This window comes from Gavia stellata, chromosome 37, assembly GCF_030936135.1.
Source record: "Gavia stellata isolate bGavSte3 chromosome 37, bGavSte3.hap2, whole genome shotgun sequence".
In the NCBI taxonomy this organism is placed as follows: Eukaryota; Metazoa; Chordata; class Aves; order Gaviiformes; family Gaviidae; genus Gavia; species Gavia stellata.
The window spans coordinates 1,273,414-1,395,718 of NC_082630.1; the positions used below are offsets into that span (position 1 = coordinate 1,273,414).

A 122,305-nucleotide genomic window follows, 5' to 3' on the forward strand; every position below is an offset into this window, starting at 1 on the left:
GCTCGAGTTTACGTGGGTGAAGCAAAGGCTTTGCAGTGCGAGCGCAGCCACAGCTGGACACGCGCACCACCTGCTCAGTGCTGCAGCGTCGCCAGCTGAGCTTACTACAAGTGCATCGGCAGCCCTAATTTGGCACCGGGGGGGGGGTTTCCTTTCCATGTCCCACTCCGCATGCCCCAGAGACATCCCTACTAATTCCTCTGCACAGATTTCTGTCTTAAGGCATTTGCCTTTGATTAAAACCAGAAGAGCAGTCACGGTTTAAGTGGAGTTTAAGAGCAAACCATGTGCCGATGCACAGGGCGCTCACATCTGGAGTGTCGCAGATTTAATCAAACTGCTGGGAAGTGCCGCACGCAGACAGCTGTCACAGCAGCCTGGAGCTCATCTCCTGATTAATTCCTAGCCAAACACAGGGCAAACAAATGACTATCAAGGTGCTACACCTACAGCCGCAACTGGAGGCGTGACTGGCAATCGGTGAGCAAGCGGACCTCACCCCACGTATCTCGGGAGCTATAGGTGAGGTAGCCCGTGGAAAGCCCTGTCTGCTCCTAGGGAGGAGACTGGGGCTCGTCCCAGAGGTGTAAACCCTTAGGTGACACACAGGAACACGAGGGACAGGGTGTTCAGGAAGAAAGCCAGGCAGAGCAGGCACAACAGCCGTAGCTCTGATTTCTGTCCGCTCCTCCAGCTGCTGCTTTTCGCTTCCACTCTACCTTGTTGTTGCTTTCTAGTCCCATTTACCTGCCCATCTCGCATCCCCGTGGGCAACCGCCTCCTGTCCTACGCAGGGCGTGTGAGCCGGCACACAGCCCTCCCCGGAGATGCTGTGCCTGCCGGGACCCGGGGACCTGCGCCTGCCGTAGGTCCTGGGCAAACTCCGTCTGCTTCCGCAGCCTTCTGCAAAATCTGGGCAACCGCAAAACAGGGCAGGTCCGGACGCGGTTCTCCTCGGTGCTCATTCACAGCTCATTAAAGCTAATTGAAATGACTACCGGAGCTGGGTCTATGTGGGTGCTTGGAAGTCCTGGGCACACGGCACAGCTAGGCTGGGAATATCCAACTGTGAGGAGCCCCAAACTAGCCGATGGACTGTCCACTCCAATTAGCCCCACAAAGGAGCTATTATTCCTCCGCACTATGCTTGTCCGATTACTTTATCTTATTATTTTTTGATCATTCCTCCAAAATGTGCTAATTAAACAGAAATCATCAAGTCAATTAGAGAAACACTCATTAAAGCAGAAAAGAAAAGAAAATATCAGCAGAAGAAAAACGGCTGTGGGGCTCCCAAGCACACACAATAGCTGCCACATTCATTAAATCAGCATCTCCCAAAAGAGGGGTAGACATTGTCCCGCTCCAGTACGCGCCCTGGAAATGAAACTTCCCAAGCGATGGAGTCAGATTTCTTTCTTTTTTTTTTTTTATTTTTTTTAAATGGAAAAACAGCATTTCACCACCACCTCAGGTTTCTTCTACTTTTGGGAAAACTGAGAATTTTTTGGTCCCATGAAGGTCTCAACCCAAGGACAATGAAAGCCCCTGGAAGGTTTTTACTGACCTCAGTGGGTTTTGAAGTGAACCTAGTCTCTTAACTTCCAGACTGGAAAATTGTCAGCCAGTTTCTTCATTCAGATGTTCGGCCTTCAAGCAGATAACGGCATGAAGTGAAAATAAGTTAAAGCCCAGCAAGGTCTTTCGGAACATCTCCACTGACATCCACAGTTTTAGCCTTGGCCATCTGGATGGGGAGGCTTGGGGGATCCTGCCATGCTTTAGCCTGGAGGATGTCAGCAGCGATGGGCGTTACGTGGAATGGGCAGGGGGAAGGGAGGGACCTGCCCACGGCCAGGCAGCAGGACAGGGGCAGGGCTGGGAGCCAAATCCTGCTGGATCCTAGCGCAGGCGTCTTACCCGGGTGCCACGGGCATTGCTGCTGCTCTGCACTCACTCTGGGCGTAACATCGTAAAATATCCCAGCCTGCGGCAGACACACCAGTCGTTGCTTCTGGTGTTGCTGAGCAGAAGCAACAGTTGCCGAGGCCGATTGTATGAGGTTCAACAGGGCCGAGTGCCGGGTCCTGCACTTGGGTCACAACAACCCCATGCAACGCTACAGCCTTGGGGACGAGTGGCTGGAAAGCTGCCCGGTGGAAAAGGACCTGGGGCTGATTGACAGCCGGCTGAATATGAGCCAGCAGTGTGCCCAGGTGGCCAAGAAGGCCAACGCCATCCTGGCCTGTATCAGAAATGGTGTGGCCAGCAGGAGCAGGGAGGTGATCGTGCCTTTATTCTCGGCTCTGGTGAGGCCGCACCTCAAATGCTGTGTTCAGTTTTGGGCCCCTGACTACAAGAAGGACATTGAGGTGCTGGAGCGTGTCCAGAGAAGGGCGACGAAGCTGGTGAGGGGTCTGGAGCACAAGTCTTATGAGGAGCGGCTGAGGGAACTGGGGTTGTTCAGTCTGGAGAAGAGGAGGCTGAGGGGAGACCTCATCGCTCTCTACAGCTACCTGAAAGGGGGTTGTGGGGAGGTGGGTACTGGTCTCTTCTCCCAAGGGACAAGTGATAGGACAAGAGGAAATGGCTTCAAGTTGCGCCAGGGGAGGTTTAGGCTGCATATCAGGAGAAACTTCTTCACTGAAAGGGTTGTCGGACACTGGAAGAGGCTGCCCAGGGAGGTGGCGGGGTCACCTGGAGGTCTTTAAAAGATCTGTGGATGAGGCGCTTCAGGACATGGTTTAGTGGTGGACTTGGCAGGGTTAGGTTTACGGTTGGACTTGATGTTCTTAAAGGACTTTCCCAACCTACATGATTCTACCATTCTATGATTCCATGGGAAATCCAGACTTGGCTCCAGGACTCCCATCTCCTGACCTGGCTGGCCCTCAGATACCCAGCAACGTGCTGGGGAATAGGACATGCCTCACCCCGCCCCGAGAGCCACAGCTACATCTTGTGACTGCAAAGGGATGTTCGAAAAGTTCAGGGACAACTGGGTTGGTTTGGAAGCCACTGGTCCCAGGAGGGGAAGGAGTGATGGAGAAGTGCCTGGGCTGCAAATGGTCCTTGTGAGAACTGGCTGCTCCTCTGGTGACTTAAAGGTTGATTTTTTTCCCCGCCTCACCTCTTCACCACCTCACAGCCTTCCTTCCCTCCCAGACACCTCTACCCACCCAGCCTCCAAGCCACCCCTCTCTCTCTAAGTGCCTGTCCAGTGCTCATTGTCACAACATCTGAACCTCCCTGCCTTTTCTTCTTTCTGCTGCCTCCCATGCCTTTCCCAGCTCCCAGCCCAGGAGCACGGTGAGCCCCCAGGCAGCACCTTCTCCACGTTCATACCCGGCACCTTGCCAAGCCGAAGCCTCCCAGAACAAATGCATCCCTTCCCACCTCCCCGCCCTGACCTGCGGCAAGCTGGAAGCAAGCGGCTGGCCCCCCAGACACAGGGAAATCCAGGAAAACACGTGAAACAGTGATTTCAGTATTTCTAATACACCTCTGTTGGGGGCAGAGAAAGGGGGATTTCACTTTATTCTGACCCCGAAGTGGTGGAGAGTCCAGCTCAGCTCTGGAGGAAGGTGTTGCCTAGCCTTTGCGTTTCCAAACCAGTTCAGCCATGCCTAATCGTAGGCGCTATGCTATGAGACCTGACAGAATTACTTCTCCTTTAATTAATCTCCAAGTTTGCTATCTGAGTGCTGTGCCATATGGTATTGATTTTTCAGCTCGGTATGACAGCACTTGCCATGAAAGAAGCTAACCTAATTAAAGCAGGGGACACCACACGCGCAGGCGGCTACTCTCACTCTTCCCTTTAATACCGCTTTCTAGATCAGCTCTCCTGAATGCAAACAGGTGCCGAAACGCGGCGCCTCTGCTTGAAGGTGAATTCAAAGGTTTCGGCTGTGCAAAGAGGTCCGGGTCCCGTTCTCAGCAACGGCCTGGGCTTGCAACGCGGCTCTGGGTCTGCCGTGACAAGCAATACCCTGGGCTTTCCCAGCTCTCTCCGCCCTGCAGCTGAGCCTTGGCAGAAGGGCCAGGAGATTTTGGAGCACGGCTTCCCAACACCAAGCAATGCCTCCGTTTCTTTTCGCACAGAGCCCATAATTCATTAATGAATTTCACAGTCATCACCGCCCCCCCCCCCTCCCCGAAATGAGGACTGGACTCCCGAGAGATATAAACTAGGATCTTTTAGCTAAAGAGACTGACACGTGGCTGTCACACAGAGCCCACCTGGCATCACGCAAGCAAATGGCCCTTTACCGAATCAATCCTGCCCCAAACGGACCATCTGAAGGACCTCTAGAAATAACAGCAAAATAACATCAAATATATCCCCCCGCATGGGTCCTCCTTCTCGCGTGAGCAGAGAGAGGCACATGCGCTTGGCCGTCTCACCTTTGCGGGCAATCGCGTTATTTGGCGTTAGAAATACAGATAGAAGAGGTAGGGCTCCCGTAGCTCATTTCACCCATTTTACTTGACCCCACAGGAAAGCTCTTCATGCACAGCTTCCCTCCATGCTCTCGGGGACACGTTTTCTGCGCTCTGACACTGCACTCTGTAATTCTCTTTTTGGATGCAGAAAGAGCAGCTTTCAACGCGCAGGGACGTCCCCCCGCCTGCTTCTGCTGCCATAGCTCAGCCCTGCTCTCACCAATGTCACTCCGGAGCCATCTTTTTCTCTTCTTCTTTTCTCTCCAGCTCCGTCATTGGCAGCACCTAGTTGTAAAATGTGTAAAATTTTCTTGTGGGATTAGTTTTTCCTAGAATAAAGGACAGATTTTAGCACAAAGGACTTTCCAGCTTTCCTACCAGCTCCGGGTCCTTGCTTTGACATGATTCCTCCAACACAGTCAAGGCGGACCTTGATGCCAAAAGGGAACATATTGTCCAACATGAACAGATTGAATGTTGCCGACAATGAACAGTTACTTAATCACCTCAAATAAGGACTTATATTATTGGTATTGTCACGCTCTGGGAAAAAAGGAGGAGGAAAAGGATTAAGGATCGCTGCCCTGGCCCAGCAGAGCATCTCTGGGGGCGGATGCAGCCCCCCCTGCCCCGGGAGGGGACCCACTGCTGAGGGCGTCCCACCCCACTTCCCCTTACTTTTGTCGGCCATCCCCGCACCATGACAGTCTGGAGCACAGGCGAGCGGGTTACCTGCGTCCCCCCTCCTAGCTGGGAGCCCACGCGCCATCCTTCCCTCCCTTTTTGAGCGTCCCCGCCTTTGTTTCTTTAGCTCACGAGGGGAGATGTAACAAAGAGCCCCGTGGCCCTGCGCGGCGGCTGAGTGTTCATTTCTTTGGCAAAGGAGGTGTTCGGGCTGGGGGAAGCCCTGAGAGCGCCGGCGTGAACCGTGGCCGGCGTGAGCTGCACGGCGGGCTGCGGGGCAGCCATCCCCGGGGACAACCTGAGAAAAGAGGCAATTAGCCAGCCCCTCGCCAGCACAGCGGGGGCGGTTCAAGGGGAAAGAAAAGCTGAGCCCTGGTGGTAATGACATTTTTCCACATGGGTAAATGCATTGATCTGTGACAAACAATACCAGGCTGTGCCTCTGCCCGTGGTGCGGAGAAGGAGGGATGGGAGAGCTTCTCCATGCAAGAGGTCAGAGGCAGAAGTTTCCCAGCTTCCCTGCAAGAAGCTGGACGTACGTGGAGGACGGGGCCCTAAGGACGTGCCGCCAGCCCGCGCTGAAACCACAGCCCAGGTCTTGCCCAGGGACAGGCTTCCCGGCAGGTGCCAGGAGCGCCTCCTTACAGGCAAGTGCAATGCAGGTGAGCCTCATGCACGATCCCATCCCGCATCCTCAGAAAGTCCTGCAGAGCAGAAAACGCAGGGTACAGAGCGCTCGAGCGAAGCTTGGTAATGGAGCTACCCTGGGGTAAAACACCTATTCGTTAAGGCTAAAACAGTGACAAATCTGCTTCTGTCCCCGATACCCTAACTCATCACTCTAGCCAAAAATAGCCGGGTGACCACATATAAATACCACTATTCGGACAGAAGTGGTGTCCCAGGAACATCATACACCCTACGGGCCGGGCATCATGCGCGTCTGAGAAGAAACATTTTTATTATTATTAGTGTCTTGTCATCGAGTGAACAAAGTGGTTTAGGAGAGCACAGGGCAAGGCGCGCATCCTGCCCGAAGAGCTTAACTTCTAAGCTTTAATCAGAAGAATTAGGGCTTTGGCTCTAATTTAATCAGAATGAATAGCGGAGGTGGTCGTGCATTTCATGGGCAGGGTGCTATCCACTCGGGGCATTCCCTCCTGCCTTGCATTCGCCAGGCAGCACCCCTGGGCGACCAGGGTCTGACCGCCGGTGACAGGCACTGTCCCGACGGCCACAGCTCAGCTCCGAGCGCCTCGGGCAGGACGACAGCCCTCTTGGCTCCGGGGGAGCTGCCCGGGCTGGCTTTGCCCTCCCATCGGAGGCTCAGCTCTAGACGGGGCCCCACAGGGCTGTCCGAGGTCTCAGCTACCTGGAAACACGTGTGTGCATCCGACGGCAGCTCCAGCAGGTCTCCTACGACTCTGCTTGCTCAGCACTCTCCTTTGGGCTGGAGCCATCAGGAAACGGTCCCTGATGGTCGTTTTGTTGCCAGCTGGACTGTAGCCCGGGACCTGGTTTAGCCCAGCTTCCAGCACCCGTGCGGTCGCGTGGCTGTGCCACGGGCGTAGCGGAGTTGGACCAGGTCTCCCAGCAGCAATAGCGAGCATAAAGGAAGGAGATGCGTTCCCTTCATGGCAGGCCTCTCCACCCACGACACGACACGGGGTTTGCAGACGCCTTGGCAGGCCAGGACCTGTGCATGGGGAAAGGTCCTGGGGCTAAACCCAGGGCAGGCATCGCTCTTCCCCCTGACTCAGCACCTGCCTCACCCACCACATCGTCATGGGATCGCTTTTCCTTCCTTTTTAACTGCAAAGTGGCACTTCGGGGAGTGACATTTCACTTGGCAAGCTTCAATTCAAGGCAAAGAGCCCCAAACTGTGACTGGTTAAAGCAAACCGCCCCATCCTCCTGACGTGAGCTGCAACGGTCAGGGGGCTTTTGTCACTCACCTCTTTCCACCCTCTCTTTTTTTGACACTCTCTTCTGTTTGCTTTTGCACAGGAGCACGTGGACCCCACCGCAAAGCTGGACCCCGGCTGCCCTGGGCACGGTGCCACCCCCTCCATGGCCAGAGCAAACTCCTGACCGTGGCAGCAGGCAAATACCAGGCACACGCACTGGATGTGACCCTCATCCCAGCGCCTCTCACTCCTCCTTGCTGCGTTTCCAGCCCACAGAAGTGGCTCGGATCTTCCTGAGCAAAATCTAATCGGGCCTGTGTAAAAAAGCAGAGGGGGAAAGAAAAGCCCCAATCGCATTTTTAAATAACACCAAAAAGCCCTAAGTATTTGGTTGGCCTGCTTGTTCTTACTGCCTGGGATCAGCCCGATTATTCGGGGATTCATTTTTATTTCTGAGTTTTATTTTTTCTCATTTAACAGCTGCACATTAATAAAAACTCCATTTATTGGAGGATTTGGCTGGGATTGCTATAATAAAATAGAAGGATTTGTGCTGGGCACTAAAAGAACTCTCGGCAAAAAGTAGTGTTTTTCCAGTGATTAGGAGCGCCGGAACATATTGTTTTGCTGTGTAGCCCCGTCACTGCCGAGGACGGTGACAGATGTCTTGTGTTAATGTTGAATGATTAAATGCCATTTCTGAAGCCACTCCCTAGCTGCGTAGCACGGTGCTGCTTCACCCACACAATCTGCCTTCAATCTGTTCCCTTCGCCGAGAGCATGCCGCCTTGCTGACTGTCAAGAAGCCCTCATCACAACCCGGGCTGCAGGCCGTGCCCCAGGGCCAGCCCGCGTCCAGCCCGTGTCTGGACGTCAGCCTTTCAGTCACCCTGTAAGGACCAGACCGACCGTCATTGCAACTCAAAGACGGAGGACGTGGCCAGTGGAAGCAGAGAGAAAAGCACAGCGTTTGGGCTTTTCACCCTGTTGTGGTGTCCTTCACCTGCACCACTAGCGCGGGCAGGTTTTTTGAGGAACGTGAGGCCAGCCCAAGACACCACTATTTCCAGCTCTGTCCACCGCTCTGCTAAAAGAGGTGCTATGTCCCCGCACGCTCGCCTCTCTTCTATCCATAGGCCACTGCTTGTGTCAGCAGGGTCTTCCTTGATCTCATTTTTAAGCACTGCCTTTGAGCAGAGCAAAGAACATCCCACTCATCGGTGTCTACACAGCCATGTCCAGCGGCGCCGGGGGCTCCACAAGCCCTCTAGCCCTGGCTTACTTGCTTTCCAGTGTCCCCAACCCATCTCCTTTCACTCCCTTGTTCTGCCAAACCACTACAGCCCACAAACCGCATCCTGCCCTGCCCAAAACCAGGTAGGTAACTCAGCTCTGAGGAAAAAGAGCCTCTGCCCAGGAGGAGGCGATGGGCAGCGAGGTGCAAATGGTGGCTCACTGCTGTCCACCCGAAATTTAGCAAACTGCGATGCTCCTCTTCTAAAAGCCAGCTCTGGCCTTGGCAAACACGCACAGAGATACCCAGAGAGATGCACGCACGCACGCACATACACACAGATCCTCGATCGGAACATCTGCATCCTCTGGAAGTATGTTGTCTTCGCAAACCCATTATCTGTTTGGCATCTGTTGCAATGACCTGCTCCAGCGACAAGTCGCGCACACGCCGCTTCTGACCCACAGGCGCACACGTGACATCCGAGTCCCAACACAGCACAGAGGACAAATGAGGTTGTTTCCCCAAATAGAGCTGATGTGGCGGGGGGAAGGGAGGAGCTGGCTGGGGAAAATCCGGCCGTTCACCTGCATTCACACACGTCGTTACAAGTCCTGTCGGTCAAGGAGAAAACGTGGTAGGGGGCACTTCGGCAAGCTGTGAGGTGCAGAAAGATGTTACGGAGGGGGATGCCCCCTTGGGAAGCCAAGCCAAGATGGTGTGACCGCACCCGTTCACGCCACCCGCAAACAGCACCCTTCTGCCCACCTCCGCTCCCTCCGTCCACCCCTCTCCATGCACCCTCTGGATTCAGGGGCGATGTTCCCCCTCGCCCCAGGACCAAGTGCCACCAAAGATGTTGGCCCCCGGGCTGCAGCGACCTGGCTGCGCAACGCAGCTCTTCTGCAAAGCGCGAGGAAGCGGGAGGGCAAGGTGGTGCCAAAGAGCAAGAGGCCCAAATTGACTTACACCTACCACCTTTCCTTTAAAAAAACACGAAACCTGCTGTCACTCGCTAATCCATCAGCCTGACAGGTCGAGTAAAAGCAGGCTGCCCACTCGCTTTCACTGCTCCCCCAACTTAATCTCTGTGCTAAATTACAAGTTGTTAATGGGTTCCCATTAATTATTGATTTTCCAGATAATACTTGTTAAAGTAGAATTAACGCTATTGTTTCTGAACAAATACTGCCCAAATACTGTGTTTAGCGGGCTTGTAATCAGCTTTACCCACTTCTCCTCTAATCTGATTGAAACAGATTTCCTACCAAATCTTTTTTATCATTTTGTTGATATTAAAAGGTCACATATTTATGCATGCCCAAAAGTTTAATTTAAGTTACTGCAATTGATTATCATTACGTGTTCGTGTGCCAACAGCACAGCGCTGATGGACGCAACTTTAATTTAGACTGGGAATGAAGAAGCAGAGAGAAAACCGAAGTACGCTTTCTATGGCGTTCAGCGAGTGATGTTAGGCATTGTACATTTTCGCTTATTTTCCCAAGCCCTATATTATGATTCTGTTCATCATAATGCCTTTTGACCCACTGCATTTACTCCATCATAATTATCCTTTAATACTCTTATAAATGAACTTTTAGCTTATCTTCCGTTAATTCTCAGAACAAGCAAAGCACACACGTAACAAACAAAGCCATCTAAATAAAGTGTTTAACCCTTTTGGTGGCTTTCCCTGATTATTCAAAGGCGGGCCGTGCGTTTAAGAGGTAGGTGGCTTAATTACACTTCCTCTCACGAGGTGCAGAGCGTGTGATGGCATTTCAGCCCCTCTTCAAGCCAAGCCTCATCGAACGACTCTCCGAAAAGCAAGATCAATGAATTAAAACCAAAGCAAAACTAGCTGCCAAGAGCATCACAGATCAGCCTGGGATTTCTCCGGTGTTGGGCAGCGGCACAAGCCGAATGGCACGCAGGACCCGAGACGAGCTAGTTAGAAAGGTGGAGGCGACGTGTCTCAAGCACTTGAGAGGCTTCAATTCAATTTCCAGCTCGGCCACAAGCTCTCAGTGAGCCCTTGGACAACTCAGCTCTCTAGCACGTGGAGGGAACACCCCTGCCAGGTCTGTTCTGTGTACCTGCACCTTGGAGCAGAGACCATCTTTCACAAGACAGCCATCAAAAAGCTCACAGTACCAAAAACTATATCGTCTTCCACCTTGTTTCGCCTCCACAGCCACGCACAAGCCATGGCGGGAAATGGGTTGTCTCGTTTACTGTGTTTCGGAGCTTGGCACATAATCAGCTACGGTCTCAACAGAAGTTTCTAGAAATACAAATATTCCAGCAATAGGCTATCTGAGGAGCGCAAAGACCAAGGCTGGTTTGCAGCTGTAGCTGGGTGCAGGCGAGACCCTGCGGACTGGACTGGAAACACCATCTGCCGGCAGAGTCCTCCTTGTCCTTCATAACCCAAGAGGGACGAGAGTCTCTGATACTCCCAGCGCCCTGGACACCTGCCACTGACCCGGCGTGTCAGACTCTCTCAAACTCTTCTGCAGATGGCAAAGCTGCAGCCCATCTCCGCTGTGACCTGATTTCCCCGATCCACCTTGCAACGAGCGCGAGGTAGTTGGCACTGGTCAGCGCCGGCCTCCCGAGGTGGGGACAGGCACCCGGGCGCCCACTGCCCAGACAGCCCCGCTGCCCTGCGTTTCTGCCCCAGATCTTGTCCCAGATCAGTAAGGCATCTGTGGCACGATGAGGGGTCACCTCCTCGGCAGGAGATGCCTGCTGCTGCTAGCGATGCAATCGCAGCTCCTCCTGCCGCGGTCACTCCAGTCTCCTTGCTGCAGTTATTTATTATTAGCGTGACAAGCAAAGCAAAAGAAGGTCCCTCTACCCGGAGAGTTTGCCAAACCTGGACATACAAGGGCAGAGAAATGGAGCATTGTTTTCCCTGAAGGAGCTGAGACACAGAGGTTAAAGACCAGATCCAATACAAGCTTTAGCTGCCTGGGGCTCAGTCTTCAGGTGTCTATGTGCAACCCTGCAAACCTTAAACACCTTCTCAGCAGCTGGTCAATGGTCAGCCCGAGCGGCCGCACGTTTTCCCAACGTGGGAACACGGGAATGATGACCTGCAGGCAGAGCAAGGAACGGAGATGGGTGGATGCTTCAATCACCAGGCCGTTGTCCTGAGATGGCTGCACATACAGCAGGGACTCATCTGCTTCAGCATTTCCTTCCCCGCAGGCATCCTGCATCTGCCTGTTCCGAAGGCGAACTGCTTTAATTTTCCACTAGTTCATTGGAAGGTATCTCACCTGCATAATTCAGAGGTAGCTAGAGGACAACTCATTAGAGACAATTCTTAAGATCCTCTTTTATAGACTGGGTAAACTCTGCAACTTGCCAGTGAAAATCAGACAGATTTTCATGGAAATTTGGTGATATTCAGTGAAAAGCTATTAGCGTGCATAATGAGAAAATACCTAATTCTCCCAAAGAAGGTTTTATGCCCCTAAGTGCATCTACAATAACCTGGAAGGGGTAGATTATAGCTAGTAATGCCACGCAGACCTCTAAAGGAGATTAACTCAGGAGTTTTGTTATTAAAGGTGTACTGTTCGTGAGCCTAACTCCACTACCGTGATAGATACTAAACAGTACCAAAAAAGGTTAAGAGCCCTGAGCGGCTCTACGAGACAACTTGCCCACATTGGTGGACGTTCCCATAAAAAAAAGATCTCGATAAATGACAAATGAAACAGCCGTCCTATTTGGTCCCCAGCCCATCTTATTTGCTCTCTAATATTATTTGCCCTCACGAAATCCTGTTACAGTCTTTTCCCTGGTTTTGCCAGCAAGATGATGATTCTTTCAAAGTCACGGGGCTGGATCCTCAGCTGCTGTGGACTGAGCCAGCTTCGACAGCTAATGGGACTTCGTTGACTTACATCAGCTGGGAAGCTGCTTGCTCCCCTGCTTCACGTGGAACAGACTGACAAAGATTATCAGTTAGCTTTAAGACTATCATGTTTTTATTGTAAAGAAATCACTCTAAAAGCACTTTTCCCTATTCAGTTTTTAAGAATCCAATCCTCTGCTGTAGCTTAAGGACAAACAATTTCACGATTACCACCAGCAGGGCCAAGGCCAACTTGAGAATTTTTTATTTCTTTCCTGATAACATAATCCATATTCCACAGAATTTGCCATGTGAAACATACTCCTGTGTAATACCAAAGTGTTAATGGCACAGAGTAAAACCGCAAGCTGGTTTGAAATGCAGAGATTTTGAAGGAAATGATATGAAATCACATAATGCAGCTCCATAATCGTTCGACAATAAATGATCCTTTTATCCGATTACTATTTCAGTTGCGTGTCTTTAATAAAATGCAGCAGTTACCCATTCCCCAAAGCATTCGGTCCACAGTTATGACCAAAGAGCAGTGGCCTGTACCAGGAAAGCTGCGTCCTGGTCCTTCATCACCCCACGCGCAGCCTGAGCTCCTCAAATCTTAGGGCTATCAATGGGATGAGACATAGGACCACATCATTAATTGCTCCAATTCAGCAACTTCATTGCAGTAGCTCCAATGAAATCGTTGCACCAATGGTTACCGACTGGCAGGCAGGAAGTGGCGAGGACCGATATAGGAATATAAAGACAGCATTGAAAAAGCCTGTGACTAATAGAGTCAAAGACAGTAAGAAGGAAGTCTCTACATTTAGCAAGAGCAAACGTATCTCCTGCTCATTAGCTATCTTTCCTACAATACGCTGCTTGTTAGGCTGCCATTCACGGTTCAGAATAATTTTCTTTGAGTGAATAAACTTTTGCAGTTTTAAACAAGGAGAGAAGCAGTGGTCACATCTTTTGGTGATAGCTGCAGGAAACTACCAGCTCCTTAACTTTCCAGGGGGAAATTCTCCAACACTAATAGACGACTCAATTTGTAAAGAATTTGGGAGAGCTAACTCAGCACCAGGGAAGTCCTGCTTTTTGTGATTTCAGAACAGACAAATGATCCTTTTCCATCAGATTAGAAGTTGGCTCAAAGAATGTAAGCATGTTGATAAAATAATACTACGGCTTTGCAAAGGAATTTGATTTCATTCTGGTTTAAAAAGAAATGAGTGTTACACAATATTGGCTGTGCCCATATTGACCAGTTTTCAATCTATTTAACTGCTAAATCCTCAAATCAACACCCGCTTTTTCTCAGCCCAGTAGAGTTTGGTTAACCTCTGGGCTGCAAAGAAACATTAAATGTTACTGGGTTTTCATCACATTTGCAGAGGATTCAAAAATGAGCACTAAATAGCACAGGGTCAGGTCAGCTATGCAGACACATTTAACCACCCGCAGAAATACATTACTGTTTTCCAAAAAGCTACAGCCAAATGCAAGTCTACATCTCCATGGAAAAAGCTGGTGACTGGAGACAGTCCTTTGGGATGGTGCCTAAAATAGCTGCAGAAAAGGTTGAACAAAATGCCATGGTTGGAACACATTCTCTCTCTCTGAAGTGAGATGAATTTGGATAAGAAAGAAGGGACATATTTTTCACCATGGATTCCCTAATGTTATTTACAGCAGCCAAAAAAATGGGCTGTTCTTAACTGTGCCAACTATGAACTTGGCTGTTCGTACATGGTGTCGTGTGTACAGGGGGGACAGTGAAATTACTCACCCCCAGAAGAGACATTGTCGGAAACTAGGGCATAAAGATACGAGGCAGAGAGATATTTTTCTCTTTTTGTTTCGTTGTTGTTCTGTGGCCCCTGGGGACTGAGCAACAGAGATGTACAGGGGGATTTGCCATAGGTGACTCACCTGATCAGTGTGCAAGAAAATACATGCTGAATTTCTGGAGGAAAAGGTCAGGCAAGATGCAACTTCTTTTACCTTCACAAATTCCGTAATCGGAAAGGCAGAGTCCTTGCATTTTGCCTTCCAAATGGTCTAGTGGAAAAAAAAATAGTCCTACAAAATTGCAAAAGCAGCATGGGAATCATACTGCCTCGGTCATCCCTTGCTGGCCTCACTCAGCAAGATCCCGGCTGTTAGGGAAAACACCAAGTAACGTGGGATGCTTCGCTACTGCCTACAGACCGGTTACACAGATCCGTGACATGGGTCCGATTTTCACATGTGCCCCGCTCTACCCAGTTCCCACTGAAAGCTATGAACACTGCAGGCTCACTGCACCCCAGAAAATCAGGCATCGTGTATCTGTACAGCAATACCTGTCGGCTTTTTACGTCTTTTTCTTGTAATGAACAGGCAACGACGAAAGCAGCGAAGGAAGATGTGCCAGAGCAGAGTTATGCTTCAGAGAACAAGCCACCAGAGCCAGGCTGGACAGGAACAAAGTGGTTGACCTAGTGCAAATGCACAGACCTTCGTTAAAGTCAGCCACTATGCCAAATAACTAAAGAGCAAATTCTTGTTATAACAGTATTTTTCAAAGTCTTTACAGCTGCCAAAGATATTTGCAGAGCAGTAAGTTTTCTTTCTTTACCCTGATCAACTACTTGATGTTAAAGATACTCCTACAGAGCGTCTACAACAGCAGCCACTGAGATTTCCCAGAAGAAACGCAGATGTCCATGTAGCGCATTCACGCCTCCTGACCACAACTTGCTTTTCTGTAACTTTTCACCACCCTGGCAGTAGCCCCTGGACTGCCAAGGGTCTGGACATCTGGCTGAAATCCAGGGGTCCAGAAGGTGATGATACTGCAGGAGCTGAATAGCTATGTTAGGCTCTGCAAGGCATCCAAGGTAAGCAGCTGAGCTAAAACCCAGCTCAGGAGGGCCATTCTCCTTCCTCGTGACGGTGGAGAAACATCAGCAGGTTCAAAGCTGGATAACTGAACCCTTAGACACCTGCCGAGATTATCAAAGGCAGTAAGAGCACAAACTCTTTCTTTGGCATGTACGGATTAATTGAAATGTCTAACCAAAATGCCCAAGTATGACAGATAGAGCCACACCTCATCTGTATTTTTCTTCCACTGATGAGGTGGAAAGTGATCTGCAGTTTGGGTTTTTGAAGTGGAGAACTAAATGCGGTGCGAACACTGAGCAGGACTGTCCATTCAGTTACACTCCTTTCTTTCCAACATGACTCTCCACCAGCTCCAGCAAATTCAGACCAGAATAAAACTGATGTCGTTAAATCAGGCTGAATGTATTGGTGGCTCTGGTACTTCTTTGGCTGTTGAAATCCCAGCATGGGATTTCTCCAGAAAAGAAGGAGCAGTTCAGTTAAAGGATTGGGGTCACATCTCCAAGCACAGAGCATGTGCACCAGCGATGGCAGTATAAGCTGACAGCTGTCATATATTTTCTCTCATAAGAAAAAAAAAAGTTATTAAATGAGCAAAAACCTTTGCACAACGCATGCCACCATTACACCAGCATCAACCCAGAGGCTTAGAAACACCCAGAGGCGACATCCCTGGGAACCACTCTTTTCCTCCCAGGGATCCCACCCATTGCCTGTCCTCTCCGAGGAAGAGGCGAGAACTGCGTGCGTCTGGGGAGAGCGGCGTTTGTCCAAATTACCTTATTTATTCATGGGCCTTCCCTAATAGCAATGATAAGAATAAGAAATCCTGTGGGAGCAATGTAACTAATTCATGCGCGGATGTGCAAATGGGCAATTTGCAAACTAATTGCCCCCACACAATACGCTGTGCAGACAGGTTGTCCGAACGCTGGCTCTGCGTACTTTTTGTACGCGGCGGCTGCCTGGTAAGAGGCGGTTGAAATGCTTTCTGGGCAGACAATGGGCTTGCTCAAGTGTGCAACTATTTTGGAGGGAAGCTATCCCGCCCACCCCGGGTGGCGAAGGTTTGTTCTGCTTGCGTCCAGCTGCCATGTCCTGCCAGGAAAATACAGGGGCCATGTGCGGGACAAAACAGTTTTGCCTTATTGCCTCTGCCGTCTCGGAAGGACGCAGAGAATATCAGCAGCATATGGGCCCCAGGGGATTTCAGCCATTTAACAAACATTATATGCTCCATAACAAAACAACAATATTTCGGTACTTAGATCAACCAAATCACTAAATTAAATTCCCTAGACGGTGAGGGCTGGTATGCTAATTGGCTTGCCTTGTGGATTTTCTATGCGGCTCCCCAAGAAACAGATTGGCCCATTTTTCAGGCAACTGATTGTTAATTGGAGTAATGAATAGCAGGCTGGAGGGGCCGATCACTTCGCTTGGTAAATTCAAACCCCCGTTATTCATGAGGACAAGCTAGAGGTGAAGTGGTTTTCATGGGAGGTGGCCAGACAGGCTGGTGCCAGGTCACCCCAAACGCGTTTTTCTTTCCCTTTACGCTGGGAACACAAGGGAAGGTTTAGCACCTGATTCCCCCATCCCTCTGGGATGCTGTGCTCTTCAAACAGCTGCATCGCCCGCGAGAAGGGCTTTCCCCATTGACTGCAGAAGGCCAGCTGGAACCTTATTGAGCAGGCCTCTGCAGATCTCCTGCTCTGGCTCTGTGCTCCCTAACAGAAGCAACCTCTACTGCCTCTGGGAAAGTCCTCGGTTTTGCTATGCTTCGCTTCCCTGGTAGCTCCGATGGGCTGGACAGGAGGGCTTGAGGGGCAGGAGCAGGCTGGTGCAGCCAGGTCAGCAGGACACAGCTCCGAGGCTTCTCCCTTCATCGTCCCGGCTCCTGCATCCTCAGTGGGCCACACAGCCACTGCTCTTTCCCCTTCCCACTCACCCACCAGCAGTGGTTCTGGTTCCCCACTATCCCAGCTTCCCAAGCTGGTTTGAGGAACACAACTGGGGTGTGGGGAAGGTGAAGCTTGGGGTCTTGTCTGCTTTTTGATGCAGAAGACCCAGCCCTCAAGCCCGCACTGGCAAGGATGAAGGCTGTTACCTTGTTTCCCACCCCACTCTCTCTCCAATGCCTGACTTCGATCTCAGAGAGTGCAAAAATGCTGCGCCCTCTCTGATCCCGCAGCCTTTGCTGTAAGCCAAGCTCTCAGCACCTCCCCGGGGCTGAGCAGCCCAGGCTCTGTGGTAGCACACAGGTCACCTGCACGCCCTTCTGAGCAAGCTTCCTTGCAACTGCTTTCTGCACCAAGACCCAAGGTAACAACTGCCTGAAAACCACGGCCAAACCATTCACCAAAGACTATACTCAGAAAATTTCAGAAATGGGTCCCTTTAGGGTATTTCAGGTACCATTCTGCAACTGATGACCTTTTCAGTTCATTAGCTGAACCAAAAAAATAGCTTTTCTAAATTCACAGAGTTACCCAACCAAAATATTTTAACTTGTTAATACATCACCTTCCCAGACAACCACAGTGACACATTCTACTAAACTGCAGCAATTGTTTCAGTTGCTTATTCTCCAACAAATGCACAGTTTCGGTTTCATGTTGAGCACGAAGGTGGCCCAAACCAGCACACAGGTGCCTAACTTCAAAAGTCACTTGTGAGAATCTCACAGCATAATTTTTCTGCGTCACGATATCAAAGTAACTGAGCTCATCAGAGAGACTAAGGTTACATTTCGCAAGAGACTTATTTCCCTAAATTATGTTAGAAGACAGGCACGTGACCCCATTTTGAGAGAAAAAATGTGGCACAAGAGAAGACGCTCTATATTCAAAAGCAATGAATGGTGGGTTTTGGTATCTGTATTTCTGGGTGCCCAAGGTGGGTGCTCCAAACGGCCCAGTCCTCAAAGGTCGGGGAGGCTCGTTTTGGAAAAAAGCCTTCTTAAAGTGCCTCAGGTCGAAAAGCAGAGGTTTCCTATGTTTGCTTCTCTGAGGTGATCATAACTATTCATCCAGGCACTTCTGCATTCACCCTGGCATACGATTGCTTTATAACCAACAGTGAATTTACCACTGGGGCACTAGAAAATACGTTCATTTTATAGGAACTAAACCACTGAAAATTAGTTTGCTTCTTCAGGGAAGCTTAGAAATACTGGAGAACGGTCCTGCAGCTCCTGAAGCATAAATGATGGAAGGCTAACAACAGGCTGCCGCTAATATTTATTTGTCAGTAGTTGGTGCAAGACATGAAAAAACTAACTGAGAATACTTCTATTCTTTCAAAGATGCACGATGATTATTTCACACACAAAACTTTAGGCACCTCATAACAAATGACAGGTTCTCAGTGTTTCAGAGTGGAAAAGTGACTTTCTGGATCGTTCTCCCGTATGAGACTCTAAGCACTCATCACCGATGCACAGGGTCAGGCAAAAGCACATGGAGGACTGGGAGCAATGAACTCCTCCTCAAGGGGCACTGGGACAGTAGACCACCTCCAAAAACGGCTCTCAGGGCATGAGAAACAACATTCAGCGAAGAAGAAAACAATACTGCACTCAGATCTGATGCAGATGTTTAAGCTGGGCATAGCCCTCTGGATACAATGCCACATTTCTGACATGTTCCTCTGCAGCTTCTGAGACAAATGCAAGAACAGCACCTGTGAACAGCTATTTACATCTCCCTCTGTAAAGCTGACATGAAAGTTTCAAAGAGCGAAACCCAAAGAGCTGTGTCTCAGACCTCCATGGCTTCAGCTCCTCTTGTTGCTCAAGGAAGGCAGTGTCAGAGAAGGCTGTGCTGCCTCAGACAGCACTGTCACATTGAAATGTGCCTCTAGAGGTAGTTTTTGCTCTTTCATCTGACCCAGTGACATTTTCGTACAATGAAGAAACATGCGCTAGCAAGTCTTCAGGTCAGATTTAATTTTAAGATTGGATACCTTGGGTTATGTACATAGGGGGGAGTCAGCACCCAGCTTTATTTCTGTATTTTGTTTCTACACATACTGAGCAATAGAATATTATCAGTATTAAGGAAAGACAGACAGTTTCGGTTTTCTGTTCTTCATAATTTTAAGTTGCTTCTAACATGCTTTATGTAATAGCCATTGAAAATATTGTAAGACACACAGAGAAAATTCGGCATGAAACTAAACAGTGTGAAGACAAGCAATCATGCGAAGATGCACATCATGGCACAAAACCCCCAACTACTGCCTGTAGTCAGCAGTCGAACGGGCAGCTGATTACCAAGGGCATTTTTCAGAGGTTGATACTATCTAGGTCTTTGTTAATGACCTGGAAGGTGGGATGCGATGTACTTTCAGCAAGTTTGCACTCTGCAACAAGTTGGAGGGCAGGGCTGCTCCTCAGAGGGACCTGGACAGGCTGGAGAAGTGGGCTGACAGGGGCCTCACGAGGTTCAGCAAAGGCACACGCCAAGTCCTGCCCCAGGACAGACAGAAGTCCCCACGCAAGGAGACAGACTGAGGGCTAGCTCCATGGAAAAGCTCCCGGGGGTCAAGCCGACCAGGAAGAGCAGCATGCTCCTGCAGCAAAGGCGGCCAAACATGCCCGGGGCTGTATTAGCAAAACGGGAGCCAGCAGGAGAGGGAGGAGACCCTACCCCTCCGTTCAGCTCTTGTTTGATCAACCTGGAGAAGGGAAGGCAAAGGGGAGAGCTTATTGCTATCTGCAGCTACCTACAGAAGAGAAGACGGAGCCAGGCTCTTCCCAGAGATCTTCAGTGACAGCACAAGAAGTGACAGGTGCAAGCTGGAACATGGCAAGTTCCTATTAGGTATCAGGAAACGAATTTCACCTTATGGGTGGTTCAGTCCTGGGACAGGGCCCAGAGAGTCTCCATCCTTGGAGATACTAAAAACTCAAGTGGGCAAGGCTTTGAGCAACCCGAATAAACCTCAAATTTGGCCCTAGTTTGAGCACGGGAACCTCAGGACATCAGTTGGAAGCTAAATTATTCTAGGTCTCAAATATCATACACAAACCGATTTTTAAAATCAGGGCATTTTTACCAAAACCTGCTTTTCTGAACCTTAACGTCATACATCATACGGTAATAGCTCTCAAAAGCTCTATAGAAGGGGTTGGGATCAATTTTCTGCAGAGGAAGCAGAATGATTCTCCCTCAGAATACTGGCAATTGACTCCAAGATTCCAAGATTATAAACATCTTTATTAACAAAAGCCTGGTCAAGGCATGGGCTGTCTCTTCAGCTAGACAAACCTGTGCCACTTGACAACCAGTTTAGCTAATTAATATACATGTTTGAACAAACGCTTTGCCCACACACTCACTGGTAGAACATACATTTTTGACTGCCTGGAAAACCATCCCTAACATGAAACACGGGGAACAATTCCTGAAATCACGAACAGTTAAAAATGGTAGCAATTTGTTTTCACTTTACTCATCCTTCCCACCCATTTTTTTCTTCAAAAAAAGCTTCTTGAAGGAATTATGGATAGTATGTAACACAGTGCTATGTGACGGCCCACAGATGGATGCATTTCTAATGAATTCGGAGAAATTAAAAACGCACTGATAGCAGACGTGAAAAAAAATCTGGGGAATTCTCCTTAATTAGATTACACTCTGCGCACCCTGTCTGCATGAATGAGGACACAGCAGTGGAAACCGCCTGACAGCGTTGTTAGTACAACTGCTAGGGTTTGTAGTAGCGGACATCTGTTTCAAAGCCCTGATCCAAATCTGCCCCTAGAGGCCAATCAGCCGGGCTTTGGACCTCGGTCTAAAACATTAAAAGCAAAATTCATACTTGCTGGGAGCAGGTGCAATTCCGTTAAACTCACCACATTTCAACGCCACCCTAGATTTCAAATAGTTACGACAGTCTGCAAGTGAGGCACAAGTGCAAGGAGAAATAACCCCATGCATTATAAAATGTTCAAACATCAGCAGGGTGTAGTAATGCTGTTTCCCAGCCTAGAAACGTGTCTCAATAGAGTGACCGAAGTGCAAAGCACACTCAGCCCCTACTCGCTGCCCTACAAGTCAAAGGCTTGAAAATTTTGATGTATTTTCTCTCTCATGCTTAATTTTCTTGCATACAGACATGCACAAGGGTATATCCCCTTCCCTAGAAGAGCAATAAAAACAATTTTACTTTTTTTTTCTCTGAAAGCAGAATCAATTCACGTTTTATTGTAATAATCCAAGGCACAGGTCAAATATGGAAGGGGCAGAGGGGGAAAATCTGGAAATGATCCTCCCATACCTCATTGCATACAACAAGCGCACACCTCGGTATAAATAAATAACCACTAAGCCATCCCCGTTCACGTTTCTAATTAGTGCAACCTATTTAACAAATAGACACATAATATAGGTCGATTATGTAGGTCATGATAAATTTGTGAAGAACTTCAGCCTGCAGGACACCAAAAAGACCACGTTGAGGCAGCGTTTTCAAAGTTACAGCTCACTTCTGCACACGGCTTGTGAACAGCAGTGGAGAACAGCAGAGACCTGCTCGGTTTTTCTGTTTTGTGGTACTACAGCCACAACCACTAACGAAAATATCAGTCACATCCCCTGGGAGACACCCTCTGTGATATGATCACAGAATGTGGTGGAGCCCATCCAGCATTTATTCTAGACAGATCCAATGCAAAGCCACTAAGATCATCTGTTACACCCTACTGTAGAGCAAGAGCAAAATACACTTACTCGACCCAATTCCAGAGTGCTTCGGCGTTCGAACTTAATGCCACGCAATACCTTTAGCTCGAAAAAAAATAATCCTGGAAGACAAGAAGACATATTATTTCAGGCCAGAGAAATCATTGGAGCGTTATGAGAAAAGCAAAGACAGAGCTAGAAAAGCCAAGCAGTCAGTGGCGGGCCTACCTGTCAATATGGCAAAGGCGTGTTTTGATGCCGATTTCCTCAGAGCAGGAGGCTTATGTGATTGTTTTGCCCACCTGCTGCCCCTCCAAAACTATCGAACCAGTTACGAGTTTCAGCCACAATTGCCAGAAACATAAATGTCTCAAAGATGCTTAATTTCTGTGAGTTTGTCAAAAACTGGTGGGTATCCAGAGCAGAGAGAGAGATATCTTATTTATGCTTTCTCCGTAGGAAAGGAAATGGCAACTCAGCATTTATCTAGTACATTTGACCATGGCCCTCTGACCAGCGACAGATGCAGCTCCAGAGAAGCCACAGCATGTGTCAAGTCCTGCCTTGCCAGAAATGTTGGGGAGGAATGACGAGGAACCACAGTGGAGCGCATCAGAGAGCAGCAGGTGCCGTGTGGGGTTTCAGGTAAGTGACGGGACTGCAGAGCTACCTACGTGGGGATAGAATATCACAGCAAACGCTACAGGTGTGTGGTTTGCAGCAGGGAGATAAAGGGGTTGTGGGACTCAGATCCGTAGGGAAACGAGCTCAATGTTCACTGTTCAATGAACATCACGTTTTTCTGCTAAAGGTCAGCACTAGTATAATTTGTTCTTTGAGATGAAGGGAGAAAATGGATCTTGGATGGGAATTTCAGCTGTAGGTTTGGCTGCTGTCACCCTTCCTACTATTTCCAAAATATTTTTCTTCTTCAGGTAATCCCAACCCAGCCTGCCGTGGGAAGGGACTTCCGGCTTCCTGGACTGCTCTTAGCAGAGGAACTCCAAAATCTTCTAACAAAATATCTCAGGGAGTTACCTGAGGTACTCTTTTGTACCTTGAACATGCAATAGTATTAATAACATTATTAGTTAAGTGGCTGGGGAGCGTCTGGGACCCAGGACACAGCTGGGAACCGAGATGCAGAGCAACAGCCGTTGGGAGGCCGGTGCCCGAGCACCCGTGGGCTGCTACACCAGCTTCAGGGGCACCAGCACCAGCCATGCGCTGGGAACAGACTCCTCACCCCTTTGAATTCCCCAAACCTGCGCTGTTGCCTGAAAAGCCGGTCCCGAGGCAGGGCAGGGGCGGCGGCACTGAGGGAAACACGCTCTGCACAGGGAGCCTTAATTAACTGTGCAGCTCTCAGAGGGCAGATGTTCAAAACCGCACACGTGCATCCAGGCCCACATGCGGCAGCCCGAACTCTTATCGCTGGCCACCTCCGCTGGTTGACTCCTGCGCGCCTCTCTGAGGATGTGAGGAGATGGAGCATTTTGTGTAATTTGGCGTATGTCACTACCTGGCTTGCACAAAACAACATACCAATCACGTGCAGTTCATGGGTACGCCGTGCCAAAAATACTGACTTTGTATTTATGTCTATAATATAATCTTGTTACTGTTTGCAAGACTAATGATTGAACTGGTGAAATAACCTTTTAATTATACAGTTTCTCATATTTGTACACTTTGTCTTTGATCACTATCTATTAATCCTCATTCAGACATCCAACACAATTGTTCTTGTAACTCTGGAGTGACAGAGATTGTTTCCCAAATAACTGTTTCCCAATAACCTGCATTCTAGCTCAGGTATGATATATATATAAAATACACCAAGCTATGAATCTAAATGTGCACATATAAGTAACATATTTAATACATAGACATCATACTTGAAAATCTGTTACAAATCTCAGACTGTATGGCTTGAGTTAATCCTAGGAATGACCACAGTACTGCGTGTGAGAAAGTCTCAGGAACAAATGCAAAACCTTTTAAAGCACCTACACGCCCTCCCAGGGCCCCAACGAGGCGAGGGCGTTTCCAAGAACAGTCTGAGAACTGTTCCCCGCGTACATAGATGATGCTTTTCACAGGAGGGAAAAAACCCCACCCAGCATTACACTGCCATTCTCCGGAATCTCTAATCCTAACTGCAGCACTGTTTATGAACATATATGCAAGATACTTCAACTGTGAGAAACAAATACTGTACTGTTTTGCCTCATCCCTGGGGAAAAGGTGTTCCTGATAAAATACTGCTCTCTGCGGGCCTTGCCGAGTTTCCACGCAGGCCTCGCTTCCCGCAGTCTTGTCTTCCCTAGTGAAAAGGGGAAAGACCACCTTGTTTTACTGGCTCTTTAAATGCATCTTTTAGGAATTGGTGACAGGAGTACCTTTCATTTAGGATTGAAAAACATTATGTTGCTAAGGAAAACAATATTGTTATCACATAAATCTTTTGTCTTGAAGAAAAAACTCAAGTCGTCCTTGAACCTGAGTAACTCTCCAGGAGCGTTCCTGTTTTCTTGCAACTTGAAAGAAGAAATAGGCTGTTCATGTAGCAGGCTCCCCTTTGTAACAAGCTCAGACAAGAGTGTATTTTTAAATGTAAGGGACTGAGGTCCTGTTCTGGGTTTTGGGAAACTTGCTCCTAGGTGGGAATTTTCACAGCAGCCCAAAATCCCAGTGACAACCACAGGTTTTGAGATGGGGCTCCCCGGCCTTTTACTGTGAAGGACAACTCCAGGCCTGGGTAGCCCCCTGGCCCGAAACTTGTAGCATCTTTACTCCCTATCCCCATTTTTTGTTGTTTTACCAAAAGGGCATCACTCAGACCAAAGCTAACTGAAACCCAGCTTATTTGCATTGAATTTACCTTCACACTGCCACTAGGTATCGCTGTGCTACAGCTGGCATAGCAATAACCATAAAAACTGACAATTTTTAATCTGTCACCATCTCTTTCCGGTCGGAGTAAGGTGATGCCATGCTGCAGGCTCACCAAGACCAGCCACCGATGCCCAGCTGCAAGCATCATCCTCCCCTCAGTCCCAGGGATAATGGTTATTTACCCAGCGGTCAGGCTACGTCTTTGCTGAGGTTCTCCTGTCTATCTTCTTCCCGATGGGTTTACAGCTCCCGAGATGCCGTGACCGACAGGAATGCTACAGCAGCAGTTTTGGGATTAACACCGACAGGAATTACCAGAGCGCTCTCAGCTGGTTTTTTTTTCAAGCTGCCTGCAGACTCAGACCGGTTTCTGTGGAGAAACCACACTAGGTGTCAGGGTCTCGCTTACGAACTAGGAGAGCTAGAAACTAAATATAGATTCTGTTGCAATCGCATCATGGGGGAGCCACAAATCTTAAAGATTTTAAGTCTTTGTACCTTAATCTTCCTTTGCAGGATTCTCCCATTAGTAGCATGATTCCTTTCAAATATAATTAAACAACATTAAAACAAATTAGAAAAATAGTTGGAAAGATCAGTTTCATTTACCTGGGTAAAACAGACAGGGAGTTGGATTTGAACTGTAACCATCATTTGATATTCCTCAATGCCGGCTACCCACAGGGCTGGGAAAAAAACCCCTAATTTACTTTACACACACTGCTATGAGGGAGTCGTTTACCAGACTAAATCACTCTGGGAGACTCTGTGCTCATTCCTGCATCAGGGTCTCTCAGCACAGATGCCTGCACCCGCATGGAGCTGTGGGAGTGACAGTGGGGCTTGCCGGGCAGACGTCAGCCTCTCGCATGCAGCCGACAGCATCACGGCTTAGGCCTCGGCTCTGCACCCGACTTCCAAAGATCAGCCTCCATCTCTTTTCTTCATGCCTCGTGTTTGCTGCTGAGCGCTCGTGCATCCTCGCTCCCAAACCGCCTCTCCTCGTTCTTCCAAACTGGGTGGAGCAGCAAGCTGCTGCAGGTGTCATGTTAGCTGGTGAAAGACAGAATGACCTATGCAGAAGAAGAGCCACTGAGGAAGTTACTCAAGCAGAACTGCTAGAGGAACACGAGGCATGGAGAAAAACCACAGCAGCTGCCCAAGGGCATCCTTTGCTCAGATCTACCGACGCTCTCTGCCTCAGAGCTGGGCCAAACGTGCAGGTGAGGAGCTCTTCCCAGGGCTGGATGTCCCACGGGGAGCAGAGGGTTTCCAGCAGTCCTGCCAGCCGCCCCTTCGGCAGCCTTACCCCAGGGGTGCAGGGCCTCTCCCTCGACTGGCACAGGCCCTGGTCCGCTCCACAGCTGCCTTCTGCAGGGCAGCCCCAGCCCGGCCTCTCCTCCCTCCTCCTTCCCTCACCTCGGGGACCCTGGCCCGGGGACTGTTTCCCCCGCGCCTTTTCCCCTCCCGCCTTTTCCCCCCCGCGCCTTTTCCCCTCCCGCGCCTTTTCCCCTCCCACCTTTTCCCCTCCCGCCTTTTCCCCTCCCGCCTTTTCCCCTCCCGCCTTTTCCCCTCGCACCTTTTCCCCTCGCACCTTTTCCCCCTCGCACCTTCCCCTCCCACCTTTTCCCCCTCGCACCTTTTCCCCTCGCACCTTTTCCCCTCGCACCTTTTCCCCTCGCACCTTTTCCCCTCGCACCTTTTCCCCCTCGCACCTTTTTCCCCCCGCACCTTTTTCCCTTCCCGCCTTTTTCCCCTCGCGCCTTTTCCCCTCGCGCCTTTTCCCCTCCCGCGCCTTTTCCCCTCCCGCGCCTTTTCCCCTCCCGCCTTTTCCCCTCCCGCCTTTTCCCCTCCCACCTTTTCCCCTCCCGCCTTTTCCCCTCGCACCTTTTCCCCCTCGCACCTTCCCCTCCCACCTTTTCCCCTCGCACCTTTTCCCCCTCGCACCTTTTCCCCCTCGCACCTTTTCCCCTCCCACCTTTTCCCCTCCCACCTTTTCCCCTCCCACCTTTTCCCCCTCGCACCTTTTCCCCTCGCACCTTTTCCCCTCGCACCTTTTCCCCTCGCACCTTTTCCCCCTCGCACCTTTTCCCCCTCGCACCTTTTTCCCCTCACACCTTTTTCCCCTCGCACCTTTTTCCCTTCCCGCCTTTTTCCCTTCCCGCCTTTTCCCCCTCGCGCCTTTTTCCCCTCGCGCCTTTTCCCCTCGCGCCTTTTTCCCCTCGCGCCTTTTTCCCCTCGCGCCTTTTCCCCTCGCGCCTTTTCCCCCTCGCGCCTTTTCCCCTCGCACCTTTTCCCCCTCGCACCTTTTCCCCCTCGCACCTTTTTCCCCTCGCACCTTTTTCCCTTCCCGCCTTTTTCCCTTCCCGCCTTTTTCCCCTCGCGCCTTTTCCCCCTCGCACCTTTTTCCCCTCGCACCTTTTTCCCTTCCCGCCTTTTTCCCTTCCCACCTTTTCCCCTCGCGCCTTTTCCCCTCGCGCCTTTTCCCCTCGCGCCTTTTCCCCTCGCGCCTTTTTCCCCTCGCGCCTTTTTCCCCTCGCGCCTTTTCCCCTCGCACCTTTTCCCCCTCGCGCCTTTTCCCCTCGCGCCTTTTCCCCCTCGCGCCTTTTCCCCTCGCACCTTTTCCCCCTCGCACCTTTTCCCCCTCGCACCTTTTTCCCCTCGCACCTTTTTCCCTTCCCGCCTTTTTCCCTTCCCGCCTTTTTCCCCTCGCGCCTTTTCCCCCTCGCGCCTTTTTCCCCTCGCACCTTTTTCCCTTCCCGCCTTTTCCCCTCGCGCCTTTTCCCCTCGCGCCTTTTCCCCTCGCGCCTTTTCCCCTCGCGCCTTTTTCCCCTCGCGCCTTTTCCCCTCGCGCCTTTTCCCCCTCGCACCTTTTCCCCTCGCACCTTTTCCCCCTCGCGCCTTTTCCCCCTCGCACCTTTTTCCCCTCGCACCTTTTTCCCTTCCCGCCTTTTCCCCTCGCGCCTTTTCCCCTCGCGCCTTTTCCCCCTCGCACCTTTTTCCCCTCGCACCTTTTTCCCTTCCCACCTTTTCCCCTCGCACCTTTTCCCCTCGCGCCTTTTCCCCTCGCGCCTTTTCCCCTCGCGCCTTTTCCCCTCGCGCCTTTTTCCCCTCGCGCCTTTTTCCCCTCGCGCCTTTTCCCCTCGCACCTTTTCCCCCTCGCGCCTTTTCCCCTCGCGCCTTTTCCCCCTCGCGCCTTTTCCCCTCGCACCTTTTCCCCCTCGCACCTTTTTCCCCTCGCACCTTTTTCCCCTCGCACCTTTTTCCCTTCCCGCCTTTTTCCCCTCGCGCCTTTTCCCCCTCGCGCCTTTTTCCCCTCGCACCTTTTTCCCTTCCCACCTTTTTCCCTCGCGCCTTTTCCCCTCGCGCCTTTTCCCCTCGCGCCTTTTCCCCTCGCGCCTTTTTCCCCTCGCGCCTTTTTCCCCTCGCGCCTTTTCCCCTCGCACCTTTTCCCCCTCGCACCTTTTCCCCTCGCACCTTTTCCCCCTCGCACCTTTTCCCCTCGCACCTTTTCCCCCTCGCGCCTTTTCCCCCTCGCACCTTTTTCCCCTCGCACCTTTTTCCCTTCCCGCCTTTTTCCCCTCGCGCCTTTTCCCCTCGCGCCTTTTCCCCCTCGCACCTTTTTCCCCTCGCACCTTTTTCCCTTCCCACCTTTTCCCCTCGCACCTTTTCCCCTCGCACCTTTTCCCCTCGCACCTTTTTCCCCCCGCACCTTTTTCCCCTCGCACCTTTTTCCCCTCGCACCTTTTTCCCTCCCACCTTTTCCCCTCCCGCCTTTTTCCCCTCGCGCCTTTTTCCCCTCGCGCCTTTTTCCCCTCCCACCTTTCCCTCGCACCTTTTCCCCTCGCACCTTTTCCCCTCGCACCTTTTCCCCCCGCGCCTTTTCCCCCCGCGCCTTTTCCCCTCGCGCCTTTTCCCCCTCCCGCCTTTTTCCCCCCGCGCCTTTTCCCCTCGCGCCTTTTTCCCCCCGCACCTTTTTCCCCTCGCACCTTTTCCCCTCGCACCTTTTCCCCTCGCACCTTTTCCCCTCCCGCCTTTTTCCCCTCGCGCCTTTTTCCCCCCGCGCCTTTTTCCCCCCGCGCCTTTTCCCCTCCCGCCTTTTCCCCTCCCGCCTTTTCCCCTCCCACCTTTTTCCCCTCGCGCCTTTTCCCCTCGCGCCTTTTCCCCTCCCGCCTTTTCCCCTCCCGCCTTTTCCCCTCCCACCTTTTTCCCCTCGCGCCTTTTTCCCCTCGCACCTTTTCCCCTCGCACCTTTCCCTCGCACCTTTTTCCCTCACACCTTTTCCCCTCCCACCTTTCCCTCGCACCTTTTCCCCTCCCACCTTTTCCCCTCCCACCTTTCCCTCGCACCTTTTTCCCTCACACCTTTTCCCCTCACACCTTTTCCCCTCACACCTTTCCCTCGCACCTTTTCCCCTCGCACCTTTTCCCCTCACACCTTTCCCTCGCACCTTTTCCCCTCGCACCTTTTCCCCTCACACCTTTCCCTCGCACCTTTTCCCCTCGCACCTTTTCCCCTCGCGCCTTTTCCCCTCGCACCCCTCCACTTCTGAGGCGTTTTGCCCTTTTTTAAGCACGCCTTCCCCACGGCGCCACCGCCGAGGGCCCCCGCCGGGCCTTGCAGGGGCGGAGCGGCTGCTGCGGAACCGGCCGTGCCCGGCGCGGGGCAGCCCCGGCCCCCCCTCACGGGGGAGCCCCCGCGGCCGCCGCCTGCCCCGGGCGCAGCCGCACACCGGCCGGCACCGCGCCTGCGCAGCGGCGGGGGCGGGGCAGCGGCGTCGCCATGGCGGGGCCGGCGGCGGCGTGAGTGCGGGCGGCGGGGTCGGCCGGGCGCCGCGCCGGGCACCGGGGGGCGGCGGGGGCGGGGTCCCTGCGCGAGGGGGCGCGGCGGCGGCGGCGGGCGCGCCGCCGGTTGGGCCGGGCCGGGCCGGGTCCCCCGCGCTGAGGGGCCGGGCCGGGGCCGCGCAGGCCCGGGCCGCCCGCCGGCCTGTGCCGCGGCCCGACACCCGGCTGCCGCGTCCTCGGGCGCGCAGGCGGAAAGCTTTTCACCCGCAGCAAACCTCAGCGTCCCCCGGCAACGGCGGGGGAGAGTTAATCCCGATTCTCTTCAGGAAAATGGGGTAGGGGCTTTATGCTGGCAGAGTGCTGCGCCTCCATCCCCCTCGCCTTCCAGCCTGCCCTTCCCCGCGGTGGAGACTTCTCTCTCCTCAGAGGGTCACCGCTTCCTGCTGCCTTCCTCCCATGGCGCGTTTTTAGGGCTCGGGTAGCTGCTGTCGCGCTAAAGGGCAAGGCAACTTGGCGGAAAATAAACCCCCGCGCGTTCCAGCTTGTCCTCAGGTATCGGAGGGGCTGGGGGCGGCTGGGCTTAGACTCTGAGCGATGCCCAATGCTCTGCGTTACGAGTCCGGTCGTGTTCAATGTATTGAACTGCCACGATTACGGATGCACTCGTAACACCATACACTTTCAGTCTAGTCGCATTCCATGAACTAGCACGGCCACGCTTAAGGGGTTTGGTGGCGTTCAGTGAGAACTCTCACGGCTAGATTAACGAATAGTGCGGTTAATCAAAGCAACAGATACACAAGTTCTTTTGGACTGCCGGTGATAAAATTACTGCCCACAAAGCATGTCTAAATACCAAGAATATGAGTAATATAGCCTGGCTACAAACGCGTTAAGTTATAAAGCAGCTCTGTAGAGATTTCTAAGTTTCCTGGGGAAGCACTTGGTATAACCAAGTGTTCAAATCTTACCCAAAGGTGTCCCTGAGGGGAGGAAGAGAGGCTCTGATCCCAGGTGTCAGAGGTGCTCTGCGATGGTATCTTCCCTGGCATCCCTCCTCTCTTAAGCCGTTTTACATTATTTGTCCTTACAGGTGGAGCTTGAGTGACTCTAGTCATACATACCTCTATTGTAATCGGTGTAAAAGTTTCTCGTTCTGCTTTTAAAGGTATAGACTAAGAAAAATCCAGAGTGCAAGCTCAGTGAGGGGTGGTCGCACCTTGGAGGTGGGTAGCTTGCGGATGGAGGTGTGGGTTTTGGTGTTATAATGAGATTATAATGAGCAAAGTTCACCCAAAGGATAGTATTTTGTCAAAAAGTGACAGGCTGTTGGCTCGGGGTGGTAAATATGCAGCTCAGGGTGGTAAATATGCAGCTTGTCAGTTCCATAGTACCTTCCAGTTCCTGTCTTATCACAGAGCCTGGCCGCGGTGTCTCCACTCCACTGGACCCTCTGTGCAGTTTCTCTTAGAGTCAGCGCACCAAGCTCCCCTGGTGCTGCCAACATCTAAGGTTGCCGAGGGAACTTCTGTGGGATGGATTCCTTGCCTATTCGCCACACTCCACCCTGAAGATTTCTTCAGTGCTGTATCTTTAATATAAATTTAATTTCTAAGTTACCTCCAGCAATTATTCCACAGCTGCCATTGAGGCGTTTCTGGCACCTGGAAGATCGGAGTAATCGCCCCATATATGTGCAGTAATGACCACCTATATCTCCCTGCCTGCTGATGGAAGCCAGAAAGTATTTTTCATTTTTTTTGCAATGCCATCTCCCTGATTTCTGTTTCGTGACAGCCTACGGTTCCTCCTGTGCTGATCTGTTCTTCGTGTGTATTTGTGCGTGTGGTTTTGCTTTCCTCCATTTTATAAAATTTTGTCTTACCCGTTTTTGGCAATACACTGTAATCACCTTGAATTTAAATTCTTCCACCTCATGCTCTCTGTACACCTCCTGAATTCATATCATCGATAGATTACATAGGTGCCAAAACCTTACTTAAGTCAACATCATCTATTGGTTTGCTTTCTCTTCTTTATTACACTATCAAAAAAAGAAAGGTATAATGTAATTCGCTCCCCACAAATCACCAGTGACTGTTTTTTAATCATCTGGATGATGTCATGTGGGTGCTTGTAGCTTTCTTGCGTTGTGCTTTGCGGTGGTTTTTTTCCTGATACTGGAGCTGGGGGAGGCCCACTGTAATTCCCTGGATCTTCCTTCTTGCCTTTTAAACACTGATTTTAAATTGTCCCTGGTCTTCTGGGATCTCCCTTCACTGTCCAGGAACTAACAAAGATAACTAAGGGCTACAAAGATGATTCGGGGACTGGAACATCTTTCTTATGAGGAAAGGCTGAGGGACTCGGGGCTTTTTAGTCTGGAGAAGGGAAGACTGAGGGGGGATCTTATCAATGCTTGTAAATACTTCAGGGGTGGGTGCCAGGAGGATGGGGCCAGTCTTTTTTCAGTGGTGCCCCGTGACAGAACCAGAGGTAACGGGCACAAACTTGGTTGCAGGAAGTTCCATCTAAACATGAGGAGGAACTTCTTTACTTTGAGGGTGGCAGAGCACTGGAATGAGCTGCCCAGAGAGGTTGTGGAGTCTCCTTCTCTGGGGATATTCAAAACTCGCCTGGACGTGTTCCTGTGCAACCTGCTCCAGGTGACCCTGCTCTGGTGGGGGGGTTGGCCTAGATGATCTCCAGAGGTCCCTTCCAACCCCTGTCATTCTGTGATTCTGTGTAACTGCAAATGATTCGGGTTGCCCAGAGAGGTTGTGGGATTTCCATCCTTGGAGGTTGTCAAGATGCAGTTGGATATTGCCCTGAGCAACATGGTGGGTCCCCATAGCTGCCTGTGCTTTGAGCAGGAGGTTGGATGAGAGACCTCTCAAGGTCCCTTCCCACCTCGGTTACTGTATTTAGCTTCTCTGAACTCTCCTTACTCTGTTCCTTCTCAGGCCTCAGTAGCAATGGGGAAAAGAAGATTTATGCAGCTTCATGTCTTAAAATCAGCTGTAGATCTCAATGACATGCTGAAGGAGGATGGACGTGTTCCTTCTGAACCATTGGGAAAGTAGTGTGCGGTCTCGTAGGCATCCAGCAGCCATGGAGGCGTTTGATGGTTCGGACAAGCAATATGGGAGAGAGGGATTTTGTTGCTAGGTCCAGCTTTACAAGGGATTTGCAGGTGAATCCCATCTTGTTGAATGCAGGATTCTACACTGTCCTACTGGAATAAATATAGGCATTTAACAGCAAGTTTCCCTGGGTTAGCTGAGATAGATTTGAGCACTGAAGACAGTAGCTGATACCTCAGTCTCACTCCAGATGCTGAAGGAGCTGCAGGCATAAATCCTTTTACTTGCCAGCAGTGGTCTGTCACTCCCTGTGTGTAAGCGTTTTTACCAGGCTGTTTGTTGCAGTGACTCACTGCTTACTCTGACTGTCACGCCCAACTTTCTTGTCACAGATCTAAACCGACTAACAGATAAGTGTTTAACTAATGCTCAAGGCAAGTTTGCTCCTGTAAGTCCCTTATCAAACAACCGTCACACTCTTAGATCCTTTCAGCAGGTTTAGAAAATAAAATATATCTTTTCTTTTCTGTTGGATATAGGAGTGATGTGGGAACCACCTGTTCTGTGTAAAAGACAAGAAAAGAAAACATTCGATATAGGGAAGAAACAAAACATCTGGTAAATGGAAGCCATGAAGATATCAAAGCGGTTCTTTGCTTTTGGGATTTTGGCATGCATAGCTATTTATGTTGCGTACATAAAATGGCACTTGGATTCCAAACCAGTCGTGGGAGCAACAGAAGGAGTTGCTGAAAGCAGGGGAGACAAACTGAACCATCAGGCGCTGACCACAGATCTCTCGGTCTTTTATGGAATTATGTTTGACGCAGGAAGCACAGGAACTCGCATCCATATTTTTAAATTTACACAGCAGCCAAAAGGTATGGCCTACTCATTGCACGATAGATTAATTCTTCGTTAATGTGTGGAGCAGATTATTGATGATTCTTTTCTAGGGATTGCTTGAACATACATGCTTCAGCTCTTTCTAAAGAGCCATCAAGGAAGTATATTATGATTCAAGCATGTGGGTTTGGGTGAAACTATGAAAACATTCAACACGGAGAAGATGCTGTAATGTCAGAACATGGACTAAATAGCAGCTGTACCTTTAGAACGATGCCTTGAAGAAGAGCAGGTTTTCATCACACTGCTTGGTGGAAGAGAGGATTATAAGTTCAAACTGCCTTATTCCCCCAAATTTTCACCATGAGGTTGTTGGCCATCTCCAGTTCCTGGCAGTGAGCTGCTTCTCTCTGCATTGGCTGGTGTAGTGCATCCTTAGCTTCAGTGTTGGATTTCAGTTACAGAACTTCACTGTTTGATTACAATTGCTGCGTATTGCATCTGGACAGAAAGTATTGCTGAGAAGCGAGACGGAATTGTACAAAAAAGCTCCAGTTTTCCTCTGGAGTTGTAAGCTTCATTTTTTATAGGTGTTGTCAGCTCCTATTTGTGAAACCCGTAAAGCTGAAAGAACCCGTGTGGATGCTGTTAGTAGGTGATGGGTGGATGCTTTAGAGGATTAGCAGCATGGTGTATGGTGTGATTGACCTACGGGGAGCACCCTAGGTTTGCAGAATGGGCTAGTGTAAGGCTCAGCTAGCAAAGGTATTAAACAACAGTCCCTGGATTTCCTTCACTCTTCTTTCAGTGTATTCCCAAATCTTTGCTTCTTCCTTGCCTGCTTCTCTTTAAACACAGTTTCAGAATATATTGCAGGAAAGTTTATGGATTGTAGTTGGGTGCAGGAGGAGGATGTCAAGCTCATGTTGTCCTGCCTGCAGGTTCATATAATTGTCTGTACTGTGGGTTTCCAAAATACTTGGGTCTGGCTCCCTCTGCTGCCGTTGAAAATGGTGGTAAAGCTTCCGCTGCGTTTTGCTGGAGTCAAGTTTAGCCAGAACAGAGCACGCTGCAACGTGGGGTCTTTGTTACTGGTGCAGTTTGGAAAGCTGCACGTGGCAGGTGTAAGGGCTCAAAGAGAACTTGCACCCATCTGGTGATTGTCTATGTGCGTGAAGAATATGTGCGTGGCGGACACCAGCACCTGAAAAACAATCATGGCTTTTAAAAATGGTTTTCTCGGGAGCTAATTCCATAGCAAGGGGTGTATTTAAAGTTTGGGTGGCTGTTGATAGTTCATTAGACAGAGGCTTCAGTTGACTTCCATTAGCACATGATGATGTCATTTGTAAAATGATTTTATTTTCTGTGTGTGCAAAATTATTTGTACCATTACTTATTTTGGAATACTGCTTTTGAACAGAGACTCCCAAATTAACCCATGAGACGTTTAAAGCACTGAAGCCAGGCCTGTCCGCATATGCCGATGATGTTGAAAAGGTAATTTTGTTTCTGTTACTGTAAAAGTATGTGTGCCAAAATCTCCTGTTCTTAATATGCCCTGCAAATCACATCTTGCTGTGGTACAGTATGCTGAACTGTCTCAGTTCAGGGAAGTGTCTCCAAACGATACAAGCGCGCAGTAAAAAAAGTTGGGCAAAACGCAGAGGAGCAAGGAACAGAACGCATATATTTCTGCTCGGTGATTTTGTTAATTAAGCACAGGGGATGTTTTTCTTATCTCTGCCTTAAGAATTTCTATGCGCATAAGAAAATGACAAGAGAGCTGTGTTGGATTGGAGCAGAGCCTTCTCCAAAAGTGATCGGAATTGGATTCTCAGGGAAATAGTCTAAAAAACAGGCCAGGTACTAAGCGACTTCTCTCCCGTCTCCTTTACCTTCTGGCTCGCAGGGATTTAAGGACTTCCTGAGCCAGACTCAGCTCATAGTGTTTTACTGGCTCCAAAGGCCTTTGTTTTCCAAGGATTTGTCATCATGCTGCCTTTTGAACCTTTTGTAGCCAAAACATTCAGTGGCAGAGAGTTCTATGTCACTGTTTGAAAAAGTGACTCTTCCTGTTTGTTTTTGACCTGTTGCTGGATAATCCCCGTTATATCCATCAGGTCTTACGCTGTAGGAGATAGCGACTCCTCCACCTTCTCCTGACCCCTTGTGATATTCACTTGTCCGTGTTCCACATTTACAGTGAATCATACCTCTGATCACCCTTTCGCCCTTCCAAGAAAGGCAAATCTAAAGAGTTTCCGAGATGCCTTTTTTTATTCTTTCTCTGCTCATAGAGTGGTCAGGGAATAAAAGAGCTCCTGGAGGTGGCAAAGAAGGAAGTTCCTGTGGAGCTGTGGAAGTTTACTCCTCTGGTCCTGAAAGCCACAGCTGGCCTACGGTTGCTGCCAGGAGAGAAAGCTCAGAAGTTGCTGGATAAGGTACTATTTCTTGTCTTTCAAGTTGCTTTCCAGAAATTTTATAGCAAAATTTGATCCTTTCTGTGTGAGGTACATACTCCTTTATCTTCAGGTACATGAGCCATTCCTATCATTTAACCCTGAAAGCAGTGCAGAGCCACCTGATCTCAGATGGGGTTGGGGGGAGAAATTGTGTGAGTACAAGCACAGAGGAATGCTGACAGCTCCAAATAAGCCTGGAGATGACGTATAACATAACAAATGTAATGAGATACACCTAACAGTCACCGCAGGCTTGTTCTTACTGGGCATGTTTGGTGGTGGTTTTGACCAGGATCCTGCTATTTTGAGAAAAACTCTCTGCTATTTGATTGGTCATGTTGTCAGCCTGCTGCTGCAAGGTTGCGCCTTTGTATTGATTAGAAATTATGTAAATCGTATTTATAGGCACGTAAAATATGTTTAATATTTTAAAATATTATAAAAATAAACCAAGTATTATGTTCTAGACCTTACGGCTGCGGGAAAACTTTAGTGATTGTGCACCGAGTGTACTTTTTTCCTAAGCAATAATTGGAAGGAAGAAAGGTGGTGTGGTTGAAGCCAATGTCTGTATTGTTCTCTGCTGCCTGCAAGCTGGCCTGTTCTTTCCCACACTGAATTTCAGCTGGAACTGCTGCAGTTGTTACTTTAGAAGACTCTGGAAACCTAGGGCTTTGCTGCCTCCTGGAGGATGTAGTGCAGAGGACCTCTAACAGCCAACATGCTCCTGTTAAAAGTGCTATTCCCTGGGGTATTCCTGAAAGCCAAGGTGTCCATCCCCTGCCTCTCCCGTGCATATATAATACCCCGTGGGTCACCAATTGCAGCAAAGTAAACTGGGTTCCCTTCCCTACCCGTGTCCACCCCTTGTTAATGGCATTTCTGAGCAGTCTTCATGCTTGAAAACCCACACATCCATCCCTGTTTCTGCACCAAACTGCAGAGCCAGCATGTAAATGGCTGATCTTTTACAGCAGAGCGCAGGCTGATGCTTGTTGGGCTCTTGAACTTCAAACAAAGTGGTGAGCAGCAGTCAGGATCTGGCCCGAGAAGAGGAGCAGTTGTGTAAAACTGGAGTTTTAAAAAAAACTTGCTTTCCAGCTGAAAAAAGATTTCTCTGAGTGTAGCTTTTATTTGAACTACAGGTGAAGGAGATTTTTCAGGCCTCCCCCTTCTTCGTGAGGGACAACTGCGTGTCGATAATGAACGGAAGTGATGAAGGTAGGTGTCTTGTGGAGACCTTTTCTGCAATCCTGGAGGTTCTTGCTGCACTGTGACAAGTTCCCACTCACTGTAGTGGGAACCCACAAGCAGCGGGTTTGACACAGTTTCTACGCTGCCTCAGGCAGCGCCTGCCAAAGAGATCTTGTGCTACGTTTTTCGATTTGAAGTCCTGAATTCTGTCCTGATTTTCAAAGCTCTGAGTGCTGGGCAGTTCCTGTGGGATTGCCAGGAAGCCACTGTGCAGTCAGCACTTCTGGAAAGGTTTCTGAATATCTGCTTGTTGAGAGGGTCTTCAACAACTGGTTTTGCACACCCTGCTCCTGACAATGCTCATCAGAGCTTTCTGGAAGTATTTGGTCATAATGTTAATTATAACTGATCTACTGAGCGTGACTGTGAATTCAATCTGAAAAAATGTTACATAGAGAAGAAAATACACCGCTGAAGTAAGTTGATGCTCATCAAAAAATGCTGAGGACAGAACCCAGAATCAGTCTTGATTTAAAATAATTTGAAGAAACCTGTCTAAATTCTAAGTAACTGAGTGTTGAAATGTGTTTTACATCTGCTTAGAAACCAAACTTTAAAATAGCTGGAGCTGTTTATGAGTTTCTTTTTTACTGCTTGATGGAAGAAAGACATTGTAATTCTTCTTTTTGTTTTGTTTTAAAATCATGAATAGCAACCCTTGTTTCAGCCAAGGGTTGAACTGGACCGTGTTCCCTAGCATGCCTTGAGTTTTGACCACATGGATAAATATTTGAATTTGTTAACATAAGGCCCACTAATTCATCTAATTTATGGAGAAAAGGTTTATAAAACAAGAAGAGGACAGAAACAGTGTGGCTCGCAAAAATGCTTAGAGGAAAATAGGAAAAATTAGAACACTGAAAGGATGAAAATTCTTAGTACTCAAAAGGAAAGTCAAGTGCCTGACATCAGACAAAAGCCTGCCGGTGGATGCTTTCCTAGAAAATGAACGATGTGAGCGTCAGTCATTTCCTTGTCTTTTAGCTACGGACTGAAGCCTTTGTGACTCCTCGCCTAAGTTTTTGACCTGTGAAATACAGAGAGTTCTCTTATATGGGGCTTCTCTTCCAAATGTCGCATAAGTTCTGGTAGAGAAGGTCACGCTCTTTGTTCAAGGCATCTGATCTTGGTCTTTGACTGCCGTTGGCAGTTGTGGAAACACTGGCTTTGGGGCAAGGTGGGTGAGGGGAGCTCAGCAGAGCTGGTCCTATTCACCCTTCTTGGAGGTCCTTCTTGCTTAGCTCTCAGCTAGACATCCTCTGGGGATTTTGTATTAGAAGTCCTCCATTTGTGAAAGGGGGACAAGGGAGCTTGTGGCAGATGGTCTCTGGTCTCTCTGTTTATTGTTGGATGACAAGCCGTGGTTTTCTGATTATTTTGTTTAGGCGGTGCAGTTAAACTGTATGAGAAAACTTAAAAATGCCTCCAGCTAAACAGATCCTAAAGCAGGAAGACCTTGTAATACAGCTCAGCTTATTTGTTACTGTTGTTAGATAAAGTGAAATGGTGTGATCTAACAGTGCGTCTTCTGAATCTTTTCCTTATTAGGTATTTCAGCCTGGATCACAATAAATTTTTTAACAGGTATGTGTACATGAGTATGTGCGTAAAGATATGACCGATGCTGTGAAATTCATGGTGTTTTCTTGCCCCTGCATGGGATTTGCTCATTCTTTGGGGTGGAGTGGGAGAAAAAGGATCTGGGAATAAGTCAGCTGTTGGGTTTGGCCTGGCCTATTTAAGTCATTAGGATTTTTGCCATTTACTTGACAGAGTGAGGAGTTTAATCCCTTTTCCTAGATGTTTAATGTAGCCTTTCTTTCAATTCCCTGTAGGGTACCAGCGCATTTTATTCCTTTTTAGAGTCTGCCACCAGCTCTGGCTAAATTTTTCCTGTGGATATTCTAGATGTGCTTGGCAGCTGCACAGAGTGAAAGAAAGCGCTATGCTACTTCCTTACAGATTTATAACACAGAAATGCCACAAGTGTTTACGCTGCTGAGTTAGAAAAGGGTAGCTGAAGAGTGTAGAAAAAACTAAGCTGAAGCCCTCCCTGACAATACGTAAAGCAGTCTGCTGTCCGAGCACTCTGTTCAGCACACGCACTGTGGGGAGCAATGCGACAAGTGCTCTAAAGCTTTTTATGCTCACAGGAAATATCAGAAAGGTCAGAGATCTTCAAACATCAGCTGTCATGAGGTATACGGAGGTACTTGGCACAAACTAGTCTTGTCAGGAAGGTGTATTTGAAGGATCTAACTGAGAAGAACTGGATTTAAATGAGAAGAGAGGTCTGGGCTGGCAGCAGGAAGAATTCCAAGAGAGATGAGTCTCTTAGGCCAGCTCTTTTCAGTTGTCATCCCCTTGGCCATAGGAATCTGCAAAATATCACTAAGGGATCGGGGAGAGGTGGCCAAGAAAACCACATTCCTCTGTGTTACAAAGCGGTTACCAGAGCAGAGTTTGCAAAAGGGTCCTTGCATCCACTGAAAAATGTTTAGGAATCCAATAACCAAAGCTGCTGTAATTAGGGCATGAACAGCTACCGGAGAAATAAGAGAAACTCCGCCACTTGAAGATTTTCAGGTCACTCCGATGAAGCAAAAATAAGTGCCCAGTAGATGACGGTATAATTTAGTACTGCCTGGAAGCTGACGGAGTTAGATTGTCCTCTTTCTTTACCACTGTACTTCTGGTTTTGCTCCTAACCAGTTTCTCACAGTGCCCACCGTGGTTTTCTCTGTTCTGCCACACATTTCAGGTAGCCTAGATGATCCGCAGAAGAGAAGTGTAGGGATGCTAGATTTGGGTGGTGGATCAACACAGATCACCTTCCTTCCACGTACCGAGGTAAGGTGAACATGCATGCTGTTGGGAAATGCTGGTGCAGAAATCAGTAACTGCTCAGATTTGTTTTCCTTGTAAACAGACCAAGAGGTTGTCAGTGTGACATGAAGCCACGCTTCTGACAGAAAAACCCGTGTCACTTGGTCACATCTGCCTTGTTATAGTCAGTCACGGAGGCATTCACAGCTCTTCATCAGTCCCCGTACTCCAACTCCATGGGTCGGTGGTGCATGTGGTGAATCTGCCAGGGCTGCTTTATCTTTGGGAAAACGCAGTGCTCGCCTAAGCGTCTTAATTCTTGACTCAGTTTGTGCTGCTTATAATGAAGAACTCAAAGGCAATGCTGCTAAAGAATTCAAGTCCAACATTTGGCCTATATTGGGTTTTAAGAACACAGTAAGATGCCTTCTCGATCCTTGTTTCTGGTTTTCCTGAGTTCACTCAGCTGCAAATGGATGCTTTCTAAGGAGCAACTGTTACTATGTGGTAAAAAATACATGCTGATGTTTGTCATTTCAGCTTCCTGCAGTGGCATTTTTATAGGTGTTCTGTCAGCTGGAAGCCCTGTGGATGTGGAGTCGTAAGGCTCTGGCCTGAGCAGAGCTACTGTTCGTAGTAAAGCTGCCCAAAAGCAGAGGGTTGCGGTGCTGTACCTAGTGTCCCAGCCTGGGCTAATCAAGACACTGTGCTCTTACAGCAGAATGACAGGGGGTGTGAAGAGCCCGGGATGTGGAAATTCTGGACTTAGAGATGGCGTTAAGATATGAGCAGCATGAATAGCATCGTGGCCTGAGCTTTGCTCCCCACAAACGTGCTAGGTGTGCTGGTGCACTTGGGGAAGAGGCTGCAAAGTGCTCTAGATAATTACCCTTTCATTTCTTCAGACCACAGGCTGGTCCTCGCTCTGTTCCTTGGCAAGCACAGCGATGTGCTTTTCCTCTGGCCTGTGGAAGTTCACAGCTGAATTCACTTGAGTAGGAAGTTAATGCGTGCCTGGCTTTCATATTATTTTGCACACAGTTTTCCCTAGTAGGGATCATGCGAAGAGGCAGTTGCTGTAGCCTCTTGACAAAAGCAGTTAAGAGTTGGAATAAGGATTCCTTTTTAATTAAAATAATTCTTTTGTACACCAGCTTGGTGTGGATACAAATAGAAATGTAGCCAGTTTAGACTCTGTCATGTGAAGACACTATTTTAGCTCCAGGTTTTGTTATCTTGTGTATCAGCGGTCAAATAGAAATACTTGCAAATTCATCATTTCTCTCTGAACCGCGCTAGGATTGTTTCACATTTTTCCTAATGTTTTGGAAAATGGTGGTGTTGATGTTTGCTGCTGCTGGCAGAAACCTTTCAGTGACATCTTTTTCTCCCTCCAGGCAACTCTCCAGTCATCACCAGCTGGCCATACAACTTCATTTCAGATGTTTAACAGCACCTACAAGCTGTATTCCTACAGGTTAGTTGTTGGAAAGAGAGCACACTGCACAGATAGAAGCTGTCTGTGAAGCCAGTGAGATCCAGGTGTTTTGCTGAAGTGGGGTCCTTGCAAATGAGTACTGGGAAGAAGCGAAGAAACCTGAGCCACGTCGCTGTGGTGGGTTAACCTTGGCTACCCACCAGGTGCCCACCAAGCCACTCTATCGCTCCCCTTCCATCAGTAGGACAAGGGGAAGACAATACGACAAAAAGCTCATGGGTCAAAATAAGGACAGGGAGGTCACTTACCGGTCACCATCATGGGCAAAACAGACTTGACGTAGAGAAGTTAATTTAATTTATTGCCAGTTAAACAGTAGGATAATGAGAGATAAGAACAAAATCAAAAGCACCTTCCCCACCTCTCCCTCCTTCCCAGGCTCAGCTTCACTCCCAACTCTTCTACCTCCTCACTGCCAAGCGGTGCAGGAGGATGGAGAATGGGGGTTGCCGTCAGTTCATAGAGCTCTGTGTCTGCCATTCCTTCCTCCTCACTGTCTTCCCCTGCTCCCAGTGTTTTGGGCAGAGGGAAGCAGTTTCTTCCCACCTATGTTTGCTGTGGGGTGCGTTTGGGCTCAGAAAGAGTCAATTCTGTCTGCTAGAGGCTGTGCTGCCTTTGAGGAGGGTAGGAGGAATGTTAGGGGGATGCCTTCAGCATTCCCAGTTCTTCAAGAGCCAGATTACCGTTGGCAGCTATTTCCTCTGCTTTTTCAAAGAGAGATTATCCGTCTGGATAAGGGTAAGAGGGGGTTGCCACACTGTTCCTCTTATGTGCATTAGCTGCTGACCCGAGCCATTTTGCTGGGACCACGTAGAGGAGACTGGCGTGTCCCAGCCAAGTAGTCAGTGGAATATCAGAGGAAGGATGTTTGTTGCTCACAGAGGCTTTTATCCCTTTGCAGCTACCTGGGACTCGGGCTGATGTCAGCAAGGCTCGCCATTTTGGGAGGAGTTGAGGGAAAACCTTGTAAGTTACGGGCACTCCTCAAGTCTTGGCTCTGAGCACAGGGTGCGTAGCCCTGTTGTGGGGGGAGGAGTTGTTTGTCCCCTTCCCACTGGGCTCAAGGTTCCCGAGTGGTATGTGGACTCCTGTCACCACGGCTGGGTGCATTTGAGACGAAGGCAGGAGGTGACACTGCTAGATCCCAGGAGACCTGGATTCTTGCCAGCCCTGGGGGGGCATGGGACATCAGAGCCATGCCTGGGGCTTGGAGGTACCTTGCTGAGGCTGCGGGACAGTATGGAGCAGGGCTGGGGGTGAGGGATCTGAAATTAACTCCTGGCGTTTTTCCCTAACGTGGCTTTGGTTTACTTCTGCAGTAGGAGAAGGGGAGGAATTGATCAGCCCTTGTTTACCACCTGGCTTCAAATCGGAATGGCAACATGCTGAGATAGTGTACAAAATTAAAGGACAGAAGGCAGGTATAGTGATTTATCACACTTCCTATCTAGGCCAGCATGCTATTAGCAGAGTAAATGATTCACTCTCAGCCTCTTGCAAAGACACAAGAGTCTCTGTTTACTGTTCTGTCTGGCTCTTGACGTGCTGTTAAAGAGATTCTGCAGCTCTTTCCTCTTGCGCTATGGTGTGTCTGTCCAGTCAGTAAAGCTGCTAGTAGTAATGCAGATGGAACTGAGCAATCCCTGAATGGGTCTTTCAAAACCCTCCTCCCTTAAATGGTGTTGTCCGTCTCTGATCTATGGCGTGCTTACTCCCAGCCTGAGGATGGTCAGTGTTGCCACTGGAAGAGGATGGAGATTTCAGTTCTCTGTGAAGAGCTTACGAAGTGCTGTTGTGCAAAAGGGAGCCTGTTTCCTGGCAGATCCTAGATGAATTGTATGTATATTTAACTCTCTGCCTATAATACGCTGGGTTTCTTTGTCTTTTAGGTGAGCCTCTGTATGAATCTTGTTCTAACAAAGTGGCAAAGATGCTCTACAAGAAAGTGCATAAAGCTGAGGAAGTGAAGGACTTGGATTTTTACACTTTCTCCTACTACTATGACCGTGCGGCAGAGGTTGGTCTCATAGGTACGTCTGCTCCTGTTTTCATTTCATTTTAAATGACAAGTTGTGGAAGAAACGGTAACGCACGCATCCCGATGCTTTGCCAAGCTGTTGTACAACTTGGTCTTTTGCTACGCTGCTGCGCAGCATTGGTCTCGACTGGATATTGAATGCTATTTAATTTCTATAGAGAAGGGACTGGGGCTGGGAAATAGGACCTGCAACTTCTGGTAATGGTTTTTAAACAAACTGTCTGCATTTCAGACATCGTTGTTGTCTGATTAACTCTACAATCCAAAATAGAAAAAAGCCCTCATAATGATAAACGAATTTCTTGGGCGGTAGTGCAGTAAAGTGATCTTGGGCTTTTGCTTCCCTGACCTTTTTAGATGGAATGAAGATTTTCAGGTAATTCCGCGTGTATTCAGAATGCATCCCATCTCTTTTCTAGTGGTATGCTGTCATGGTGGTCAGCGGTAGAAAGCAGATGACGAGATCTCGAGCTAGTTTGGACAAACATCCCCCCCTCCTCAGCCACTTTGGTTTACAAATAATTTCCGATTTACTATGTCGCAGAGCTCCACTGCCCTGTCAGATCTGGTGAAAGGCGTTAACTGTGTTCAGGCAGCACAGGGCGGGGCAGCACAGGCATGGGGTACGAGGCGAGAGAGTCTCTAAACTGTGTTTCTTTAGGAAACGAGGCTAGAAGTTCTTCATAAAACAAGGCTTTTCAATCTATATTAAGAATCTTTTAAAGCTTCTTTTACCTTTAAAGCAAGTGTGAGTTTTGTCATTGATTTCAGTGTCTCAAGGTCTGATTTCCAAACAACTTTTATGACTTGAGTCTACAATTGCCTTTAGACAAAAACCATAAAAGACCACGTGTTTTTTTTTTTTCCTTTTAGATAAAGAAAAAGGAGGAAGTTTAACCGTCGGTGACTTTGAAATTGCAGCTAAGTATGGTGAGTAAAATACCATCAAACACACAGTAGTAATGGTGTGTAAATTCATACCCAGGTGGCAAATGTGTGACATGCTAAGAAGCCTGAATTTTTTAAGGAAATAGCGAGCACCTCTCTTGAGCACCTCTCTCCATAGCATCTCACCAACATTTCTGCTTATTTCTGAAAATCTCAACTATTTTTATATTAATTCTTGCTTTTGCAGCCCACAGAAGACACATCTTATAATATTTATATTTCAAAACTCAACGATTACTAATAAACTTGCCAGCTGATAGTTGTCCTGGAATCATGCTTTCAAAACAGGTTCTCGTCCTGTTAGCATAACCTGTTCTAATCTGCTTTAATTTTTCTTTTTGTCTCAAGATTTGGTCATATGCTTGATTGTTAATCGGAAAAGGGGGAAAACCGGTTCATAGCTTTTCGCTTCATCAGCTGCCTACGCGGATTTACAAATGTAAACGTTCTTTTAATGCCACAAACTTGGGCTTTGATCAAACTGACCTGGGGCTTTTTGGTAAATGTTATGAATGACTGAACAATTGTTGCAGTTCTGATTGCTGGGCTACCGCTTGTGTAATTCATCCTGAGAAAGCAAGTGGGTTTATTTTGGTTTTGTCTTGTCTTTTTCTTTTCTTTTGTCTTTTTTCTTTGGTTTTGTCAACATCTGTTGAGTGCTTATGCTTGAGAAACGTAACGCACCTGAGGTTGCTCAGATTTTTAAAGGCTTGAAGTAGATAGCAGAAAAGTTGGAGGCCCTTTGCATCCTTTCCCGGAGAGATACAAGAAACTCAGCTGTCTTAGGGGAGAGACAGAATGCCTTGAGCGTCGTTCCTAGGCCCGAGCCCACAGTGCGCATTCAGACACCGTTTTCTTTCTCCCTAGTATGTAAGACCATGGAAATCAGCCCCGGAAGCAGCCCTTTTCTCTGCATGGACCTCACGTACATCACCCTCCTCCTGCAAGAACTGGGCTTCCCGAAGAGCCAAGTCTTTAAGGTGATGCACAAAATGGATTGCTGGGGAGAGCGGGAGGAGGGTGCCGAGGCAGTAGTCGTCATGCCAGTAGCTCGCTCCTTGATTTGCCTTCTTACCGCAACACATGCTCTGTGATTGGGGGTGGAGGGACACTGTCCCCACGATGGTGATAATCCGTTGTGACAACCTTCAGCACTGTATTCACCTTGCTTGCTTCTCCTTCTCCCCAAGAATTGTGCTTTAACTTTTTTGGGTTTGGGTTTGGTTTTTTTTCAGCTTGCCCGGAAAATTGACAATGTTGAAACGAGCTGGGCGTTGGGAGCCACTTTTCATTACATCGATTCACTCAATAGACTGCAGTACTAAAGCTCCTTGAAGGTGACTTTTGGGAATCTCCGTTTTTGGAAGCCCAGCATGGGAGGATCTGTCGAAGGGCCTGCTTTTGCCTTCCGGAGTCCTTTGGGAGGTCATCACAAACTCGGCCCCTTTCCTCCCACCCTCTGTCAAGTCTCCTCCATCACTAGCTCTTTTTTACAGTGCAGAGTGCAGTACCTAAAGAATAAGCCTTGATCTGACAGCATCTGCAGTCAGCTTGATGTAAAACTTGATCATTGTTGAAGGAAAAGCAGGACTCCGCAGGACATCTATGATCTCTATGAGACAAACACACCTTTTTGGAATATGCCTGTGCTATGTGGTGAAGTCGCTGTAGGAAACGGTGGCTCCAGAAGGAACTCTTTATCGTCCTGATTTCAGGGTCTTTTTTCCTCTTTGTCAGCAGTTTTCAGTGATGATTTTTATTCCACTCTTTCCGTGTTTGAATGTGAACTTGTGTGTGTGTGTGCGAAGACATTGCATTTACACAGGTGTGCTGCTGACAGGCAGCAGCTTGGAAATGCAGCGTGGAAGTCTCGGCTCTGCTTTCCGCTGGAAAAGCTCAGGAGCACTCTAGAAACTGGATATGGACTTAGAGGCGTGACTCAGAGCCTATATGCCCTGTAGGGTTAAAGCCTACAGCCTAACGTTGGTCCCCTGGCTGTTGGGAGATGGATGGTGGAAGACAACACCAGGTTTGCTGGATCGAGATGAGCAAGACCTGGGAGTTGGGGTACAGGGCTACCGATGGATTTGACGGTTCTAGAGTCGGTCAGGGTAAGATCGATGAACAAGAGGCTGCAAAAATAAACCCTCGGCACGGCTTATTGGACCTCACAGACATTTGTGCCTTGGCAAGGTTGCCGCAGGGCCGGGGATGAATGTGTTTACGTGGTGGTTTGGGTGCCGCTTCCTGCAGACGCATCTCACTTTGATAAATGAATGTATTGTGGTTGCACGGAGCCGCGGCAGGGGAGCTGCAATGCACCACTCCGACGGCACATGGGCTGGAAGTCATCTCGGAGGCAGCGGGAGCCGGAGAGGATGTGCCGCACTATCTGTAATCTAACTGTGGAATCACATTGTATTTGTATGGATGTTCAGAGCAGACCCAAGTGGTCTTTTGGGGGTGCTAAAGACCCCGGCCTCCCGGAGAGCCGGCAGTGCGTGCCCCGAGTCGTGGGCTCATGGCCACAGCCTCATCCTTTCCCTGGGGCAGCGAGAGGTGGTACGGTGGCGTGCGGTGCTGCATGGCTGCTGGCTCTGCAGCCGCGTGTCCAGGGGACACTTGAACCCCGCTGTACTGACAATAAACCCCTTAATTTAAAATGAAAACGTGGCGGTGGTGGCGTGGCTTTTGGCACCAGAGCCCGCAGGGTGGGTGGGTTGAGAAATGAGTGCCCTGAGGCCATCCCTGTCCCCCCATGCCATCCCTATCCCCACATGCATCCTTGTCCCTCCACTATCCCTGTGCCCCCATGCCATACCTGTCCCCCCATGCCATCCTTGTCCCCACATGCCATCCCTGTCCCTCTCCCCCTATGCCATCCCTGTCCCTCCGCCATCCCTGTCCTCCCCACGCCATCCCTGTCCCCCCATGCCATCCTTGTCCCTCCACTATCCCTGTCGCCCCATGCCATGCCTGTCCCCCCATGCCGTCCTTGTCCATCCACCTTCCCTGTCCCCCCATGCCATCCCTGTCCCCCCACGCCATCCCTGTCCCCCATGCCATCCCTGTCCCTGTCCCCCCCATGCCATCCCTGTCCCCGTCCCCCCATGCCATCCCTGTCCCCCCATGCCATCCCTGTCCCTGTCCCCCCACGCCATCCCTGTCCCCCCATGCCATCCCTGTCCCCACACACCATCACAGTCCCCCCATGCCATCCCTGTCCCCCCCATGCCATCCCTGTCCCTCTCCCCCCATGCCATCCCTGTCCCCGTCCCCCCATGCCATCCCTGTCCCCCCCATGCCATCCCTGTCCCTGTCCCCCCCATGCCATCCCTCTCCCCCCATGCCATCCCTGTCCCTGTCCCCCATGCCATCCCTGTCCCTCCACCATCCCTGTCCCCCCGCGCCATCCCTGTCCCCACACGCCATCCCTGTCCCCCCATGCCATCCCTGTGCCCCATGCCATCCCTGTGCCCCCATGCCATCCCTGTCCCCCCATGCCATCCCTGTCCCTGTCCCCCATGCCATCCCTGTCCCCCCGCACCATCCCTCTCCCCCCGCGCCATCCCTCTCCCCCCATGCCATCCCTGTCCCCACATGCCATCCCTGTCCCCACACACCATCACAGTCCCCCCATGCCATCCCTGTCCCCCATGCCATCCCTGTCCCTCCACCATCCCTGTCCCCCCGCGCCATCCCTGTCCCCACACGCCATCCCTGTCCCCCCATGCCATCCCTGTGCCCCATGCCATCCCTGTGCCCCCATGCCATCCCTGTCCCCCCATGCCATCCCTGTCCCTGTCCCCCATGCCATCCCTGTCCCCCCGCACCATCCCTCTCCCCCCGCGCCATCCCTCTCCCCCCATGCCATCCCTGTCCCCACATGCCATCCCTGTCCCCACACACCATCACAGTCCCCCCATGCCATCCCTGTCCCCCCCGCGCCATCCCTCTCCCCCCATGCCATCCCTGTCCCCCCCGCGCCATCCCGCTCCCCGCGCACCGCCCCCGTCCCCATCAGCCCGGCCCCGCCGCCATCCCGCTGCCGGCCCAGGGGCGGGCGGCCGCGCCCCTCACCGGGGGCCGGGCCGGACTCCCGCCGGGCGGGGCCGCGCCTCGTCGCGGGCGGCGGAGGCGCAGGCGCGGCGGCCCCGGCCCGGGCTGCGGCTGCGGCAGAGGCGGCGGCGGCGGCGGCGGGTGCGGGTGCGGGTGCGGGATGGCGGCGCCGCTGAGCGACGGGGAGCGGCGGAAGCAGATCAGCGTGCGGGGCATCGCGGGGCTGGGGGACGTGGCGGAGGTGCGCAAGAGCTTCAACCGCCACCTCCACTTCACCCTCGTCAAGGACCGCAACGTCGCCACCCCCCGCGACTACTACTTCGCGCTGGCGCACGCCGTGCGCGACCACCTGGTGGGGCGCTGGATCCGCACCCAGCAGCACTACTACGAGCGGGACCCCAAGGTGAGCGCCGCCCGGGCCCGGCGCGGCGGAACGGCGGCTCCGCGGCCCCCCGACGGCCGTCCCCGCGGCCGCCTCGCTCTGCCCCGCACCGGGGCTTCTGCCCCGCACCGGGGCTCGTGCCCCGCACCGGGGCTTCTGCCCCGCGGGCGTCGCCGCAGCCGCACCCCCCCCCCGCCTGCGCCCTGCGGCGGCGCGGTCCCCACGGGTGTCGCCGCGGCCACGTCCCTGTCCCGTGCGTGCGCCTTGCCAGAGCCCCTGCCGCCTCCTCTCCTCCCCGCTTCGCGAGCCGGGAGGCGATGCTGGAGGTGTTGGGGGCTGCGGGGCCTTATTCAGCCTTAATCCTCCGGAATTAAGGCCCGATCCAGCGCTTAACCGGAGAGCCCTCGCGGACCTCACCGTCTCCGTGTGGGCATCGCCACGGCCACGGCCTCTGCGCGCACCTCACCGGGGCCTTGCCCCAGCCGCGTCCCTCGCGTGCCTCTTGCCGTGGCGGTGTCCCCACGGGCGTCACCACGGCCGTGTCCCTCATGCGGTTCGCCGTGGCTGTGTCCCTGTCCCCAGGAGCCCTGCTGCAGCCATGTCCCCCCTCAGGCATCCCCATGGCTGCCACCCCCCGCACCTTGTTGCAGCCGTGTCCCCTGTCATCCCCCTGTGAGCGCGTCCTCACACAGCCCTTGCTGCTGCCAGCTCCTCCGCACGCTGCGCCGCGGCCATGTCCTGCACTCGCACCGCCGCGGCCGTGTCCCCTGTGGGCATCATCACCTCCGTGTCTCGGCACATGCCGCAGCGCAGCCGTGTCCTGGCTTCGCTCCTGCAGAGCCCGCAGGCAGCTCAGCTTTTAGGTTGGAGAGGAGTTTCTTGCCCCGTGCAAACCAGACGAGCTCTCCCAGGTCGCCAGAGCCCGGGGAGTTGGTGGTTCCCGGGGGACCCCGCCTGCTCCCTCCTCTCCTCCCCACTTGTCAAGTCAGGACGGCGATGCTGGAGGTGTTGGGGGCTGCGGGGCCTTATTCAGCCTTAATCCTTTTGAATTAAGACCCGATCCAGCACTTAACTGGAGAGCCCCGGGGGGCAGGTGCGTACCAGAAAAGGCACACACCTTCCCAGCGTGCAGGCAGCGGCCTCCTCCGGTCGGCTCTTTTCTCGGGGTTATGAATATCGCCTTGACACGAGAAACAAACTGCACTTCCACGCCAGCATGGCTGCACAGGCACTGGGAGTTACGCCGGTGCGTGGAGCTCTCCCTCTTATCCTTACCCGCACAAATGCCCTGTGATCCGTATTGCTGCACCAACAGAAGGGACTGCACAGATCCCACAAAGGCTAAGAGGAGCTCGGGGTGGGTTTGCTTACTGTCCCCTGCGCTTCAGTTTTCGCTAGAAACACGTCCCTGCGGGAGGCTGAGAGGAGCAGAGTATTTGTGCAACTGTGCGCTCTTCTCAGTCTTTCCGATGAGCCCCAAGGAACAGACGGACCCTTTCAGACTCCCAGCAGAGGTGGCGGAGCGGGTAGTCCCGCTGCGTAGCGGGGAAAGATCCCAGCGACGAAGGGGAGAGATTCAAGGGGAAGCGCGATTTAAAGTCAGGCTGTTGCTCTGTTAAAAATTCCTGTTTATTTATAAAATTATTTGCAGCGATAAAGCTGAGTGAGGGCAAAATTTCGCACAGCCCGCTTCTCATCCTACCACCAGGCTGCCGTTAGCATCCGCGGCACAGGCGCAGCTCCTCTGAAACTTGGAAGGTCACCGCAGAGCGGCCTGTCTTGCCCAGCTGTGCCGGGAGCCCTGCTGCCCGTGGGACAGTTGACTTGTTCCACGGGCTGAGACGTGCGCGTGAAAGTCGGAGCGGGGAGAGCAGGAGGAGCCGTGCGATAGGAACGCTGGAAAATGGCTAGCGGGAAGGGGCCACGCCCTGGGGACGGGGCGGGGGGCTCGCTCCGGCTTTCAGCAGGCTCTGGGTCAGCTTCAGCTCAGCGGGGGAAAACTTTAAAAGCCCAGCGTAAGCGTCGCCTCAGCTGAGCTCGACGGCATATAAGTAATTCGGCATCCTAGATAATTCTTGCCCTGAGTTAATTAGGGAAACATTTAACAGGCAACGAGATTTTTCTATAGAAGGCTGTTGGCAGGGAGACGCGCGGCGGAGGGTTGGCTAGCATCCCGCGCCAGATCCTTCTGACAAACAAACTGCGGTGCGTGGTGTTCAGGAGCAGGCGCCAAGAGCTGGTTTGGGAAAACGTCCCTGCTCCGGAAAGCACTTGGGTCTGCTCTTAATTTTAAGCGATTTTGGTGAAAGCGAAGTGCCGTGCTGCGTGTAAGCGTCTTGCTTTGCCTCCCCAGCGCATCTACTACCTGTCCCTGGAGTTCTACATGGGCCGCACTCTGCAGAACACCATGGTCAACCTGGGCCTGCAGAACGCTTGCGACGAAGCCATTTACCAGGTGAAGTCTCAGGGGTACCGGGGCCCCCCCAGGGAACTGGCCAAACTCTTCCACGCGGAGGGCTAGGTGTCTTTATTTCTCAGGGCTTCCTCCTAAGGATGTGTTACTTTGACTAAACGAAGCGAGGCTTGGCTCTCTGTTCCTGTTTCTCATCCCCTAGAGAAGACCACGGAGGGACCTCGGGGTTCCTTGAGAGTCGGAGCGTGGTTTTCTCAAATCACCGTTTTCCTGTAGTGGCTGGGAAAATCCAGAAGAGTATCCAGAAAGCAAACCCCAGTATCCCAAAAACCTGGAGAGTCCCAGGGCACAAATAGCTTTCCGTTACTCGGAGAGATGATGGCTCATCACAGGAGACGTGGTCTCAAGCGGGAGGTTGAGCCAGAAGGGGAAACTGGAGCACCGAAACACCAAATTTTGTTCATACAGGCAGGTACACAAGGCACCGCAGCAGCGCTGCCGCATAAAAGTGAATCCCAGGGAAAGAAGAAAAGGGGGAAATCGTATGCTTTGAATTAAAATGTCATCAGATGAGTTCCAACCGGGAAAAACCCAGCTGACTGCCACCAAGGCAATCACAAATGCGAGGCTGTGGTTACTGAGGCTTGCAGCAGGACAGTGACCTTTTTGGCAGAGTATGGGTGTTTGGGCTTTCTCACCCAGAAGCTTTATCCCCCCACCCCCAGATTGATCCAGGTTACGCTTCCTAGCAGAAGTCGGGCTCTGTCACTGTCTCTCAAAATGAGCTGCTACAATTGCTGATGAAACATCCCGGTGAGCACTTTCCCTGCCAAGCGATAGGAAAGGATTTCCAGGGAGGGACCTGACACGTTTCCTCTCTGAGGTACAGTGCCTCGGAGGGCAGGCTGGTTTTTTTCAGGGACGATTCTCAAGTCCCTTTGCAAGGCATTTTCCACATGCTGATTTGGCCCGACGTGCGAGCGGAGGCTTCCCTTGCTGTAGCCTCCGACATGTGGAGCTCGTCGTGGCCAGCGGCCAGCTGGGATGGGAGGTCTCGTATCCATCGTGGCTCTGTCACTGAGAGAATTCGCCTCGGTTTTTGTGACCCCGTCACACTGTGCATGAGCCTTTTCCGGCTTGTGGTTGCAGACTGCTGAAACTCTGGGAGAGCGGTTCGGGGAGCAGCCTGGCTCCCCGCTGTCCCCCCTGGCACCGAGGTGGGATACTGCTGCCCTCCGAGAGGCAGCATCTCTTGACTCCTGGAGAGCCCTTGCTGCTGGCATGCTTAGCTATCATCCGGCAGCAGCCGGAGCCGGAGAACAAATGGCCCCAGAGATGCAGTAGAGGAGACCACCACTTCCAGCCACAGACTCCGGCCAAGGAGCTCAGCGGCAGGGCGCGGGAAGGCACGGAGCGTAACGGCGAACGCTGCAGTAACCAGCTGCCAGCGTGGTCATGCCCTTCCTCAAGGACGGGGCGGGCATGAGCGGAGGGACAGTGCACGTACCCGGGCAGGACTCGGCGGTCCCTCGCGCGCTGACTTGGCCGTTCGCCGTCCTGTCCCCAACGGCGGGTTCGGTGGAAGGGCCTCCTGGCGTGAGGGGCTGCCAGGAGACGAGTGTTTTGTGTGAGGTCTCTAAGGAAACCTAGTTCATGGGAAAGCGACGCTTGATGATGGGCTAAATTGTTTTCCAACTAATTGGGCTGCCTGGGGACCGGAGGCTGGTGAGATGCTTTGTGGGGAGGGGGATGCAGGGACACCCGTGGGTTTAATTTCCCGTGGTGTGGGTTGTTTTGGGATCTGTTTGCCCTCCTTGGAGAGCGGCCCCAGGGCGTGAGCTTCGGGTGGTGACGTGTTCTGCTGTGGCTCTTTCCCCAACAGCTGGGTTTGGACTTGGAGGAGCTGGAAGAAATCGAAGAAGATGCTGGGCTGGGAAACGGAGGCCTGGGCCGCCTGGCAGGTAATACGGGGAGAGGGGAGCCCCCTCCTAGCGCAGAGTGCACAAGGGCGGAGGGTGGCCTGGCTGGAGGCCGTCACGCCCTCGCCGCCGGCCCTGCAGCGGGACAGCATTGCAGACCTCAGCCCGCATCCGCCCCGCAGCCCTTCAGCAGCGTGGTACCCTCCCGCCTGGCCAGGAACGAGCCCCCTCCCCAGTGAGAGCGTCCAGGAGATGCAGTTGTGTGGTCTGCAGCGCAGCAGGCGGGGCTGCGGCTGAAAGAGGCTGTCGGGAGCCTTTCTCCGCACCTCCCATGAAATCTCTCACTTTTCGGAGGCACCCAAGCAGCTCTCAAGTAGGCAGATTGTTGGCTGCTATTTTAGTCTGCCTGTCCCACGGCGCTGCTGGAGACGAGAGCTCACCAATGCGAAGGAAATGCCAGGGCTGATCTTTACCAAAGGGCTGGAAGGGTTCGCTTTGAAAGCAATAATGGCGAAGTAGCTGGTGGAGCAGTGAGCTGGGGTCAGAAGCGCTGCTTTACCGGGCAGGCAGGCTTAGAGCCAGGCCTGGGCACCTCGGGCAAGTTTAGAAGAGCTCTAAGGGGACAAGGCTGGATTTGGGTTTTTGGTGACCTGTCCTTGTCACCAACAACTTTGGGGTGTTCGTGGTGGCTCGGCAGGACGCGCATGGGGTCCTGCTGCAGGCTCTCCCCTTCCGTCCCTTCCGCACGTGGATTTCCTCTAAGTAATGCATGTTTCCAGCGGCATTGGTTGTGGCAGCTCCTTACCCCTGTGCACAGCACGCCGCAGGAGGTGCAGCGAGCGAGGGGTGAGGTTCCTTGTAGAATGACCACGTTCTGCTCTTCCAGCTTGCTTCCTGGACTCCATGGCCACGCTGGGGCTGGCAGCGTATGGTTACGGCATCCGCTACGAGTTTGGTATCTTCAATCAGAAGATTGTCGACGGCTGGCAGGTACATTGGCAAACTCAAGTCACCTTTTCTCCTTCTGTTTCATGCTGCGATGGCCGCCTCTGCCTGTGGACAAGGCCTGGCCACGCAAACGGCACAGGGAAGCCTTGAGCTGCTCATAAACCGGGCGTTTGAGCCCATCACCTGGTGCTGTCGCTTCCTACCGCTTGTGCTGACCCCAGGGCTCTGACCACCTGAGCAGAGAGAAGTGACGAGGGCGGTGGGGTGCGTGTGCGGCAGGCGCTCACCCAGGGACACGTGCAAGCTCATCCATGCCGGTCACCAACCCAGCAAGATGGTGTTGGAGCTGTGCCCACAGGGCATGGCTGGGAGCAGAGGTCTCCTTGCCGGGGGCTCCGCGGCACAGCCACAACAACCCCGAGAGTCCCATCCAGCCTGGCGGCGAGCGGCAAGGAGTCAGGCTAAGGACAGAGATGTGGCTAAACACCTCATGAAGGTGTCTGGTGGAGGATGAATTTGAACATGGTGGAACACATGCGTTTAGACTCGATATTTAGGAAAAATGGCTTTCCTGAGAGAGTGGTGAAGCACTGGAAGAGGCTGCCCAGGGAGGTGGTGGAGTCGCCATCACCGGAGGCGTTCAAGGAACATGTGGACGTGGCACTTTGGGACACGGTTTAATGGGCATGGTGGGGTTGGGGTGACGGTTGGACTTGATGATCTTACAGGACTTTTCCAACCTTAATGACCCTGTGATTTTGTGAGTGCCTGGGGTGCTGCTGCTCCTGCGGGTTCCCTGGGAGGCTGGCAAGTGGGGGCTTAAACAGGGACTCTCCTGTAGCATTAATGATCGTAATATTTTGCAAGTGAAAATAGGCTAAAAAACTGCCCCAGCTGGCAGTTTTCCCTAGTGTATGTCTGGAAATGGTTTCCATCAGAAGACTTGCCTTGCTTCTGAGCATAAAGGACCTTTTTTCCCCTTAAAAAAGCTCTCCGTAAGTCAGGGAGGGTGAGAGGTTTGAGGGTTGTTTTTTTTTCCTCCTTTCCCACAAAGAAGCTGCAATGCCAGGCCCTATAAATGGTGAAAACAGGGAAAAAAGCGTCCGCTGTAATTGGCTTAACATTACTTAAATGTTCTTCCCGTTCCTTTCTCTGCCCCTCGCCTGGCAGAGAAATGCCTGCAGGCACAGAGCGTCTCTCCAGGCGCCTCAGCCCCTCTGCTTTCTGGTGCACATCAGCCTTGCCGGCTCTGCTGAATTCACTTCGCTCCCGTCGGTGCTGTCACGAGCAGGGAGGAGATATCCTCTCCGGCAGAAGGCAGAGCGGTTAGCAAGACCGGGGTGACAGGGAGTGGTTTGTGGCCAGGAACAGCACCGCTGGGCTTCTGGGGAACCACATCCCACATATCCCACTGTCGTGGTGAAACTGGATGTCAAGGCTTCGAGACAGACTGACTGCAGCGGTCTCTGCAGTTGGGATGGTTTAAACCTGTACAGCTCTGCAGCGTTTGGACGGTTTGAACCAGGGTTCTGCAAAGGCCGTAGAGGCTGATTTATTTATACCAGCTGGGATGTAGTCACCCACGTTCCGAAAAGCCCGGCTGTCCTCTAGAGGCCTCTGCGTATCCATTTTTAAAGCCAGCCTACTACGGCTTTGCTCTTAAGCTGGCCTCCCTTCGGAGAGCCTAGTTTAGCCTTGACTTGGAGGCGCAAGGCATCACTCGGACCCCGTTTGCCTCTTGCAGGTGGAGGAGGCCGATGACTGGCTACGCTACGGCAATCCATGGGAGAAGGCTCGCCCAGAGTACATGCTCCCCGTCCACTTCTATGGCCGCGTGGATCACACCCCTGAGGGTGTGAAGTGGATCGACACCCAGGTACCGACATCTTCCTCGGTGCTGGGCTGGGGGAGGACGGGCCGGGGGAGCGTGGAGGGGGAGAGTCTGTCCCCGGGCTGCCCGAGGTGGTCGGACTTTGCTTCCCTCCCAGTCTGGCAAAACTCTCTGCTACCCTCGTAGTTACGAAGGTGACTTTGTTGGCTACGGCTGCAGCAGGATTTGAGGAAGAAGGGGGATGATATTCAGTCACAGCTGTAACTGCAGATCGGTGGGGGCCTCCTCTACTCATCTCCAGGGTGAACCCCACAGTCTTGCACGGATTTGCGGCGGCGGAGGACTGTATCTCTGGCGGCTGTGCTAGGCTCCTTCCGCACTGCTCGGGGCTACCGCTCGCTCAAACCCAGTGGTTTTGCAGGCGGTTCCGGCACTGCTGCTGTGGGCGGAGATTCATCTCGTGGGGTGGCCACGGAGCAATCCCGTGGGTGTTCAACTCCCGTGATCAGAGCGAGTTCCTCTTTCCCAGACCGGCCTGACGGGTGGAGTGCTGTCAGGGGAGGCTGGAGGCATGGTCTCAAGTCTCCAGCCTGCCTGGAGGCCTTGTTTTGCGGCAGCGTGGAGAGCAAACGCTTCTTCAGCCTCCCCCGGTTGGGGAGGTAGTGCCTGTGCGTCAGGAGCACGTGCCTGCTCGGAGTCGGGGCTGCTGCATCGTAAATGGATTCCAGTCTTACAGCTGAGGAAGGCAAGCTTTAAAGAAGCACAGATTTATTAAGAGGATTGAAGACGTTTCAGCCTCTCCTGTCCAAGCACTGCCCAGGATGGAGGAAGGAAGGACTCTGAATTTCTCTAGGATTCAGGGACACGACCTAGCCTTGTTCCCGTGATGTTCAAGGGTCTCTCAGCCTGATAAGCCAGCTCTGTCCATCCGAGGAGTGCACAGCTGCAAAGCCAAGCCATTCTCTTCAGCGCCAAGGGGAGAAATACCCCAGGTCCTTTTCCAGGGACCCTGGTTGTCAAAGGCTGTGCAGTGACCTAGGCCGTTCCCAGGACACACACGGTGCCGGGGTTCGACACCGCAGCCCCGTGAACAGCATGGAGGCACCGTGCCAGAGCTCTCTGGGGAAGCAGACGTGCACCTGGGGACCGAGTGCCTTTCAGTGTGCTCCTCTTTTGACCTTGGCGGCAGTCCGGGGTTTCGGGGATCCCAAGCAGTGCAGTGGAAACACTGCTTCCTACAAGGAGGTGAATTTTCAGATAGTGCCATTAAGGGAACAAGTTGGAAAGGCTCAAAAAAGCCCAAGACGCGGTCTCCAAATATAGCACCGCGCAGTTCATGTGATGTGTGCCCCAGTCCCGTGGCTCAGGCAGGGCAGGCTTTCTGCCGGCTCCCATGTTGGGAGCTGGTAATAGCAGCTTTGAGAGGCTGAGCTCTTGCTGATTCTCCCCAGAGGGGAGGTGGTGCTGATGCCAGCAGGAAGAGGCTGTTCAGCGCCAACATGCTGATCTGCCTGGGTTTTCCCTGCCCTGTGAGCACAGCTCCTTCAGTTCTCTGCTGCCTCGCACGTCTTTGCTTGGGGACAGCCTCTGCCTGCCGGGCTGTCGTGCCGATACACACTGACTTGTTCAGGAGGATGCTGGCTCCTTTTGCCGGTGCCAGAGAGGCAGCCCAGGCTCCGAGCTGCAGGATCAGGGCCTTGCTCTGCAAGCACCGTTCAGCTCTGCTGGCATAAGCCCTCAGCCTCTTTGTTCCAGGCTGAGGTCGGGGTGCCTCGCCTTGCTGCTCGGCAGGTCTGGAGACACGCGGATGTTGGCAGAGCAGCGAGCTGGAGCACACAAGCTTGGAAGCACACCCATGCCTTGCCTGGCTAGCGTAATCCGAGCTGGGAGCCCCAGTCTTACTCCCTGTAGCCATGTGTGCAGCATCCTGACGCTTAAGCATCACCCGTAGACGGCACTAATAGTTTTGCGCTCACGTTCAGTTTGAGTGCTGGTGATCTCAGTGGATTTACCCAGGCAGCTTCAACAAACCCCGAACATAGGGTGAATTGCTCTGGGAATGGTGCTGCAGTGGTCGGGTTTGGTCCTGGCAGGCTGCAGAAGGCTAACGGGCAGGATTCAGGCTGTGGAGTTTATCCCAGATGGAAATGCAAAGGTCTCAGCTGCCCTGGCCCTACCCCAGCACAGACAGCACGGCAGCGGCCAGCTGGGGATGCTTGCAGCGCGCTGGTGATACTAATAGATACGCCAGTTGGTAGAGGAAGGTCAGCAGGTTGCTTGCAACTGTCTTTTACATTTCTTTGATGGGCTTGTAACTCCAGTTTGTCAGTAAGGCTCCGAAGAGCTCTGCTTCTCCTATTAATGCTTTGCCAGTGGGTGCTGGAAGTGCCCATGACAGCAGGGAGGTCTGTGAAGCTCAGCAGGTGTGTTTTGGTGAGGTGAGATTCCTACCACAGCCAGGAGTTGTCCCTGTCCTCTGGATTCTTCCTGCAGAGGTTTCAGCCACTTTCCCACCTTCTCTGAGGCCACTGGGCTGCTAATCAGAGGGGAATACTCTGTCCTTTTGCAGGTTGTCCTTGCTATGCCTTACGACACGCCAGTGCCAGGATACAAGAACAACACTGTAAACACCATGAGGCTGTGGTCTGCAAAAGCGCCCAATGACTTCAACCTCCAAGAGTGTAAGTGCTGCCCCTCCACTGCCTCTCTTCTGGCCAGGCTGGGACGTGGTTGTTCCTGTGTGCAGAGCGCCTGGCACAGCACTCCCCATCTGGCCTGCTTTATCCGTATCCCCTGGCTACCTCCCAAACACAGCGCTGTGTGTGCATCCCATGCATCACGCTACCTCCGACCACTTCCAGAGCCCTCGCGCACCAGGACGTCCATCTGTCCTCCTTCCATCCCCGTCACGCTTATCATGCTCTCAAAACCTGCCCTATGCCTTCCCCAAGTGGTAGACCACCTGCCACCGCGTTCCCCACATCACCAAATGAGTTGCAAACCCATGGAGGGTCGTTTCTCTGCAGCAGCATCCCTTAGTGCTGAAGGAAAAGAGCAGCACAGCGCGCCTTACTGTTGGTTTCCTTTGGCTCTACGTGTGACCTCTCTAGTGCCTTTTCCAGGCTCTAATCGTAGTGCTGAAGAGCAGATGCAGGGCGACTAACGTACCAAACGTCAGTGCTAGGCTGTCACAGAAGGGGAAGGTTTTAGACTAGACTGATTTGACTTATTCTTCCACACTGGTAAGCACAGAGATGTGTGTGTCCAAGCAGCCCTGCCACAGGAGAACTTGCGTGGGACAAGGGATTATACCCAGTGCTTCCCCGGGCAACGTAGGAATCCCTATAGAGTTGTTTTATAACTTAACGCGTTTGTAGCCAGGTTATATTACTCATATTCTTGGTATTTGCACATGATTTGCAGGCAGTAATTCTATCACCGGCAATCCAAAAGAACTTGTGCATCTGTTGCTTCGATAAACCGCACTATTCGTTAATCTAGCCGTGAGAGTTCTCACTGAACGCCACCAAACCCCTTAAGTGTGGCCGTGCTAGTTCATGGAACACGACTAGACTGAAAGTGTATGGTGTTACGAGTGCATCCGTAATCGTGGCAGTTCAATACATTGAACGTGACCGGACTCGTAACGCAGAGCATTGGGCATCACTCAGAGTCTAAGCCCAGCCGCCCCCAGCCCCTCTGATACCTGAGGACAAGCTGGAACGCGCGGGGGTTTATTTTCCGCCAAATTGCCTTGCCCTTTAATGTGACAGGCTCTCGAGTCCTCATAATGTCTCCTCAATTCTTGATTGGCAGCTGCGAGCTGGGTTTCGGATAAGCCTCTTGAACCCTGTAGGTGTTGAGTGTGATGGCGGTCTTCGTGGTTCTTTGCCCTGCCCCATTTCTCCTTAGTCCTTGAGCAAGGTGGCCGGTCACTCGCTTCCTTTGTTTTGCCTTCTCTGGCTGCTATCTGTCTTCAGTTTCTGTCTGTCCTTCCTGATATGTGTGTCTTGAGAAACTGCATGGAGATGTGCCTTTCTCTTACCCCATCTCCTGTCTCTCTGGTGCCTTTCACACATGTACATTGCCATTCGTATGTCATTAATACCAGCCTGAACGATCCTGTTACAAATCTCTCTACAAGAGAGGAGGGAGAAGCGCAGTGTCACAGAATCATTAAGGCTGGAAAAGACCTGTCAGATCATCAGGTCCAACCATCACCCCAACACCACCATGCCCACTAAACCATGTCCCGCAGTGCCACGTCCACACGTTTTTTGAACACAAAAAGGCAGGGACCTGCCTGAATCTCTACAGCTGCTGCAGCGCTGTGTGTATTTCTCTCTTGCTGCAGTCAATGTGGGTGACTACATCGAGGCGGTGTTGGACAGAAACCTGGCAGAAAACATATCCAGAGTCCTGTATCCAAATGACAACGTGAGTGACCCTCTTGCCTCTCTTCCCTGCTGCTCGGGATCATCCTCCCTGTAGTTGTATCGCCTTGTTTGCAAGCACTGGAAGGTCACGGCCACCTGACGTTTACTGTTCTGCTTTGAGGATTTTCAACACAATAGGTTGGCCCCGTAATTCCCAGTGAACAGACACAGCTCCGCTGGCCCCAGAGGGTCTCTGCCGACTGATGGCAGCTGAGAGTCTGCCCCATATTGTATAGCTGCTCTGTTCAGTGCTGCAAGGAGGGGAAGGCATATTACTCCTTCAAATTCAAGGCAGTTGCCAATTTACATGGCTTACCCTTTGCAAAAGTGAGTTGTCGTTTCAGAGGTGGCCATGAGGGGGGACTCGTTTCCATCCCCAGTTCAAGGGATTTCTCACGGCAGGGACTGTCCCAGGCTGTCCCCTCACTGGGCACCGGATCCAGAAGGGAAGAGCCCTCACTATGTAGCCATGGATTGTTATCTGTGCTGGAAAAGCTCATCTCCTGCACTTTACCCCCACCCTCTCATTCCTGCTGGTGTTTTAAAATAGATCAGCGTGAAGTGTCGTGTGCGCGGGAGGCAGCTGGTGTGTCCAGAGACACTGGCTCCCGGCTATTGCAGGGAGTCCAAAATCCTTGGTCCAAAAACCCTGCAAAGGGTCCTGCAGCGAGGCAGGGAGCTGCGCTTGCTCCGTAGGAGTACCATGGATGCAGCAGGTTCTCTTGTCCTCTGGAGGCAGCTGTTTGGGATGCCGAGCCCCTTGTCAGTCCCTACAGCTACTGCCCCGTCAGAGGCAGTGTGAGAAACATCCACATTTGCCCTGACGAGGTGCTGAACCTGCGAGGCCTGTTGGGAAGCCCGTCAGAGTGGATAGGAGCATCTCCAGGGGTTTGTTCGGCTGCCAACCGGGATGGCAGCTGCAGCACTGATGGCTGTGGTGTGTGTGTCCCCCCCCTTTGCAGTTCTTCGAAGGCAAGGAGCTGCGGCTGAAACAGGAGTACTTTGTGGTGGCTGCTACCCTCCAAGACATCATCCGTCGCTTTAAGTCCTCCAAATTTGGCTGTCGAGACCCTGTGAGAACATGCTTTGAAACCTTCCCAGACAAGGTGAGTTTGTGGGCAGAGAGGGTCCAGGGGTGTTTCAGCCAGACCTGCCTATCATGAGCAGGATGCTCAGGACCAAGTGGGGGCATGTATGCGAAGACCCTGGCAATTTGGGTTGGAAAATAGGCCTATTTTCCCAGGGAAAAAAAAATTGCAATTTGGAGCAAAACTTGCACAGGTTGAACCGCTCCGTTCCTGGGAGCGCTGTCTGTTTCTGGGGTGTGTGCGCCATGAGAAGAGGCTTGGGGCTGACCCTCACCACAACCCCATGCGTGCAGGATGCTGTCACAGTCCTATCACTGCCGGATCTGAGCCCAGCAAGTCTGTGTTGCAGGTGGCTATTCAGCTAAATGACACCCACCCCGCCCTGTCCATCCCAGAGCTCATGCGGATCCTGGTGGATGTGGAGAAAGTGGATTGGGACAAGGTAAGCAGAGCTGGGGGGTCCGTGCCAAACCTTGCAGGGGAAAGAGCTGCTCTCCTGTCCTCACACGGGGTTTCCTTTCCCCTCCTGGCCTGGGCACGCGCGCGTTAACCCGCTGTCCGTAACGCAGGCCTGGGAGATCACGAAACGGACCTGCGCCTACACCAACCACACTGTGCTGCCCGAAGCCCTGGAGCGCTGGCCCGTCTCCATGTTTGAAAAGCTGCTGCCGCGTCACCTGGAGATCATTTACGCCCTCAACCAAATGCATCTGGACGTAAGGGACTGGGCTGGTCACGGGCTGGGGGAACTCTGGGGGTCTTGGTCTGGCTGCTTTTAGGGTGGGAATGTTCCTGGGTCCGATGGCTGGGTCGCTAATGTCCCTCTTTCTGCCTGCCTGCAGCGGGTGGCAGCTCTCTACCCAGGGGACATTGACCGTCTCCGGAGGATGTCGGTGATCGAGGAAGGAGACTGCAAACGTATCAACATGGCGCACCTCTGTGTGATTGGCTCCCATGCGGTCAACGGCGTGGCCCGCATCCACTCTGACATTGTGAAGAACTCGGTGTGAGTTGGGGGACACCCAAGGGACGCACCCTGTCCACTCCCTGGGCTTTGCCTGCAAGCCTGGGGGGGCTAACTGGAGCGATCAGGTGTCAAGGTCTGCTTTGGTTGCCCCACTGGGCTGGGGAGACTGTCTCATGCGCGTGCATGCAAGGTCTAACTCATCTCCCTTTGGAGCTGGTGAAACCCGCGGCGTTACGGCTGAGGAAGGGGGTGCGAGGCAGCATAGGGAGTTCACGCTCGTTACAGGGAGATCCGCAGAGGCTGCCCTGAGCCAGGAGCAGATAGGGTGGGGGCCCAGCGGAAGCTCTGGGGGGTGGTGGGTGGTTCAGAGCTCCCTGGTGTTCCAGGTTCAAGGACTTCTATGAACTGGAGCCGGAGAAGTTTCAGAACAAGACAAATGGGATCACGCCGAGGCGCTGGCTCCTGCTGTGCAACCCAGGACTGGCCGACGTTATTGCTGAGGTGAGTCGCAGACGTCTGAAAGGGAGGGGCTGAGCGTGATCCGTTTGCTTCTGGTGGGCTGATCCGACCTGAGGCTAACGCCTGGCCCTGCGAGTGAGGACAGCCTGGGAGGAGCAGGCCTGTTGTACGCTAGGCGTGAGATTGGCTGGGCTTTACAGAATCACGGAACGACGAGGGTTGGAAGGGATGTCTGGAGATCATCTAGGCCAACCCCCCCACCAGAGCAGGGTCACCTGGAGCAGGCTGCACAGGAACACGTCCAGGCGAGTTTTGAATATCCCCAGAGAAGGAGACTCCACAACCTCTCTGGGCAGCTCATTCCAGTGCTCTGCCACCTGCAAAGTAAAGAAGTTCCTCCTCATGTTTAGATGGAACTTCCTGCAACCAAGTTTGTGCCCATTACCTCTGGTTCTGTCACGGGGCACCACTGAAAAAAGACTGGCCCCATCCTCCTGGCACCCACCCCTGAAGTATTTACAAGCATTGATAAGATCCCCCCTCAGTCTTCCCTTCTCCAGACTAAAAAGCCCCGAGTCCCTCCGCCTTTCCTCATAAGAAGGATGTTCCAGTCCCCTAATCATCTTCGTAGCCCTTTGCTGCACTCTTGCCAGCAGCTCCCTGTCCTTCTGGAACCGGGGAGCCCAGAACTGGACACAGCACTCCAGATGTGGCCTCACCAGAGCAGAGTAGAGGGGGAGGATAACCTCCCTCAACCCGCTTGCCACGCTTTCCTTGATCCACCCCAGGATGCCATTGGCCTTCTTGGCCCCTGCCCCCAGGGCACGCTGCTGGCTCATGGTCATCCTGTTGTCCCCCAGGACCCCCAGGTCCCTTTCCACAGAGCTGCTCTCCAGCAGGAAATTCGCTGAGGAAGAGTTGGCCACAAAAATTTGGAGCTGGTTCCCTGCCCTCGCAGTGGCTACACACAACCTCTCGGGCAGTACCGTGGGGTGTGGAATGGGGTGTCTGCAAAAGCATTCAGCTTCACAGGCACAAAGGAGCTCCCTTGGAGCTCCAGTCCCAGTTCTGGCTCCTTTGTTTCCCAGCCCCTTTAGCACAGGTTTTTTGCTTCACGCTGTGACACGCCATAGCTGTAAAACATCCTGCATTTAAATGTAGCTTTATGTCCTGCTCATCAGTTTCTCCAGCTGCCAGGAGGTCCTGGTACACGGGCACACACCCTCCTTGAGCAAGAGGGACTTGTTCGGATTTTTTCCAAGTGCTCTGTTTCCCCTGTGCCGTTGGGCTCCTGATGACACAGAGAAGTAACCTTGCCGTAAGAAACTGTGCCTCTTTTCCTGGCCAGGGTGCCTCTTCCAATTCCCGAGGGGACTGTGGCAGCTCTGCTGGGGAAGCGCAGTTGCGGACTGGGTGAGGTGTCTCAGGAGTGGGACATCCCTCTCTTGGTTTGTTCTTTTAGAAAATCGGGGAAGGCTTTATCACAGATCTGAGCCAGCTGGAGAAGCTACTGGATTTCATCAATAATGAGTCTTTTATCAGGGATGTGGCAAAAGTCAAACAGGTAACGTGCACTGGAGGTGGGGTGGGGGGAAGAAGGCTGAAGGCACCATGCTCCCAGGAACATCCCAGCAGCGAACACTCGCTTCTGGTGCAAGGCCTGGGAACCCATGCCTGTTCCTCATCAGATTTTCTTACCAGGAGAACAAGCTGAAGTTTGCAGCCTACTTGGAAGAGCAGTACAAGGTCAAGATCAACCCTTCGTCCATGTTTGATGTTCAGGTCAAGCGAATCCATGAGTACAAGCGGCAACTGCTGAACTGCCTGCACGCTATCACCCTCTACAACCGTAAGTCCTGCCTGGGCTGGTAGGCAAGGGGTGTCCGTCCGTCCCCCCTGGCCTCTCACTGCCAGGTTTCCCATATAAAAGTATGCCGGCTGGTGGCCAAGGACTCCTGAGCCTAGCTCTGCCTTCCTGCCACGAAGGGCTTCTCTCCAGGAGGGAAGACAAAGGGTCGTACAGAGCTCTGGGGAAAAGCTCACAGCCCCCGTCTCCAGCCCAGCGGGGTGCCAGGGCCCAGGTAACCCCCACACCTGTACTGCAGGTGTTAGGACTGAGCCGGTGCAAGTTAAAACCCCGGAGCATGCTTCGGGCCCCTGCCCATTCCCGAAGGGAGGCAAGGCATTGGCACTCTGCATCGTGCTGGCTTGAGTAGTTCTCCGAGGACTTTGCAGCCCATTTTCGCCCAGCGCAGGTCCGGCAGATGTCCGGTTGGGCTTCAGGGTCCTGCAAGTTTGCCTGGGCCCATGTGACATGGGCTGATGTACCCAATAAACTCTGTCCAGTTCATCTTCACTTCAGTTGTGTTATGCCCTGCTCTTCCAGGCATCAGAAGCGATCCATCCAAATCCTTTGTGCCCAGGACTATTATGATCGGAGGAAAGGTAATGTGCAGTCCAGACTCGGTGCATGCATGGCTCGGTGGGGATGTGGGGAAGGTGCTGTCCCCTTTCTGTGGCTTTGCCGGGCCCGCTGTAGGTTAGCCAGCATGTGTCTGCTGGCGGGCTCTTCAGGAAACATCTTCATGGACTAATCAGACTGAACAAGGTCCCATCACTCTTTCCCTATGGCTCAGGACTTCTCCTCCCAGTAGGGTGTTTTTGCTGATCCATGTGGACAGCAGAGGTGAGGCCCCGATTCTCCCCATGGTGAGGACGCACACTGGTACCTCGCATGCTCTCCCTTCCTTAAAAGCCTTCACCATTTCTGGGCTACTCTTCTTCTTCAGGCAGCCCCTGGCTACCACATGGCCAAGATGATCATCAAACTTATCACGTCCATCGCTGACGTCATCAACAACGATCCCTATGTGGGGGACAGGCTCAAGGTCATCTTCCTGGAGAACTACCGGGTATCCTTGGCTGAGAAGGGTACGTCTCGTCTTGTGTAAGCACACGTCAGGAGCTGGGCATGTCCCAGCTGAGCCCCAAAACTGGCTGGCCTGAGCGGCTGTCATGGCAGGTCACCTGGCTGTCCTTTAGGAAGGGCCTGAGGGCTCCACACAGGGCGAGAAGGCAGCTCCATGCAGGAGTGACAGCAGCTGCATGGGGTCGCGGCAGGGCTGAGCCTGGCTCTGGCCCCAGAGCTGCGCTGTTTGGGCTGAGGTTGAGGTCAGCAGGGCTGCGAGCAGATGCCCGGGGTGGTTTTGCTGTCCTGGGCCCAGGTCATGGGGATCTGCAGCGTGCCAAGGATTAACTCCTACCTCTCTTGCACCCGGCAGTCATCCCGGCAGCGGATCTCTCCCAGCAGATCTCCACAGCCGGCACGGAGGCCTCGGGTACCGGCAACATGAAGTTCATGGTGAACGGGGCCCTCACCATTGGTACCATGGATGGGGCCAATGTGGAGATGGCTGAGGAGGCAGGCGAAGAAAACCTCTTCATCTTTGGCATGCGGGTGGAGGACGTGGAGGCCCTGGATCGCCAAGGGTTGGTGCTGGGGAGAGCCCAATGCGTGCCAGGGCTTGTCCGCTGGGGAGACATGATCTCTGGGAGGGACACCCTCCTCCCTGGGCAGCTCTGGAGCAGGAAAAAGTAGGGGGCTGGAGGCAGCCTCTGCCCTGGGCTGCTCAGCAGGTGGTCCATCAGGGACGCAGCCCAAGCAGCTTGCCCAGAGCACAGTGGCTGTGAATGGGACGTGAGCCTGGGCACGGAGTGTTTCAGGCACTGCGGCTCGTCTCGGAGCCGCTAGCAGGGTGCTCTGATGGCCACAGCCCCAGGAACAAGGCCCCTCAGGAGCCACACGCCATCCTTGCCTGCCCTCCCTGCCCCAGACGTCTCAGGCCCTGCTCTCTGGGTGCGGGGCCCCAGGGGAGAGCATCAGTCCCTACAGCCTGTCTCTGCTGGGCGCAGGTATAACGCACGGGAGTACTACGAGCGCCTGCCAGAGCTGCAACAGGCTATCGACCAGATCAGCAGCGGTTTTTTCTCCCCTCGAGACCCTGCTTGCTTCAGGGACGTGGTGAACATGCTCATGTACCACGACAGGTGAGTCCTGGCAGGCATCCCCGTTGGGGGGGCTGCCTCCAGCCTGCCCAGGCCGCCTTTCCTGCCGCCGGGCCCCCCCACGCCGGGGCCGAGCCCTGCCTGCCCGCAGGAAGACGTCCGTGCTGCCCTGGCCTGCCGGGCTGGGGCCCTACAGCAGGCAAACCCTCACCTCACACCCCTTTGGGTTTCAGGTTTAAGGTGTTTGCTGACTACGAGGCCTACATTAAATGCCAAGGCCAAGTGGACCAGCTGTTCATGGTAAGCGGTGCCCGCTGCCGAGCGGGAGGGATGGGGCCCTCGGGCCTGGCAGTGCAGCAGGGAGACTGGGGGATATTAGGAAAAATGTCTTCACGGAGAGAGTGGTGAAGCACTGGAAGAGGCTGCCCATGGAGGTGGTGGAGTCCCCATCCCTGGAGGTGGTCAAGGAACGTGTGGACGTGGCACTGCGGGACATGGTTTAGTGGGCATGGTGGGGTTGGGGTGATGGTTGGACTTGATGATCTTACAGGTCTTTTCCAACCTTAGTGATTCTGGGGGGAGTGGGGAGGAGCGTGCTCCTGCGGAGGCCTTCATACAGACACCACGTCATCTAGCGTGGGGCAGGGTGAGGCAGGTTTTGCTGTTTCAGCAGCCCTGCACCGCGGCATTTAAACTAGCCAAGCGTGCAAGGCTGCGAGCCGGGACAGAGGCAGGTAAGGGACTGACTGCTGGCGTTGCCTCTCCTCTGCCCAGGACCCCCGGGAGTGGACAAAGAAAGTCATCAGGAACATCGCACGCTCGGGCAAGTTCTCCAGCGACAGGACCATCATGGAGTACGCCCGGGAGATCTGGGGTGTGGAGCCATCTGCCACAAAAATCCCCCCACCCAACCTCCCCCGGGATTGATGCAAGCACAGAGGGAAGGAAGGAGGATGGGTTCCCAGCCCGGGAGGCCTCACCTGCATTTCACCGCCAGTCAGATGGGCTCGGCCCTGCAGAAACAAGGCCTTTCCCTCAGGGAGGGGTAGAAGGATGCTCTGAGGAGGAGCCCTGACTGAGGAACAGGAGCTGGGGGAGAGGAGAAAGGATCCTGTGTTTGCTCCATGTATCCAGCCTGCATGTGCTGCATAGTGCTTTTAGTGAGATGACCACGGCTAAGTCTTCCACAGCTGCGCTCCAGGCTTAACAAGGGCTTTCCCACTAAATCCTCCCCTCTTCCCCTGCATGCAGCCTGGCCTGGCCTCCTTCACCCTGCCCCACAAGCAGGTATAGCCAGCACCGAGTGTGTGTCTTGCATCCTCCTCCAATGCGTCTGCCAGCCCCAAAGCTAGAGGAGAGGGAGGGCACTGCCTGCCCCTCCGGTCACCCCCTTCCCCAGTAACGCCTGGAGGAGGTGGGGCTGGCTGTTAAAGCAGATGGCCCCAGCGCAGGCACCGATGTCAAATGCTCTGTGCCACAAGGAGGAGAGATCAGCAGCTTCCTTGCCACAGAGCTTGCCGTAGCCTCCTCCCGCGCCTCTTCCTTAACAAAAAGCCCAATAACCAAGCTGCTCCAGGGCTTTTTAGCCTCCATGTCCGCACAGAGAGGGGTGTACCTGCCACTGCCAGCTGGGTGGCTGACCCTGCTGGGCCCGTAGGCTCCAAGCAGGCTCCTGGCTCTCTAGGCACAGCCCTATGCCGGGTGCTGCCCAGGGCATGAACGTGTATCACATCATCTCTTGCGTCACTCCACAGCCGGGTCGTGCTGCTCCGTGCGTCCCTCCCGGGGCTGGGGTCAGAGTTTAACACCCATAGTGCTGTGTAGCGCACCAGTACCCCCCTGTGTGACACCGACTCATTAAAACGACCAGAACACCTGCTGGTTTGACCTCGGGCTGACTGGCGACTACTCCACACCTGCGGGTTCAGGTTGGAACAAGTTCAGGCCATGACACCTGAAGCCATGCTAGCCTTCCCCAGCTGTGGCTTCGAGGGATGTGGTCCTCTGCAGCTGGCACAGTGCTGGCACCATCACAGGGGCAACACACCCATGGCAGAAGGGTCAGTCTTGCCAGTGCATGGGGTGTACGGGAGGGAGCTGGTAACAGAGGCTGCACGGGACTAGCTAGGTCCAAAGCCATTTACCTGCACCCCTGGCCTGTTGACTATATGCACTGTCATGGGGGTTACAGTGTTGTGTTTGCCCTGCAAATGGCACACAGGGCTACTGCACCTGAAATCCCATGGGCCGCTCCCACTTCCCCCAGCCCCCGTGGGGAAGCAGAGCCTCAGCTGCAGCCGGACTACGGCCACAAAGCTGCTGGGCTCCAGGAGAGTCGCTCAGCCAGAGCTGGCAGCAGCCACAAAGACTCGCCCAGTGCCAGCTGCGAGCTCACCTCCCATGCACAACCCTACTGCAGCCCTGCCCCACAGCCAGCTGACCTGCCCAGCTGGGGGAAAAGTCCCAAAAACTGCCAGGTAAAACGGGTGAAGCTGAAGTGAGCAGCAGTCAATGCCTTTATTAAAACACCACCACTTTTAGATAAACATTTCAGTTTAAATTTCCAAGCATATCACTGGCCTGCTAAAGGGAATGGCAGTGCTGGGATCACCAACACCAGCAGTTCACATGCTGGACCCTCACCTGCGTCACCTGGGAGGAAGGCAGCCAGCCAGCCTCCAGCTCAGGCTGGGCTTTGCCCCAAGCCAGCTGCTGGCAATAGCGTTAGCTGGAATGTGCACGTCACTCTCCAAAGCCAAGTAAGTGTTTCTCTTCTTGTCAGTGCAATAAATACAAGTGTGTCAAACGTAATTTCAGTGGCACAGTTAGCTTATGAGTATCATGGGTCAGAAACCTCAGGGACAACCACGCTACGGCAGAAGAATCTCAGTACAAGAACAAGCTACTGTCTGCTTTGCAACTAGTATATCTGCAAGCTCATAACTTGGATGCATGCTGAGCAGTTTATACTACGCTGTACACCCCTGAACAGACCCTTCAGGCAGCACAATTCACTCTGAGCACTAGTGACTAAACCTACAGCACCTGGTATTGTCTATATAGACTGACAGGGGGCAGGGCCAGGTCCCCAGCCAGACACCACCGAGTCAGCACATGATCCTCTCCCATCTCCGTGCAAAGCTCACCAGTGGCATAAACCAGCCCCTGTTCTAGCCCCAAGCAGGGCAAGGACAACCCCAGAACCTTTCCCTGCGGGAGAGGCTCATTTCCACTTCTGCCTCCTGGACAACGTGCTCCAACCGTGGCTGTGAGATGGGCGGAGAAGTGCTACTGGAAGTGCCTGGGATGCCCAGAGCCCAAGAGGGAGGTGGAGGGAGAGATGGGGAGGGACACCCCAGACTGTTATTTTTGCATCAAGAACTGCATACCACTGCCTGCTTTTAACTACAGAGGAACACTGTAGCCACCACGACCAGGAAAACCTGACCTAAGGAGTTAAAAGGTAGTTGAGGGAAAAAAAAAACCCTGCCCTTCCCACCCAAAGGAAGCACATGTCTGTCTGGGTGTGTACAGGGAGAATGGAAGACATCCATTCCCACTTCCTGGGCTCACGCTGTACATGGAAGGAGGAGATCAAGCAAAAAAGTACTCTCACGCTTTCTGGCTTAGACTCCCAAGTTTGCAATTCATCTACATAAATCACTGCAGTCCTAATAGGGAAGTGCACGTGAAGAAGGGGAGGAGATCCACAGAGGATAGCAGGGGTGGGAACAGAAATGATGTTCAGGAGGAAAAGGGTACAGAAAAGATAAAAGGGCACTAACCTTTTCCATTAAATAGATGTTTGAAAAGGAAGAACAAAAAAAAAAATCTTTCATTTTATTTCCAAATGTGTGCAATTAGCCCAACACTTGCAACACATTGTGACTGAAAAGCTAAATAAAAATCTCTCTCACCACCTGGATCTTCCATGTATTTGTAATTACAGCCGCTTAGCGGAAAAAAAAGGCAAAACATGTATTTCCTAGAAAGAGAACACCTCAAACTCAAGCAAGACAACTGTGGTATGGAGACATGGCAAAAGCCATTCGCCTACAAATGAGTCTCTACGTGATCCAAAAACAGCAGCAGTGTTTTAAAGTGAAAGAAACACCCTTGGTCATGACACATGTGTCCCAGGAATGTCTGTCCCCAGTGGTACCATGCTGGATTGGCCAGGCTTTGTTGTGCTTACATTTTTCACGGTTTGGTACTGGCTCCTGGGCTGTTATCACCCCTCCATCCATGTCAAAAAAGAAGCCAACAACTTCTTTCTTCTACCATCACAGACGCTGACGCCGGGAGCTGGAGTTGCCAAGGGTACACATCAGGACCGGAGTGGGAATCCCTGACCTCCTCTGGTGCCGGGGATGGAAGAATGGCAGACTGACCCACAGGGAGGGGGGAGGAAAAGGAGAGAGAGGAAGGAAAGAGAGGAACATCTCTGTGCTGCCAAGCAGCCAGTCTTCAGTGATGATGCTCATGTTCAGATTTTCCCAGGAATTCCCTAGGAAAGGAGACAACACAGCAGTGACACTCAGCTCTCCTACACTCCGATGCATGCTGCAGCCTCTGCAGGTCTTCCCGTTCCCCCGGCAGGTACTAGGGCTTGAGCACTCGCAGCTACAGGGCACAGCACTGAGCTTTGCTCTCACCCATCAGTGGCTCCCACTAGAAGGGACGAGCAGAAGTAGCTGCTCTGCAAACAACTCCTCCAGAGCATCCAGCTCACAGCAGAGGTGAGCCAGAGAGGAGAAGTGCTCCCAGGTTTCCGTGGCTCCCCTTCCCAAAACCTGCTTTGCAGGGAGGTGGAGAGCTCTGACTTTGTGCTAAGCCAGCCCCAGCATCTCACCCACTCTGGAGACCAAAGGGCTTTTCAGAAGAGCTGCCCAATGCAGGTGCCTGTTACGTATCTCTCTTGCGCCCGGACGCATGTCACAGTGCCCCCCCAGAGCCCCAAGCCCCAGCCCCACTGCGCCCGCCCCCCCCAAGCCAGAGGAGACCCCAGTTAGCCGGGCTGTTACCGCAGTATTCGAGGTAGCTCTGGACTCCTGTAGATGTACTTGTGCCGGTAGCCAAGGTCTGTGTGGAACGGAACAAACTGCACCTTGTAGTCTCGGAAACTCCGTGACGTCGCAGCAATGTTGTAAAGCTGAGTCCAAGGGGAGACAGGTGAGGGACACGGGTCACTCCAAACCAGCTACCCCTGCCAAACCAGCACCCCTCTCAGGGGTGGGTTATGGGCCCTGGCTTGACCAGCTTTGCTAGCTCTAGCTCCATTTCACTCTTGATTTGCCCCCTCCAATACCACAGAATTTGTAGTCCCTTTGGGCTGTGCATTTCTACATACACCTTCCTATTGCTGACTTTGGGATGTCATCCTAGCCACACCAGTTCCTCCCACCAGATCAGTTTGCAGAGCCACATGTGTACCTTCTTTCCCAGATGAAATGGCACCACCGGGTCATCCTCAGCATGAAGGATGAGCAGGGAGCAAGAAATGTATTTCACACTGTAAGAGAGACAACAATGTCACAAAGGCTCAGAGCAATCCCATCACTAACACCAACACACTTGGATTTTCAAGAAAACCGCAACAACAAACATCTGTGGGTCATTAACTGCAGTTCAGATCTTGAAAACACTATTATTTGGGCACCATTCATTTGATCGATAGAAAATGTACTAGCGGAAAGGCATCCTTGTAAAAGCTATTTGCTGCTTAGACCAGAGAAAAGTGGCTCACCCCACTGCAAAGCATCATCCCCCAAGGTCTGGTTTGGTTTCAGTACTGAAAACCAAACTCACAAATGCTCAGGCTCTTGAATGAAAGGAGAAAAGAGTGAAAAGTGACAATGTTATTACACACAGGGTGGCTTATGCAAATGCACAGCAGAGAAATCTTCCCAAACTTTCAATGTCCCAATGCTGTTTAATGTGAGATGTACGCTTGAAAAGCATAAATCACATGGACCAAATTAGCATTTCCCCAAGCAGTCTCTGTGCTCTCTGTTGCATCTGTCCTTACTAAGAACAATTTAAAAAGAAAGAGCTCCACAGTGCAAAGCTGTGTTGCACTCAAGGCTGCGAGAGTAACTGAAATCCCTTCAGCAACTACAATGCTTCAACAACAACAACAAAAAAAGGCAGAGAGTGCAGCCTGATGTCCATCCTCCTTGATGCTTGCCATTGCTCACTGCAGCCACAGCTGAGACCCCAGCAAAGAGGGAACTCACTTCTCATCGTTTGCAAACTTAATTCCGCTTGTCGTGATGGGGTCAAGGAAGAACCAGTCAAACCCAGGGAAGTATCTGTATATCTGTGAGGAAAAATTCGCGTTAGTGGCAAGCACCAGCAGGACAGTTATACAAACAGCAGTTATGGGGCAGGTCACTGCCATCCCAGTAACATCCCTTTGCTGCTGGCTGCGCTCTCTGCGGTGAGATGGTCCGTGTTTCCATCAGCGTTTTTCCTCTCCTGTTTCAGGCCCATCTCATCAGTCTGCTCAGGGGCAGGCTCTCTGGGTGCTTGTATGGCCAAGGTCTCTACGTATCATGCTGCTGCTGGCAACAGTCTTCCTGGAAGAGAGCTTTATCCCAGGGCACCTCACCAGCCCGGTCGCATCCAACACCTAGCCTGGGTGTCTGCTCAGTTCAGAGCCAACTCGCAGCCGTGCCAGATGGAAGACGGCCACATCAGAATGAACGCACCAGGGAAACCACACAAGCGCAAAGGGGCTACACGGACAGGGTAGTAACCAAGAGAAGCCCAGCTTTGCCATCGCTTTGCTCACAGCCCACAAAATAGCCTCCTGCAACAGAGAAGCTACAACACAAGAAGAATGGGCTGTCCACTGCTGAGACAGAGTCTATCTTCCTCTCCCTACACTTGCTGCCCCTTCTGATCCCAGTTTCTGTTTGCTTTAAGCAGGGTCCACACATGGCTCTGGTACTGCTTATTGTACTAGCGCTCCCAGGAGCTGCCTTAAGTGCAGCTCTTTACCCCCGACACTTGTAAATATCACTGTTGCCCCACAAGTCATGCAGTTTGCTCAGCTACATCACTTCTGAAGGTTCATTTCTAAGCATACAATTACGTGCCACTAGTGTGAGAGCCACTGTGTGTACTTGCCACAGAAAAGGGGTGACTTCGAGCCTCCTCCCGTATGTTGGTAAATGGAGATTCCAGTATCAGGGCATCCGGGGGCGTTTCTGAAAAGCGGAAGGTAATGTGCTGAAAACGCAGGGGTGCAGATACCCAGCAAGGTCAGGGTCTCCAAGGTGCGCCAAGGACAGCCTTGTCACAACCGCAAACGTATGCGGAAATCTGGGACACCAGCAGGACCCGGGCTGGGTGGGAAGAGCACCCACCCACCAGACTCACCTCTCTCGCAAAGGCGCCTCACTAGATTGGTTGCGACCCTGGAAAGAAGAATAACAAGCATTTAATCTGGCACAGGCCCCCTGCAAAGCACCAGGCTCTAGTGGTAGCAGGCGGCAGAGTTACAACTCAACTGCCGTAATGTCGACCCCTCACACTGTCTGAGGTCTGGGCAGCCAGCCCACAAGGACCTGGGTTCCCACAGGTCTCCCATACCCAACTGTCTCAAACGGCATCAGGTGCCTGCATTTAGGTAAGTGAACAAGCCCAAGGAAGCAGCACACCGTGTAGCCACTTGGACGGACCTCCTTTAAGGCGGCTCTCAGGCTCCCAGCATACCTGCAGCTGTGTGACACAGCCTCTTACCCCCGGATCACAAGGGCTGAGCAAGAAAGAGGGGAATGCGGGGGTATGGGCAGAGGGGTGCTGTGTTCCAGGCAGCTGGAGCGCAGGGTCCCAGGGTGACACTGCAAGGAGCTACCATAGCTGGGTCAGAAAGCAGCAAGGTCTCCCCCACGCACCTCCCTAACGGGACAGGGGTATTTCCAAAGTTGCTGAATTCCCCCAAGCACAGCATATTTCAAAAACCTCAAACTCCAGGCTGGTTATGGTCACCAGGGACCGCAGCTGGGGACCACAGTCCCAGGCCAGTTGGATTGCAGTGCACTGGGAAATGTCACGAGCATGCTCTGACCCAGAAAGGGATCCTGAACACGGCAAAAATTTAGAGGAAGAGCCAAAGGAAAAGCCTTTGCCTTCTCTCAAACAAAGCAGGATGTTTAGTATCACAGCAATGAAGAGGCACTGTCCCGAAATGCCTCCCTGTCCCAGCAACACGTTTGTCGGACAGCAAGTCAAGCTGTTGCGGTCTCAAACAGTTTAATCTGCACACAGCTCAACTCAAGAGTAACTCTTGTGCTTGCCCTCTGCTCCTCCGCAAATCAAGGGGGTAAAAGCACATGCTGCCTGCTGAACACGACCCACCTCCAGACAGGGAGGATGCAGGAAAGGAAAGTTAAAAGCATGCAGGCAAAGGCACTTGACACTTTGAACTTCCCTGTGTCAGGCACGACCATGTAAATGTCACAGATGGCCAGCAGTGTAGTCATGCAGGCATCTGCATGAATACGATTACACACAGCATGTTTGCCAGGACAGGAGGAAAACGTCTCGTAAGGGCAAGTCACATGCACGTGTGGCTGGTCCGAGATACACTTTCGGAGTTATCAGAGAAGCCTGAAGTTCTGCTCTGAAGGACATACAGACATGGGTTCACCGCAGGAAGAGATCAGTGCAGTCCCACTTTCTCTCTCCTCGGTCAATCTGCGTTGTATTATTCCAAGTATCTTTTTTCCAGTGTAACCCTCTGGGCAACGAGGGTTCAAGATCAATTCCTACGTAGTCATTCACTGTAGCCCTTCTCACTCTGTAGAAAGCAAAGGGGAAGCTACTCTGCAGCTATTATGCCACAGACTCCAAGCCGAGCCAGCCTGGGGATTATGGCAAACAGCACCTTCATCCAAGGTCAGTGTTGAATGTTTTTCAGAAGCTGCTAAGTCCCATTGAGATTAGATGCTTACCCCGTGCCCAAGGAGTGTCCCCATATATAGACAGGGTTGTCTCCGCTTCTTGCTTTTATCCAGTCGAAGACGTGAAGGGCATCGTAGGTCATTCCCCTCTCTGACGGGCTGCCTATTGAATCGCCCCAGCCTGAAACACAAACAGTCCTTCCCAGAATCGCGCAAACTGGTCAGCAAAGCCAGCCAGCTCTTCCATGCAGCCCCTCTGCGACTGCAAAGGGACCTGGGACACGGACAGTTTCTTATTTCACTGTTCACCTATATAATTTGGGGCTGAAAGCCCTGACTGATCGGCAGTCATTTAAACAAGGTAACTGCTGGCTGCCAAGGAGTTTTTGTGGATTTCGTCAACAACGAAAAACAAGAGCTGAATCTCAAACACCGCCACACCATGTTCTCGCACCTACCCATCTGCAACAGCCCAGCTCCCAAACCTTAGCTGCTTTGGCATGCACATAACCAGTTTGTAAGCGGAGTCTCTAACAGCGTAAGAGTTGAATGCTTAGGGTCAAAACCCAAACACGTTACACAAAGCTGTTGCAACATCAGTTTGTCCACGCTGTTCGATCAATGCCCTCAAGCAATTTTCCACCCTCCTGACTGTTTTGGCTCTTACCGCTATTGCAGCATGTCTACACATCTTAGGCTAAGCAGCGAGCATCCCACATCCCTTCTGATACCTAATAAGCAGCCAGAAAAGCAGCTGCCAGCAGGACTGAAAAACAGGGCAAGCTCCTACAAATAAACCTCTCCCAGATGTTGTCTTGATAAAAATGCATCAGATTAATTTCTTTCCTGTATCTCCAGTGGCATTACACTGCAGCCATGGCTTAAATACTAAGGGAAAAAAAAAGAGCAGCAGATGCTTGACTGCTGGTGGCATAGAGTTGCAAAATGCTCATGGCTTCTGCCGAGGACATTACCAATTGTTAGTACATCGTTTACTCTATGTCTTACCTCATCTACCAGCTTTTAAAAAGAAGTGCAAGCTCAGTTCCCTCTGTGACCTCAGGAAAGTCAATTAGATCATATCCAAAAGACTACATCTCGGCAAGCTTCCTAGTTTCCAGATGTGCACCTGGAGGATGCCTTAACTGGATGCTGTGACAGCATATGTGCCTGGGTCACCCTCTCCTCCTCAGCTCCCAAATCAACGAGCCCTGTGCGCGAGGACAGATAGAAGCCAGAGTTCACCGAGCTCGGCATCAGGAAGCAGTGCTACACAGGAAGGCACTGGAAAGACATCTCTGGAAGTTCTCTGGATACCCATGAAGAAAAAAAGAAGCAATAACCACATCTAATTAGCTGGCTGCAAGCGTTTATAAAACAACAGCTCTCCTGAGATCCAAAAAAAAAAAGAGAGTAACTTCTTTGTTTCTTCTACAGAAAGAGACCTCTAAAAGCGTTTCATAATAAAAGAAGCCTACGTACCTCGATAATCAAATGTGACCACGTGATACCCAAGGGAGCTGAGAACCTGGAGGGGAGAGAAACATGCAGAAACCCATCACAGACACTTGCACAGCAGCCGTGCTCTTGCCTCAGGCCAAAATGCAGGGATCCAATTTATAACATTACTAGCCTGACATGGCAAAGCGACAACTTACAGCTTTTCGGTGTAGCAAGCACAGAGCTTTTCAAACATTAACCATCTCAGCCCGCTGATTTTACTCCATTTGTCTCCTGGATCTCGTATCAGGCTATCTTAGATGTTGATTCTCCCTTTAACAGCTTTGCCCTTAAGATCCGCAGATATCCTATGACTGTTTCCCCTACAAACACTTTCAGGTTTTCCAGTGAAATAGTACAACTGCTTCATTTATATTATTCAAATTAGCATAAATGTTAGCATAACATACAGGAGCCCGTTTTGGGTTTCAGAAGGCTTAAATATATACATCCAAAACGTGCAATTGCTCTTTCACAAAGATTTATGTCACAGCCAACGGTAATCCTAACAAAATCTGTTAAAAGCAAGTAAAAATACCCCATGTTAGATCAACTTGCTCAGGAAGAGTGCCTTGGCAAAAAGAACGCTAGCATTCCAAGCTGCCTTTGCTCAGTATGAACCTAACAGCTCCGTGGTAGAGAAAAATCAACAAAAAGTCACAAAAAGATTAAAATGGTGTTGCTTTCATGGTGTATGTATGATACATGATTAAAAAAAGCAATCTCAGTATTATGCTATACTCTAAACCTTCTAAGGGACAAGAGGAAATCATCTGGTATGTATACCCAACACTTTTATTTCTAGTGTAATTGCAATCTTAACAGCCCGAACAATTACTGTTACTAGTTCAGATCCCATTAGTACCGAAAAAAAGAGAAAAAGAGGACAACATAGGAAGGAGGAGTGTTCAGGTAACTCAAGGAGGGGTGCTGGCAACTCAACTCCTTTGCTGGGAGGACTATGATGGTGACGGTTTCTCCCACTTCCCTCTAGGATCCATCCGGGGCTAGTTTTCATACATTTCGGACAGGCACTGGATGTTTCTCTTCACCGGGCTGTGATTCCACGCTACATCCCAAACTACTTTATGGGTGTGCTGGTTTTGGCTGGGGTAGAGTTAATTTTCTTCCTAGCAGCTAGTATGGGGCTGTGCTTTGGATTTGTGCTGGAAACAGTGTTGGTAAAGCAGGGATGTTTGAGTTACCGCTGAGCAGTGCTTACACAGAGCCAAGGCCTTTTCTGCTCCTCACACCACCCCACCAGTGAGTGAGCTGGGGGTGCACGGGTTGGGAGGGGACACAGCCGGGACAGCCGACCCCAACTGACCAAAGGGGTATTCCATACCATATGATGTCATGCTCAGTATATAAAGCTGGGGGAAGAAGAAGGAAGGGGGGGACATTCGGAGTGATGGCATTTGTCTTCCCAAGTAACTGTTACACGTGATGGAGCCCTGCTTTCCTGGAGATGGCTGAGCACCTGCCTGCCGACGGGAAGTGGTGAATGAATTCCTTGTTTTGCTTTGCTTGCCTGCGCGGCTTTTGCTTTACCTATGGAACTGTCTTTATCTCAACCCACGAGTTTTCTCACTTTTACTCTTCTGATTCTCCCCCCACCCCACCTGGGGGGAGTGAGAGAGCGGCTGTGTGGTGCTGAGTTGCCGTCTGGGACTAAACCACGACAACAGGGTGTGTTCAGCATACATTGGACACATTCTCTTTGTTACCTGTAAACCCATTTTTGCCCAGCTCCCAGGTCTGCATCTCTTTAGCTGACCACTGCCAGGGCACGCACGGCTCGGGGGGGTCTCCGGGGTCAGCCCGTGCCCCGTTCCACACAGGCTCATACCTGCGCTCCTCTGCAATGCCCCCGTGTCCCCACCTCCAAGGTCTCTGCTGTCACACCAGGCCTGTGCTCCTCTACGCTATATTACCATGCTGGGTGTCCTCAGTGTTTCATTTGACGCAGAGTAACTCCATCTGTAACTTGCCCATAAAACCATTACAGCCATTTTCTCTACAACACTATCTGTATGAGAATTGTTACTATTTGTATTACAGTTATGGCAAAAAGTTCAGCAAAAGTACAACCAGCTAGCCAGTGGCCACCTGGTTGATAGACAATTGCTTTTATGGCTAAAACAGCTCCGAACAGTGCTCCAGGGAGCTCCAGAACAAGGCCTGAGGAAGCCTCGCAAACCTCCGCAGTGGCAATACCATACGCGCTGGGTTGCACGGCTGCAATTTCCCTTTTTGACAGCCCACCAACTGCAGGCTATCGCTCACGAGTCCAGCAAGGATGCTGCAAACCCTCCTGCGGCCCAAGGCTGCCCACCAGGACCAAGCAATGGATTTTCGGGGAGGCATTTACCCTTCCAACTCGCCTCTCGATAGCCCGCACAGCTCTGAGGGCAGCGCGTAGCTCTTCGCTGTAATGCGCTGCCGCTACTCAGTTGCTGAGTGTTCGATTTTATAGCCGACGCAGCTTGCGCAACGAATAAAATTGCTATTAAGACAACAACTACAGGCTGCAAAGCCGAGTTCAAAACTCCTGTAGTGGCAGGACACCGTTCTCGGAAGGAGTGCAGGCAGGAGCAGCGCTCAGAGGTTTGGACTGCGCAGCACTGTGGTGGATCAGATCCCTGCCTGGTGTGCAACATTCCCTACCTTCGGGGCTCGTTTGCACCACAAGCCGGACTTCCAGAGTTAACAGTCGGGTCAGCATTTGTTGCAATTTTTAAAATAACCTAGTGGTACTGGGACTACCGCAGCATACAATTGGAACGATACCTGTAAGCTGAGTGTCACTTCTAAAGGAATAGTACAATTTTCACCTTCACAGGTTACATATACAGATATCAGGTAGAGTTATAAACAATTAGACAATTTACAACAATGTGGGAGCACACAGTATGCGTACAAGTACAACTGGAGCTTACACAGACAACTGGTGCCTGACTGGAAGTGGAGAGAACTTTTCCGTTGTCCCACTAGGATCTAGAGGTCGTCTGAAGACAGAAAGCCAGTAACTTCACTATGTATCACACAGCTTGCCCTGCTGCTTGCTGGCATCCCGCCGAGACTAATGCCTTACATCATGCTCACCCTTGACGCACATCGTTGTGTTATTTCTTGGCACTGGCCGTGGCGTTATGCTACTCCACTACCTCTCTTTTAATGCCATTTTCCCCACTAACAGTTATTTGGAATTTGTATCAGCAGATGCAACTGCAACAGCTTCGAAGTCACTCAAAGCCCCTTTGCTTTTTGCTCTTCAGGTCTCTTCAAGCAATTCCCGTTTCTCTTTCTTTGGCTCTAAATCCTTCAAAGGGGTTCCCTTGCAGGTGGCAAGGTCCGTACTGTGTGCACTTCCAGGGCAAAGGCCCTTTACAGCAAAGGTATTAAATATGCGGCTGTTCCACTCCCGGATCTGCACTTAGAAGTTACCGTCTCCTCAAGATCCTCTTGAAAATAACTATGCCAACGTCACAGAGAGATGTGGTTATGTATATACACCACCACAGTACAGAATACCACTGCAACCTACATAACATAATAGCAGAACAACCAGGTAAAATATTAATTAACAAATTAGGTGCTGCAGGACAGCTGTTTCTACCAGAATCACTATATACCAGTTTTTATATGTTCACGTACATATTGGACCTCCTGACTTGGACATGCAGAACACTAAAGCTCCTTCTTGCAAAGTCTGGTTTTCAGCTTTACAACGTGATTTTACTGCTAAGATATCACATACAATCTAGCCTTTCCCAGGCCATTAAAAATGTTTTAACAGTATACCTATCTTCTATACGTTTGTTATGCGTTGGCTGCATTGGCAGCATCTCTTCTCAATGACAAATAGATGCACTTTTATTTTAATTACCAGCTGTTATGTTTAAAAACAGATTTTTACCATCCTCTATTTCTTCTTAAAAAATATGCTGAGTTTAACACATCCATTGCAACCACACACACAGGACTAACGTTTCATTTTCAAAGCCAACTGTATCCCAGTTCCACTAGAGACTTTATTATTCAACTATTCCTTCACCTTCTATCTGCTTAATTACTGATAAATAATTACTGGATAATGTTCTCAATTCAAACTTTTTTTTTTCCTTTTTGATCTCCATCCTAGATTTCTTTTATGTTTACACTCACGTGTACCTTGCACTTGTGCTGTAAGGGCTGGTACCCACCTCACCCTGGGAGCCCCAGGTCACTCTCCCCATGGCAGCTCTGCCTTCTTCCACCTGAATATTCACCTTCTCCCCCTCTGTTTGTCTTCCTGCAAACAGCCCTTCAGTACCTGGTTCTCCCCCTGCATTTACCTCCTCAGCCCACCGGTCTGACCTGCACCAGCCACCACTCACACCTCATACCTGTCGAAGACCACCACAGAGCGGCCTCCAGCCTTCCTTAACCCCAATCTGAGTCTGAATCCCCAAGCACAGCCCTACCTCCAAATCCTGCCACTCAACAGAGCCAAAAGCAGCAAGGTATCAGCCGAAACAACGGCCAGGCCTGGAAAGAGCGTGGAGTCTCCTGAAGAGGGACAGGAACGGCGTGATGCGCTCCCAGCCAAATTTGCCTCTTGCCACTGGGAGCCAGGAGCTGCAAGGCTACACAAACCAAACGCAGCTGGCAGAGAGCAGGAGGTGCTACCACATTAATCTGTCCGGCTCTTGTCCTCCTCAGCTGCCAAAAGCACCAGCCCTCTCACAGCAGTAAGCAATGAGGATGCCGTGAAGACACCCCCAGGCACAGGCGGCAGCAATCTCCATGCTCACCTAAACCTAAGCGGCCGCACACAGGACTCCTGACCACCAAGACCTGCCTCCTCACCACCCAGCATGGCACAAGCCAGTGTGCCCAGGTCTCCTCTCCCTAGCAGGCAGCAGGGACAAAGAGCAGGGATAAAGATGATGAAGGTCATCTCATGCCTCTGCCAAAGGAAGAAGTCGATGGAGCCTCCCACTCCTGCACCCATTCAACACAAAACCAAGATACAGGTGAACCACTTGCAGAGGCTCATTCCTCCAAGGACCTGCCAAGCCCCGACCATGAAGAGATGAGGCTGAGGAGGAACGGGAACAAGCAGGAAAAGCAGCGGAAACTGTCGCTACCACCATGGCAGCTGCCAGAGCCGTAAGGTGCCCACCTCGACCTCCACGATGCAGGGCCCCACACTAATGGCACCCTCTGCTTTGGAGCATGGCTCTGCTGCCCATGCACCTTCCTTCCTACCTTAGCATCGGGCAGCTGCAGCACCCAAACACCCGCTTCCCAAGAGGAAAGCAGACATGTACAGCAAGGCCAAAGAATGGCCTGTCACAGTGGATACACGAGAGAAGGAAGAACCATCACCATCAACATTCAGCTCCTCCTGGTGAAGGACACAGACAGCCAATGACGAGCTGCAACATCCCTGCCTGAAGCGAACAACCCTGGGAGCATCCCAATCCCACGCCCTGCACTAACAGCCTCTTCTGTTTTAGTCTTTTAAGAGTATTTTTCTTTCTTGTTTTTCTCCTTGGAATTAGTTCAGAAAAAGTCTCAGATGCAGCCAGTAAGATTTCAATTGGTTTTGCAGATAACAGGCATTTCCTTTGACCCTTAACAGGATATTTAGTGTAACAATGCCTAATGTTTTATTTATAGTAATTACTTGCACCCCTATAACAATACCATATTGTTTCATGTGCCGCTATCAAGTTGTGTAACCTCACACGGTGGGCAAAAAACCCCTCTGCATCAGCTCTCCACTACCCCAGCACATCAGTGTCATAACAACTAAAAGCTTCGCTGCCGAAGCCTCAACGTACAAGTATGAGCTGCAGAAGGAGCTTGCGGTAGTCCTTCGTTGACAGTCAAGGTAGCGAAGAGAACAGGACTCTTGTCGGTTTTGAAAGGTTTTGAGTTGCGTTATTCAAGAGTGAATAATGTAACACAGTGAGCCTGAATACATTGGTAACTGTGATATCTGGAAATCAGTCTTGAGCAAAGAATAACAGGACACTTGCCCAGACTAGAGTAAAGCATGTCCCTCAAAGTGAGTTTGCATCTGGTTGCTGCTCCACTGCTGCTCCTCCTGCTCGCTTCCTCATGGCTCCTGCTTCAGGTTACTGCCTTCAAACACACGTCGGCTCGGGCAGGAACGATTTCGGACACCTGCTGCTCACAGACCGTGCAGCAGTGACAGTCTCGATTTTCAGTGCTGCTGCCAAGAAAAGCTGCTCACCTTAAATCAATCACTCAGAAAGAAAGAGCAGAGACCTCTTCAGTTATTATTTCCCTTCTGAGCCTCTTCTAGCAGGTTTCCCTTGCTGCTTCCAGCCTACTAGCCACACCAGCAAAACAGACAGCAACCCAGCCTGTTTCATTCTGCTGGAATAAGCATGAACCTGGAGTTACTGGCATGGTTCTGGTAAGCCCGTGTGTCTGTTCACATGTAACTGAAAAAGACAAACTAAGCAACTTGTCTGTGTTCTCAGAAGCAAAAGAATACCACACCCAGGAACAGAAACCTTGGGTTTTGGTAAACTGTGTTCTCCACACGTGTACACACACAGAGGCACGCAGAGTCTTTGACTATTCTGAAGCATTGCTACTCTTCCTCAGTCAAAATCCAAAACTCCTCTGCATGTCTTGGCCAGCACAGAACGCACTGCAACATAGGCTAGTTCCCAGAAAAATGACCAAATAGATCACCATACACAACAGTCTCCTCAACCAACTTTCTGCAACTTAGCTCATCCTTTTTTCTTAAAGGAAAAGAAATCTCACCTGCCTCCGTGGGGCTGCCAAACAGCATTTTCTAAGCGATCTGAATTAAAAAGACTTTGCGGCGGGGGATCTCGCATAAAGAGCCGCATTGCAATAAAGCTTTATGAGTGCCAACACTCTGACACAAATTATAAAAGGAAGGGAATGATAGCTAAATCCATAGGAAAAACACAGACTCAGATCCCTCTGAAATGAGCCAGCAAAAATAATTATGGTTCTTTCAGAAACACATGATATGAGACCAAGAAATTGTGTGTGAGAATTTCAGCCAAGAGAGTTTAATAAAATAAATGACCACAAAAGTCATTAGGCAAAAGACCCAAAGCAGCTGAAGTTGCCTGTTCTCACGTAACACACCACAGTGCTGCATGTGGGAAATTCATTGGGTTTTGTACAAAATCTTCAGCACTTGAGATGGCACCACTCATACAAACGCGCTGTGCCGTGGGAAAGGGGGAAACCCAGGCTGAACCTGCCTGACAAGTGATAAAGTAACCCCCGCGCTGGCAACCTTGAAAATATTTTATTGCAACAAATTGTTCTGTGAACAGGCAAGTACTAGCTTTGTCACCCCGGCCAACTAATGGACCAACGGGGAGGTTTATACTGGCTTGGCCCAACATTTTGCCATTTAAAAGACTAAATGTCACCTTCAAAAGGTTGAAGAGCGCAAGGAATCTGAGCTGTCCTCAGTCCACATATATTTTCCCAGCAGCTGGTGATGTACGGCATCACATATGGCATCCTTGCAACAAAACCTGCATTAAGACCAGTGCCGAGGAGAAACCACATCGAGTTACAGTCGTTGGTGATTCCCTCCTGTGCGGAACGGAAGAACCCATTTGCAGACCAGACCCTCTTTTCAGGGAAGTTTGCTGCCTCCCTGGGGCCCAAATTAGGGACGTCACCACCAGAGTGAAGAGCTTAGTACAACCTTCAGACTACTCTCCATTCCTGCTCTTTCACTAATGATGTTGGCAACAAAAAGTCTGAGGTCAATCAAAAGAGGTTTCAGAATGCTAAAAAATTCAGGAACACAGATAGTGGTTTTCCCAGTCCTCCCAGTAATGGGGGGAGACTGGAAGAAACAGGCGAGCCCAGGATATCAATACCTGGCTCCAGGACTGGTGCCTCCACCAAAACTTTGGCCTTTTAAACCATGGAAGAGCCTTCAAGACACAAGGTATGCTGGGGCCTGACAGGATCCACCCGTCCCGACGGGGAAAACGCATCTTTGGGCGTAAGCTGGCGGGACTAATCGAGAGAGTTTTAAACTAGAATCGATGGGGAAGGGGATACCAACAGGATTGCCGTAGTTAGGCCAAGAGTTGGCACGGCATCGCCTGAGGGTGGCAATACTAGTGGGAACACTTATACTGCTCCCAGGAGCACGGAGGGCTCAGGAGTGTATCGGAAATGCTTGTACACCAACACACTCAGTATGAGAAAGAAACAGGATGAACTGGAAGCGTTGGTTAGTTCCCAGAACTATGGTACCACGGGTATCAGTGAGACTTGGTGGAATGAGTCCCATGATTGGAGTGCTGGGATGGAGGGCTACAGGCTGTTCCGGAGGGATAGGCAGGGCAGGTGAGGTGGAGGTGCCGCACCACGTGCAAGGGAGAGGTTTGATTGTACAACCCTTACAGTTAGTGATGACGTGGCTGAGAGCCTCTGGGTGAGGATTAGGGGGATGGAAAACAAAGGAGATGTGGTAGTGGGCGTCTACTACCAACACCCCAGCCAGGGTGTAAGCACCCATGAGTTACTCTACGGGCAATAATTAGGAGAAATTTCTGGATTGGTAGCCCTTGTCCTTATGGGAGATTTCAACTTCCCAGACATCAACTGGGAACACCATATCGCTGTGATGAGCAGGTTTTGGAAATTCTTGAAGTTGTAGGAGATAACTTCTTGTCACAAGTACTCAGTGAGCCAACCAGGAAAGATGCCACCCTAGACTTGCTGTTCATGAATAGAGAAAGACTTGTGAGAGATGTGATGGCAGGTGGCTGTCTTGGCCACAGTGATCATGAAATGGTTGAGTTTGAAATTTTCAATGTAATGAGGAAAAAGGACAGCGGAGTTGCTACCCTGGACTTCAGGAGAGCAAAATTCAAGCTACTCAGGGAGCTATTTAGCAGAGTACCCTGGGAATCTGCTTTTGAGGGCTTAGGAGTCCACAAGTGCTGGTCAGTCTTTAAGAACCACCTTTTAGAAGCCCAGGAGGAGGCAATCCCAGTGTGTCGTAAGGCAAGCAAGCAGGGCAGAAGACCAGCTTGGCTGAACAGGGAACTCCTCGTGGAGCTCCAGAGGAAAAAAAAAATTGTATGATCTCTGGAAGCAAGTTCTGGCTTTGCAGGAAGATTACAGAGCTGTGGTTCGTACATGCAGGGAGAAGACATAAAAGGCCAAAGCTCAATTAGAATTGAAACTGGCCAGTGTTGTGTCAGACAACAAGAAGGGCTTTTTTAAGTATGTTAAGAGGAAGAGGAGGTCTAAAGAAAACATTAGATGAATAGTGGTTGAAGATAGTCATCTGACTAAGAGCGATGAAGAAAAAGCAGAGGCTCTTTTTTTTTTTTTTTTTTTGCCTCAGCCTTTAATAATACTGATAGACCTTGGGCTGACCGGTCCCCTGAGTCAGAGGACCACGAGTGTGGGAAGAGTGACTTTCCATTTGTGGACACTGAAATTGTAAGGGACCAGTTGTACCAGCTGAATGTTCACAAGTCCATGGGGCCTGATGGGGTTCATCCCAGAGTACTGAAGGAGCTGGCAGATGTTACAGCAGGAACCCTCTCGGTCATCTACCAAAGGTCTTGGGAGTCTGGGGAGATCCCTACTGACTGGAAGCTAGCCAATGTGATTCCAGTCTACAGAAAGGGCATAAGGGAAGAGCCAGGGAACTACAGAACTGCTAGTCTAACCTCAGTTCCTGGAAAAATTATGGAGAACATTCTACTGGGTAGTACTGAAAGGCATTTAAAGAATAACGCAATTATCACAGAATCACAAAGGTTGGAAAAGACCTGTAAGATCATCAAGTCCAACCATCAACCCAACACCACCACGCCCACTAAACCATGTCCCGCAGTGCCACGTCCTCTGAACACCTCCAAGGATGGTGACTCCACCACCTCCCTGGGCAGCCTGTTCCAATGTTTGACCACTCTCTCAGGAAAGAAGTTTTTCCTAATATCCAGCCTAAACCTCCCCTGGCGCAACTTGAGGCCATTTCCTCTTGTCCTATCACTTGTCACTTGGGAAAAGAGACCAGTACCCACCTCACCACAACCCCCTTTCAGGTAGTTGTAGAGAGCGATAAGGTCTCCCCTCAGCCTCCTCTTCTCCAGATTGAACAATCCCAGTTCCCTCAGCCGCTCCTCATAAGGCTTGTGCTCCAGATCAGGCACAGTCAACATGGGTTCACAAAGGGAAAATCCTGTCTAACTGATTTGATTTCCTTCTATGATAAGGTCACCCACCTCGTGGATGAAGGGAAGGCAATGGATGTAGTTTTTCCATATTTTAGTAAGGCTTTGATGCTGTCCCTCACAGCATCCCTCTGGACAAGTTGTCCAGCTGTGAGATGAGCAAGTTCACAGTGCGCTGGGTGAAGAACTGGCTGAAGGGCATTGCTCGGAGGGTTGTAGTGAATGGGGCTACATCTGGCTGGTGACCAGTCACCAGCAGTGTTCCTCAGGGCTCAATTCTAGGGCCAGTTCCATTCAATATGTTTATCAATGATCTGGATGCAGGAGTTGAACACACCATTAGCCAGTTTGCTGATGATACCAAACTGAGAAGTGCTGTTGACTCTCTGGAGGGACAAGATGCCTTGCAGAGGGATTTAGATAGATTGGCACATTGAGCAATGATTAATGGGATTAAATTTAACAACTCAAAATGCTGGATTCTGCACCTAGGACGGAGTAACGCCGAGCACAAGTATAAATTGGGAGAGGAGTGGCTGAAGAGCAGCCCTGCAGAAAGGGATCTGGGGGTGCTGGTTGACAGCAGGCTCAATACAAGTCAGCAGTGTGCCCTGGCAGCCGAGAGGTCAAACCACGTCCTGGGGTGCATCAAACACAGCATAAACAGCTGGTCAAGAGACGGGATTGTCCCACTGTATTCAGCGTTGGTGCAGCCTCACCTTGAGTACTGTGTGCAGCTCTGGGCCCCACAATTTAAGAAGGATGTGAAGGTACTCAAATGCATCCAGGGGAGGGCAACAAAGCTGGTGAAAGGGCTGGAAGGAATGTCCTATGTGGTGCGGCTAAAGACTTTAGGTTCATCTAGTTTGGAGAAAAGAAGACTGAGGGGCGACCTCATTTCTCTACAGCTTCCTGAGGGGGGAACGTGGAGAGATAGGTGCAGATCTCTTCTCCCTGGGATCCAGTGATAGGACGCGTGGGAATGGTTCAAAGCTGGGTCAGGGAGGTTCAGACTGGACATTAGGAAGCATGTCTTTACCGAGAGAGTGGTCAAACACTGGAACAGGCTTCCTAGAGAGGTGGTCGATGCCCCAAGCTTGTCAGTGTTTAAGAGGCATTTGGACAATGCCCTTAACATGCTTTACTTTTTGGTCAGCCGTGAAGTGGTCATGCAGTTGGACTAGATGATCATTGTAGGTCCGTTCCAATTGAAAATACTTTATTCCACGATGGCGAGTGTATAGAGACTGGTAACATATTAAAGAATACTCTCAAATGGTACCTTAAATTAGTATACTAGTATAATCAGTCAAATTATGGCTGTGATTAAATAAAACTTTTAATTTTTCCTATAAATTGTGTTGTGAAAATATTCCTGGCAAAGAACCTGGTTAGCTCAGTTGGGGCCGACAGTTAACAGCAGCAAGTAAAAGACCTTTCAAATATCTTTTAATAAGGGGAAGCATGCTCACAGCTTACAGACCCCTTTTCCCATACACACTTCGTATCTAGAGGAGACTAAGAGTCCTAAGCTATCTGCCTGTTGACAGTGGGCTGTAATGAGCAGTCTTCTCAAGTCTGTGCACATCTGACATGTTAATGCAACTGCTTGGACAACACATGCAGCCACTTACCTTGTAAAGCTCCACGCGGTGATCCCCTCCTCTGGCAAAAGTGATTCATGGAGAAGAGAAGAAAAACACCAAACAAACAAAAAAACAAACACATGTGAACATTTAAGCTTCCAGAAACAGACTTTCCCAATTGCCTCAGGGTTCCAGTTTAACACAACCATGCCAAACATAAGAAACACCGTAACTGCTTTGTCACAGGCTTCAGCAAGGCTTTGCTGAGCTATGCAGGACATAGTTTTGAAGTCAACTTCTCCCTACAGATCTCTTCTCACAGCAGGTAAAGACGAACTTTTCAACCCAACCTCCTATCTGCCTTTTCCAAAGCCTGTAATACATCCAAAACAGCCTGTCTCTGTTGGCTTTGCAGACCCTGTGTTCCTGCCACCAGTGCTGCCCCAGCCAATAACCCCTGCTTTCCAAGGTGCGATGCTCTCAGCAGAACTCACCACATTAACCCAAGCAGATGGCCCTTGGATTTTCTCACCTGGCTCCAAGCACAGGGACAGAAAGGACATGTGCAAAAGACTGAGCAGAGAAAACCAGAGTTGAACACTGTAAATAAGTCCAGGGGAAGAATCTGCTTTAATGGATTTTTTTGATAGATTGAAATCTAGACAATGAAATGGAGAGTGAATGTGCCATTGCATGCTTTAAAAATATATCCAAAACATGACAGGGCTAATCCACACTCAAACGTTAGTCTAGTATTGATGTAAGAATAGATTTACTCCTGCACTCATATGAAAACTCGAAAACATTCACACTATGACTGGTTTGGTCAGTGCAGCCTCTAAACCAAAATGCCACTTTCCAGACCTCCCTCTAAGAACACATGCACTCGCCAGCCAAAAGCTGCCAGCCCCAACTGTACTACAAAAAACCTAAGGCAGCCAAAACCACTCAGGGCAAAGCGCAAGGGCTTGCTTGCAAGTCATTTTGAATCATACAAGTCTGAAGAGGAAGAAGATACACTTGCTTGAAAAGTCACCCCTGACATGCACACATTAGTGCCTTTTCATGCATTCCTCAAAGCGCAACAGAGGAGTTTTTTCTAGGGGGATCAAGTAAACATAACATTTCTGCCTCAGCTCCAGACCACTCAGGCAAACCAGAAAGCCAAGGCAGTGCCTTTTACTTATGGTTAATGCAGCCTGCATCAATAAAGCAGCCCTTTGACAAGAGACTTGAATACGCAGTGTAGAAACATTGGCAAAGCCAACGCACCTTCCAGCTTCTCCAACACACAGAGTAAAGCAAAATGTGAAATATGTAACTGATCCATAGCTCAATACTTCATCTCAGCAGCACTTGGGAGAGCCAAGAAGTAAATCTAATCAATACGCACATAACAGAGATATTGGTGCCAAATTACCACCATTAAGCTGCAGAATAGCTTCCGTTAGTATCATTTGCTGCACCCAATAAGGCAAGAAAACAAGTGAAGTAGTATTTGAAAAATAAGACAACAATTTGATTAAACCTTGTAATACATCAGCACAAGACGACAAGGTCAGTTTCCAAAAACCCATCTGCTCATGCATTTCCTGGCTCACAGCATGCATCTTCCACACCATGCCCTTGTACCAAAAAAGAAAACTGCTAAGACAAGAATTTAGGTGAAAAAGGGCAACGTTCCTGCAATGTAAAGGCTAGCAAACCTTCACTACCAGCAGTTAAAACAGAGTTTCTTTGCTTTATATGATGGAACTTGTATTTCTGCAATGTTTCTTCTCTTGCAGAGTATCTACGAGCAGACATCAGCTTCTAAAGAACATGCACTGACACTCAAAACTCAGAAAGGGGCTGATATTCTTTGTAAGGTGCATATTAGTAAGGAAAAAGACCATGTTCTAATAAATGAACTAAAGCACTGTATCATGCAGAGATGTGGCAGTAAGAACATGATTCTGAGAAACATCCAGGAAGTTTCACACTGTGCTAATGGTTTTTAGCATCCACCAACACAGCGAACAAACCTACTTCTTTTCTTCAGCTGATACACATGGTCAACTATAAAATTACAGATTTTAGAAATACTCCTGTTCCAGACAAACGTCCTGTACATATACAATAATGAAACAAGACCAGCACATTACCTTCCTCTTTCCTTCTGATTTTCCTTCCTCAGAACGTGTTGACTACTAAAATAAGCTCACGAAAGGAACTGGAAAGCTTATTTAATGCATGTAAATCACGCATACAGAAGCACTAATACTGTTCCATGTCTTGATTCAGAGACCACTATACTGAAAAGAAGTGCTTCTCCCTACCCCATCTAGTAAGTGTCACAGCCTCCTGGCTTCTAGCAGAGGATACAAGGCAAACTACAATATCAGGTGTCTCTAATAACAGCAATAAATCTATTCCCACATTCAATAAATGGAGAGGCATCACTTCTTAAAATATGCTTTCTTTTTCAAAGAAAGGAGAAGCACCAAACTGCTTTTAGATTTTACTTTGGTTTTAACCACAGAGTCACAGAACGGTTTGGGTTGGAAGGGACATTTAATGGTCATCTAGCCTAACCTCCCCCTGCAGTGAGCAGGGACATCTTCAACTAGATCAGGTTGCCCAGAGCCCCGTCCAACCTGACCTGGAGTGTTTCCAGGGATGGGGCATCTGCCACCTCTCTGAGCAACCTGTGCCAGTGTTTCACCACCCTCAGCGTAAAAAACGTCTTCCTCATATCTAGTCTAAATCTACCTTCTTTTAGTTTAAACCCATTACCCCTTGTCCTATCTCTACAGGCCCTACGAAAAAGTTTCTCCCCATCTCTCTTATCAATGTGTCGAAGCTGTGGCAAGCCAGGAAAACACAGCATGAAACAAAGCCATCACTGTTTTGTGCCTCACCTTGTTCCCGCATTGCCATGCAAGTAAAGGATTACAGGATGGCTGGAACCCAAAGCATCTTCAAACCACAACTGGTCCTTCCCTCGCGCATTCTTCCATAAGGCTGCAGGGACCGTGTGCCTGTATACAGAAGGAAAAATTACGTTGTCCTGTGGCTACTCAGTGTCTGCCACTCGAATTTTGAGATTTTCTGACCAACTCATTAACTCAGGATTATACTCCTCACACACACTCTTCAGAAAACTGTCATGATTAGCCGACAAACGGCCAAATTTAAAATGCAGCGGCTAGGGTTATTTCTACATTTTCACCTCCATCATCGTTGCCTTCAAAACTCAGGGCTGTGCAAGGCATCAAACTTCACAGGCAAACCCAAAGCACAATTACTGAACTTCCCACTGTTCTGGAGAAAGAATCTCAATTCCTCAGTTTTTATGGCACTTAATTACTTCAATTAACATACTTATACACCATAAACAAGATGCACAGCTAGGTCAGCAGATATTCAGAATAAATCAGCGTCAGCTAGTTTTAGAAAGAACGTTTGGTGAGTAAGAGGCATATCTGACTCCATAGTCAATCTGAGGAAAAAGAGGGGCTCAGGGTCTAATGAGAACATCATGTATTTTGTTTTCAGACACCAGGGTCTTGGAGGTATAACATTTTAGCTGGAAAAGCTACAATCTAGAAGAGCCAGGAATTTTTAACTCACAGCTGTTCTTCTGTAGATAATATACCTGGGCAGCCTGTTAGAAAGAATTCAACACTGGTGGAATGGAAAGAGGGGAATGACAGACCGAAGATGAGGCAGGCATTTAAATTGGATAATTACTCTAGAAGACAAACACTGAAAGCGAGTACATGCCCCAAACCATCTCAAATTGTTGAGAAGGGGGCTAGCTTACAGCTGTCAGAAGTAACTTAAGTACTCACATGCCTTTCTCCTTGGAAAAAAGACAAACTCCATCTACCACACCTTCCTCCCAGACCTAAAGCTCAGAGGACAAACCAACACGGGGGAAACAACGTAAGAAGTCTACCTGCACGCATGCAGCCAGCAGACATGGAGTTCTTGAGGAGGACAAAAAAGCCCCAACAACCGTAGGGCTCACAACTTCTCCAGCTGCTCTGCCTCAAGACTTTCACAAGCTTATGAACAAAGCAGGCTGAGGACTTTGTTTCGGAAGTATACCAAACACAAGACCTTACGCTGGCATTAAAGCAAGGCTCCAAACTTTTGCAAAAACCCATCTCCTAAGTATCAAGACAAATGACATGGACTCTGAATTGCCACCACAAGCTGGAAGTTCTGTTTTAGGAAAGATACACAGTAGACTTGTAAGGGAAACAAAATAAAAGTCTCAGGACTGCAAGTTAAACTTATTCAACAGCTTAGCAGGTAGAACTTTAATTGCCCAAGTGAAGATACCAAACTGTATTCATCAGCCTACCCTGGAAAGACTGAACTTCCCCCTTCTAAACATGCCTTTCACCAAAATTCCCTTAAAGGGAAGGAACCGTCTTTAGGTAGCAGGATATCACTGACCCATTCAAAAGGTCATACACCCTCAAGTGAAGAGAAAATTGCTACTGCATTAGTGGACACATACGAGTTACACATACCTGAAAACTCCAAATCCTACAGCGTACAGATCTAACACCTCTGGCTGTATTAAGGAACAGCCCCCTTCCCTCCACCCCTGACATAGTGTCCAGCCTTTTTTTCAGGTGTTTGCTGCTCTTGCATATACATTCAAACTGCAGGCACTTCTTTTTATTCAAAGCTAGCAGGAACTTTTCTGTGGCTTTGAAACTTCTGGTGTTGACACACAATAGAAAGTGTTGATGAGAAACAGATGCAGAAGCTGGTTTGAGCTGGTGTAATAATACGAGAAGTACTGAAAGCCGACAGAGAACCAGCCATCCAAGCTGATCCTGGGTAACAAGGAGCTAAAATGAATTGCCCTTGTCTGGGACCAGAAAATCTTTTTCGTGAGGAATGACAAGCGAGTTCTGACACTGTCACTTGCTTTGTTAAGAGAGTAAACTGCGTGTTCTGTTCTCGCCCACTCTACAAACCTTACATATGTTTTATATGCAGAATATTCTTCCTCCTACTCTGAACAGTTTGATCCTGTTTTGCTATCTTCCCCCACATTTATTTCACAAAACAAAATACGAACAGCAGTTGAATGACAAAACTTCTAACTCCTTGGGTCTCATCTGATATGGAGGCATGATCTTTGTAGCAATGCGGACCTGTAACCTTTAAGATTCCAAATTATGAATTTTCTCTGAATGCACAGGTTGTCCAGTTGTGTTTCATGCATTACTGGTCTCAGTTCAGACAAGCTCCAGAGATTTGCATACTTTTCAACATGAACTCGGTCACTTGGCAGAGGAAAACACAAACATCTGCAAATCAGAGCAGGCAATGGTTGTCACATGCACAGCAAAAATACTGATAGGCTACACTGAGAACAAAAAGAAGGATAAAGATGCATGGCACATACTGCACAGAACAGGCTTCCTTACCAGACTCCGATGGTTACATCCTCCTCTGGCTGCAGGTAATAATTACAGGTGTGGTTTAAACCTTGATCCTGTGGTCTTTTCAAGTCAATGAAATATGGGACCCTCACTGAAATACAAAAAAGAGAAAAAACAGAATATGAAACCTTTTGTAAGAAAAGAAAGGTAAAAATTAAAAGTGCTTTACCAAGGCACTGGAAAGTTGTACAAACTGCTCCACTGTGCTGGGAAGACCTTATTCTTTTTGTGTGAAAGGATGAACTGGCTACAGCTGTGACTGAAATATGAACATCAAAGAGAGCAAGGTAAGAAGACACAAGGAACCATCAAAAAACCAGGGAGCAGGCTAAAATTAAGAGGTGGGGGAGACAGGCAAAGCTTCCCATGACACACATTTACAAAGCAGACTGGGCAGAGATGGTTAAATCTCCTAAACACAAGGTAGTCGCTCCTGCTCTTTCAATGGGATGGGTAGGCTGATTTGGCAAACCTTTTACTGTTTGCATTGTAGCTGTAATGGAAGCTACTGAAGGGACAAACTCCCCAGGATATAGAGTGCATTCCAGACCTGTAACATGTTTCAGGATGACATGTGGTTTCAGCCTCTATAGTTCAACAATCTAAAGGAGATGCTGCATTACAGTAGCAGACACCACGTTGCTCTTGTCCTCTAAGAGTAAGATAAATTGTGTTAAACCCTGACCTCCTGAGCCTTTGAGGAGGATATGCGGTTTGTTAGCCCACTCTCCAAAGACCGGGAAATAATTGCCATATCTCCCAGACACTGCAGCATTTAAAAGAGATCATGTTAGGCCAGAAGCTTCGTATCTTCAGGAAAAGATCCCTGAAAACAAAATCATTACACCTCAATTCACACTTCCAAATATTTATGTTCCCCAATTTATACAACACACAGTTGTCTGTTGCTTGTTATATTCAATGATTCGAACATGAGCAACATCAGGAAAGTCAAACATCAAAGAATTTCAGCATTTTGTTTTCCATTGATTGCTTCACAAGCCACATCTTACAGACACTGTGCAATGTGCTAAATGAGGGGATGTGCTTAGTGTAAATGCTTCCTTTTCCATCACCAATGCTTTATGGCCTCTCTAGACAGCCTGTGACACACCCAGCACCAAGAAGGATGCTGTAGAGATCTACAGAGAGCATTGAGCAGTTGTAAGGACTCTCTTCTCCCAATCATAGAATGACAGAATCACGTAGGTTGGAGAAGACCTTTAAGATCATCAAGTCCAACCATAAACCTAACCCTGCCAAGTCCACCACTAAACCATGTCCTGAAGCACCTCATCCACAGGTCTTTTAAAGACCTCCAGGGATGGTGACTCCACCACCTCCCTGGGCAGCCTCTTCCAGTGCCTGAGAACTCTTTCTGCGAAGAATTTTTTCCTAATACCCAATCTAAACCTCCCCTGGTGTAACTTGAGGCCATTTCCTTTTGTCCTGTCGCTAGTCACTTGGGAGAAGAGACCAACACCCACCTCTCTACAACCCCCTTTCAGGTAATCGTAGAGAGTGATGATGAGGTCTCCCCTCAGCCTCCTCTTCTCCAGACTGAACAACCCCAGCTCCCTCAGCCACTCCTCATCAGACTTGTGCTCCAGACCCCTCACCAGCTCCGTCGCCCTTCTCTGGACACGCTCCAGCACCTCCATGTCTTTCTCGCAGTGAGGGGCCCAAAACTGCACGCATCATTTGAGGTGCAGCCTCACCAGTGCTGAGAATAAAGGCACAACCACTGCCCTACTCCCGCTGGCCACACTGTTTCTGCTACAAGCCAGGGTGTCATTGGCCTTCTTGGCCACCTGGGCACACTGCTGGCTCCTATTCAGCCAGCTGTTGATCAATGGCCCCAGGCCCTTTTCCGCCAGGCAGCTTTCCAATGCAATGATTCAGGCTTTTCTGCATAAACTTGAGCTCCGTTCCAGCAGAACCAGGAAGTATGTCTCCTTGAAAATGTGGCATAACAATTAACATACCAAAGATTTTGTATTACTGACACACAAAGCAGCGCTGATAATGGTGACTGTCAAATCTCACGTCACTTACCCGCCCCCCCCCCCCCCAAAAAAATCACTAAACATTCCACAAACATGAAAACCAAGGCAGACAACAGCCGATGTTAACCTGACAAATCCGGCCCCATAGACTGCAAACCTATACCTGCGCAACTCTGTTTGCTCTTATGCCAAAGCACGTGGAAGAGTCCCAGACAAAGCACGCAGGCCCCCAGAGACCCGTGGGGTTACTGCGCTGCCACCGCAGAACTCAGCGATGCTCTCACAGGGGTGGTGGATCCTCCAAGATGACGGTAAGTTCTGCACTCCAGGTCTGGACAGGCGCACAAGTCACTTCTAGCAGTGTTCTGGGAAAACTATTCAACTTCTCTGTGCCTTGATTTTCTCATTTGCCAAATCTGTTAAGACTTTCTCGACAGATTTTGTATTACATAGGTACGAACAGGAATGTACCAATGTTAGTGATGGGGGCCAGGTAAGCATCTACCTCAATGCAAGAGAAAAATACAGAAGTACAGGCAATTTTTATGTATTGCATTTATCACTGGGATGGTCCATCTATTCTACACACACAGACAAACAGATCGTCGTCATCATCATATAGGCATACATCACACGGAGATTTAACACATCAAGGGTTTTTTTAGTGACATGTTTCAGAGCTATTTGGTGTCACTCACAAGACATCACATAATTTCTTAACCATACTGATACACTAAATCTGATCTAGTCTGTATTTACGGTTCTAGAAATCTCACCTTTCTCAAGACTTCCAGCGGAGACAGCTTGAGATCTCTACCCATATGCCCATGTATCTCATAACCTGAAATAAAAGTCTGTCCACAAGAACAAATCCAGACATCGGTTCAGTTGCTAACAGTGGGAGCACGGCTACTGATTCATCTTTAGCTATCTCGAGAAATAAATGGAAGCGCTCTCTCCTGAAGCTCTGTGCTACTGTTTTGGAAGCAATCCCAAACTACACAAAAGGAGGAGAAAAAGATGGCTGAAGGATAGTGATTTATACTCAGAAAGTTAAAAAACAATACGACAGGGCAAACCCTACACCACTCCTCTGAAGGAGAAAAGTCACTCTCCAGTGGAGAAGAATTATTCAAACATGCCAATGTACTTCTAATATGTGTGTTAGAATGCACTTTGTATTAAGGCAAATAGTTTTTCATGGGAGTAGTGTCAAAAGTAAAATCTGACTCCCATTCTATAAAGCAGTAGGAACAACGTTGCAGTGATATTAGTGCAAGTACTAGTGCAAGAAAGTGTTATGGGACAATTATTTCAGTCACTTGGGAATGAACAGAGGCAGGAACTTCTGGGACACCTAACAAAGCTCTGCAAGAGCAAATTAAAATCATCACTGAAAAAGCAAGGTGATGAAAATGGAAGTAACCTGCATTATTCACGTTACCCAGCTGTCAGTTCTGGGAATCGGGGCATGAGAGCTGGCCCGTACATGTGCACACTTCACAGTGACCACGACCCGAAGCATTATAATATACAGAGCATGCAATCAAAATGACGGAAGTTGTATAAAAGCAATATATCCGTAGTTGGTCCTTCTAGCGTCTACGAAGAAAGGAAGATATTTTTCAAAACTCCATTACAAAACACAAGTGAGGCTTAAAGACAAGTTTAGACTGCAAAGAAGTATCTCTCGTACAGCGATGCTCCATCATTTTCCATCCTGGGGATGCTCAGGCCTCCCTGGGCGACCTGGATGCTGAGCCAGTTCACCAGACCCACCGTACCGCCAGCTTGACCAAATGCAAAGGGTAAACAGACACAAGGAAAACATTCAACCTGACTGCACGAACAGGCCTCTTCTGTCCCAACCAGAGCATTCTCCTAAAATGCTTTCAGGTGAAGAGTCACTGCCTGGAAAACAATTCACTGGATTTAATTTCACTTGCTTGCTGTCTATTCACGCAACTTTGTTGAACCCTTCAGAAAAATGTGTTTGACGTATCGCATGGTTTTTCCTGAAGGAGACCCTTTCGGCTGAGAGTTGGCTTCTTCAGTTGGTTCACCATATTTATAAGACGACAGACTACAAAGACCACTAGGGCCACAGAGAATGCTTTCCAAAGCGTAGCTGGGAGAACTTCAACCCGGGAAAGTTCGTATCCTTCACAAGCTGGACACATGCAGGGTGAAAGTCAAGGCAGACAAATGAAAGATAAAGACACTCCTCCCCGTCACCCCTCACCCGTCCCAAGAGAACGAGTCACTTACCAAAGTTTAGGAAGACCAGCTTTGCCTGAATAGCAGGGCAAAGTTTCACTAGAAATGGAATGGCTATATACACTCCCAGCAACCAGATTATTAACTTCCGCAATCGAAACCATAATCCGTATCGCCTGTATAAAAGAAAAAAAAAAAAGTAAGAGAGAAAGACAGACCTGACTACAGCAGGAATTTTATGAAGCAATTTTCACCACACACTGTGCTCGGTGTATTTGAAAACCTGGTCATTTACTCTTTAAACAAAACTAACTTTAAACAGTTTATGTAGCCTCAGTTGCTTGAGAGAAGCAGAAGTAACCAAACTGTCAGCTGATGAGACACAGCTTAGAAAAGGGGAATAGAAACTCCCCACTGATTATATTTTAAAACACTCTGTAACCAGAGCTTTTTTCTGCTGATTTAACAGATTTCAGGATCTCTAGAAATGCATATCACATGTTTGTCTCCAAAAAGTAGCCTGACTGCGCTTCCCATTTAAATCACCATCAGCAAGATTTTGTTCTGTTAGATATTCACATATTTTGAGGAACTATGCGTAATGAGACTGATAAAATTACACATGATCTCACGTACAGACTGGAGCAGACATTCTGCCTTGTCCAGTTAAAAAAGGGTTCATACCTCTCAACGCCCTGGAAAGCAAGTCCTTCTAAGTTATAAAACATTATGAAGTTTCTTATCTGCAGCATTATTCTCTACGAGTCCAGACTGAGTTTGGAACAATTGCCCCAACACTTCATTTCTATTTTGCCCTAAGTATTCTGGTCAGGAAGAGTAAGCTACAAAAAACCCCCAAACCAACAACACAAAAAACCCCCAAACAAACAAAAAACCCCACAAAGGATCACACAGCAGCTAGTTAAGCAATTTTTCTCAAAATATACTTTATTGCCTCGGAATAATTACCACATACACACTCATGTGTGTATATATATGCATGTACATATACATAAAGGTGTACTTGTAAAGATTTAGTTGATTAACATTTTATGGGCAGAAACACTGAGGCCCTCAACTACGATTGCAATCAAGAACTAAAATGCACGTGAACCCTTCAGGCAACACAAGTTCCTTTGCTTTCCAGTGGACCGTCTCGAGCAGAAATGACACTGCACACCAGCGAGCAACCAGTTCTCGGTAGCGGGAACTGCCGGCAGCTGAAAGCAGAAATTAATTTTTCCAAGAGGCACAAAATTATTAATCTCCCATTTGGCAAGTTTAGGAGCTGACGCACTGAACTTGCTCCGCACTAGCGCTGAGAGGGTTTGAACACTGTCAGCTAGTTGAAACTACCAAATAGAGAGCCTGAAGACCTCGTTTTTAAACATCTCTACAAGAAATACGAGTGTACAGACAGAACTGGGCTGGGAATAGTTCACTCATGTATCAAAATCTTCAAGACCTCAACAGCTTTTGTAGCCCTAGGCTAAAGCCAAGACTCTCAGGAACAGTTTTTCAGCACAGTCAAAAAGGAGAGACCCCAATCCCCCCACCCAGGTAAGTTTTTGGCATGATTGCCGGGGTAGTCACAGGGAACGGGCTACCCTCCTATACGTCCAAAACCTGCCTCCATCACACTACAGCCTGTCTACAAGTACCTGTCTCCTCTCACCCAGGAACTGTTTTCTGGACTTCAGAAACATCTACCGTCAAAATCAACGCAATTTCTTGACAAGCTAAAGGAACTGCCATTTTCCAAGAGGGGAAAAAAAAATATTACTAAGACACTGCCAACCAGCTCTGGCTGCAACAAGCCCGTGTTGAAAGGTTCAACAGATTTTAATACTTCCCATGGCAAACCCGACAATGCCAAGGTGAAGAAAGCCAGCAAGGCTTCCAGGGACATTTCCATACCTCAAGCCCCGTTTCCTAAAGTATTACGGAAAGCAGAAACAGCAAAGGACCGGCAAAGGAAACAACACAAAACAGAGGCTTTAGAAGAACAGAAGAATTGGACAGGCTGGATGGATGGGCCGAGGCCAATTGTGTGAGGTTCAACATGGCCAAGTGCCGGGTCCTGCACTTGGGTCACAACAACCCCATGCAACGCTACAGGCTTGGGGACGAGTGGCTGGAAAGCTGCCTGGTGGAAAAGGACCTGGGGGTGCTGGTCGACAGCCGGCTGACTAGAAGACAGCAGTGTGCCCAGGTGGCCAAGAAGGCCAATGGCGTCCTGGCTTGTAGCAGAAACAGGGTGGCCAGCGGGAGTAGGGCAGTGGTTGTGCCTTTATTCTCAGCACTGGTGAAGCCACACCTCGAATACTGTGTTCAGTTTTGGGCCCCTCACTGTGAGAAAGACATGGAGGTGCTGGAGCGTGTCCAGAGAAGGGCAACGGAGCTGGTGAGGGGTCTGGAGCACAAGTCTGATGAGGAACGGCTGAGGGAACTGGGGTTGTTCAGTCTGGAGAAGAGGAGGCTGAGGGGAGACCTCATCACTCTCTACAACTACCTGAAAGGGGGTTGTGGTGAGGTGGGTGTTGGTCTCTTCTCCCAAATGACTAGCGACAGGACAAGAGGAAATGGCCTGAAGTTGCGCCAGGGGAGGTTCAGGCTGCATATTAGGAAAAATGTCTTTACTGGGAGAGTGGTGAAGCACTGGCAGAGGCTGCCCAGGGAGGTGGTGGAGTCGCCATCCCCGGAGGTGTTCAAGGAACACGTGGACGTGGCACTGCGGGACATGGTTTAGTGGGCATGGTGGTGTTAGTTGATGGTTGGACTTGATGATCTTACAGGTCTTTTCCAACCTTAACGATTCTGTGAACATTTTCCTTGGGCTAATAACAACTGATCACAGCTCTCTACTCTCAAATTAAAACCAGCTTTCCACAACCATCCCCCACATTAGCACCTACATTATTTCCATCGCTGGAACAGGTTTGTGGAAGAGAAGGGGAGGAGAGATCACTGAAGGGTAGCTGACATTCAGTTGCTGAGTAATCAGGATATAATTTAACCCTCTTCAATGAGAAAAGCGTGTCGTCTTATCTCATTTGGCTGGTTGGTCAGAGTTAACACAACCTAGCAGTTTCCTCTCGCCTCACGCTTGAGAGGTGACTCTGCCATCATCACCTTCCCGCTGGGAACGGTAACACAGGTGAGCAACCAGACAGGACAGGGCTCTCCAGCAAGCCGTCCTGCCTGGGGCCCAGATCCTGCTGCAGCCAGAGCTCTCTTGGGGGGGCTTTCGCATACGCCAGGATTTCAGTCGTACTTTAAAAAACCCACTTGTTTAGAAGGGCACCAGAGTCAGGTCTGTACTCCTCCAGGCACAGCCAGGGCACATCAAAACACAGGCTCTTCAGGTGCCTGGGTTGCAAAAGCACTTAGCATGACCCAGCCGCAAGCTGGAACCAGAACAGAAAACACCGAAGACAACATTGTCCGAGCAATGCTGTCAGAGCTCAGAAATTATTTTAGTTTCTCTTTTTCAGAGACTGAACCGAGACATCTCTTCCTTTGCTCTGGTACCCCACGCCAAATGCTACTTGGTAACGTGACATTTACACCTCATCTCCAGGGAGATGTCTACTTAAAATGCAACCAGGGCAAAGCCTCTATCCATCAACAAACAGCTTCTCTTCTCCTGATAAATCTAAGACAACGTGCTGAAGTACAGACATTGTAAAATTATCAGGTCTTTAGTGAGCAATTTAGCTAAATTAAAACTGCTCACTCTGCAGAAAAGCTATTTCAGGAAATAAATGCTGTGCACAGGGAGCTTTTGGTATGCTCAGGCAAAAGCAGCAGCAACATACTTTTCACCCCCTTTTCACCGGGAAACTCAGTTGGTCTTGGTTGGAAAACACAAGTGAGTTAGAGAATAAGCAGATGCAAACTGAAGACACTGAAGAACATTATAAATGGATTTCTGCAAACAATAATGTCTAAAAAAACCAGAATAACAAAAATCCCCACACCAACCCAAAACACCCAACCCCAAGTCACTCCAAAATAAAAAAAAAGAAAATCCCCACTGACATCACATTTTCTCCCTTTATTCACCAAAGGCTTTTGCCCAATTTCTGGGCTCTGTCCAAACACAAGCAAAATCCGAAGTAGTTTTTGCTTCACGCAGGTTTCCAAAGCGGATGTGAAAAACATTCTCTCTCCGGATATACTTAAATCTGGAAGAAGAAAGTATTTCCTGTGAGTGCAACATCAGAAATGGAAAAAATTCCTGGTAATTTACATCTGGACGAAGGTCCTATATTCACTCAGAACAAGCATATTTTGCATTTGGGCAGACAATAAGAATACCTGGCCGGCAAGGAGGAGCTGGGGGTCCTCTCACGACAGCTTCTCCTGCGTGTGCTACCTTTACCAGCACTAAGGAACTCCACGAACATCCTTCATCCCACCACGGAAAACAACTGCCAAACTAAGATTTAAGTACTGCACCGTCACAGAACCCGTGGTCCACAATCACAGGGTGCCTGCAAAAAGCAACTAAGGCAAGCAAATTTACTAGGGGCATCTTTCAATTCACAGTACCGGTGTTCCGCCCTCCTCTCCAGCAAACTCGGGAGTTTTGTGAACAGAGTGTCCAACGACCGCAGGACCGTGGTGCATTGTGCATACAGATTCAGATTAAAATAATTTCCCCTGGAAAGCACCCGAATCGCTTCTGCATCAGAAGTCCACCAGAAGAGTTTCCATTAGGATGTCTTTATCAGCCGTGCTACAAGGGTGAAAGGGCAGGCCAAGGGTAAAACAAGAGACTGGTATCAGAGCTGCAGTCAAGCAAGGAGAAAATTTATCAGAAACACACATGTGCTGGGCTTGGAATCCCAAAATGACCTACAGACAAAAGCACGTACAGTCCACGTGGCCTTTGTCATCTAGCAGAGGAAACAGTAATACAAAATGCTTATGGACACCCGAGTACGTTTGTTCAGCGAATGCTGGTACTCTGGCTTGCGCTGGTGTCCCTCAAATCATCAGCTGTTCAAACTGCAAACTGGCAATCCTTTCCCAGCAGGAATTCAGAGCATGGGATGTGGAGAGCCAAGACCATTTTCATTGTGGTCACACAAGGTACCTCCTGATTACCAGGTGACAAAAGTGACTTTAAAAGTGGTAGAGGGAGAAATAAATAACATGAATAATGGCCTAACAGAACACGTTCCCCCACTTTTCTAACAAAAAAGATTTTTTAAAAAGATCAATACATTCCTCCCCACAGACAAGGAAGAAGAGCGTAACAATAAGGAGGTAGACGAAGACATGGGCAAAGGATTCAAAAAACTGAGGGTCAAAGGGAATTTAAACGATTGGGATGAATTTCTTTGGGTAAACAGAGTTGTACCCAAAACGACCTATTCTACAACCTGGAAACTGCAGCTGAGCCCCAAGGCACACAGGGGCGTGCAGAAACAACACAGCAACCACATACAAGACAGGACAGCCCACACATGAAGCCACTGGCAAGTCTTCCAGCCTTCCCTGCTAGCCTTGCTTTAAACAAGAGATGGTTTCGAGCCCAGGGAGGATCTTCAAGGGCATTCATCTTCCCTTCCTCCAGGAAGTCTGGACAGCGGTGTTGCACAGGGCTCCTCCTTCTCACAGCTCCTGAAGGGTGAAAGGACCCCCCAATCTTCCTTCACACAGGCCATCTGAGCCACCCAAGCTGATTAAGCTTTTGTTTTATTTCATTCGTTCCCCGTACCAGCAGCTTTTGGACAGCTTGTGCGGTGACACGCAACCAAGTGATTTCCACTACAAGATTAATACGGGGGGGTTTTCTCCTCTGGTTTGCTGCAAAACCTGCTTTATGTGCAGCCAAATGTAAACTGAAAAGATGCTCATGTCAAAGGGTTTGTCCCCTCCTGGTCTCTGGGCACAGTGAACGAAGATGCATAGGCAAATAGGCAACCACGCAATTCTTTTATTTCAGGCCCAGCTATGTGGAATTCTCCTCAATGAAAAGTCTGCAGCCAAGCCTTAATTCTGCTTCACTGGAGGCACTGTATAGAGAGCAGGGAGGTTGAATTATAGAAAATTCATCCAATCCTGAAAACAATCTTCCCCCGAATTCATGAAAGCCAGTGGGAACACAGCATTATCTTAGCATCTGAGCAACTGATCTCTCCCCCTTTGGCATTAGGATCCTTTTTTAAACAGGCTCAGTTCACTGCAAAACAGCTCAAAAAGAAAACTCAAAGGCCCCAAACTCATCTTGCTATTCTAGGGATTAAGCAATCATCTAAAAAAATCATAAACCACAATCCTGGAAACAAGACACAAATGTAAAGGCATGACTCATTTTTTTTCCAAGCTCGTTTCATAAAACGACCCCAAAAAATCGAGGACATAAACTGCATGGGTATCTGCATCCTCAGAGACTTAGTTTCAACCAATTCCTAAAAATCTTTGCTCTTGGAAAGATCTGAAAAACAAGAAGAAAGTTAGCTCTACCAGATTCCTTTGCCATCTCCTACAGAAAGTTCCTTAAAATCCTGAACCTTTGCTCTTTCTGAAGAAATATTCTAGTCTCTCTCTCGAAAACTGAACTGCAGTATAGTATCATCACTTCAGCACTTCTTCAGAAGAATGAAGATAGCACATTGCAAAGAGCATATTTTTGCAAGGGTAAAGGACTTAACGATTTTTCAAGCATCCAGCAGCAGAATAAATTGTTACTGACACGTCACGTCCGTGAAGGACATGAGTTACTGTTTGATGTTGCAAAAGACAACCTGATCTTTCAGCTATTGGGACGAGACAGAAGAGGTTGGCTATCTATTTGTTCTTTGACAGCCTCTAGAATTCAAGTACAAATCCATCTGCACATAAACCCAAGCATTAACAGTTAAGAGTTGTCAGACCTGTTACCAGATCAGTCAATTAATACAAGGTATTATATTATTTATATATACAATATATATCATATATTATATGATGCCATTCCATGCCATCAAACGTACAGAAGAGGCAACAGGCAAGTTCATACCTCATCCTCTGGCTTTCATCACTGTAGCATCCAAAATGTTCATCATTCGACTTAAGAAAAGCATCTGAAATCAGGGACTATTTTAGTCACATCTTAGATACGTGAACAGTAAAGAGGTTATAAGAGAGACTGAGGAGTCACCCAGTCCATTCCCCCATCCTACAAAGGACACGCTACCCAAAACGGTTGTCTGCTTAATTCCTCCCACCAGCTCCTGACAAAGTGGCCCACGCTTCACGAGCGTCCCTCTGACGATGCAGACCTGAGCAAGATGGACTAAAGTTCGCCAGGTTCACGCAACAAATCAGATGAGCTGACTTCTCACTGAACAGTGATTTTTCACTAGAAAAAAAAAAGAAGGGTACCAGAGTAGTTCAAAAGCTGAATAAAGACTTACCCAGTAGGCAGAGATAGAAAAAGCTATCCAAATCTCAAAACCTAAGCTACTAAATGGTCCTATTTCTACCAATGAGAAGGTGGGAGAGGGCGGTGAATAAAACACTAAGCACACCTTCTTAAATATTGGCCTTAAAAAGCTAGGATGGAGCAAGGCATTCAAGCCTTCACTGGCAGAGACCCAGCCCAGGAAAAGCTACTCCACTCCACAGTTCCCACCAGCCTACTTAGTTTGACTGTACCCAGGAGCAAACAGTTGGGATGTTCTACTATTTCTCTTTTAATTAAAAGACAAATTAACAGGAATAATGGGCTTAATAAGGCAGTGGAAAGGCAACTAATTTAAAGCCTGCGGGTTTTCACAAAAAAAGGCAGAAAAGCTGAGGTTTGCTGAGAATGTTTTCAAACATGCAAGCTCCACCTTCAGGTTCCTCAGAATATATGTCAGCTTATTTTTTTTAAGCAAACACACCACCAACAGTGATGGAAAGCGAAGGTGTCCCAACAGAGGCAAAAGTTCAAAAACCAGCATTGACAACGAGATGTCAGTACACCCATAAAACCTTTTGAGTTTGCATTTGGCAGGAAATTCAAACTGTTCTAACCATAGAAAACCACTGCCAGCTACCGAAACTTGTTTCTTTGCTGCTATTATACCAAAAAACGCTTTCTTCCCCCCCTTTTTTTTTGCTGAATAGCATATTGTATTTCTAAAGCGCAGGAGAAAGCTATCATAAGCACTAGCTTATTTCTCTGTTCATAGCAGTATCACAGAAAGACAGCGAAAGCTGCGTACACAGCTCCAGAGAAGTGCTGCACGTCAGCAAACAGAACCAGAATATTTTGTCCATATGCTAACCAGCACTTTCAGCATCCCACCCCTTATTTTCCAACGTGCCATGTAACATCAATCAAATGCCTACTGACGCCACCTTTGGTTAGGCCAACCGGATTTCTGTCGTCTTTAAAAAAAATCCCCTCCCATCACCTTTCAGTCAGGGAAGTTACCCAAGTTCATTTGACAAGCTCTACGTGGGTAAACTATGCAGTTTATCCCACTCCCCTTTCACTGCCATACCTGCGCAGCCTGAAGTTGGCAAATGTTAATGTGGCCACAAAAGAAAGTTCATCATAGGAAAACCCGAACCTGTATCCGCATCATAGTGGATACATGCAAATACATACAAAATTAGCTTTTCAAATTGATCAGTTTGTAGGGATGGTTTAGCAGTTGCGGTGGAAAAGCCTGTCCAAAGCAGGAGCCTCCGGGACCTTTTCTTTTGGCAGCGGCACCAGCTTACAGAGACTGTAATCTGCTGCCTTAGACACACTGTCTTCAGTAATGTCCTTTCCCTCCCTTCATTGCAAACTGTCTATTCCCAAGCTCTTCCTTGAGGTTTCCTTACCCATTTCAGCCCCAAAACAAGCTGTTGCCTAAAGGGCATCTCCTTTTGGCTGGGGTAAGGGCTTCAGGTAGTGTTTGGTTAAGTCACCATCCCCGGAGGTATTTAAAAGAAGTGTAGATGTGGTGCTTAGCGACATGGTTTAGTGGTGGTCTTGGCAGCGTTAGGTTAACGGTTGGACTTGATGATCTGAAGGGTCTTTTCCAACCTAAATGATTCTGTGATTCTATCTGAATGCAGATGAGGTTTGAAACTTTAAGCTCCCAAATTCCCCCAGTCCACCACTTCATTACCCAGCCCCCCTCTTACCACCCAGACTCTCACGACTGCTTCTGTGCCTCCTTCTGATTAATATCAAGCAACTAAACATTAACTTAAGACAATAAAATGCAAGAAGGAAGCCATCTAGCCAGTTGTTTACATGAACTCAGATCTGTCTCTGCAACAGATACAACTGCAAAGTAAAGGACAGCAGCTCAATCAATTGGGTTTTTCAGAAGGGGCCAGCAAGCTCCAGCTATTGAGACCTTAATAACCATATTTCAGCTTACGGAATAGGGAAAGACCCGCAAAAATCAAGACCCTGGTGCAGCAAGAGGGGGAAACATGTTTGCCAAAAGCAAAGCAAACGAAGCAAGGTAGGGAAAGGCACACACAAGCATTTACACACCCCGCAGGGCAGGGTCGTGGGACCTCCATCCAACTTTCCCCCTCCAGCACCCAATTCCCTGGCCTTGGGCTCTCCCATTCACAACCATCGCCTAAACTGACTACTTCTGAAAGATGGCAACGACACCGCTTGGCTAATTAAACCACTGTAAATACTGGCACTTCCCTTGAACGACAGGAGCTTGGAACATCAGTCTTGATAACTTACATTTTCATTGCATGAAATCTACATATGTGTCACAGACCAGCAGACAAAAACAAGCTGAACACTCAGCAATACAGCACTGATTTCTTTAAAATGTATACTGACAGCATGGCCTAAGCAACTGCTATGGTACTTCTCAATACTTAGGTAAAATGGTATTAGCATTAGTGTGAATTGTGTGTGGCAAGATTAACCTGAAAGCTGTGTTTGAAAAAGAAAGGAGCAGTTGCTTCTGTTATTATTCTGTTATTATCTGTAGCAAACAATGAATAATTATACCCTAGGCAATTGAACAATTGACTTTTGGGACAGAAAAGCAGGCCTGGGGGATTAGGGTTTTAAGGCTGTTGACTTGCCTTGAACGCATCTTCTGCAACAGCCGTTTAGTTTGCGCCAGCACCTTTCCAGTATGAATCATTTGTTTAAATTCTAAGAACGTGCTTTCTCCTGAGCTCCCCAGCAATGCTGGTGACGCCAATCAAATCACCCACGCTAGATTTTAGTCAAGCTTGGCATTGAGATACTACTGTGGTGCAAGTACGCTTCCTCCACAGTGTCTACCGAATCCTTAAGTTTTCCACTCATTTCACAGCTGACAGCTGCTTTATGTTAAAGGCGCAGCCCTCTCACTAGTCCACGAACTGGGGAATGCAAAGCTGTCTTTGCAAATGAAAGAGGAAAAAACAAAACATAAACACAGAAAGACTGAAACAGCACTGGAAATGCAAACCAGGAGCTTGAGACCAGCTGAGTCGGATTTTTACTGAAGCAGTACAGCTCATTTCTCTCTACCACACTCTCCTTCACGAGGAGGAATATCGGGGTGCACAAGCAAAGATTCAAGGGCAGAACCAATTTCGACATGTAATGCTCCACCACAGTTCCTAACTGCCGTTTAACATAAAGCCACTTGCCTGCTGAATGCATACCATAATTGAAAAAGCATCTAGTACGGCCAAGCCAGTTCCCCTCCCGCCACTTAAAACTTGTTAACAAGCTGTAAATCCGCCAGACTTGCATGCCTGTGTTAACCTGGCCGCGATAACAGGAATCCATAGATTCAGACTTTGTTCCTATGGATACACATGTATGAACAGGTCCGTTATTTCCAAGCTGCACAACTGTGTGAACACAAAATCTTCTTTTCACCCAAGAGTTTTTGGGAGACGGCCACCAGCCACACAGCTTGAGAATCACCGCTACTGGCAGGCTCTGGCTCTCTTTTAAACCACCTGAGCAAGAGTCTCATTTGTGTATTGTAGAACCTTTTTCCTTTCAAATGCATGAAGATGGTCGTCTTATATTTGTCCAACTGAGACAGCTCTGCTTTTGCTGGCAGAGATCAGAAGCCATTCCCCTGCTTGGAAGCCTGGAGGAAAAGAATGCTCTTGTGTTAGCTGCCACCTTTTAGATGCAGATCACATCATTAGCAATACATTTCGATTACAGTGAACCAACAGTTCCCTGTTAGAGGCATACAAGCAAACAAGAACATTAAACAATGCCAAAACATTACATATGCTGACCATCAGCTGAGCACAGTCACATTTAGCTGGCAGTCACAGTGCCCTCTGTAATTGTGACCTGTTTAAAAACGAAGGCTTAACGACCAGTGGATAGCCATAACGCAACAGCCGTGGTTAAAGAACAGATGTATGAATAGGTACATAACCACTGTCAGCCTCTGACATATCTTGAACAGGGGGTTATTTTGCATACAGCCAGGAAGATTAATCCGTTCCTGCTTTCACCTGGGCTTTATTCAGGGATTCCATCATCTTGTTGAGGAAACAACTCCAAAAGGACAAAGGCTTCAAAAATTAATGGCAATTAAAAGCAGAGCCCTTGCTAATACTACAAAACTCTGAAGAGCCAAGCCAGAAAACACACACTCAAAGACAGTGAAAAGCAGATGTTGGAGTTTCTACTTAAGTGCGTGGAAACAGAACATTTTGCAGCACTGTACATCAGCCTGCCACAAAGTTTAAAGCGGAATGTGGTCCCTACTCCGGTAGTCAAAAGGGGAAAAGAATGCTTTACTAGAGACAGCACAAAGCTATTGGAAACTGAAAGAAAAGGTTATTCCCTGCATTTCTGCTGGATTTGCAAGGACAAGAGAATGGGGTATTTCCAATGACTGTGTCCAATCCACAGTTTTCATATTCAGCAGTATAAAACTGACACTGTCAGCTTTACTCCTGCTTCCTAAAGCTGCTCTGAAACCAACCAAAACTTCACAAAAAGTGAGACAGGACTGCTTTCGGGGAGAAAACGGAGCCAGGCTTCCCTTCCTGGGGATGCCAAGGAAGTCTAAAAAAAACTCCTCGATTCTTCAACACCTTGCACACACTTTCTTCCACAAGCAAGGATGCTGCGACCTGGAAGCCCTGACTCCAAAGGTCCAGTTACACCACCCTCTTTCGTGTAGGCTTCTCTGTCTCAGAAAAGTCACCCCAGGGGAAGCTTTACTGCCAGGGGAAGGCAAACCAGCCTCTAGACAGGGTAAATGCATTTACCGCTCTCTGCTCTGAGCTTGCATATATCTCACTGAGAAGTATTCTTCCAAGAAGGTTTTTTTTTCAGTTATGGCACACAAAATCCTTTATTCTGCACACCTTTAGTAACAAGAGGGACGAGGCTCCACACGACCTCATTTCACTTATTATTCAACACCGATCTCTTTTGCAAGAATAATTAACCAGCATTTGAAGTGGGTACAAATTTGATTTTAATATAACCACTCACGTTCAGAACAGCAGCACAGATACTACAGAAAGGAGTATTTGAAATCTCAGCTACCCTTCTTCATCCTGTGCCTGACGTACAGAATAGTACTCTAAGTGAGAGGTAGGGCCCACGTTCTGGCCTACCCATCGGCTCTTCTTTTCGGAGGCTGAGAAGGAACACCAGCGCTTGCTATTCCCACATCGCCCCTACTAAAACACAAGCGGAAGGTAACCGAAGAACACTATTCTCTCTTCCCAAGCATGACAGGAGAGAAAAACTCTGGGCTTAAGAGATGTTAAAAAAGGAATTCTACATCTGTTATCTGTGCTTAAAGCCACCCAGCATCCATTCAGACACAGCAGTTACCAAAAAAAATGAAGCTGGCCAGTCTATGGGGGGCGAGGATTTTTCTTTTCCTTTTTAAAATAAACTCCACAAAGACTGAACTACTCGCACTACTCAATCCTATATGCCCTCCACTGGAAGGTTTCACTTCATCTATTTGCTAGATTCAGAAGGCAACTTTGACGCCTGGGGCTTTCATGTTCTTCTTTTGATTTCTAAAATTCTTTCTGTGGTTTGATGGGTTGTTTTGAACAAGGAGAGGGCAGCTGTGCGACTGACCTCAAGTATTTTCAAGTGTTTGTGTTTTAAAAGTTAATCTTCTAGTCTCACAATCTTTTTTATTACTCTACTACTCAGTAAGAGTTACAACATTGAAATAAATCTGGGTTAAACAAACACTTTGATTTGGAGAGTAAACACAGACACCCTTCCTGTTAGCTCAGTTCAACAGTCAGGCTTTAAATGATCAAGGCACTTAATAGTCTAAAATTAGGAGGTTCTGCTTGCAAGTTTAAATTGCCTTCACTAAGGAAGAGGCAGATTTCTGAAACTCAGCGTTGCACCGTTCTACCAACGCTTACTGCTTTGAGAAAGAGAGATGCGTGCCAGCAAGGCCAAAGTGCAAAGCCTGGATCGCAGCCTTACTCCTGGCTAGGCGATGCTCCTGCCAGGCCTGCGCGAAGGGACGCCTGACGGCTTGCAGAGGTGATTGCCTAGAACAACTTCACTCTTTGTCACAGTTCCCGTCCCACAGTTACAACCTCTAGACTCTCCCCCGCCGTCCTGCCTTACGGCCAGCTACATTTAACCCGTGTTCTGGCGACCTTCTCGCTATTCCCCAGCTGCTCCCGACTGCTGCCTGCCCTGTTCATCAGCCCTCCTCAACCCTCTCCTCCTCCCAGTTTTACCAACAGGAATTGTCTCCTTGTTGGGATGGTTGATATACAAAATTACGCACCCTTGAGCCCAAGCATCAACCCCAAGAAACCCGTTTCTCTCTCCACTGAGCCAGTTGTCAATACAGATAACGTGCTCTCCATTAGCAATGCAAGCCCTTCCAATAAAATGAACTACCCTACAAAGCCAAGTGCTTTGGAGAAACAATTTTACCACCGATGCTTTCATCAACCAGGCTGTAATCTTGACAAATCTGTCACATTTTACACTGAGACCTCCCTTCCACAGGGCAGATCTATTTTCATTAGTATATATATATTTAGCTGCTAAATCTTCTTCCACTGAATTGCAAATTAACTCTTACCATTAAAATTGCACAGACTCCACCTCAGGCTAATGACTTTAAAGTCTCCTAGGTCTCCTGTTACCATTTTAATACACCAGAAGTAGTTTCTTTTAATCTTCTTGTGGTACTGATTCAGTCACAGCTACATTAACATAGTGCTCTCACATTACAGCCTTAGTGAATCTCCCTTGCTTACAATCACTCACTCTTGATGTCAGAAGCTGTCCACTACTGTCACACCAACGACATGACACTGTTGTTCCACGTTTTGGAAACACCGAGTTTCCAAAAGCCAGGGTTTTGTAAGGGAATTGCTGTAGAAGCCTATTTACTACTTTCACATCCTGCCATGACTACCAAAATAACCTGACCCGCCCTTCAGGCCGGGAAGGATAAAGTAATTTAGCTGTAGCCTCCCAAGAGGACATCACGGTGCCTTTCAAAGGAAACTGGATTCAGCGGGCAGGACTCTTCATCTACAGCAGAAGTCCCGCTTTGGTATACCGGCTCTCTTGCACATACCACAGCAGCGGATTCTGGAGAGGAAACGATGCCACCATCATTAGTTTTAATGACAACACCACAATGTTGTTTTCACCAAAAAGAAACATACATATATTGCATCCTGGAGAAAACCTACAGACTCGCTGTGATGACCTGTGACTGCATTTGCAGAGAACTAGATTCCTGGCTCAGCAACTACGTGCCATTTATAGCATGAAAGCAAGTCATCCTCAAAAATTAGCTTGTCGTAAGTAGACCATCGATCCTCTGTGTAAGTGAAAACAGGCTGGAAATAGACATGGGGATACAGGAGGAAAAAAGGATATCTAAGGGAAAAGGGCATATGGGAACCTAGGATTTGTGCTGATGTTAGAAGCTCAGTTTAGCTGGTCATCCTATAGCGCAGCACCGCACTTGGCTGACGACCCAGCCCATGATTATACTCACTGGTATGCCCAGAGGAACCAGTAGTGGCCAATTGAGAAGAAAGGACAGAAAAGACTGTGACAATACTGAGAAGACCCTTGTCTCCACAGACATCTTCCCTCCAGAGGTGACTAGAAAGTCCTCTTGGTCCCAGGAGTTACCCGGAACCACCCATATGTTGGGAAGTTTAGGTACACTGAAACAAGCAGAGGTCTGCAATTCATACAGCTCCTAAGTAGGAAAGGACTTCATGGGAATTACAAAGTAGTAGCAATTAATAATTGCCTAGAACGGCAGTAATTATTAATTCAGGCATAAGCCATCAAAGCAGAGCAGCTGAACCCAGGGGCACGCATGATATCAGAAACATGGCACCGCAATGAAATAAGGAGTTCAAGGAGACCAACACAAAACTCAGCCATAACTAGAGGGCAAACTGTCTTCAGTCTGAAGCAAGACTGCTCGAGCAGAGTTCTCCGTGAGAAATATGGGGACTTGAGAAAGCCGCTCAGAGACTACGAGACTGCAGGACGACGTAACACAGAGCAGATGCAGCAGAAAAATGCTATGCTCTATTACAAACAATCCAGAGAGACTCACAGGAAAGTTGGATCCAAGGAAAGAAATTCTAGATCATACAGACAGGCCTACAGGAGGATGCTAGGAGTCTCAAGAGATGCTTGAGAGAGTAAACCACGCCTGTTTAACACAAAGAACAAAGTCAGTGATGAACATGGTGAAAAGTAGGCTTTAACACTAACGCACAGAGGCACAGAACTGTCAGCTACACGTCCACACAATGGCCTCACGAATCAGTACGCCCTTAAAAAAAATAATCCCAGATGAAAAAACCCACACTAATAACTCCCCACATTGCAGAGAGTCTGGCTATTTTTGCTGAATGAATTGTACGTCTTTGAGAAAGAGGGGGGAGAAGATGAGCACAAGCAAAGAGAATTATAATGGCTGCAAAGGCTGAACGAACAGGGAAGATGATGCAGAGACTGAACACCTAATGCCCCAAACTGGGTAACGTGGGAGCAATTCAGAGGCACCCACTTAGCCATACGCTGCCCAAATGGCTGACAATGCATGAGACAAACCAGGGTTTAGACACAGCCACTGAGTTCCTATTCATAAAAAAAAGAGAGTCAGATGCGCGTGGAAATAATTACACAAACCCATTTTTTATAGAACCAAGCAAAATATTACTGTGCATCCTCTTCAAGAGAATTGTAGCAAGAAAACCCAAACCCCACCCTACAAAAAAAAAAATCCCCACACAGAGCAAGCTGCTTTTACACATTTTACATAAATGAGGAACTGTGTTTCAACCTGTCCTTCTATGGAAGAAAGCACAGGCAAGTGACTGGAAACCATTTCACAGCTCCTTTTTGAACTTTGCTCAAGAACAAGTATCAAGAACAACTGAAATAGCGGCAGCTACCCAGCAGGAAGGTGGAATTGGTGAAAAAGCTGCATGACTGATGAAGTGTCTCTATACAAGGATCACCTTTTCTCCTTGAAGAGCACTAGCAAGTAACTGGTTTAACCTGAAGACAGCCATTAAGAGAGACAATAGCACAAAACTCACCTGGGAAAAAAAAATTAAGGAAGTTATCGCTGAAAACTTGTAGGAGAATAATTCAAAAATTTGTCATCTCTGCTACAATGACCAGACTGGAATAATCATAAGAGACTGTGCAAATGCTTCTAGACAAAGTAACATCAGGAAAAAAAAAGGCTAGGCCTAGGGATATAAGGCAGGGGGAAAAGACAGATAACAGAGATGGCCAAGTTTTCAAATTTTCTGTCAGAGGAAAGATACTGCTGCTTAAATCCGAAGAGACGTGGGAGGATACCGCTGCTTAAATCCGAAGAGACGTGGGAAGGCACGGAGCACTTCAGCTGCTGGGGCAGGATGGCACCAAGGGTCACCACACATCGCATTCGACATGCCCGGGCACACTCACCGTTCCAGTAAAATTCAGCCGCATCGAAGGGAAACATACCAGCAGACTGCTGCAGCCTCTCATCTTCGGCACCTCGCTGTATTTTCATAAAACACCCAGGAAAGGGTACCGTAAAAGCAACCTCCTGCTTTTCAAGAGAAAGCGGCACACAACGAACAAGACAGCAAACATGGGTGACTACAGCGTAACTGAAATTACACCAAATTGTTATATATTCAGACAAAAAAGACCTAGCTTGTGGGATACGCAGGCTGGACAGCCTGCGGAGGAGTGCCAAAAACGCACCTTGCGGGGACCTGTGGCAGGAACAGGGGGTCGCCAGGAGTGAAGATAGCCAAGATAACTGAAGAGACAGCCTGAGGGACAGCAGGCTCCTCCAGCAACGCAGAGGGACAAAAGCAGCAAAGTATACAGCTTACCCACATGGGATATGAAGCTCTTCACTGCTTCAGAGCATGGAGAGAGAGAGAAACAAGTTTTAACATTTGCAGCCAACAAGTGTTTGTAGGAGAACAGGGAACGGCAAAATTCATACTTCAGGTCTGTAGTCTGACTCTTGATTGGGTTTGATGAGGCACAGATAAGGACTAGGTCACAGAAGTAAAGGGTAATATGCATGTGACCCTTTGCCACCAGGATCAGGGTTCAGCAGAAATGAGATAGGAGAATTTACTTTGATATCAATGCCAGTATTAAGCTCACTTGATTTTCTTTGTTCTCTGTGCTCCCACATGAATGTTTTCTATGTCTAAGGCTGCTCAAACGCATTTCCTCCGAACATCAGAGCCACTGACCACAAAAGCGAGTCAGAGCGACTACCCAAAACACAATGCTACCTTAATAACCATCTAGCACTTAAATGCTGTCACCTGGAAAATGCATCATAACACAAATATTAGAGGAATGGCCATCCACACAAAACATGCATACCAGGAAAACCAAGCACTGCATGCTGCTTCTTAGCACTGCATTATTGCATTTAATAGTTTCAGACAAAACATCTCAGTTCCTTTAAAAAACAAATCATTCACAGACTTTTAAAGCAGCTACTGGTACAGTTCTTAGATAACCACCATATTGTATTTTACTGCTACCTATGGAAGGAAAATGGAAATACCTATATTTGTTCCTTTCCGTTTGTAAACCACCTAAGAAAAGCCACACCGACTACAGTGTGCACTACCCAAAGCCACATAAATCTTACTTATCAGATATCCATCTCCATTATACATACGTGCACACACACACACTTTCCGTAACAGAGTAGTTCTAACGCACAGCCACCTCTTCAGAATGCGTTTCAGCTCCCGGATGAATGAGCACAGTCTGATGATATGACCGAATCAAAACAGAGGGAGAAATAGAGGGCTAGTAAAATTCAAAAACACTGCTGCAAGAATAAGCTGCTGCTGGTTAAGTCAATACTGTATTCTACAAACATCGCTTCCATTTACAGTTACGGTGCTATTTAGCCTTTGCTGAGGAGCTGGACGTGAACAGAAAGAGGACTGCTGGGGAAGCGCACACACAAGCTCCACTGCTGCTCTACAGCCCTGGTCACTGCTGCAGTTACAAACACCGCCGCCTCTGCAGCCCCCCGCGCACCCGACCCACGGGATCTGCCGCACGATCGGCCCTTGGCGGCAGAACTACGCAGCCACTTCAGGCTGCTGTGGGGTCGGTTTGCTCTTCTAACCAGTGGTTTGTATCATTTACAAAGAAAAGATGGAAACGCACATAATGAAGCCAAACATACGTGCTGTTTTCCCAAGTCTGCAGAGAGACTAAACAACAGCAGCATGAAATGCAGACAGCCCCGCTTCCCCTGAACGCAGAGTTCACAGCCACCAGAAATTTTAACTATTTCATCTATGAGCACGCTGCTAAGAATAGTTTGTCGTGGCCCAAATCCCCAATTCCAGATATTATACCACCTCCACCATCCCAGCAACCTTGCAGCAGTTTTCACCTCCTTACAGTTTTGGTGAGCTGGGGAATAAATCTGATGTAACACACTGAAAACACCACCACAATCAAACACTAGTTTTATATCCAGTGGTATAAGGAATGCTGCAGTAACAGCATGACTTTGCATATTAAAGTATGAGGATCTAGATGCTCATACAGCCACTTTTTGGCCACATAACTGCCCACAGTCAGGGTACCCCCCAAGGGAGGTCCACTGTATATGTACCCTCCTCATGTTCTTCCTCAAATACCCACCGCCGAAGGTGGGATAGAGAGCTAGAAAGCTGCCCGACCTGACTCAGGGCGGTTGTTCTGGACAACAACCTTATCTCTGGGCATCATACCTTCTCCTGCCTGGACCTCCCCTTCCTGCAAGCTCAGATTCACACTTCAGCAGAGTATTTGTTATCCTGTAGAAAACGTAACTGGAGGGTGTTGGCAGACCCAGATGCAAGCCTTCAAGACAGCGGTCTGCAGGCAAGACACAGTGAGGAAGTCAAAGGAGGTCCGTGGAAAGTCAGTAAGAAAGGCAGACAACCCAAGCCAGGACAGCAGAAAAGAAACAGAAGTGAGCGATTGTTCCACTTCGCGCTTTTACTCAAACACACGCCATTTTGGCAACACTGCACAGGATAATCTATAGGACTCTTTTTTTAAAAAAAATAAAAAGTTTCTTGACCTGTGGAAAAGGGGAAGCAAGTTCCAAACAAATAAGGCTTTCCTACAACGTTAAGAGTTTGAGAAACACTGCTGTACAGAATACAGTACCTGACACCCCCCCCCCCAAAAAAAAACCCCCGTCCAAAACACACGTAGGATTTCAGGGATTTTTGAAACAGGCTTCAAAGGCTCAACGTGGAGGAAAGCGACAACAATTTGCCTGCTGACCACTTTTAAAGGCGCAAAGGGAGAAATAAATACAGGAAAACTTGTCACAGATGGATGCGTTTTCCTCTTACAGTACTATGTATCTAATAGCTGTCCTACGGCTGGTTTCCACCAAGTACCTGCCGGTCAGACCAAGCCAACAGCCTGCGCCACGTGCTCTTAGGGCTTGCCCAACGCTCATCACTGAAGGAGCATTTCCACGTCAGGAAAAAGTACTTGAATGCCATTTATAATGTTGAAGAAGTTAATAAGCCATCATTTGATTACCACTGGTCTTAAAAGTCATCCATTTGGAGAAATGGAATAAATACGCTGAGTTTGTAAATATTGAAAAAAAGCAGAGCGCTGACAGAGTCTGATCTACTGCAGTCATTGAAACGGAGAGATCAACCCAGCGCCATTTTCAATTACCAAAAGCTTGTTGTAACACGAACAGAGTGCTGACAACATCCCAAAGGTTTACCTCCAGGGCGTAAAATTGAATAGCCATTACCCAATAAAAGAAATAACATTTTAAAGCCTCTGCCTTTGAACATGACAAAAATCCATGTCATGAACAGGAAAAAGTTATTTCAAATGTTGATTTTGTCTATGAGAAGAGAAAAACTCTCAGAAAATTTCCCAGAGAAACAGCCACGTTGGCTTGTTTTCTAGAAATCCACTGATAAGCACTTTTTTTTTTTTAACAGGCTGCTGTATTCCTGAAGCACAGCAATTTGGCTTCAGCCACCCAAACCACACCGCTGTTTTGAGCATTAAATATTCTTCACACTTAGGAAACGCAGTCAAAGCAAGGCACTCTACTGCTGTAGATGAAACTAAAAGGTTGCGTCTTTTCCTCCCTAGCCCTCTGCAACCACGAGTCGGTCTTCGCTGCACGTTACAACCCCCTGAAATCTTGCACGAAGAAGGTTCCAGCTTATAAGCGCCTTCTGTCGCTACAGGGTTTGGTTTTTTTTTTTTTTGCAGAGGAACGCAAACATTTTCCCAGCTTAAACAGGGACGAAATGTTTAAAACGTTAACACAGCCAGCCAAAAGCCACAGCTAAACTCTCTTCAACGGAGCCACGCAGACAAGCTTCTCCCACTGACACCTAAATTCTGATTCTTCTACAGGAAGGAGACCACTTCGACAGGCGCCGGCCTCTTCCGAAGAAAAAAGACATCCCACCTGCAGGCCCCGCTCCTCCACAGATGCTCGCCGCTGACGAGGACTTTGTGCCCGCCGTTCTCCTGGGGTGACCACCTGCCCGCGCCAAAGGCGGGTGGGCGAAGCCACGCTCGGCTGCGAACGCCCAACCCTTCCTTCGCTGCCCCGAGCTGCCTCTGCAGGACCCGCTGCCACCCCGCTCCCCAACCGGCTATTTGTGCCCACAACTCGGAAGCACCCCAGGGGACGGCACGCGCTCACCCGGCACAGGAAAGCCCGGGAAGCGCAACCGAGGCGGGAAACTTCCCGAATTCCCACCGGCCCGGCCGCCCCCGGGGGCTCGCCGGCCGCGGGAGGGGGGAGGCCCTCCCCTCCCCTTGCGGAACCGCCCCGCCGCCCCCAGGCCGAGGAGGTGCCCGAGGCCCCGCTCCCCGGCGGGCCCCGCTGCCGAGCGGGGCAGACGGTGCCGCGGCCGCAGGCCCCGCCGCTGGCGGGGGGGGCCGAGGCCGGGGGTCCCTCCGGCGCGGGGCGGCGGGCTCGGCCGGGGCTGGGGCCGCGGCGGCAGCAAAGCCCGGCGCAGGGACGGCACCGCGGCGGCAGCAAAGCCCGGCGCAGGGACGGCACCGCGGCGGCGCTCACCTGCCCAGCGGTCGCTTCATGCCCGTGTCGGCGGCGGCGGCGGCGGCGGGCAGGCGCAGGCTGTGCCTCAGGCTGCAGCCCTTGTCGAGGGGCGCGGGCGCGGCGGCGGCGCGCTCATGCTCCACCGTGACCGACTCGTTGCGCTTCCTCATGCCGGGGCGGCGGCGGCGGCGGCCCGGGGCGGCGGAGACGGCAGGAGCGGCGCCGCGCACAGCCGCCGCTCGCCCTGCGCCGCGCCCCGCCCCGCCCCGCCCCGCCCCGCCGCTGCCCCCGCCAATCCCCGCCTCCGGAGAGGGCTCGCGACGAAGGCACCGCTTGCCAGCACTTCAGAGGGACCACGGTGCCATCTTTACTGAGGGCAAAAGCGCCGGCCGCCATTTTGTCGGCGGCCGGAGGCGGGGCCCCGACGCGCGGGCGAGGGGCGGCGGCGGCCGGGTGTCCGTGTGCGGCCGGGGCGGCTTGAGGCGCGGGGTGCCCCGCTCTCCTGGGCGTGGGAGCAGGGGTGGAGCGGGCAGGTGGCCCTGCCGGCTGGGGGAGCGACGGGGCGCAGCGGGGCATCGGCCCTCCTGGGGCTGCCGGGGCACAACGGGCGGGGAGCTCAGGGCGAGGCGGGGGCGCGTCAGGGCGCGCAGGGCCCTGAGGTGCGGTGTGAGGAGCCGTGTCCCGCTGCGGGGGCCGCTGTGGTGGAAACTTGGGGTGGCTGGACACGTTGGCACCCCGCACCTGGAACGGACGCCCGGCCTGCTGAGCTGCCGCTCCCAAGGGGCAGCGGGGGAATGAGCCTGGCATCCTTAAACTGCTTCCGCATGGAGAGCCGGTGGGACACGGGGAAGCAGGGCGCGTGCGGCTGGAAGGACACCACCTGGTCCGCATGGGCCCGGAGGGGCTGTGAGACCCTGCCCGGGGCTAGAGGCTAAGCTACAGCACACACCCGAGCGTGGAGAAATGGCGTGGCTGAGAGAAGGATGCAGAGAGAGGCAAAACTAGCAGTAGCCCTGTCAGACTCAGCAGCGAGGACAGGAATGGAGCACTGAGATGACACAGATAACCATAGTCTTGGTCCCTGAATGGTCAGAGATCATCAGCAGCGAGGACAGGAATGGAGCACTGAGATGACACAGATAACCATAGTCTTGGTCCCTGAATGGTCAGAGATCATCACCAGCGAGGACAGGAATGGAGCACTGAGATGACACAGATAATCATAGTCTTGGTCCCTGAATGGTCAGAGATCATCACCTTCCACTATTTTGTCTTCCAAAACTTTTTCTGAAGCGGAAGGCAGCCTTATCAAAGTTTCAGATGTGATTGTCCCCCTCCCATTAGCTCTGTGGCCTTTCTGGGGAGGTTATGATACCACTTTGAAAAGCACATCCTCATCTGCTGATCTCTACAGACACACACAGGCAAGGCTAACTTGCTACAGAGCTTCCCTAGCAGTGTGGGGATTCTGTACTGGAAACAAATGGTGGCAAATAAAGAACAAACAAAACATCCCCTCCAGTATCAGCAATAGCCGGTGACTGCACTGTCCATGCCATTGCGGAGCAGGACAGAAAGCAGCCCTGCAGAAAGCAGCCATGCTCATGTCTTCTGTCTCCCACTGCCACTGCGGCTGCTGGGTTGATCTATCAGGGTACCTTCTGTGTTCCTGTAAAGTGAAAAAGTGAAGCAGTTCCTGGAAAATGGCTCTTGGGACAATTGATCTCAGCTGTCTTGCATCCATTTCTTCTGACTTGCTGCTGACTGATCCTGTGCCTGATGGAACATGGAGATTCAAGAGAAATACATGAATGAATTAATCCCAGGAGCAAAGACAAGGCAGTGGACCAAAAAGGAGGAAGCAATTGTGAAAATACAAGCCTCAACTATCTCAGCAGTTACGGATAGCTAGCAGAAAGTGCTGTGTAATGTGCTGATATGTGCTTTGTTATGTCTCTGGAAGCTTCTCCTAACATTTGAGACCTTTTAGAGATCTTCTCTCAACCAG

General features: G+C 49.9%; 3 protein-coding genes across 7 annotated transcripts; 2 read left to right on the plus strand and 1 right to left on the minus strand.

Annotated features, from left to right (window-relative positions):
- The first annotated feature begins 32,582 nt into the window (after positions 1-32,582).
- On the plus strand, positions 32,583-47,025 carry ENTPD6 (ectonucleoside triphosphate diphosphohydrolase 6). Of its 3 annotated transcripts, XM_009811967.2 has the most exons (14): positions 32,583-32,598; positions 33,028-33,369; positions 34,758-34,834; positions 35,635-35,778; positions 36,945-37,020; positions 38,602-38,637; positions 39,815-39,903; positions 41,277-41,356; positions 42,279-42,343; positions 42,697-42,798; positions 43,267-43,407; positions 44,289-44,345; positions 45,231-45,343; positions 45,599-47,025. In XM_009811967.2, exons 2-14 carry the CDS (start codon positions 33,111-33,113, stop codon positions 45,686-45,688), a joined length of 1,329 nt encoding a protein of 442 aa, XP_009810269.1. In that variant the 5' UTR covers positions 32,583-32,598; positions 33,028-33,110; the 3' UTR covers positions 45,689-47,025. The 3 variants fall into 3 exon arrangements, with proteins under 3 accessions (XP_009810269.1, XP_059688912.1, XP_059688913.1); XM_059832929.1 differs by lacking the exon at positions 32,583-32,598 and having other exon boundaries at positions 32,795-33,369; positions 36,927-37,020; XM_059832930.1 differs by lacking the exons at positions 32,583-32,598; positions 42,697-42,798 and having other exon boundaries at positions 32,795-33,369.
- A 1,552-nt stretch (positions 47,026-48,577) lies between these two features.
- PYGB (glycogen phosphorylase B) lies at positions 48,578-70,795 on the plus strand. Of its 3 annotated transcripts, XM_059832958.1 has the most exons (20): positions 48,578-48,825; positions 51,158-51,259; positions 53,100-53,178; positions 54,023-54,126; positions 55,829-55,960; positions 58,485-58,596; positions 60,270-60,352; positions 61,314-61,457; positions 61,789-61,881; positions 62,009-62,155; positions 62,282-62,445; positions 62,793-62,907; positions 64,328-64,429; positions 64,567-64,714; positions 65,252-65,310; positions 65,655-65,796; positions 66,147-66,354; positions 66,778-66,912; positions 67,104-67,170; positions 67,645-70,795. In XM_059832958.1, exons 1-20 carry the CDS (start codon positions 48,583-48,585, stop codon positions 67,795-67,797), a joined length of 2,532 nt encoding a protein of 843 aa, XP_059688941.1. In that variant the 5' UTR covers positions 48,578-48,582; the 3' UTR covers positions 67,798-70,795. The 3 variants fall into 3 exon arrangements, with proteins under 3 accessions (XP_059688941.1, XP_059688939.1, XP_059688940.1); XM_059832956.1 differs by lacking the exon at positions 51,158-51,259 and having other exon boundaries at positions 48,583-48,825; XM_059832957.1 differs by lacking the exons at positions 51,158-51,259; positions 53,100-53,178 and having other exon boundaries at positions 48,583-48,825; positions 54,106-54,126.
- A 212-nt stretch (positions 70,796-71,007) lies between these two features.
- ABHD12 (abhydrolase domain containing 12, lysophospholipase) lies at positions 71,008-120,467 on the minus strand. The gene is made up of 13 exons (XM_059832959.1): positions 120,316-120,467; positions 98,819-98,943; positions 94,530-94,635; positions 91,995-92,114; positions 89,143-89,173; positions 77,262-77,307; positions 75,831-75,960; positions 74,254-74,291; positions 74,002-74,081; positions 73,107-73,189; positions 72,304-72,382; positions 71,895-72,022; positions 71,008-71,377 (listed from the first exon to the last, which is right to left on the minus strand). Exons 1-13 carry the CDS (start codon positions 120,465-120,467, stop codon positions 71,338-71,340), a joined length of 1,158 nt encoding a protein of 385 aa, XP_059688942.1. The 3' UTR covers positions 71,008-71,337.
- Between the last annotated feature and the right edge of the window lie 1,838 nt (positions 120,468-122,305).

Bases quoted from the DNA above. Each gene is read 5' to 3' on its own strand.
- ENTPD6 (XM_059832929.1), top strand. From the start codon at position 33,111: ATGGAAGCCATGAAGATATCAAAGCGGTTCTTTGCTTTTGGGATTTTG. The intron at 43,408-44,288 runs GTACGTCTGCTC...TTTTCCTTTTAG, and splicing joins GGCAGAGGTTGGTCTCATAG to ATAAAGAAAAAGGAGGAAGT. The intron at 44,346-45,230 runs GTGAGTAAAATA...CTTTCTCCCTAG, and splicing joins TGAAATTGCAGCTAAGTATG to TATGTAAGACCATGGAAATC.
- PYGB (XM_059832958.1), top strand. From the start codon at position 48,583: ATGGCGGCGCCGCTGAGCGACGGGGAGCGGCGGAAGCAGATCAGCGTG. The intron at 51,260-53,099 runs GTGAAGTCTCAG...TTTCCCCAACAG, and splicing joins GCGACGAAGCCATTTACCAG to CTGGGTTTGGACTTGGAGGA. The intron at 61,882-62,008 runs GTAAGCAGAGCT...TCCGTAACGCAG, and splicing joins AGAAAGTGGATTGGGACAAG to GCCTGGGAGATCACGAAACG.
- ABHD12 (XM_059832959.1), bottom strand. From the start codon at position 120,467: ATGAGGAAGCGCAACGAGTCGGTCACGGTGGAGCATGAGCGCGCCGCC. The intron at 77,308-89,142 runs GTAAGTGGCTGC...TCTCCCCTCCAG, and splicing joins ACCGCGTGGAGCTTTACAAG to GTTCTCAGCTCCCTTGGGTA. The intron at 72,383-73,106 runs GTGAGTTCCCTC...TCTCTCTTACAG, and splicing joins AAGTTTGCAAACGATGAGAA to TGTGAAATACATTTCTTGCT.